General features: G+C 35.8%; 6 protein-coding genes across 13 annotated transcripts; 3 read left to right on the top strand and 3 right to left on the bottom strand.

The window, feature by feature from the left end:
* Window positions 1-41,445: 41,445 nt before the first annotated feature.
* On the bottom strand, window positions 41,446-44,099 carry LOC109064749 (caspase-3-like). The gene is made up of 6 exons (XM_019081787.2): window positions 43,939-44,099; window positions 43,774-43,859; window positions 42,943-43,077; window positions 42,685-42,863; window positions 42,471-42,594; window positions 41,446-42,367 (listed from the first exon to the last, which is right to left on the bottom strand). Exons 1-6 carry the CDS (start codon window positions 44,001-44,003, stop codon window positions 42,117-42,119), a joined length of 840 nt encoding a protein of 279 aa, XP_018937332.1. The 5' UTR covers window positions 44,004-44,099; the 3' UTR covers window positions 41,446-42,116.
* Window positions 44,100-50,439: 6,340 nt separating this feature from the next.
* Window positions 50,440-68,316, top strand: LOC109064751 (protein crumbs homolog 2-like). Its single transcript, XM_042778671.1, has 13 exons — window positions 50,440-50,795; window positions 59,288-59,947; window positions 60,322-60,517; window positions 60,689-60,828; window positions 60,912-61,082; window positions 61,326-61,439; window positions 61,513-62,490; window positions 62,756-63,336; window positions 63,431-63,596; window positions 63,695-64,565; window positions 64,862-64,978; window positions 65,091-65,217; window positions 65,314-68,316. Exons 1-13 carry the CDS (start codon window positions 50,726-50,728, stop codon window positions 65,533-65,535), a joined length of 4,413 nt encoding a protein of 1,470 aa, XP_042634605.1. The 5' UTR covers window positions 50,440-50,725; the 3' UTR covers window positions 65,536-68,316.
* Window positions 68,317-68,452: 136 nt separating this feature from the next.
* Window positions 68,453-87,947, bottom strand: LOC109064733 (DENN domain-containing protein 1A-like). Of its 4 annotated transcripts, XM_042778672.1 has the most exons (24): window positions 87,773-87,947; window positions 86,421-86,485; window positions 84,757-84,800; window positions 83,156-83,205; window positions 82,051-82,170; window positions 81,867-81,936; window positions 80,901-80,981; window positions 80,743-80,796; window positions 79,629-79,739; window positions 79,435-79,535; window positions 77,778-77,823; window positions 77,511-77,612; window positions 77,234-77,359; window positions 76,935-77,036; window positions 76,202-76,289; window positions 76,050-76,090; window positions 75,860-75,931; window positions 75,625-75,681; window positions 75,375-75,491; window positions 74,785-74,871; window positions 74,249-74,319; window positions 73,076-73,204; window positions 71,570-71,852; window positions 68,453-71,101 (listed from the first exon to the last, which is right to left on the bottom strand). In XM_042778672.1, the coding sequence occupies exons 1-24, from the start codon at window positions 87,799-87,801 to the stop codon at window positions 70,112-70,114; spliced, it is 3,036 nt and encodes a 1,011-aa protein (XP_042634606.1). In that variant the 5' UTR covers window positions 87,802-87,947; the 3' UTR covers window positions 68,453-70,111. The 4 variants fall into 4 exon arrangements, with proteins under 4 accessions (XP_042634606.1, XP_042634608.1, XP_042634607.1 ...); XM_042778674.1 differs by lacking the exon at window positions 73,076-73,204 and having other exon boundaries at window positions 87,773-87,946; XM_042778673.1 differs by lacking the exon at window positions 74,785-74,871 and having other exon boundaries at window positions 87,773-87,946.
* A 76-nt stretch (window positions 87,948-88,023) lies between these two features.
* On the top strand, window positions 88,024-94,560 carry LOC109084319 (LIM/homeobox protein Lhx2-like). Of its 3 annotated transcripts, XM_042778679.1 has the most exons (5): window positions 88,024-89,400; window positions 90,163-90,353; window positions 90,846-91,201; window positions 92,198-92,385; window positions 93,334-94,558. In XM_042778679.1, the coding sequence occupies exons 1-5, from the start codon at window positions 89,383-89,385 to the stop codon at window positions 93,487-93,489; spliced, it is 909 nt and encodes a 302-aa protein (XP_042634613.1). In that variant the 5' UTR covers window positions 88,024-89,382; the 3' UTR covers window positions 93,490-94,558. The 3 variants fall into 3 exon arrangements, with proteins under 3 accessions (XP_042634613.1, XP_042634611.1, XP_042634610.1); XM_042778677.1 differs by lacking the exon at window positions 88,024-89,400 and having other exon boundaries at window positions 89,468-90,353; window positions 90,849-91,201; window positions 93,334-94,560; XM_042778676.1 differs by lacking the exon at window positions 88,024-89,400 and having other exon boundaries at window positions 89,468-90,353; window positions 93,334-94,560.
* A 3,382-nt stretch (window positions 94,561-97,942) lies between these two features.
* Window positions 97,943-107,477, top strand: LOC109084372 (serine/threonine-protein kinase Nek6-like). 2 transcript variants are annotated; one of them, XM_042778681.1, is made up of 10 exons: window positions 97,943-98,107; window positions 102,735-102,812; window positions 103,017-103,157; window positions 103,382-103,444; window positions 103,529-103,639; window positions 104,575-104,683; window positions 104,785-104,892; window positions 105,041-105,135; window positions 105,724-105,837; window positions 106,751-107,477. In XM_042778681.1, exons 2-10 carry the CDS (start codon window positions 102,750-102,752, stop codon window positions 106,859-106,861), a joined length of 915 nt encoding a protein of 304 aa, XP_042634615.1. In that variant the 5' UTR covers window positions 97,943-98,107; window positions 102,735-102,749; the 3' UTR covers window positions 106,862-107,477. The 2 variants fall into 2 exon arrangements, with proteins under 2 accessions (XP_042634615.1, XP_042634614.1); XM_042778680.1 differs by lacking the exon at window positions 97,943-98,107 and adding an exon at window positions 98,174-98,346.
* Window positions 107,478-108,525: 1,048 nt separating this feature from the next.
* On the bottom strand, window positions 108,526-117,213 carry LOC109096320 (proteasome subunit beta type-7-like). 2 transcript variants are annotated; one of them, XM_042778669.1, is made up of 9 exons: window positions 117,059-117,213; window positions 116,086-116,179; window positions 115,904-116,001; window positions 115,652-115,792; window positions 115,119-115,234; window positions 110,534-110,592; window positions 109,503-109,654; window positions 109,090-109,116; window positions 108,526-108,755 (listed from the first exon to the last, which is right to left on the bottom strand). In XM_042778669.1, the coding sequence occupies exons 1-9, from the start codon at window positions 117,118-117,120 to the stop codon at window positions 108,644-108,646; spliced, it is 861 nt and encodes a 286-aa protein (XP_042634603.1). In that variant the 5' UTR covers window positions 117,121-117,213; the 3' UTR covers window positions 108,526-108,643. The 2 variants fall into 2 exon arrangements, with proteins under 2 accessions (XP_042634603.1, XP_042634604.1); XM_042778670.1 differs by lacking the exon at window positions 109,090-109,116.
* Window positions 117,214-119,117: the final 1,904 nt, after the last annotated feature.

The raw sequence follows: 119,117 nt of genomic DNA, 5'->3' as shown, positions 1-119,117 counted from the left end.
CTGGAAGTGTAAATCTAGTTTACACTATGTGCTGTGAGAGACTTTCCATCACGACTGTAGAGAAATGTAAGAAAAATCTTTGTTGTGACATTCGTGCAAATTAAGAGCAAATCTAAGTCTAGTCAAGTCAAGTCTGCTTTATTTTCAATTCTTCCACATGTACAGTACAAAGAATTGAAATTGCGTTACTCTCAGACCCTTGGTGCATACAAATAACACTAACAGTAGAACATTAAATACAGATGAAATATAAAGTGAAACTATACAAATATACAAATAGGTCATGTTAAAAGAAAGATAAGTACAGCAGCACAAGGCACATGGCAGATAGAGTGCAAACCAGTGAAGTAAACTGCAGATATAATGACTGTAGTGCAAAAGAGCTTATTCAGTCTGATTAAAAAGTCAAAAATCTCAGAGAGCAGTTCTTTATTTAAACTGACAGAAGAGGTAGTTGAATGAGGTCAGTTAACTGCTGAATGAGGTAGTGAGCAGACCAATGCTGTACAAAGTGTTTGGTGCAGGTCACAGTGTGTAGTAGGAGCCTGGGGGGTCCTGGGGGGGGGTGTACAGGGGGGCAAGGTCAGGAGGGAGTTCAGCTTCCTGACAGCCTGATGAATGAATCTGTCCTTCAGTCTGCTGGTCCTGGCCTGGAGACTACGCAGTCCCCTCCCTGATGGCAGCAGACTGACGAAGCTGTGTGATGGGTTGGTGAGATCACCTGCGATGCAGAGGGCTTTACGGGTGAGACGGGTTCCATAAATGTCCTGGAGGGAGGGGAGGGAGACACAGACGATCTTCTCAGCTGCTCTCACTATGCATTGAAGGGTCTTCCGCAGGACGCGTTGCAGGCGCCATACCACACAGTGATGCAGCTAGTCAGGATGCTCTCGGTTGTGCCTCTGTAGAAGGTGCACATGATGGGGGCCAGGGCTCTGGCTCTTTTCAGTTTGCGGAGGAAGTAGAGACGCTGCTGTGATTTCTTGGCCAGTGCTGCGGTGTTGTCGTATGTTTATTCACCATGGAGACAGTGTGGCTGGTTATTTGTTTTACAAATTGTGTCTAATCCATATAGAATTCCCTATTTTACTAAACATAATCCCTGATAAACCATTTCCTATCCCTGACTAGATTAACATCTTGTATTGTTGTTTTAATGCCTCTGTCTCACTTTGTGTAGGTAACACTCTTAAAATAAACACTTTTTAAATAGCAAATATGATGTCATTTAATGTATTTGCATTCAGGGCTCCAGATATGAATATGTTGCATCCCCTTGTGAAACAAATGGACTGGGAAGGTAAATTTGGGCGCCTACATCTATAACCCTCACAGATCAGTTTTTTTCTGAATTCCTCACTGCAGACTACAGGGAAAAAAAAGGTAATAAAGCTTATTTATATTGTTTGTTTGAAATGCATTGATACAGTATATTTTTTGATGTAGGTCAACATTTCGTTCCACTGTATGTCCACATATGTAGCGGAATGACAATAAAGCTCAACTTGAACTTGAAAAAGAATGGAAAGGTTCCACAGATGTCCAAGGTTCTTTGTGGAGCCATCAACGCCAATAAAGAACCTTTGCTTTTAGAGTGCATTTCACCATATACTGAAAACTGAACGTGTCTATTTAAAATTTGATTTTTTTTTTAGAGTAATTTTAACTTGTATCTCCAATCCATAGATCACAGTTCTGTTTTTTGACTGCACACAGTGAAGAGATGGACATCTCCAGTGAGATCTTTACTACTGATGGGTCAAACTCTTCTGATCACCTTTTTTTCAATGTTACATTGCCGGAAATTAATAAATTTGAACTGATGGTAACAGCGTACATCACCACTCTGTTGGGTGTTCCTACCAACTCCTATGTGATATGGCTTATAGCGACAGGAACAGGGAATGGTTTGGCGGCAGAATTATTCAGTCTCAACCTCGCGGTCTGTGAGATCCTCCTCTGTGTAAACTCTCTCTGCGAATTTTTCAGCAACTCAATTATAATACTGTCACTGTTTAATATTTCCGAACAAGGATTCGCCTGCACTGGCCGACCTTTGTTTCAGTGTCTGATCTGTGTTGAGCGTTACCTGGCAGTGGTTCATCCTGTAACCTTTCTGAAGTTCAAACCTCTCAGATATAGAGTCATCTGCGCTGTTGTTGTTTGGACTTCCATTGTTGCTTCCTGTGGGGTCCATATGTTGCTTGATAATTTAGACGTCACTGAGTTGGTATATGGTTTTATAGTGGCACAGTTCATCCTTTATCTCTCCATCCAGATGTACTGCTGCTTTGTTGTTCTCAGAGCTCTGAAGCATTCAGGACCAGGAGAGAGAGGGAGAGAAAGAGAGGAGGAAAACCACATGAAGACAAAAGCGTTTAATGTCATTCTAATAATTACTGGGACCATGTTTATCATATATGCTCCTACTATTATTTCCTATATTATACTTATTTCAGAGTACCTTTCCAAGAGTTCAGCTGATGATTCTTATATAGTCTCAATTATCGCCCGTATTAGCTTTTCATTGGGTGGTTTGGTGCAGCCTCTTCTCTTTCTCCATCGGGTGGGAAAACTGCCCTTCACCAAATGTAAATGATTCTAGTTTTATAATAGTTTGAGCTGCGTACAATTTTAAAGTTATGGGAACAGTCAGTTCAGTCATATTACTTTTTTTTTCTTTTTGAGTTATGAGTGATGTAACAGACTGCAAGAAGTATTTGCATACAGTCGTTAAGTTATAATGTAAGTTATAATGTATAGCTAAACTACACAGTCTTCACTTCAGAAAATCAGTTTGCTATTCTACAATTTATTAGCATTATGCAAGTAATATAAGGAGGCAAAATATTCATGTTCTGTGTTTGATACTGCTCTGTCTAATCCAGCAGCAGGTTAAATGTAAACTATGAATAAAATACATGTAAATGTAAAAATACAAACAATAAAAGTGTGATAAAACAGAAATGAACAGCTATTTTTATTTTTTTTATTTTTTTATTTTTATTTAATTTTGAGTTGTTTTGACCCAGATGCACATTTTCTGCATTTTTATTGACAGATTAGGAGACCTATTTAAATATACATACAAAATTGTTGAACATACATTAAAACAATTACGAAATAAATAAATAAATAAAATATATAAAAATGTATAATATATAGTGCATATATTTAACCTTATATTTATGTTATTTTATCAATATGCTCTACTCTGAAGTTCTTTTTTCTATAATTAGTAGGAAAGAGGAGGAGATCAGTTTGCGTCCACTCTGTGCTGCAGTTTGAAATGTGGCAGCTGTCATGATCTGTCCCTCACTCAATCAACCAACATTAAGCAGACTGATTTATCCAAAAATAAAGAAAGAAAAGAAAACACTGTTTAAAATAACAGAAAACACTGTACCCCCACTATTAGGAAAGCTCAAATAATTATTGGAAATGATTTATCCAAATGAATCGATTCACAAGTCAGACTTTCAGTAAAAAAAAAAAAAAAAAAACTATATAGGTCCATGTATATTAGCTATATGAGTTCTCATGCAAGACGTACTGCATTTTGAAAAACAGTTCCTGTCTTTATATACTGTAACAATTTTTTTTTTTTTTTAGTTACTAGTTACTTAAAAAAAAAAGTTTTTTAAAGGACTATGATTGTTTAAAGTACCTTAACATAGCGGACAGCACATCACAACCCATTTGTCAAGTCAATGTATGCTTCATAATAATGGAATAAGGTTTATCAGTACTGCGCACTATGGCCAAATGATAGACAAGCATCATGTTTCTTAGTAACCCAATAACTCTCAAGTCATTCATACAGAACTGATAGTACCCACATTAATGCAGGTTACATATTATCTTAAAAAAAAAAAAAAAACTTGTTTTCTTTGAATGCAGCTATGCTTCATAATGCTGTAATGTATTAAACAAATTTGCATGTATCTGTAATCGATAGGGATTATATCTTGATTTTATTTGCATGGTCGAGTCTCAGAGTCTCAGAGATTCACATGCCATTTAAATGAAATTCACAATTACTCCATGCAAAGCATCTCAGCAGATACGTCGAAGTTTTAAGCAACATTTTTAAATGATAAAAAAGTCTATTATATCTTAAAGAGAAACACAAATACAGGACACAGGATAAAGAGATAAAAAATGAAAATTCTGTCATCATTTAATCACCCTCAAGTTGTTCCAAACCTGTAGTAGTTTCTGTTGAACACACAAGAAGATGTTTTGAATAATGTTGATAACCAAACAGTTGCTGGTAGCCATTGACTTACTATAATAAAAATAGCACTATGGAAGTCAATGGCTAACAGCAGCTGTTTGGTTACCAACATTCTTCAAATCGTCTTTGGTTTAGAACAGAAGAAAGAAATTCATACTGGTTTGGAACAACATGAGATTGATTGAAGTCATGTTGATGGAAGAACAGTTCATTTCTGTTAATCATTTACTTTAAAATGTTAATTTCAAATAATTGGTTCAAATTCAAAATTTGTTTACATCATCAAAGACCTTTGACATAATCACCTTTATCAGTATATGCACTCACCTTCAAATATCACATGCAAAGCATATGTAGTCTTTATGTGTGTTATTTCGTACATTATACAGTTTACATTTGAACCAGGTGTATTTTCATTTATCTGTATTTGCATGTCATTCATTTATTGTTGACATTCATGTAGTTCATCCATTTCATTGTAAAGTATGAGACCTGTGGTGTCCATCTGTCCACTGGAATATCACATCTCAGGTTATGATTTCTCTATTCATTCTTATTTAAAATATATTCTTATTTAAAATGTACAGTCAAACGTACATCATTCTTTGCAGGTGTTCAGTCTGGTGGCATCAATACTGTATCGAGAGCATCAAGCCACATGTCTGACGATAGAGTTATTTAAGACTGGCTGGGAGAGCATCATTATTTTAAGGTCTTCCTTAAATTGTTTAATAATTACATATGCCGTTGTCTAAAATACAAACCCAGAATAGCATTGAGTCTGTCTTGGTTCTGCTTTAGCCTTGACTGAAGCTATTTGGACACATAAGATATGATTGAGATGTATATTTGACAAACAAAAGATGGTTTAGAATTAAAAATTAAAGGATATAGTGTCTAAAAATGTATTCAGACACTTTCTTCTTGACAGATGTTAGTGAAATGTAGTAACGAGAAAAACTACACTTGTGGTTACCACTTTATAATAAATATTGTTTCATGATGAACTGTGAAGTGCTGTGGCAGATCTATCCAGCTTTGAAGATTATTTATATCTTAAAATATGTATTCAATTGCAGATCTTGTAAGTTTATTCTGAAAAAGCCAATATACTTTCACTTAATATGTAGTATTATATATATAATTTTATTTTAATGGAGTCATATGATGCTGCTAAAAAGAACATTGTTTTGTGTATTTGGTGTATTGAAATGTGTTATGCAGTTTAAGGTTAAAAAAAAAATTATTTTCCACATACTGTACATTATTGTTTTTCCTCTATGCCCCGCCTTCTGAAATGCGTCATTTTTTACAAGGCTCATCGGTCTGAAACGTGAGGTGTGCTCTGATTGGCCAGCTATCCAGTGCATTGTGATTGGTCGAATACCTCAAGCGTATGATGGAAATGTTATGCCCCTTAACATATTCTGATGCCCTGTCCGGCCGGAACGGCGAGACATAAACATTAAAACCCATTATAAATGTGATTTAAACATGATTTCTAGTCGTGTCCTCTTTTGGAAGGCCAAACAAAGTAGTTTCACTTTCTCAACGAAACAGCATCACACACCGCCGCCTTGAGTGAGCGAAGACCAGAAGGCGTAGAGTGAGCTGTGGCCAAAAGTGAGCGGAGGCCGGCTTGAGAGAGCTTGAGAATGGTGAGGCCGGAATATTCTACGAAGGAGCATCCGGTGGGCTTGCGGCAACCATATGTGACGACCCCGGGGCTGGACTCCGCTTTGTCCACGGTGAAAGCCAATCCGGCAATCCACAGTTCAAAGTTGATGTATTTCCTCAGCGACCAGCACAGATCAGCTCCAGGTATAACGAAGCAGATATTGTCCTCTTTTGGAAGGCCAAACAAAGTAGTTTCGCTTTCCACAGTGAAACACACAGTGTCTATACTACATGGCGGCGGCGGCAACAATACTACAACAAGAATAAAAGGTACGCCTTCTTTCTTTGCGTGAACATCTAGGCAGCGTAATGCAAATCTTCCCACAGTGACGTAGACATGTGAGGGCATGATAGAATTAGCCGGTTTAGGGGGCTTTGGATTTGAGACTTTAGTCTTTGCAACTTCACAGATCTTCTTTATGCACCAAGAGCTTGTAACACTCCACAGAGAAAGGAAAAATTGAAATCGCATCATATGACCCCTTTAATGAGCTATGTATATTAACATTGCAGGTACACCATAAAAATGTTTTTTCAAAGTTATAAAAACAGATTACTTTTTTTTTTTTTTTTTTTTTTTTTTTTTTGGAGTAGTTTTTACAAGAAAATTTTGTTTCAGTTTTTCTACTTTGAAATTTTGCAATTAGTATAATGTGTTTCTTGCCATTTCTGTAATTATTTGTGAAATTTTCTGGCAATTTCTGAGTGCAAATTGCTACAAACTAAATCCTACACCAATTTTCATCTGTGATTTATCTAAAATGAAAACCGTACTAAAGGATTTACAGACATAATGTGTTATTGTTTGTTTATTTTGGAAGTCGAAAGAGAACGAAAACAAATGGATATTTCCACCATGTCAACAGCATTCTTCAAGCAACATCACTACAAACAACACAAGCAATACAGAGTCACCCTTTGATTTTAACACCATCGGATGGATCCTCAACCTTTTTGTTTTGCTTCCCGAAAACTGTTATGTGTAAACAATGTGCCATGAAAACTAGACAGGCAAACTGTTGAAGATGAAACAGGTGCAGCTTGAATAAGTTTGTAAACATTTTCAATTTTAGAACTAAAGAAATATAGAAAATCTTTACACAACTTATTTGAAACAGGTAGAGAAGTGCCAACATTAACTTTGAGAAGTCTGTTTATAGTATGAAAGAGATGTCTGGGATTACTTTGATTATTATCTACATCTGAGAAAAAAAAAAAGATCTGGTAGACTCAATTTCAGCTCTATATTCCCCCAAGTGGTCTTTCCAAGTTTTATAAAACATTCAGGCCTGAGTCCCGCCACTTGCGCTCCAATTTACGGCAACCTGCTTTCTTAGAGCGCAAGTCGTCATTATACCTAGGGGCAGAACGAGCAAAAGAGGCACAGCAAGACTTCAAGGGAGCAAAAAAAATCCAAATTAGAGGAAAGAACAGTATTCAACTGCAAGATCTTATCTTCAAGAGAAGCTGATGGAAGACCACTAAAAGAGGAAACAACAGAGTCTGCAAAATCTGACGAATTAATTGATTTCCATTTACGGAAATTAACAGTATGTGAAAATGAAGTACAGGGAGAGACAGATCCAGGTTAAAGAAAAATGCCAGGTGATCTTAGAGACCAATATCAACAGAAGACAGCTGTAAAACAAATGCATCATTTTCAATTACAAGGTCTAATGTGTGAAGTAACCAACGATTTTAAACTGTTTTCATTTCATCATATACATTTACATTAAATATTCCACTCTCATTAATGGAGATAAGCACTGAAATTACATAAAGTCATTACGCAGAAGTTAAACCAAAATTATATGAATTTAGACATAGCCTATTTGTAGTCGATGTGGATGATTACTTTTCCTGTGGTATGTTATGTTTTAATGACAGTGAGGAGTGCCATAGGTGCACAACAATATATCTTTAAACTAAACTGCACATCTCATGTTATGAGAAAATATTTTTAGTGAGAACAATGATCAATGATGTGCACGCACTTCAAAATTATGGCAGACACTGCTGGATTCAGTGGAATGGTCTATTGTCTGATTTGAATTGGACCAATGATAATAACTTATTGTACAACCACAGTTGCACAGAAGTGTTGATGTCATGTGAAAGCATCTCCACAACATTATGAAAAATACTACTGTATTTGAAGGATACAACTTGAAGAAAAAGGTAAGATTTGCACGTTTCCTTTTTAAATTCTTTGTCAAAATTATATTATATTATATTATATTATATTATTTTATTACTTATCTTATATTATATTATATTATATTATATTATATTATATTATATAAAAATTGTTACTTTTGACTCCGTCTACCACAGTACATGTAGCAAGGTCTTTTTAAAAAAAAAAAATATAAAAATAAATAGAAAGAATAAAAGGTAGATAAAATAGAAACAAAATAGACATAGTCGTTAGAGGGTTGAGTTATTTATATATATTATATATATATATATATATATATATATATATATATATATATATATATATATATATATATAATAAATAAAAAGAAAACAAGTAGACAGAATAGAGAGTGCTAGTGTTAGAGGGCCAATTATTTAAAAAAAAAAAAAATTATATAAATATAAATTAATCAGAATCAGAATCAGAATGAGCTTTATTGCCAGGTATGTTTTCACATACGAGGAATTTGTTTTCATGACAGAAGCTTCCGCAATGCAACAGAATGACAGCAACAGAAAAAAAACACTGATAAAAAAAAATAGAATAAGTAAATAAGGAATAACAATATATAAACTGACAATATGTGCCGGTATATTAAAATAGACAGTTTTGTATGTACAGGTATATTATGCGCAAATTTGAAGTGTAGACTGAGTATGTGTGTTAGATAAATTAGTGTATGAGTGTATAAATAGTGTAATGTGTTCCACAGTTATTGTCAAGTGTTCATGAGATGGATTGACTGAGGGAAGAAACTGTTCCTGTGTCTGGCCGCTCTGGTGCTCAGAGCTCTGTAGCGTCGACCAGATGACAACAGTTCAAAGAGGGAGTGTGCTGGATGTGAGGGGTCCAGAGTGATTTTGCTAGCCCTTTTGCTCACTCTGGATGAGTACAGTTCTTGGAGAGAAGGGAGGGTTGTACAAGTGATTCGCTCAGCAGTCCAGACTACCCTCTGTAGTCTTCTGAGGTCAGATTTGGTAGCTGAGCTGAACCAGACAGTTATAGAAGTGCAGAGGACGGATTCAATGATAGCGGAGTAGAACTGTTTCAACAGCTCCTGTGGCAGGTTGACCTTCCTCAGCTAGCGAAGGAAGTACAACCTCTGCTGGGCCTTTTTCACAATGGAGTCAATGTGAGTGTCCACTTTAGGTCCTGAGAGATGCCCAGGAACCTGAATGACTCCACTGCAATCACATTGCTGTCCATTATGGTGAGTGGGGGGAGTACAGGGGGGTTTCTCCTGAAGTCCACAATAATCTCCACAGTTTTGAGCATGTTGAGCTCCAGGTTGTTGAGACTGCACCAGACAGTCAGCTCTTTAACCTCCTGCCTGTAAGCAGACTGGTCACCATCTTGAATGAGGCCGATGAGTGTGGTGTCGTCTGCGAACAAAAGCTTGACAGAGGGGTCTTTAGATGTGCAGTCGTTGGTGTACAGGGAGAAGAGCAGTGGGGAGAGAATGCAGCCTTGAGGAGCTCCAGTGCTGATCATACGGGTGCTGGATGTGTATTTTCCCAGCCTCACTAGCTGCTGCCTGTCTGTCAGGAAGCTGTTGATCCACTGACAGACGGAGGTGGGCACGGACAGCTGAGTTAGTTTGGGCAGGAGGTGGTTTGGGATAATAGTGTGAAAGGCCGAGCTGAAGTCCACAAACAGGATCCTCACATAAGTCCCTGGTCTGTCTAGATGATGGGGACCAGCTGGTCAGCACAGGATTTCAGACAGGCTGGGGTAACATCGTCTGGGCCTGGTGCTTTTTTCCTTTTCTGCTTCCAGAAGACCTGGCGCACCTCGTCTTCACTGATTTGAGGTGCAGGTGTGGGGGAGAGGGGGATTGCAGGAGGTGTGAATGGTGTGAATGGTTGTGTGGTGTGGGGTGTTTTTTCAGACCTGCAGTAGAACTCATTCAGATCGTCTGCCAGTTGTTGATTCTCCACAGTGCTGGGGGATGGTGTCTTGTAGTTGGTGGTCTCTTTCAGACTTTTCCACACTAATGCTGAGTCACTGGATGTGAACTGAGTCCTTAGTTTTTCAGAATAATTCCTCTTTGCCACTCTAATCTCCTTTTCCAGTGTGTATTTGACTTGTTTATACAAGACATTTTCCCCGTTCCTGTAAGCATCTTCTTTGGCCTGACAGAGCTGTCTGAGTTTTGAAGTGAACCATGGTTTGTCATTGTTAGGTGAGTTCGGGTAGGAATGCACATATCTTCACAGAAACTGATATATGATGTTACTGTCTCTGCGAGCTCATCCAGATTGGTGGCAGCAGCTTCAAAAATATATATATTTTAAAAAGTAAACCATTTAAGGGTTAACAAACTAATCCAACATGATCTGACTGCTATATTTATTTTCATGGTCATAACCTTATTCTGTCAGGATGATTCATTAATTTTTGGCATGAATAAGAACAGTTAATTTAGATGTTCCCAAATGGTTTATTTTAGGTTATTCCAAACTTAATATTGTCAAAGTGCATTTAAGTCAAGAATTTCTACAGACAGCGAACTATACTGTAGTATTTTTTCCATGAATAAGTGAAACCATAAAAATGTGTAAGATTAATGTTTTATTTATAAAATAAACAGAAATGTACATTCCTTCACTGATTGTGTTTTATTTACTGAAGAAGCAAACTAAGCATGCGAGTATATATTTCTCTCATTGAGGAGGCAACATTACTAGTACTTTCAATTAAATATATAAACAACTAAAATGTGGACATTTATACCACTGGACTGCTGAATGCTTTATTCTGACTGGCTGACGAAACAGCTGTGAAGTAGTTCCAGATCTGTCAGCCACATTACAGTTCTAAACTGTATCACTCCACCAAATTCTTTCAGTTATTTCAAAAGGTCTACAACAGCAAAAAAGATAAAAACCCACAAAGACAATGACTGTGAAAATAAAAATGACAAACATTAGGATAAAAATAACAAACAATTTTCATGTTTTCCCGCTAAATTATACTGAATGCATGATTCCTTTCTCTCCCTCTCTCTGCATGTATGCATACTGAACAGACACACACTCAGAATTGGAGGGTTGCGATGAGATGCAAAATTAGTTCTACACACAGTAGCGTAGCCTATAAGGACAAAAAACTAGACAAATGTCTTGAAATAAAACATCTGAATAATGTATAACAAGGATAACAAGACATCTGAACAATATATTTTTAACAAGACTATAGCGCTTTACAAAAAGGTATTTTTCCAGTCCTGTGGAGATAAAGAAGAGGCTGAATCAAACCACCCATCACAAAACACACCTGACCAATAGACCAGAGCACTGACATAAACTGATATGTCAGAACATAAATGAGGGCTGCCACCAAATACGTAGCATATATGAGAACCATTGCCATTATAATCAGTACAATGATATTAAATGCTCATTTCTTCATGTGGTTTTCCTTCACTTTATCTTTGCTCCTTCTCTCTCCTGGTCCTGACTGCTTCAGAGCTCTGAGAACAGCCACACAGCAGAATAATTTCACAGACAAAGTGAGCAGAGCATGACACAAGCAATAACACATGAACAAATACATCTGAAATACACTTGCATTAACAGTGATAAGCACACTGCCAATAACAATCATTATCCAGGCCACAGTGCAGCAGATCACTTTTTATCTGAAAGGTTTGTACTTCAGAAAGGTTACAGGATGAACCACTGCCAGGTAACGCTCAACACAGATCAGACACTGAAACAGAGAATGACCATTGATGGAAATACCTAGTAGGAATCCCACAACCTGCAAGAGACTTGGAAAAGCTCTGCGCTATAGAGAGAAAAGAGACTGAAGACAGAGCAAAATCTCACAGACAAATTGAGGTTGCAGAATTCTGATGTAACTCCTTTTCCTGCTCCTGTGACGATCAGCTAGATCACATAAAGGTTTTCAGGAAGCACAACAATGAGGTTGAGTATCAATCCAGGAGAGTTAAAATCAATGAGTGACAAGTTGATGTTGCTTTCTGACATATTTAAAAACATTATTTTTCTCTCTCTCTGTCTTCTTGACTGATACAAAAAAATAAAAAACCCACAAAATAATTTGTTAGCGGTATAGTATGTTGTTATGTTTGACAAATAACTGATGAACTTTAAAATGTACATAGTTCATTAAAAATGCTATAAAGTTACACAAAAAATATTGAATCATGCTTTAGAAACAAAGCAACAATCTTTGTTTAAAAGCTGCTAGATCTTTTTGCATTTGTAGACCCATATAATCATGACATTTGTAATTATTAAATAATAATAAAAACCTGTTTACCTTGAAGTGATTCTCTGTTTTCCCAGTCGATCCTAAATAGCTCTATGTGGCTTGATGCTCGTGATACAGTGTTGATGTCACCAGATGGAACACCTGCAAAGTATGATGCAAGTTTGACTGCATATATTTTAAATAAGAATGAATAGACAAATCATAACCTGAGATGTGATATTCCAGTGGCCAGATGGACACCACAGGTTTCATACTTTACAATGAAATGGATGAACTAAAGAAATGTCAACAATAAATGAATGACATGCAAATACAGATGAAAATGCACCTGGTTCAATTGGAAGCAATTTTATGCCTTGAAATTTTATATATGAAGATTATACATGTGGATAATGTTTAAAATTTTTAAAGATTTTAGATTTTATTAAGTATTTAGTTTATAAGTTATTGAAGATTGATGAATAATATAAAAGTAATAAACAATCATATTAATAAATAGTATGTAGAATTCAGTATTCACAGCAAGATTTACTAAAACATACTTTTTAAATATTATTAACATGTTTGGGGTCAGTAAGATGTTTTATTTTTAAGAAATTAATACTTTCGCAGGTTGAATTTTACACATTATCACTTTTAATTTTAAAAATAAATCAATTTCTATCAACAAGACTTGTATTAAATTGTGATGGGCCAAGTCAAAACTATAAAAGAGTTTTATATGACACAAATATGTGTAGCCATGATATTTAAAACCTGGCTGTTCTATTATTCATAATATTTGCATAAAGTTGTGTTTGCAACAACTAATAAACCCAGCATTGTAGATTCTAGCATGAGCTGCGCTGGTCACCTCACAAGAGAGAGCTTCAAGTTTTAAATGATTCAAAATTCCTTACTCAAGTAAGAGTTTGTTTTTTAATGTAGTTAAAATGGTAAAATTGTTGATTTAGAAACTGCACTGTACTTCACATCTTATTGTGAAAAATGCTTGTATAGCATTATTTGAATGTGACTTTTTTTTCCTTTTTGTTTTTGGAATTTAGTTGAAACGAGAGCAAGAAAGTGAGAAAAATGGATCTTTTCTTCAAGTCAAACAACAACAGCGAAACAAGCAACACTGTTTTATTCTTGGACTTTCACACTGCCGGATGGATCTTCAGCCTCCTTGTTGTGCTTCCTGAAAACGCTTATGTGGTCTGGCTGATCGTCACAGGAGCTGGAAATGGAGTTGCATCAGAGTTCTTCAGCCTCAATCTGTCTGTTTGTGAGATTGCCTTCTGTCTGCAGTCTTTCTTCTCTCTACTGATCAGAGCTTTTCAAGAGATCACTTTTTTTGTTGGATTTCTGTCTGGCTTTTCCATCACTGGTCGTCCTCTGTTTCAGTGTCTGATCTGTGTTGAGTGTTACCTGGCAGTTGTTCATCCTGTAACCTTTCTGAAGTATAAACCTCTCAGATACAAAGTGATCTGTGCTGCTGTGGCTTGGATAATTATTCTTTTGTCTTGTGTGTCTGCCACTTTTACTGTAATTAAATTTCAAACGTATGTGTTCACATGTTATTGCTTGTGTCAGGCTCTGCTCACTATATCAATTAAATTATTCTGCTGTTTGGCTGTTCTCAGAGCTCTGAAGCAGTCAGCACCAGGAGAGAAAAAGAAAGAGGAGGAAAACCACATTAAGAAAAAAGCGTTTAATATCATTGTAATGATTACAATGGCAATGCTTGTCATATATGCTTCATATTTGTTCTCAGGACTCAGTTATGTTTTGGCACATAAGCCTATTTTAACACTCTGGTCTATTGGTCAGGTGTGCTTCTTGTTGGGTGGTTTGGTTCAGCCCCTCCTTTATCTCCACAGGACTGGAAAACTACCTTTTTGTAAAGCGCTATAGTTCCATTAGCACTTTAGCTTTCATTTCTATAGTGATTATTTTGTGGTAATGCAGGAACTGAACCTGCATCTCTGTTATATCACACCAAGATTCAAACCCACTGACGATAATTTTAAGTGTAACTGTTTTTTTTTATTATTATTATTTTTTTTTTTATTGTGATTAAAAAAATACATTTTAAAGTGTCAAAATCAATATACATATACACATTATATACTGTATATATTTTTATATATATATATATATATATATATATATATATATATATATATATATATATATATATATATATTACCTGTTTTTCAGAGTCAGTCCATTCCTGTTAATGTTACAAATTGAGTTTTATACACTTGATCTGTGCTGTTAAGAAAGGAATGACTTTTTCTTTTCACCTGGCAGATCTATGATTCATAATATTTGCATGTAGTTGTATGCAACAAATAATAAATCCAGCATTGTAGATTCTAGCATGTGAGCTGCACTGATCAACAGAGCTTATAGTTAAAGGGAGATATGACATTATTCAGGTCAAGGTGCATGTTTTATTTTTAGTTTTTTTTTAAAACCTAATATAAAGCTTTGGAATTATTAAATGGACACCACAGGTCTCAGACTTTACAAAAAGGTGAACAGAATGGCAAAGTAAATTAATTACATTCAAATGAAGAAAAATGAAACACACCTGCATCTAAAAGACACTATTTTATGCATAAAAATAACATGCATTAAGAAAGAATTCTGGGAACTTTTAAGACTTTTAATACAAACTCTGTATACCATTTCTGTAACAACTAAGATAAATCATATAAAATATTTATGATTTCAACATCTTTATCTTGGAAAATTTCCTTTTTTGTAAAGCCCCATAGTCCTTTTAATGCCTGTTAATTTATGTTTATTTTGTAAATTTATTTTATTATTTAGTTAAATCAAAAAGCACTTGTATTACTGATTATTTAATGAGCTAAATAATCTCTATACAATGCGTCTTAAATAAATCAATGTATGTGTCAACACGATGGATGTTATTCATTTATTGCAAAGAGCTTTTTGTGGTTTCACATTTTTAGAGATATATTTTGTCACATAACCTAAAAAATATTTCACGTGGTAACATCTATTAACTGGAATTATTCAATTCAAAAACATGATTGAACCTACATTAAGCTAGACTAAGGTGTTTGATTAATCACTTACTCACTCTGAGGCATTCCAAAATGTAGATGTTTCTTCATCAGGAACAGATTTAGAGAAATGTAGCATTACATCACTTGCTCATCAATGGATCCTCTGCTGTGAATGGGTGCCGCAAGATTAAGAGGCCAAACAGCTGATAAAAGCATCACAATAATTCATAAGTAATCTACATGACTTCAGTCAATTAATGCCTTATGAAGCAAAAAGTTGTGTTTGTAATAAATCCATCATCAAGAGTCCATCATTTTAACTTTAAACTTGCCATAATATTGCTTCCTACAGTGAAAAAAATAAAATAAAATCTTGTCTGATTCAGGAGAGAAATATGTACAGATCAAGTTCTGTTGATGTTGATGTATGACCACAACAGTGGATAAAATTTTTCACTGGAGAAAGCATTATCATGGATTATATGGACTATTTTGGCCAGAAGCCACAGTTTAAAGTTATATTAAAATATTTAATGATGGATTTGTTTCTTATAAACACTTTTTCACAGTTTTTCACTTCACAATACAGTAACTGACTGGAGTCATGTGGATTGCTTGCTTAACCTATACATAAGCTTTAAAATGATCAAATCCACTAAAAGTGGAGATTTGGTAAGACTGTAAAATCCAAAAAATTGTTTGTTTGTTTGTTTTTTTTTTCTTGTGCAGGATAAATCAAAGACAGTCTCATGATGAACATGTCGAAGGACACTGCAACAGTTTTCACAAATTGGGAGTGTAATATAACCAAAGAGCCTGCATATAAAATTCCAACCCATGATCTTGCAATGAATGCTATCAACTTCCTGGTTGGTCTTCCTATACACTCCTATATTCTCTGACTTATTGCCACAGGAGCAGGAAGAGAAATTTAATCTGAAATCATAATACTAAATGACTTTGTTTGCGACATAGTGTTCTGTCTGCCAGAATAGATTAAAGTCCAGGAGGGAGGTGGATCGGAGTTGGAACAGGGGGAGGAATGGAGGGCCAGGTCCAAGTGCGGGAGCAGGGCCTGGAGACTGAGGCAGAGCCAGCAGAGTAGGTGGAGCAGGAAGCCAAGGTGGACCCGGCAGAGCTGAGATCCACCAGGGCCGAGCAGAAGACCAACACAGCAGAGCAGAAGGGACAGAATATCCCCATGGCCAGGGTCCCCGCGGGTCCTTAAAAAGTCTTGAAACATCTTAAATAAAATTTTCGATTTTTAAGGTCTGAAAATGTCTTGAATTCTGGAATTTTCCATAAGGAGGTCTTAAATTTCATGTGGGATCTTAAATTTCATGTCCGACTCGTCATTTTTATTTATTTTTTCAACCGCAATTTGACCAGCGCAACATTTGGGGGCAGCACTTCGTGGGTGCAACCTGCATCATTCCATAGGTGACATACGAGTAAGTGATTGATAAATGCGTTGCGTTGATGGTTCACCACCACGGCATTTTGCGAAATCGCAAGCATGGGCAAATGTTTGTTTGATGACAATTGGTTGGAGGACGAAAAGTATCGGGCTGAAGAAAACAGCCAGTAATCATGAATCGAGGTGTGCTTTATGTAAAAAGACAATAAAGCTGGGGACAATGGGCCACATAGCGCTCGATTCACACATGAAAGCAGAGAAGCACAAGAAGTATGTGTCGTCGCAGGCAAGTAGTTTGCACATAAGTATGTTCTCACTGAGCACTTCGACCTCTCAGCCTTCCACTTCAAGCAATGCCTTCGGCAGCTTTGCGAATGTAGCTACACTTCCCCAGTGGACGTCGTACTTCACCGCTGAAAACCGTTGGAAAGCTTCGGAAGCGAGTAGAACAAAAATGGCGGAGAGATTAGAATGGTTGATCTTGTCAGTATCTGAATGTGCAATTCTCTATGATCTCTCTGATGAGGGTTATAGAGACATCAATCGGAAGGTTGCTGCGTGGAGGAAAGTTGCCCAGGACGTTGACATGTCAGGTCAGCTAAATGTGATATAATGGTATATAGGGCTGCAAAAACCCTGCTCTCGAGCGAGAGAGTATTAACTGCCCTAATAATGTTAGAAAATCAATTTTGAACGCATCCGGATGACCAACGGACACGATTTTTTTCGCACCGCACTCGTTCAGACCCGGTTCGGAGCCATTTGCATGCGGTCTGCGAATCTCCATAGGAAATGAGTTTCGTAGCCGTATTGGAGCTGATTTCAACTGCCAGTTTGAAGGTGGCGTAAGGCCGAAATACTGTGGGTATTTCAAACCGTAAGCCGCCACCACTCGTACACCTCAAATGAGGACATCCACCTAGTTTTTCAAGCAATGTTCGACTCAGAGTGTGCGAGTACGTTCACATGTGGAAGGGACAAAACCGCATATTTAGCATGATTTGGTGTTGCCCCATACCTAAAGAAGGAACTAATTTCACAGGCAATCAAGGACGCTTTCATCATAATGTTCGATGAGTCCATGAACACAACAACGAAAACTAAACAGTTGGACTTGCATGTCAGACATTGGTCAACTGACGAGACCGGCAACCCGATTGTCAGGTCTCGCTATCTCGCTATCCACTCAATGGCAGAAGACTTGCTGGAGCATTTTAAGGTAAGACTCTCAAAGTAACATTTAAAATGCTTTGAATATGTTAAAATGCTTTGTGTGTTTTTATGTTATTTCATAATGAATATTTGGGACAATATATCGATGCATTGCGATTCTTGGATTGATTTCAATTTTTTCCGAATGCGTTGCGAATTGATTCTGAGCTTAGTTTTTGCAGATGGCGCTCTAGGCTAGTTTTTAACCGCACACTCAAATGCTCACGAAGAAGAGCGCTCGTGCGTTCAGCTGAGTCTGAGAATGTACTTGATATAATGCTTTCATGACGTGAGATTAATGTAAACAGCCCACTACAAACACCCTTGTACTTCGCTTCAACCTTTTCGAACTTTATGAATTATTATTTTATAGTAGGTTCAAGTGGTGTAAGGCATCTAAAGCACGCAGTGCCATCTGCTGTTAAAAACTAAACTAAGAATCGATTTGAGATAGAATCGCCCCAGCCAATCAGTTAGAAAAATGTTGTGGGTGGGTGACATCTAGTCATAGGACTACTGCATTCTGGATGGAAGGCAGTGCTGTAAATAACTTTATTGTATAAAGCATTCAATATGCATTATGCTTCTTGCATATTTATTTGAAAAATAAAATTGAATTGAATTAAATAATGTAGGCCAGTTCATAATTAGACTCCAAATATCTTTTTTTCTGCTTCTCAATTTTAGGTTAACAATTTTGACACTGAATCATATCACATAGGTCCAATTTGCGAGCATTCACTATTATGGCTTAAGATGTGTTTCAAATCAAGGACCACTTAGCCAATTTAAAAAAACAAAACAAAACAAAAAAAAAATCGACATATTTGGCTCAATGATCATCCCTATGCATGTAAAAATGGAGGCCATTTTAGTCTTCTGAAACCATGGCTAACTTCACCTGCTAATAATGTGCATGATTAGAAAACAAGTCATGAGAAGTGAATTGGAAATGTTCAACAGTGTCACAGTCCATGTCAGTCATTTTTGTTGATGACTTTTGCTCACAGACGTCTTTGGTAATCTGGCATACCACCAGTGGTCCCCAGACCACAGTTTGAGAATCACTGCTTTAGACAAACCATCTAATCTGATTAAACATGAATGAAAATGTTATCATTCTTGAGGTGGACTTTGTTTTGATTTTATTTTTTTATAATTTCAGGAGGGCACTCAGGAACTTAATTTAAGAAACATGCTTCTGTGGTCATCCCTGGCTCGAAAATGTGCCTGCTGCAGAGAGGGCCATTGAAATTTGGCCCTCTGTTGAGAAGTTTGTAGACCAAGTGTCAACAAAGAAGGTGAAGAACCCAGGAAATGCATCATTCGACACCCTCTCTGAGGCAAGAAAGGATCCTCTTATCTGTGCCAAACTCCACTTCTTTGTGTTCATAGCAAGAGTCTTTCAACTATTTCTGGAAAAATATCAAAAATATGCTCCCATGATGCCCTTCCTGTGGAATGACTTGGAGGATTTGATAAGGGTAATTATTTGTCATAATGCACAACACCTTTAGTACACAGAAATTCACTGATCTAACTCAAATATATATCTTTTTTAATTTACTAGAGCCTTCTCAAATGATTAATCAAGCGCGATGCTTTAACCTCGAGTCCATATAAGCTGGTGAGGCTCGATGTCACAGACCAGAAGCTTTGGTGTGGCACAAAAGATGTTGACATTGGCATGGGTGCAGCAGCTGTTATCAAGGTGGGTGTATTCAGTTTCATCAAAGTAGTTCACAATGACATGTAGAAATCAACATTGACTCAGTGTGTGTGTGTGTGTGTGTGTGTGTGTGTGTGTGTGTGTGTGTGTGTGTGTGTGTGTGTGTGTGTGTGTGTGTGTGTGTGTGTGCGTGCGTGCGTGCGTGCGTGTGTGTGTGTGGAGAGAGGCATGTTCTGAAAAGGGGCGCCATTAATCTCAGTGTATTATGCTTAATTATTGCAGACAATGTAGAGGGACAGAAATGTTGTAGATTTGAAAAACCAATGTTTTTTTTCTGTCAGGGACTGTCAGGGGCCAAGAGCAGGGTAAGCGAGCTTGGTGTGCTGCAGTTTAAAAAAGAATGCCAGAATGCGCAAATATGCAAGAAGGCACTGGATAAGTGCCCTCTAAAATATGCCACTGTCCATAACATGATGTGCCTGGACCCAAGAAAAATGTATTCCAGCCCCAACGAATGCCTACAGAAACTGAAACGCCTCATTGAGAAGTTTGTGCTGGACAAACAGTTGACAGGCGGGATATCTTCTGGTAAATTATAGAATAAGAATAATAGCACTCACTGTTTACACACTTCCTCCCATTTGTATCAGTCAAGACCAATACCTATAACATTACCTGTAACATAAAATTCAACATGTATTCCCATTTATGTGTACATATTTGATACTATTCACTGACTTCAAATGATCAGGTAGAGGTAAAGTTATGTAGTCTACTATTTAAACAGGCCATTCCACAAAAAAAAGAAAAAAAAAATACACTTGTTTTTTTGTTTTGTTTTTGCGTGTGTTTTTTAAAAAAAAAGGTTGGCATGACTTGAGTGCAAACCAATGAGCTACAGAACCCAGGCATTTTTCTTTGTAAAAATATTACTCATGAAAGGAAAATTTATGGAATCAGTGTGGACTGGTCTCTTTAAAAGAACGCAACTTTGCCTTTTATGTTGTGATGCTAATTTTTTATTCACACTGGCTCTCTTTGTGCATTATTACAGGTGATGTGATTTCTCAACAGTTTAAGAAGTCCCTTTCCAATGAGGCCAAATCGCTGGAATTTGCAAACTTCCAGCCCTCAGTGTCCAGGGTTGATACATTTCTGTCTCAGAATCTCAGTTTCTACACTGGTCTGTGGAACTTCTGCAAGAAGTTACTACTCCTCTCACATGGACAAGCTGAAGTGGAGCGGGGCTTCTCCATCAACAAAGAAGTGGAGACGTGCAACATGTCTGAGGAGATTATTCAAAGGCTCATCTGTGATCAAGTGAAAATTTGTGGGGGGGTGACACAAGTGCCTCTTACAAAAGAGTTAATTAGTTACTGTGCATCAGCACGGAGCCGTTACCAGGCACACTTGGAAGAGGAAAAAAAGAAGAGAGAGACAGAAGAAAACTCCAAGAAAAGAAAGTATGTCGAAGAGGACCTGAAAGAGCTAAAGCAAAAGAAAAATCAATTCGAGAAATTTGCATATCTTTGGAGAATGATGAAGATAGAATGGCAGAGCAAGCCGAAAGTTCAGGTGGTAGTAAAATGGCCACATTGATCACAGAATCCAATTCTTTGAGGAGACGAGCTAAAGATAAACATAAATAACTAATTGAGTTGGATGCAGAAATTGAAAACAAGATTGTAGAATTGACAAAACTGTCATGAGGGCTTTGAGTTTGAAAACTTAAAAGTTGAAGGTTTACATGTACCTTTAGTGATTTATTTGAATTATTTGCTGAATGTTACTGTCTGGGCCTAGAAAATCAGTTCCTTTTTTGTTTGATCAGCACTGTGGCTTTATAGGGAAGTCCGAAGCTGTTTCTCTATTATTTGTCATCCCATGTAAGCATGACTGTTTTCATGCTATTCTGTTTGTATACTGTTATACATGTATATCTTTGGATTGCCAGATTGGCATTAATCCCATTGTTGACCATATTGGAAGTTTGATGTCTTCACAGCACTGAAAGTAGTAGCTGAACAAAGCATTTTAAAATAAATTTCTGATCCTGATCTTTCCTACAATTGTCTGACTGGATCTTCATTCATTGGGTCTATGCATAGATTATTGAATGTGCTTACATTTATCTGTGTCTGAAATGATATAGAAAACACTAATCAGGCCCTGAACAACATTTTCTTGGGGGAGAACCCCCAAACCCAGCTCAAGGCTATTTGGCAGCCACATTTACCCATAATTTAGATCAAGTATGACCAATACTTTAACTTTTGTGTATTTGTGGGCTTTTGTAATGTCCTGGGGCTGTCTTCCATGTCTTTTTCAAACTGCTATGAGGGGCCAGAATTTAGAAATTACCTGAAGTACCTTAAAGGCTGATAGTTTATACATAATTTGCTGTTAAAAAATGTGCAGATACCCTGATGGCAGTGCAGATGACCACCATAGCAGGGCAGATGGGACTGAAGACCCCCACGGTGGAGCAGATGACCACCAGGGTAGAGCAGACAGGACTGAAGATCCCCATGGCGGAGCAGATGACCACCACAGTAGAGCAGACGAGACAAAGGATTCCCACAGTGGAGCAGATGACCACCAGGGTGGAGCTGATGGAACAGGGAACCACCACGGCGGATCAGGCTGGACTGGAATAAAAAGCACAGAGAGGTCATCAACAGCCTCTGTGGCTGAAACAGGATAGGCAGAGAGTTCATAAATGGCCTCCTTGGCCATGGCTGAACAGGCAGAGAGTTCACAGTCAGATGCCGCCGCCTCTGGAGGTTTTGCAGCAGAAGCCGCAACCTCGGGAGGAGCTGGAGCGGATACCGCCACTTTGGGAGGTTCTGCAGTGCAATCTGCCACCTCAGAAAGAGTTGGACTCACTAGAGTCATAGGAACAGGAAACAGCACTTCTGGCCATGATGAGGGAACTGAAGTGGACTCAAGGACTAGACTTGGCTCAGGAACAGATTCCAGGGCTGGATTTGGCTCAGGAATGGATTCCTGGGCTGGACTTGGCTCAGGAATGGAGCTTTTTTGAGTATTATTTGTGGATAATATTGGCAATATTCACTGAAAAACAGAGGTGCATAAGCTTAGATCAGTGAGGCCTGTGAACAATAAGTTCCTGTTATGAATCCTGTCCATGGACTTCCGTCCGATCACCACCAGAGGTCACTCATCCATCATATGGACTCTTACACCACACTAACTGTTGCACTTCACCCCGGACTACAGTTCCCATCATTCATTGCACTGATTACGCACACACAGCTGAATGCACTGATTGCACACAGCTGTCACCAATCTCCTGCTCACTGGAAAGAGATTACACCCACTATATAACACACACTCAGATCCTGCTCTAGTCGCTGAGTATTGTTTGTGCATATCACTAGTCTGTGATAGCAACGTTACAGAGCCTTCCTGAGTTTGCCTAGTCTTGGTCTGTTTAACCTGTTTAGTCTAGTTGTGGTTGTTGATATCTTGCCTATCTTTGGATTGCCCCTCTCGTCTTGCCCTGTTGCGATACTGTTTACTGTTTATCGCCTGTGTTTCGAATTAACCCTTTGAATTACCTTGTTTGGACATTGTTCGCTGGAGATCAACCACGCCCATTCACTGGACTACTCTTGTGTCTTGCCCTCAATATACCTGTTTGCCATTGTTTGACCCTCGCCTGTTTTGACCCTTCCTTAACTAAAGCTTGCAAATGGTTCCTCATGTCTCATGTCTCATTTGCCCCATAACAGATCCAACAAATTAAAAATAAAAACTTTACTAATTGATAGAAAACAAGTTGATAACAAGATGGAATCAAATATTTGGTAATAATATAGCATAATGAGAAATTTACAAGCCATTACAAGCCATACACCACACATGTAACAAGGTGGGGAAAAAATCCCCAGAAGTACAAAAACTATTAAAACATGTTTTTGGAAGTTGTTATATCCAGTGTGAACCAATTCAGAAGGTTTTAGTACAATGCAATAGCATTAACTAGCATTTTTGGAAGAACAAAAAAAAAATAAAGAAAATCCTCTCTGGGTCAAAATGACTAGACACAATATGAGAGTGAAACTACAAACCAGGCCATAAACAAGAAGTCTTCAGAGTCATTCCTAAAGATTTTAACTTTCAGTACTTCATGGTTTAGGCTTGATTTATCATAGAGTTTGACACGTAAGATAAAAAGACACACCAAGAAACATGGCGCCCAACGTAGGGCATGTGTCTCTGGTTGAGTGTAAAACAAAAAGAAACACTGAAAATCACTCAAAGCATGAATATAACTCAAGGTCCTCAAAACACACATCTATTTATTTTACTTATTTTATAGTAGCCCTGATTCTGATGTTGTGCAGTTTATTTATCATATAAATTAAAGAATTTTCACAAAAACATCTGCGTCTTAAAAATGACAATCTGTTCTGTAGATTTCAAGTGTCCTGCAGTCACTAGCTGAATTACTGGACTGGGGTTAGGAGCCAATCACATTTGTTGTGGTTTGTGTTTGCTGTCAAAGATGATTTATTGATCTCTGACACAGGGTTACCTGTCTCAGTATCTGGTGATGCCATATGGAAATCACTTATTATTTGTTTATGTCACAGCATACACACATATTTAGACCTAAATGTAAGATTTATGTATTTGAAATGCATAGAAAATTTCCATTCATTTGTATTACACAGTTTTAACAAACATATATAATAACAAATATATAAAATTGGTTATTATGTATTTAAAACACATTCAGTTCATTAGACAAATATGCATAAGATTAAGTTTATTAGTTTATGTTAAAACTGTGTAATCCAAATGGATGGAACATTTAAGTACATAAATCCTAAATTTATGCTCAGTAATTTATTGAGTTTATGATCAGATTTTGAACCACCACCCTAGAAGTTTCCAAGCCAGCAAATAATACAGTGTGATCATTCAAAACAAAGTGCATGGAAGATCTGTACTACTGCACCAACAACACTAGGTTCTCCACAGTAAAATGCTAATGCTCACATCATCAACAAATTATGTAAAAATAAATAAATAAATAATAATTATTATTATTACCTACAAAAAGAAAACAAAAATATTACCTTACCCAAAGAAAACATGTGTCTACTGCTTACCACTCACATATTATAACACAGAAAAGTGGAGTAGAATGGTTATCTGATTCCTTGCTGCAACAAAAACAAAAGAAGTAGAACAATTAAAATGAAGATAATTGTCAGCAGGCAGCAGCTAAGAGCATGCTCAGAAAAATACTAAGCAAATGCCAGCAAATCATTCTCCAGCATTTACAAGTATATATTTATATGAAATCATGGTGGATTCGGGTGTTGCCACAAATGCATTTGAATGAAAAATAGGGATTAAAAATACCTTAGATAACATGTAAATTATTTTTATAGAATATGTAAAATAATATGAGGACAACATGCATTGTTTTATATATAAATGCTTTGATTGTTACTAAGAAATGGCTTTCTCATATTTGTATATTAAGATTTTGTGTGTATATTAAAACACAAAACCATTTGTCTTCTGGTGTGGAAACGGATGTATTTATATGAAAATATGGATTAGAAAATGCCTTAAATTACATAGAATTATTTGTATACAAGGATATAAAACAATATGTGGATGATTTGCATTGTTTTGTATACAAATCTTATGATTGTTACTAAGAGGGGCCATCTCATATTTAATCTCATATTTGCATTTTAGGCTTTTATGTGGTTTGTAGTATTTGAAGTCATACATATAAATCCCTGTGACAGCTTTGAAACAACATAGGGATTGACACAGATCCAGGGAGATCATTCACTCTTCAGGTGACACCATTTTCCACTGAACAATATTTTTTAATGTTACTGTGATTGCGCTTAAAGATGATAAAAATGAATGGGTATGTAAAATAAGCTACGACAAGGGCATAGCTCAATTTGTCTCGAACAGATGACAATCCAAATGAAATATGACAGAAAATGATTTGTTTTACTATGCAAATAAAGTTGTTTGCATTAATATAATCATATTTTGGGTAATTTACTAAGTATGTGATTTGTTTTGTTTGCATTAATATAATCATATTTTGGGTTATTTTGTATTTAAAGTTTTAATTTTTTTTGGTATTTTTTGCTGTGTTTTTTCTACTTAAAAATTTCAAGTTTAATTAAACTTTACTTACTTTGTCTTTAAAATACTAGCCATTTCTGAGTGAAAATTGTTTCTACACATTTTTTTCAGTGTACATTTATACTTTTCTCTTCCCATAGATCAGCTGCAGTTTTGATGATTTACGAGCTTATAAACTAAGAGGAACAACAAGAGGAAATGCATAACTTAACAGTTAACTTCACATCTGCAGAACCTATGAACTTCACAATTACAAAACAAATTAACATTATGGATATTGCTGTGTACAGCTTTAATTTCCTGGTTGGTCTTCCAATGCACACCTATGTGATCTGGCTCATCTTCACAGGAAAAGGAAGCGGATTTGCATCAGAGTTCTTCAACCTCAGTCTCTCTATTTGTGAGATTGGTACCTGTCTGAATTGTTTGTTCTTTATATTGTCAAATTGGTTTCCAGGTATTTCGTCATTAGCAATATTTTTAATAGGACTAGGCATCACTGGTCGTCCTCTGTTTCAGTGCCTAATCAGTGTTGAGCGTTACCTGGCAGTGGTTCATCCTGTAACCTTTCTGAGGTTCAAACCTCTCAGATACAAGGTGATCTGTTCCATTGCAGTGTCGATAACGACTCTTGGCTCCTGTTCAGTCTGCATGATCACAATGTCTACCTTGAATACATACACATGGTTTTTCCTGACGCAGCTTCTATTCTACATCTCCATTCAGTTGTATTTCTGTTTGACTGTTCTCAGAGCTCTGAAGAAGTCAGGACCAGGAGAGAAAGGGAGAGAGAAAGAGGAGGAAAATCATGTAAAAAGAAGAGCATTTTATCTCATTCTAATAATTACGGTGAACATGTTTGTCATATACCTACCATTCGTTATCGCTGCATTGTTTACCCTTGTGGCACAAATATTTATTCAAATACTATGGAATACTGGTTTCATTTTTTTTGCGCTGGCTGGTTTTTTACAGCCTGTTCTTTATCTTCACCGGTATGGGAAACTCTCTTGCCTCTGTTCTCAATAAAGCCTGCATTAGTGATATTTTACTTCAATTACTAGATATTATGAAAGTTAACTTAAAAAATCATTACATTTAAATTCTTTAAATTATAGCTTAAGATGTTAGTTAAGGTAAGCTATTAACAGATCTGTTTTATTAGGAGGTCATCAAATTGACTTGTGTACATAAAATATTTAATTCATTTATGTATTTTGTGTATTATGTGTGTTGTTTTTGTGTTTTTTTTTTTTAATTTTTTTAATGAATTTGTTTATTTGTTTATGATTTTAATTTTTTGTCAGGCATATGTATTAATAAAGTTGGATGATTTGTTAGACGCTCATTTTGAACAGTGCATTCTGAACATCACATTCTGATTTAAAATAGTGTAGCCATGATAAACGCCAACATATAAGAGTGTAATGCCCTGAACCCTTCAGACTTGGGCTTTTCACACTTGAAATAGTTAACCCTGGGTCATTCTAAACCCCAGGTAAAACCCTTACGAAAATGAACCTTGGTTTTTATTATAGTAAAGTAACGATGGTTTTTGGTGGACTGATTACCATTTATATAACCAGAGAATTGCAACAAATACCATGGTTAAACTATGGTTAGTGTGGCAAAACCATGGTTAATCGTTTCACATAGTACCTTTCTAAATCATGGGTTAATGTTCATGTTGTCGGTGTCATTGATTGGACGAATGCAGCACGCAAGCTGTTTACATAATGGCTCTAGCATTGCGCCTCATCGTATTATATATCACAGACTTTCAGAGTTGTGTATAACGCGTTACACAGAAACACTTTACTGTAATCAAATTCATTTTCCTGGTAACACAGTAAGGTAATGCATTACATTTTAAATAGATGTAATTTGATTACAGTTACTTATGTCAATAAAATTACATTACTTTTAAGTCACAAATGCAGTGTTAAAAATTAACTTAAAAATCATGTTTTGCGGGTCAGTATGCCCTTTAATAAATCACTGGACAATGTGAGCTAAAATGCAGATGAGTCCTTTAAAATTTACATGCAATGAAAGGTCGTATTCAGTGCTGGCCCCACCTAATAAGCGATATAAGTGGCTGCATAGGGCCCCCGTGGCCACCAGGGGGCCCCGTGTCAGGAGTTCAGACAGTAATCACGGGAGTAAGGCGAGATGATGGTGGAGATGGCATCAGCAGGGCTGATCTGGAGCGTTCTCTTAAGCTGTATTTCCATAGGAATTTATTAAAAACGTTTGTGGACATGCACTGTAAGTGTCTGACAAATCATGTAGAATGCAATGGGCACTCAGCAACTCCGGTCCCGATCGCTAAAGTGAAACTAAAAAGGATGTGCGCGCGCATTCGAACGCAATTTCAATTCCAGCAGTGTGAGAGCGGCTGCGGCTCTCTGATGCATGCAAATTAGGCTGCATACAATATCTAGGCTGTAATTAGTATGCACACTATAATAGGATGTGTAGTTATAACCATCTTTTAGCTCTGTATCATGCTTGAAGAAAATTTAGGTTTTTGTTTGCGCTTTGATTTGAGTATTGAGAGAGTAGCCTACTTTGATTATGGTTGCACTTAATAAGACTAAGAAATAACTGGTTTGTTTGTTTGTTTGTTTGTTTGTTTGTTTGTTTGTTTGTTTTTGTTTTTGTTTGTTTTTTTTGTTTTTTTTTTTTTTTTTTTTTTTTTTTTTTTTATTTATGAAAAAAGTTCAGATAGGGGGTCAAACATTAAAAACTCATAGCCTGCAAGTACAATTCTATAGGTCTAAAGAGACTCATGAAATCATACAAAAGAGGAGGCAGTCAGTTCAATATTTGTGGCAAAATATTTTACAGTGCTTGAGTATTGTCTGTTACTGCATATTATAATTCATACACATAAAGCAGAATTGAGATGGCATTTATTGGCATTTATATAAGATTTCAAATGCACCTGCAGACTATTTTTGCAGGCATGTTTTTCATCAGTGAAGATTTCTTAAAATAATGTAAAAAATCTTGTCTAGTCTCATTCTTGTGAACCCTATGTCGTGTCTGGTCTTAGATTTTTGCCTTCACTTTGATGTTGCTTAAATCTGTTTCAACGTGTTTACACTTATATTTGATTATTTATTTATTTTATGCTGTCATGTCAGCCCAGAAAATTAATTAATATTATTATTATTACAGGTGCATCTCTGTAATAAAAAATTAGAATGTCGTGGAAAAGTTCATTTCAGTAATTCAACTCAAATTGTGAAACTTATATTGTATAAATTGTATAAACTTGTATTAAATAAATTCAATGCACACAGACTGAAGTAGTTTAAGTCTTTGGTTCTTTTAATTGTGATGCTTTTGGCTCACATTTAACAATCTCAAATTTTAAAGATAATTCATAAGACTTTTATGTGAACTGAATTTTGCTTGTGTTTTTCTGTGAACTGTTGAAATAGTGAATTGGTGGGTTTTTGTTAAATGTGAGCCCAAATCATCACAATTAAAAGAACCAAAGACTTAAACTACTCCAGTCTGTGTGCATTGAATTTATTTAATACACGATTTTACAATTTGAGTTGAATTACTGAAATAAATGAACTTTTCCACGACAATCTAATTTACTGAGATGCACCTGTATTATTATTATTATTATTATTATTATTATTATTATTATTATTATTATTATTCTGTTCTCTAATGTAATTTTTAGAGTGTATATATAAATCCTGAAACAATAATAAATCTTTCCACATAAATGTCTTCCTTTTAAATGTTGAAAAGGTTTTTTGTTTTCTTTTTTTTCAAGAGTGTTATTTGTCTTTTTGAGCATTATGTTGATAAATCTAAATATTTGCATGCCACACATAAGGTGTTTATGTCATCATGCTCTAATATTTTTAGTCATTCTACAGAACACACTGCACAGAGGTGGATGTCTGGTGTCACGTCACTCTTCAGGTAACAAAAACAATTAAATTTGGATTAGTTTAGATCTATTAGCTTTTGTGTTTAATGTGTTTGAGCTTAATTTGTTTGATTTTTCAGATTTAACAGATTATTGAAATGACAAAATGTTTTATATGAACTCTTACACCTAATCTTGGAACTAGACACATTTCTTGAATAAAATACGCTGATATTAAACTCTCAACTGTTCACTTGTTTTATACAATGTAGATTGGTGTGATTGAATGAGTGTTGATTCATTCAATCACACCCTGTATCATCTTGCCCAACATTTATCTTTCTCTGTTTCTCCTTTATAGATTACAACTGGACAAATATATATTAATATATTTTAGAAGCACTGAGCATGAATGTCTCCACTGAGAACTTCACCTCAACTGAGGTTCATCCTTCCAGCAATGTTACAACATATGAAGACTTGTTACTGAATGGTGTCAGTCTTGGTTTGCTCTATTTTAATCTACTGTTCGGAGTTCCTGCACACTCCTATGTTTTATGGCTTTTTGCTCAAAGAAGAAGAATTCCATCAGAATTCTTCAATGCTAATCTCACCATTTGTGATTTAATTTACTCTATGATTGTTTTTTTATACCTGCCAAAAAATTTCAGACATCTAGAGTTACTAAAATGTTTTTTGCAAGGACTAGGTATCACTGGTCGTCCTCTGTTTCAGTGTCTGATCTGTGTTGAGCGTTACCTGGCAGTGGTTCATCCTGTCACCTTTCTGAAGTACAAACCTCTCAGATATAGAGTGATCTGCTGCACTGTGGCCTGGATAATCACTCTTGGATCTTGTTTGGGAATTGTGATCACACTAAAACTGTTGAATCTGAAAGCATATACACTGTTTTTCTCGCTGCAGTTCCTCCTCTTCCTCTCCATCCAGCTGTTTTGTCTTGTGGCTGTTCTCAGAGCTCTGAAGCAGTCAGGACCAGGAGAGAGAGGGAGAGAGAGAGAAGAGGAAAACCACATGAAGAGAAGAGCGTTTTATCTCATCCTAATAACTGCTGTAACCTTCGTTGTCATGTTTGCACCTTTCATTTTCACAGGATTCCTCACTATTCTGGAAGAAGAAAAACAGAATCAGGTTTTACTATTCTGGTTTCCTAGTCAATGTTGTTTTATTCTGGCTGGTTTTGTGCAACCTGTTCTTTATCTGCACCAGGCTGGTAAACTACTGCCTCAGTTCTTCATAGATTGTAAATTAAAGCTTATATAAAGCATTAAAACGATAAAAAACATTTTTGTTGTTGTTGTATAAAAATATGTGCAAGTGAACTGCATTGATTTCTATGCTTTTAACCCTATGCTCATAATTATTAAAGGGGACATGGGATGAAAAATTCACTTTTAGATTGTGTTTGCATATAATGTGTCTTAGCAGTGTGTGGACACAACCACCCTACAATAATAAAAATCCATTCACTATGTTTTTAATTCCCAAAAAAAACCTTAACAGTCTCAATAATCAAGCCGTTTTGATTTTCTGAGCATTATGACAGGCCCTGCCCATGACTGCTGAGGGGGAAAAAAGTCAGATCTGACTAAATTACTCGCTACTGCATCAGAATTGTGAGAAATAAGCTTGCAATTCTGAGGGGAAAAAAAGTCAAGATAAAATATATATATATATGACTAAATTACTCGCTACTGCATCAGAATTGTGAGTTATGAGGTTGAAAAAAGTCAAGATAAAATATATATATATATTTATGTTTTATTTTTAATTGAGTGGTGGAAATGGACTTCAGTAGAATTTTGATTATTAAGCTTTTTTTTTATGAATATTGTGCAAATTTTCTTCTTCCACAGAAGAGAAGGGCAGGGTGAGCAGAGATCATTAGCATTTAAAGAGACACACTTCTGCCGAGCCCGCACTGGGGCAAGCTCTGCAGCAGACTTCTACCCGTCGGTTAAAGCAGCATTACGTCACGAAAGTGCGGACTCAGAGGAAGACCACAAGGGTTTAGGGTGCCAGTTGGGACAGGGCCATTTATTATCAGTGCAGCGGGAGACGTTCAAACTAATATCACGTTATTTACATCTCTGTGATGTTTGGTTGATATACCAGAAGGGAGGCTAGCCTACCCTGCTAGGTTTCTTTTCTCAACACTCCTTAGTGCTAAAAGTGAATACTGAATGCTGATTGGCTTTTTTTTTTTTTCACCAACGGAGGCACAAGAGCTCAGCTATCCCCCGGCCTCCCCCTCCCCTTCTCGATCATTTAGCAGTTGTGTTTACATCAGCAGATTCGCATTAGGATAGTGGTGCTTTCCAACTTCAGTAACATGTTATGGTATTACAGCTGTGAAATTACAAACATAAAATACACATTCTGGGACATGAATTGAAATAAATTGTGAATTTTATTAACATTAAAAATAAATTGTGAATTTTATTAATCAAAATTTTGGGGAAACTGTGCCGCCTCTGCCTCCCCCGACGAGCTGCCACTGCATTCAGAAAATTATTTTGACCATCATTTTTATATATGTTCCATATATTATTGCAATACTGATTCATGTTAGCTTTGCCTACACAAAAAATGTAATTCAATTAAAAATAAATAAATAAATATATAAGATGCAGTATTTTTATTTTTACGCAATCTTGTAATCGAAATGAGTCATATTTATTTGCATGTTAAAAACAAAGTCTCTGAAATTAGAACACTTAGTATTTAAATTATAGCCTATCCACAACTGTTCCATGCAAATCGTGTCATCAGCATGTCATTTTGCATTTGACATGAGAGTTGTCAATAGCTTTGAAATATTAGGGAAGTGTCCTGCGGTATGATATACTATACTTTGTCAAATTCGTAATTGTAAAGAATAATTATTATTATACAGCTTTTTTGAGTTCATATTAATGGTAAGTCACGGATACATTATATGTAATATCCATAGATTTAAACCTTAATTTGTTGCATTCATTTGAAATTAAATATAGCAAAGGGTTTTAAAATGAAATGATAATAAGTCACAGAACTATAAAAATAGATAAATAGATAAATACTTTGTACTTTAAAAATTCAAGCCAGCTTTTTTTTTTTTTTTTTAATTGTTGATTATTTGATGTTTATGTTTTTTTGTTTTTTAATTTTTTTAATTAATTAATTCTTCTGTTTTCACGTGATAAGTTCTATAATATGATATGACATTGCAGGTATATTTGAACTGGACACTCACTCAGAATATTTGCATACATTTGCTGCTGAATTTATGGACTAACACATTCACTGTTGTGGAAACTGCAGTCAGAACTACGCTGTTCATCTTACAACACAGTCAGAAGATTTGATTATCAAAATTCAAGTACTACATTTTTTTAATGATGACTAATATTTTGAATAATGACTAATGTATGAAATGTTGTTTATTGTTATTTTTCACTTTGTGTTAGTGTGTTAGTATTTTTGTTTTTGTTTTTTTTTGATTTTCAGAAGTCATATTATAATGATGGTAACAGGTGGAAAAAGGAAAAGATGGAAATAAAATGAAAACATTTTAAGGAATAGTTTCACTTGCTCACCAGTTGATCCTCTGCAGTGAATGGGTGCCGTCAGATTGAGAGTCCAAATAGCTGTTAAAAAAAAATCACAACAGTTAGTGTCTTGGCATTATTAATGCAGCGAAAAGCAGCATGTTTGTAATTGATGAAAACAAATCCATCAAGACATTTCTAACTCCAAACAATTGCTTCCGGCTAAAGTATGTGTCCTCTATCCATAATATTGCTTTCTTCAGTGAAAAAGTGAAAAAGTCATAATTATTGTGCAACTCCAACATGTAACATCACCATTATGCTTGGAAATAAATTGCTGCCCTATAATGTTGTATTACATTTCATCCAATTCCTGTTTGGTCTTCCTACACACTCCTACATTGTGTGGATTATTGCGACAGGCAGAGGAACAGGAACTGCATCGGAATTCTTCACTCTGAACATCTCAGTTTGTGAGATTATTTTCTGCTAATGCAATGCTGAATTCATTTCCAAGGCTCTGGGACATTGTGATGTTTTTTTTTTGTGTTTTTTTTATCAGGGGGTTTTTGGGGTGTTGTGTGTTGTGGGGAAGTCGTTGCCTAATGGTTAGAGTGTGGGTCTCAATATAGGGGTTTTGTGTTTTAGTGTCTGGGGGGGGGGGGTTTTGTGTGTGGGGAGTGCATGTTTACAGTTCTCTCTCTCCACCTTCATACCATGACTTAGGTGCCCTTGAGCAAGGCATCGAACCCCCAACTGCTCCCCGGGCGCCGCAGCATAAAAATGGCTGCCCACTGCTCCGGGTGTGTGTTCACAGTGTGTGTGTGTGTTTCACTGCTCTGTGTGTGTGCACTTCGGATGGGTTAAATGCAGAGCACGAATTCTGAGTATGGGTCACCATACTTGGCTGAATGTCACGTCACTTTCACTTTTTTTTTTTTTTCACTTTTCTTTCAGTGTCTGATGTGTGTTGAGCGTTACCTAGCAGTGGTTCATCCTGTAACCTTTCTGAAGTACAAACCTCTCAAATACAGAGTTGCATGTTCCCTTTTGATCTGGATGATGATTGCTTATTACTGTGTGCTTAATCTATTTAAACGAGCCTGTTTTACTCACATTTTTACATACTTGTACATATTACAGTTCTTACTCTTTCTTTCCATTAACCTGTTCTGCTGTTTGACTGCTCTCAGAGCCCTGAAGCAGTCAGGAGGACCAGGAGAGAGAGAGGGAAAGAGAAAGAGGAGGAAAACCATGTGAAGAGAAGAGTGTTTCATCTCTAATGTAATAACTACTTTGACTTTAGTAATCACATATGTTATTACAAGTGTATCTGTGGCATTGCAACATATTCTTCCAATACAGAAAATCTCAGAATTGGATTCATTAAACTTCACATGTTTCATGCTGCTGGTTTTGTGCAACCTTTAATCTATACTCACAGGTGTGGCAAACTTCCCTTCTGTAGGTCTCAGTAGTTGCAAAACCCTTTTCATTTATTACCTTACTATTTTAAAAGCACTGCACAAAAATTGTCTGGTGGGTAACAGATGTCACAACATGTCATGTTCATCGTTTGTTCTTAAAACAAATTCCCCTGTGTTCTGATTTCCATGATGTCAATGTATGAAAATGTTTGTGAACAGGTGTGAATAGACATACTGTATATAGATAGGAACACATTATATTTAATTATATACCAATTTTATTTATTTATTCTCACTTATTTGTCTATTTATTAAGTATATAAAGACATATAGTGCCCTGCTGTTATTGTGTAAATAAGAAATGTTTTTTAAGCACTTCTGTTCTTATATATAGTTTTATATTGTTTTAATGTCAAGACAGACTATATTTACTAAAAACAAAATAATGTTTTGTTGTTGTTGTTGTTTAGAAGAAACATTTGAAACTAGCATGAAAATTAAATGTAAAAAAATGGAGATGAAACAAGGACTAGAACAAATGAATACAGAGACAAGAGGTACAATATGATAAAATTATTGTTTACCTAACTTATTTTTAAATACGAATATGTGAGCATCTATGAATCAATGGTTAACTAATGATTAGGTATTATCTAGGTTAACACTATAAATTCACCATATGTATATTCAAATTTGCATAGAATAATAAAATTGAAAACAACACATCCAGCGATGTAGATTCTGAGTGAGAACTGCACTGATCGCTGATGCACTGAAGACAGCTGTACATTTCTGTTGAGAAGGTGGAGAGATTTGACTATTACTATTCCGGTAACTGATTATTTTTCTTCATTACATATTGTTAAACGTTGTTTAGCATGAGAAAAAAGGACACGTTATTGGTGTGTGCATGCGCAGTAAACACTGGTAGGAAAATCTGACGGGTAGGATAAAATGTCAGGACACCAGCCCCAACCTTTCTGATGTTCAAACATCTCAGATACAAAGTTGCATGCTCCATTGTTACCTGTATAATGATCATTATATGTGATGTGTTTATTCTGGGACTTGTACACCCATGTAATATACAGCTTTTTAAATGCCTGTACCTGGTACACTTCATAATTTTCCTCACCATAAACTTGTTCTGCTGTTTAGCTGTTCTCAGAACACTGAAGAAACCCAGACCCGGAGAGAGAGGGAGAGAGAGAGAAGAAAATCACATGAAAAGAAGAGTGGTTCTAATCATTCTAATAACTACTGTGACTTTAGTAATCACTTACGTTACCAGTTCAATCACATCATTACGATACATTTTATCAATACCAGCTAGCCATGAACTACAATCACTGAGTCTTACATGTTTCTTTCTGCCTGGTTTAGTGCAACCTCTTCTCTTCATTCACAGAGTTGGCAGATTGCCCTTCTGTAGGTCTCCATAGCTGATCTAACTCTTTTCCATAACAATTTCTCTGTGCTCTCATTTTATAAAGCTGCCATGAAGATGTCAGTCTTCTCTGTATGGTATTCATATATACATCTTGTGAAAATGTTTCGCTAAATGTTTTCTAAGTGTGTAAATGTTTCACTCTTTGTATGTTGTTCTTTTAAATGTTATTGTAAGAGCCATCACATCATATTTATAAATAAAAGTTACATTTGCATTTATGCATTTAGCAGACGCTTTTATCCAAGGCGACTTACAGTGCATTCAGGATATACAATTTTTTTACCAGTATATCTGGTAAAAAGTTACTCTTTAAACTGAAACAACTGAAGTTATTCAATAGGATGTTGCCAAATTAAGCAGATTTTAATTTTATACATTTACTTCTGTTGAACATTATTTTGTCCACAAAAATGATGAATTGGCTGCTCTATGTAAAGCATTCCTTTAGCTTAAATAGTAAAGGATGGTGCTAGCCATGCCAAATTTGCATTGAATAATACAATTTACATACAGCATATCCATCACTGTAGATTCTGAGTGAGAACTGCACTGATCGCTAATGCACTGAAGACAGCCATACATTTCTGTTGAGAGAGTGGAGAGATTTGACTATTATTATTCTGGTAACCAATTATTTTTCTTCAAAATGTTATTTCTATAATCATAACATTTACAAATAGAATATGATTTGATACAATTGTCAGATCTATAGTTACATTACATATCTTGATACTTGATTATATGCTGAATCTGTTAAAAGTGTTTATGTGAATATAATATAATATACTATAATCAGTGCTGTCAAACGATTAATCAAGATTAATTGCATCCAAAATCAAAGTTTTTGTTTACATAATATAAGTTTGTGTACTGTGTATATTTATTATGTATACATAAATACACACACATGCATATATAAGAAAAATATCTTACGTTTATATGTATATTAAATATATGTATATTATATAATTTATATGTATATAGATATAGACATTTAAATACATGTAAATATTTTCTAAATGTATGCTGTGTGTGTGTGTGTGTGTGTGTGTGTGTGTGTGTTTGTGTGTGTGTGTGTGTATATATATATATATATATATATACTATATATATATATATATATATAATACTTATTATATATATTTATACCAGTACAGACCAAAAGTTTTGGAAACAATTACTATGTTTTTAATGTTTTTGAAAGAAGTCTCCTCTGGCTCATCAAGCCTGTCAATTTATTTGATCAAAGATACAGAAAAAACAGTAATATTGTGAGAATATTATTACAACTTAATAATCGATAGTTTTCTATTTGAATATACTTTAAACAAAACCTAATTTATTCCTGTGAGTGCCAAGCTGAATTTTCAGCATCATACTCCAAGCCTGCAGTGTCACATGTAACACTTCAGTCTATCACATGATCATTTAGAAATCATTCTAATATTCTGATTTATTATGAGTCTGGAAACAGTTCTGGACCTGTCTAATATGATTTTGATGAATAAAAGGTTAAGAAAGAACTGGCATTTATTTCAAATACAACATAAAAATCTATATATATATTCTAAGTAATATATTTTTTTCTTTACTATCACTTTTTATCAATTTAACACACCTTGCTGAATAAAAGTATTGATTTTATTTAAAAAAAAAGAAAGAAAAAAAAATTACTGACCCCCAATTAACTGACCAGTAGTAGTATATTTTTTTTACAAAATATTTATATTTTAAAAAACATCGCTTGTTTTTTTTTCTTTTTTATTCATCAAGTATCCTAAAAAAGTATCACATGTTCTGAAAAATTATTAGGCAGCAGAACTCGTTTCCAACTTTGATAATGAATCATCATATTAGAATGATGTTCTAAAGATGTCATGTGATATGATCCTAAAAATTCAGCTTTGCACTCACCGGAAATAATGATAATTTAAAGTATAATAAATTTAAAAACCAATTATTTTAAATTGTAATAATATATCACGATATTACATTTTTTTCTGTATTTTTGATCAAAATAAATGCAGATGCTTGATGAGGCAGAAGAAACTTCTTTCAAAATATTAGAAAAAAAAGAAAAATAGTAATGTTTCCAAACTTTTGGTCTGTACTGTATATATATAATACATATACACAGTACACACACATATATTATGTAAGCAAAAATTTTATTTTGGATGTGATTAATCACCATTAATCTTTTGAACCCAGGCAAACTAAATATAATATAATATAATATAATATAATATAATATATCCGTGTGAATATAATAATATTAATATAATATAATATAATATAATATAATATAATATATATAAGATATAATATAATATAAACTTTGTATGTGATTAATCACCATTATCTGTCTTTTGAAAGCACTGAATAATATAATATAATATAATATAATATAATATAATATAATATAATATAATATAATATAATATAATATACATTATGTATAACATTATTAGACTAATATTTAATCAATTTATTCTAATTAATGAAAATGTAATATCAGATGCTGAGTCAAGATAAGTGTTTACAACATTTTTTATCTTTTTTTTTCATTAAATTAAAAGTTCGATTAATGATTTGTTTTACATTGTAGATTGATATTTTGTTTTCTGCAGATTAACATTTGAATCTATTCCTTATTTTTGTTCAGGTGAACGCAAAGACAGTTGTATGATGAACATCTCAAATGAAACTGCTGCACGTCCAACAAATGAAGCATGTAACATAACCGATTTGTCCAGATATTATAACATTGCACCCTATGATGTTGTACTACATGTCATCACTATCCTGTTTGGTCTTCCTACACACTCCTATATTCTGTGGCTTATTGTCACAGGAACAGGAAGAGGAATTGCATCTGAATTCTTCACTCTGAACATCTCTGTCTGTGAAATTATGTTTTGCCTGCGTTCATTCAATTCTGTGCTTGGCAATGTATTTCCAATCCTCTGGAGTGTTATGATGTTTATGTCAGGATTTGGCATCACTGGTCGTCCTCTGTTTCAGTGTCTGATCTGTGTTGAGCGTTACCTGGCAGTGGTTCATCCTGTAACCTTTCTGAAGTTCAAACATCTCAAATACAAAGTCGCATGCTCCATTGTTACCTGGATAATGATTATTGTATGTTGTGTGTTTTCTCTGCAACTTGTAAACCCATGTTTAATGCGTCTTTTTAAATGCCTGTACCTGGTACACTTCATAATTTTCCTCGCAATAAACCTGTTCTGCTGTTTAGCTGTTCTCAGAGCTCTGAAGAAGCCAGGACCTGGAGAGAGAGGAAGACAGAGAGATGAAGAAAACCACATAAAGAGGAAAGCATTTTACCTCATTCTAATAACTACCGTGACTTTAGTAATCACTTACGTTCCCAGTTCAATCACGGCATTACAATATATTATATCAATACCAGCTAGCCATGAACTAGAATCACTGAGTCTTACTTGTTTCTTTCTGGCTGGTTTTGTGCAACCTCTACTCTTCATTCACAGGGCTGGCAAACTGCCTTTCTGTAGGTCTCCATAGCTGATGGAACTATTAATAACTCAATTAAAGAATTACATGGTGTGGATGATATTATATGATGATGTTATTTATCTTTATAGTTACCATTCTTGTGTAAATGGTCCTTTTACTTAATAAACTGAAATTATTCAGTAAAGTCTTACTTAAATTAACCATTACTCCTGTTGACTTTGTCCACTGATTTTGCTATTTGCAGAGATAGAATTTGTTTCACGCAGCTAACAGAGCCCAGCCTGTCTTTTTGAAGCAATGATGAAGCACAAAAATACCATAATGTGTTTGCAGACATTTAGAAAACATGCTAAGTTCACATGTTTTTTTATATAATATTATTAGAATTGGGTATACGTAGCAAAAAGAGAATGAAGTTAATTTGTCACTGCATTTTATTTTTTATTATCTTTTCTGCTTTATTACTTAGCAAACACACGGTGCCTTAATATTTAGTTGAAACCAAATATTGCAAAAATGATCTTTATAAAGTTAAACACCTGCAGGTTCAGACTGGAATAGTGCAAAAAAAATAAAAAATAAATGAATAAAAAAGTGACAGCAGCCACGATAGCACTGTATAACTGATACAGGTTTATGTTTTATTTATTATTTTTGTAATATTCTATTAACTACACATAAAAATCTTTTTACTTAAATACCAGATATGGGTGGCATACCATAAAATATTTTTAATATAACTGACTTTGTATTTAATGTGAATTTAATAATTATATTGTAAGTTACTAATTATAACACTTTCATTTTACAGAGAGCAAAGAACATTTACTTTAGCAAAGGGCTGGACGATATGGCCAAAATTTATATCACAATATATTTCTTAATTTCAGTCGATACAATATAATTCCGATATCGATATGAACACTATTAAAAAAAGCATTGTTAAAACAGCCAAGAATGCCCACAACAGATGTCTGTACCTACAAACTTATGAAAAATTCATTTGCCAAGTCTATGACACCTCATATAAAACCATATGATATTTTAGAAGGAAAAAAACACAGCACAAATAAATGAATGTTCACCTTTTATTTGTATTTAGCCTTCATACAAACAAGAAATGTGAAATCACTGTCAAATAATCGTCTCAGACTCACCTAATTAATATTAATATCTTTAACTTCAAACTATAGGCTAACACACTACCAGTCAAAAGTTTTTGAACAGTAAGATTTTTAATGTTTTTAAAGAATTCATTTATTTGATCCAAAAGACAGCAAAAACAGTAACATTTTGAAATATTTTTAATATTTAAAATAACTGTTTAAAATTTGAAAATATTTTAAAATGTCATTTATTTCTGTGATTTCAAAGCTTTATTTTTAGCATCATTACTCCAGTCACATGATCCTTCAGAAATTATTCTAATATTCCAATTTGCTGCCCAAAAAATCTATTATTATGTTGAAAACAGCTGAGTATATATATTTTTTTTTTTCAGATTTCTTTGATGAATAAAAAGTTCAGAAGAACAGCATTTATCTGAAATAGAAACGTTTTGTAACATTATAAATGTCTTTATCATCACTTTTGATTAATTTAAAGCACCCTTGCTAAATAAAAGTATTAATTTCTATAATTTCTTTCCAATAGAAAAAAAAGAAAAAGAAAAAAAGAAATCATACTAACTCCAAGCTTTTGAAAGGAATAGTGTATAATGTTACAAAAGCTTTTTATTTGAGATAAATGCTGATCTTTGGATCTTTCTATTCATCAAAGAATCCTGAAAAAATATTTATATACTCAACTGTTTTAAATATTGATAATCAGCAAATAGAATTATTTCTGGATCAAACAAATAAATCAATGTATGGGAAACATACTGAGGGTGCATGACGCCTCTGAACACTGGAAAGAACCAATAGGACTAATCACTCTTATTTATTTGCCGTGATACGCTTTTCAATTTGTCTAAAGCTGAACACATCTCAACTAAATACTACATCAACATCACAACACAAAACAGATTATTACAAATCTAATCTAAGGATTTTTTTCATCAGTAATAGTCTTAGTTGCAACTGGTTTAATGAGTCTTCTCGATAGGGCTTGTCTAAATCATGAAGACTTTGTAATCGAATCCCATGTCACTCTTCTTCACAAATTATATCTTTCATTGACAGATTCATAGTTAGATGAGATGCAAGACTTAGCTTTTGTGAATAATCTTATCTTTTGGTTTGGAAATTTTATTTAGAAAAAAGAGAAAGTAATGAAATAGGTGAAGTACCGTAATTATTTAATTAATTGCATGCGCTTAGACAGTTTTGCCATATTGATCTGCCATTTTGCACATCAATTAATTAACCAATGTAATCTTACAGAACACTGAATGAAAAGTATTTGCATATAAGAGCTAACATATTAATACAATGCTGCCTCACAAACAATATCACTGACTTGCTGCCAGTGATTTAAAAATAAAATTTATTTTTCTTCTCTGGCACATGAAGGTAAAACTCCTTGGTCAGTCTGGAGGCAAAGCACGGCATTTGTCTCTTTCTATGTGTATCCGGGTCTCTGGTGTAAGACTGGAACTGATTGGCCACACAATAATTTACTCTTGTCAGAATCTGAATAATCTCTAGGTGACAGTCCATCAACATCTTGCAAAGTTCACGGATAAATACAGAGCCTGTTTCTGGATTTCTCCAAGAGTAGTACCCTGTTGAGAAATAAATATTTTTTAAATGCACATGTGCACATGGAGAGAGTATGACAATTTGATAAATCCAACTGTGCTGCAACTATGTCAGTGCAATGCAAACCTTCCACTGTGGAATAACAGCAGAGAAAATCTGCTTCGGGAGCATCAGATATTCCAAAAAATTCCTCCAGTGCTTCTACACTGTCTGCCTCAACACCAGGGTCATATTCCACCCCCCTGCAGGACTGAATAGGGAATCAAACCAACCACACATAGTTAACAATATAGTTGTCAATGTTATGAAATGAGCCATGCTTTTAGCAGGTTACAGATACCTGTAGGAAGAAGAGTTTTGGCTTGTCCCGCAGACTAGGGCAGAGGTCAGAGGTCATGAGAGAGGTCAGAGTTTTGACAGGGATCCAGCGCTCATCCGATGCCAGAATTGTTCCTTCCTCTCCATGGCTCATCAGTACACATACAAAGCAGGAACTGTCTGTGTGGTTCTCCTTAGAAACTGTGGCACATACCATGTTTATAAATTCATACATGCACAATGACGCATCCAGAATACTGAAAATGATAGCAATCTGTACCTTTCCTCAGTGCACCGATCATTTCATTAGCTGACAAGTTCCTCTCCACCTGTACATGAAATCCCAGGGACTTGAACGTGTTCAACAGTAAGTGTTCATCTACTGAACAGCCTTTTCTACATAAATGTGGTGAGCCTGGAACAAAAAGACACAACTAGGGAATGGATATGTAAGGAATTTCATGTAGTTTAAAGTAGTTTTGGTTCCAATTCTACTAACAGTTCCATTATTATAGAATTATTGAGGAAGTTGGAAATAACTGAAAAGAAAATTTTAATGAATGAGTTAAATGTTAATTAACTGACAGCATCAGTGTGTGATTTATTAGCCTGATTCATTTAAACTATTTAAACTCATCATACCTTAATTTCATACATAACCATGTAAAAGTGGGTATAAATGTACAGTCAGACATTCACGATCATGAAATAAACCCTGAGAAAGGTCTCATCAAAATGCTAGAAGGTTATTTTTCCGGAACAGATACTTGGAGAAATGCCACAAAATAGGATTAATTATGCTAAAAATCACATGAATAAGAACTCAAGACTGTAAGCAGATGTGGTACAAGAACTCAAAACAGAAGAGCTGGAGTCAGCAAAAATCAAGGTTAGAGGCAAAGTGTGTTAAATAGGCTAGTAACATTTAAAAATCAGATTAGAGTTAAACTTCAGATTAGAGTTACAGTAGCATTGAATTCAATATCAGTGTTGTTATTTTTTTATTTAAAGAATATCAGTGTTGTTATTTTTTTATTTAAAGAACAGTTACAAATACTGTAAGCAGGTCGGAGATTAAACTTCATCTTAGTTCCTAGAGGTTGATACTCACGGAAGTGCTCATTACTGATGATTAGACATTTGCCTATGTTTTTATGCATCTTATAAGGCTCAAACACACAGGGCATCTTCACAACACTGTGAACACAACATGAAAATTAAAAAACATTATAAAAAGTTTAGAAATTAATTTAAACATGCTTGACTCGAGTCTTACCTGTGACCCTCGGAACCTTGCGAACTCATTCTGAGACTTGATTCACGCCACAGAGCCTTGTGCATGAAAGTCAAGCTTCTTACAATCTCACTTCTCTCATTCTAAATTTCATTCTCCTTTTGCTTTCACTTTACTGTGGAGGATTTCAAAGTCCGCTGCATCACAGAGGCGTTACGGTGGTGCAGGCGGAGGATCCGTGACTTTATATGGTTTTTACATTCACACTCAATCTGTTATTATAGGACATAGTGTATACACTGTATTGCATGTATATTTAGGCCTACATGTTTTTTTCACCAGCTGTGTATTATTTATGGTGGTAGAAAATTTTCAATTCATAGTTTTCATGTGACGTCACACCCATACAGGAACGCCCATCTGGAGGGCAAAATAAGGCTTACCTCCACTAAACGCCAGTTATTTTTATGAGGTTTTAAGTAGTAATGTAGTAAGACTGATATTTATTCACCTTATTCATGATGCATACTTTATACAGGCAAGCAGATGAACCCAGAATATAAACGTTATGTGCAAAGTTTAATATTAAATGTTTTCCCATAGAAAACCATTATAAAGAAGACGCTTAACCATTTAGCGCATTGCGTTCATATCCCAGGCTCATTTCCTTGCCTGTATAAAGCACGCATCATCATCAAGGTATGTACTGAATGTAATCTTTAATATCACTGTTTTAATCCAAAAGGCACATTACAAGACAGGCACAGACACGCAAGTGCATTTTTCCTCCTTCCCCCCCCCCCCCCCCCCCCCCCCCCGCCCCCCCCCCCCCCCCCCCCCCCCCCCCCCCCCCCCCCCCCCCTCCCCCCCCCCCCCCCCCCCCCCCCCCCCTTCCCTTTCCTCCCGTGTTTTAAAGGCACTTTAAAGGGTTAGTCAACCCAAAAGTGAAAATTCTGTCACTAATTACTCACCCTCATGTCGTTTCAAACCCGTAAGACCTTTGTTCATCTTCGTAACACAAATTAAGATATTTTTTGATGGAATCTGAGAGCTGTCTGACCCTGCATAGACAGCAATGCAACTGAAATGTTCCCAAGGTTATTTTTTTTTTTGATGTGATATGTGTGTTGTCTGACATTGTGTAGTCAGAAATACAGGAAACGGATCCAGCGTGACGCAGCTGACACAGAACAGCATACGTCCAAAAGATATTCTCGAAAATGGCACCAGGGTGATGCAGAGGAGACAAATTGTTGAATAAATTAGTTTTTTTTTTTTTTTTTGCTCACAAAAAGTATTCTTGTAGTTTCGTATAATTGCGGATGAACCACTGATGTCACATGGATTATTTTACAGTTCTCCTTGTTACGTTTCTGGACTTGGGAACATTTCAGATGCGTTGCTGTCTTTGCAGGGTCAGACAGCTCTCAGATTCCATCAAAAATATCTTAATTTATGTTATGTTCCGTAAGGTCTTACGGGTTTGAAACGACATGAGGGTGAGTAATTAATGACAGAATTTTCATTTTTGGGTGAACTATCCCTTTAAGTGTTTTCACATTAAACATGTCCCGCTGTTTATTGTGACTGAAATATTGCGGCGGGTGCATTATATGGATTGCTAATGGCCAAAACTTGCATTTTGTTCACATATCTTTGTTTTATTCTTTTGAGAGGTGATCTAGGCGTAAATATTTTTGGATTAGAACAGATAGAAAATTGGCAGGCTTGTGCTGCATTTCTATGGATGTTTGCCTTTGCCCACCAGGTCTTCGAGTCAGTCACGTGACTGAAAACTATGATATGTTATTACATTTTCTGCAGATTGAAATTTCTTTTGACAAACAGAGTTTTATCCTCCTCCTTTTTCTCCTTATATGGCGCTGTGAAGAAACCATGTGCGCGTGTCGCAACTACAGAGCAGAGAGCAGAGAATGTTTGTGAGTAATCAGTTAAATTCAGTCCTGTTTTGTCCTCACATAGTTGCTGTTTTATAGCCTCAAAAGACTTGAAATAGCGAGAATTTAATGTATGAACGGTGGTACTTTTTGGATTGACATCAGTGATGTAAATAACGTCAGTCGCATTGTGGCTTTTGGATGTGAATCACTCACATGACATATTTACTTCCCTGTTAATAGATTCAATTTTATTAAAATTCTAAAGTTACAGTTTTTCAGTCTAATCTCACCAGCTGCATCATATTTATAGCTTATACATGGCATATGTAGGCTATAGTTGACATCAGTGCCCCAATAATAGTCTACAGTATATTAAAAATATCACCTCACTCAAACATAGAAGACAGAAGGAGCTTTATTGCCAAGTATGTTTACACACACAATGAATTTGTCTTGGCGACAGGAGCTCCAAGTGCAGAAGAAAGTAGACAGTGCAAACATACATGATAGTGCAGATTTACATAGGAGCTACACAGTAGAGATTAAATATAACACTAATACCTGCTGGGGAAAAAAAAATAAAACCAGAAAACCTAAGCTGGTTGGCTGATCTTAGTTGGTTTAAGCTGGAAGTAGCTGGTTTTAGCTGCTCTCCCAGCTAGGCTGGTATAGTGGGTTTTAGCTGGTTGTTCCAGCTGGTCTCCCAGCCTGACCAGATAAAGTGGTCAAAACCCCTCTAAAATCAGCCTACTGACCAGCTATGACCAGGCTGGATGACCAGCTAACCAATTTAGGGTTAGGTTTTAGGGTTGGGTTTTTTTTTAAGCAGTGGAGTCTACAGTATGTCGTATATTGCATCAAACCAGAATGGTTGTGGATGGTAGTACTGCTGTATACTTCCCTCTGCTGGGAATTTGCAGTAACTACTCCAAAAGGCCACTACATTCTGATGAAAGAATGAAGAACAATTCTGCACATATATACTGATACACTGATAATCTATTCTATACTTATCTCAACATGCCACTAGAAACATATTACTTTAAAGCACATAAAATAGATTGCAATGTTGTATGTTTTAATTCATGAAATCATGCATTTTCCAAATTCAACTTTAAGGTTGCAGAAAAACAAAAATGCTCTGTAATTACTGCATACTGCATTAAAAAACATATACGTTCATACTACACCTGTATAAGTGTATATATGTAATCAAGTGTTCATGGTCTTTGCTATCAAAACGATTTGCAAGTGATAATCCAATCATGGTCATTGAGTGTGCATGTGTTGTTGTAATGCAGACAGCAGATTACTGTTTATTAGTGCACTTAGGGTGACATCTTGGGGGGTCTAACAGCAATGAGGGTGCAATCTTTTGTTCCAGCCATGGTCCCCATGGTTGTTTAGGGGGTGTTGATTAGTTGCTGGTGAATGTAGGTCTGACTTAATAGTGTCATTTCAGTGCATCTAATCTTATTAAAGTTCCATATCCCAAATTAAACAAATGAAATGCATCTTATCTATTTAGGTTACTGCATCGTTTTTATGTAGGGCCTCAACATAAAGACAACAGCAAAAAGCAGATCTTTATGTTTGTCTTGTAGTAGGCCTACATATAGCCTTAATTTGTCAAAAACCTCAATGCAAACTTTACACAGCAAGACTCAATGACAATGCAAGATGCAACAAGCTACAATCATATTTTATCCAATGCTGCCTGGCATAAAGTTCCAATTTGCTGAGCCAATTAAATCTAGTTCATGCCCACATCCAGCTAACCAATCAGATACTTAGATCCTTGACTGTTTTATCCACTTAAATCAGGATTACATCATCCACCAGTTTACACTTTCTATTTGGGGAACCAAAGAGGATGTTACATTTCTTTTTGTTGAAAAACTATTACATCCACATAGATAAACCTGCTCTACACTGTATTTTGAGCTTTTGCCACTTTTATCAACTGTATAGCTAAAAAAATGACAAGAAACAATGGGGAGATGGACGGTGATGGGATCAAGACTTGAACTCGGGTCATGTGTGGTCATACACAACCCACAAGATCCCGTCTCCATCAGTAATGGTTTTAAATTTAAAATGTATTGAAATGTATCTACAGTTCTAAGACATTCTGATTCATGTGTTCTGATGAAACACCATATCAATGGAAACAGAGTGGATATCAATGGGAACACAGAGTGGTTTGGATACAAGAAGAGCTGCATACACAATCCACTAAAGCACACCTTAGAGTATTTAGTTTAAAAAATAATGCCAAAAATTGACATTCTGTCATCATTTAATCACACTGATGTCATTCCAAACCTGTAAAACTTCCTTTTTTTCTGTGGAATAGGAGAAGTTTAGCAGACTGTCTGCACTGCTTTCTTCCTTTCTTATACATAATGGGGAATTCAGGCTGTCAAGCTCCAAAAAGGACCAAAACTAGCTTATTATATTATTATAAAATTGTGCATAAAATGCATGCTATTTTACTAGTTTTAATAAATCATAAGTAAATACCATTAAAAGTCAGAGTTGAGATGTTAAATCAGACTGAGGTTAAATGTGTTTGCATTGGCACTGGTGCTTTTATGGACAATCTTCTTGTAGCACAAGGATGATGTTGTAATCTTGCAAAGCTGAATTAAAGCTTTGTAAATGACAGTTTTAAGATGTGCTAGATGTAAATGAATGAGTGTAAGTGTGTCTATATCTCAAGGCCAGGAGTGACACACTGTCACAAGCTTGAAAACGTAAGTCAGCATCCGGTGAAATGTGCACAAACATTTACAGATAGGACACGTCATGCTATTCCTGGATCAGAGAACAAAACAGGGTGAAAATTTCCTCTGATAAACAAAATGTTTGATGAGTCAGAGATACATGGAATAGGAGTGTTTTTTTCTAATCATTTTCTAAAGTGGGATGAACCCTACAGGAAGTTGTGCAGACACACTCATACATTTGATCTTTTACGTCACATTACATGAAAATAAGCATTCTTAAAATGGCATATTTTTCATATTTATTTAGTAGACATTATATTAGGGTTAATTTTCTATTGCAATAATGATTAACTGTGCATTATGTTTACATATTTAATAGGGTGCTTTATTTTAAATGGCTGCATTGAATTTTTCCAAACTAATACGTAATATAAGAAGCTTCGTGAGTTTGTTTCAAAACATTCAAAAAATTCTCACAGCACACACCAATAACATCTCACATCACAGTGACTGGCAGTAACACAGCGGGAGTAACAACAGAAAATGAACCCACACAACAACATGCTAATCTTTGTGCTTTGTGTTTGTGTGTGTGTGTGTGTGTGTGTGTGTGTGTGTGTGTGTGTGTGTGTGTGTGTGTGTTTTGTTTTTCATTAATTGGGTTTAAGTCAAACTCTTTAGACAATCAGTAAGGAAAAGTTTGATCCAAATATATTCTCTGGAATATTTTTAGAATATATAGATGATTCAGAGGTTGGTGCTGGGTCAACAAGTTTCATCGTTCATAAAAACAAATTGTTGTTGGTTTAGTAAGTATTAAGAAATGCAGCCTTGAATGACTAATGCCAGTGGACTGTGTGATTGCTCAGCAGGATAGAAGATCTCACCAGCTCATTATGCACTGTTGGAAAAAAAAATAGGCAGGGAATCACTTAGAAAAGGTTTTTTTTTTTTTTTTTTTATTGTCTTGATTTGTGAAAGAAATTATCAAGCTGGGCTTAGTGTTTTCTAACAAAAAAGTCTGAGTTACCAACATAGCATTACGGTGGTTAGTGTAGTATGCTTTTCTAACACAAAACCTCACCTGACCCTTCATTGTCTGATGTCCACCTGCTTATTTTCCTCCACAAAGATGTTGCTAAAAGATCTAGAAAAGAGCAAAGGCAGTTATACATAAATTATTAATTATGATAATAAAAAGAAGAAAACAATGTGAAATTATAGATTTGAAATACATTTGTAATATAATTATATTTTATTAGTAGGTTTTAATATAATTTTAGGAATAAAAATCTCATACATGAATCAGCAAACTTATACATTCAGAAATTTATAGTAAATTTCACAATTAATTTCAAAGAAACAACAAATAACACTTTGAAATAAACGTGAAATTTTTAAGTTGAAAAACTGAAATTGGATTTACTTATAAAATGTTCTCCAGTAGTCTGTTTTATTTACTTCAAAGTTTCAAAAAGTTTTTACAGTGTACACCAAATTTTTAATATAATTTGAAAAATTGCAAAACGTGATAGCTTGACACACAAAAAAAAGATATTGAATTGATTATATTTTGTTGGTCTTGAGTTTCCTCAAACACAAAAATGACTTGCCCACAAATACAAACAAATTTGCTTTTATATCATTGACTATACTTTTTATATAAAGAACATTTTCTATATGCTAACTCTCACAAAAACTTTTTTATACATTTTTTTCATTTTATTAAGCGGTTTTCTTTCAATGGGATTTTTTTTCTGAATAGTTTTGTTCCTAAGTGTAGCTAAGTAACTAACTCCCCCATCCCACACACACACACACATAGGGGTCCTGGTGCTGAAGTCCACTTCTGGTTTTCCGGCCCCTCCCCTCTCAGGGTGATTAGTGTGGTAAGTCACAGCAGGATTGGGTGAGGGAGTTAGTCTCATTACTGCCTGTACATTGAGACAGTGCTCTCAGCCTGAACGCTCCTATGCAGGACAGAGGAACTTTACATGAACTACACGACCTGGCGCTTATAGGAATTAAGAGACCAAGGAGAATTTTAACAAAGCAGACTTCAACTTCAGGATCATGCAGGAATGCAGACGTTTGATGTTCCCCAAGAAAGTTTGAAGGTTGCTCCACTATGAAGGACTCAAAGAGACATTAAGCTTAAAGGACTTCTAGTTTGGTTTGTTTGGATTGTTTCACATCACCATGGAGATCAGGAAAGTGCATCTGAAATGCCCCGGGACAGTTTTACTGACCATGATGATGTTCAAATGGGGTGAGTTTTCTCTTTTTTGTCAATACCAGAAATCACAGGAAACAAGATGTAATATTTTATAAACATACATTTTCATAAATACATATGTTGAACAACACATGGTTTAGTAAAAGAATAAACTTCTTACGTGCTGAAAAAAAAAATGTCTCCCTGTATGGGACATTGATCATTAAAAGCGGTTGAGAATAGATAGAAATAGACAGAATGGAATGTCTTCCTAATATTTGGTTATTTATGTGTGTTTTATTCTGAGTAAGGCCAAGTTCTATCAAATGTGTCTCTGCTAGAGTCAAGAGCAACAGGTTGGATGTTTTGGGTGGCTCTATTGCATCTTTTTTGACAAATTTTACTGTTTATAATGGGGTAGATGAAAGCAAATGCATACTTTTATCCACACTATAAAAACAAAAATATTACAATGCCATATCTAGAGACCAGAATGTAATATAGAAGGAGTGATAGGCTCTTTTGACTTGTGCCAGTAAGCAGCTACCTAGCAACCACTCAGAACTCCCTAGCAACCACCCACAACATTCTGGCGTCATATTGGTGACTTATTAATAAAAAAATTTTTTATGAATTTAAAGAAAGAATGAAGACCCATGGAACCTTTCCATTCCACAAAAGGTTCTTTATAGTGTGAAAAAAAAAAAACAGATTCTTTAGATTAATAAAATGTTCTTCACACTTAGAATTTAAGAAAACATGGTTATTTTTTTGGAACTCTTCACTGAAAGGTTGTTTGAGCAACCAAAATAGATTTTCTATGTCATAAACATCTACGTTTTCGCAGAGATGCCATAAAAGAACAATATTTGGTTACTCAAATATCCTTTCAGTGAACAGTTCTTAAAAGAACCACATTTTCTAAATGTTAAGAATATCTAAAAACTCTTTTCCACTATAAAGAACCTTTAGTTGAATAGAATGTTTTCATAAATGTTCAAGTTTCTTCATGGAACCAAAGATGCTAATAAAGAACCTTAATTTTTAAGAGTGTATGATATTACTGCAAAAAAACCATTTTATGCTGACACAAATTCCAAGCACTCTTTTTAGCATTAATGTAGTGTTGTTGTCATTTTCTGTTATCTGGCACTCTCAAAGATGTGCACTGGAGTGTTAACTTTCATTTCTCGTCCTGTCTGGAGTGGAAATAACTGGTGCTTGATACAGATGGGAGTATGGGGGAGGTTATTCATCTATTTTCCCTCCTTCCATCCATCCAGTCCGATTCTGCCCCACTCTCAGGCCACTGTCTGAAACTTTTGGGGGTGAGTTCCATTGTGTCCCGTTGCCATGACACCAGGGCTGAGTCATTTGGACGTTGTGTGCGGGTGGAATCTGCGTTAAGCACTTCTAACGAGCTCTGTTTGCTTTTGCGTCCCGTAGGCTTAATGATCTTTCATCTGACTGCACAGCCAAGCTGTCTCTGAGTATTTAACTCTATGATGATCATATGCAGGGAATAGTTCAGTGGATAGTAACAGATAGTTTTCAGTCTTAAGTACTGATGGGAGGTTGTTTTAAGATGTAAATAAAAGTAAATAGTGCATGTAATTCTGTGTAAACATTACTGTTAGTGTTCTGATAATGTAAGTGCAGATTTAACCAGAGCAATATTGATCATTTTTACTGGAACAAAGATTCAGTAAAATGAACCGCATGTTGAAAAAGTGTTAAAATTTAACAGTAACTACAAAAACTGTACACTGAAACCATTTTCACTTAGAAACTACTAGTAAATTTCACAAATAATTATAAAGAAAAGGCAAGTAACACAGTCAATTAAGATGAAATTTTGTAGTAGTAAGACTAAAATAGTATTTTCTTAAAATGTACTCCAATAATTTTTTTAATCAGATTAATGTTTTATTCACAACTTTTACAGTGTAGTTACTTGGGTAATTTTTATTATTTTCTTTCTTTATTTTTTTTTATTTTTTTTTTTTTTTGTAAGAAAAAAATTATTGTTAAAAATTATTACAAAAAAAAAAACATTTAAAGTATTTCTTAAAGAATTGAATATGTAAGACTTTTTCAAAATGGAGCTTATTTTTAACAAACAGCATGCCAATATCGCTCTGCTCAACATTAGTTTTGGTTCTAAGAACTAAGTGTTGGAATGGAAATGGAAGGTTGGCACTTACATTATCACTGCTTAGTCAAATTTCACTCACAGATCCTGCTGTCCAGGTCTCAAGTGCAGTATGGCAGTTCCAAACACTGCATTTGTAGTGCATTTGCATTGACTAATGGGAGTCAATGGGGAAATTCAATGAGAGGAACAGTGGGTGAAACTGGTCTGATGTTCTGACTGAGCTGATAGATCATGTCAAACCACGCATGCAAATGTGACGTCAGGCACTTAGGGAAACGAGGAGGATCCTGGAATTCAAATGACTTTTTCAATGAAAATGTCTACAATGGACCCTGCCCCCAACCCTAATCTCACAGTGAGGATTCTGCTAATAAAAGTGAGCCTATAATAGGTGTTTGCATCGATGCTAACATTAACAAATAGCGTCTTTGTGGATTCACCCTTACAAAAAAATTAGCCATGGTTTTATTATAGTAAGAGTGTTGTAACCATGTTTTTTTTAGCATATTGATTATCATTTGTATAACCATAGTTTTACTACAAATTCCATGGTTAAACTATAGTTAGTGTATGCATGGTTAATTTGTGGTTACAGAGGTTTAACTATAATAACCATGTTTGTTTGTTTTGTTTTTGTTTTGTTTTTTTGTAGTAAAAAAGTTGGTTAATTTTCATAAGGGAATGCTCAAAAATAGCACCATATTTAGAGGGTTAAATTAATGTTTTGGGTAATAGAGTATAATATATATAATAATATATTATGTTACTAATACTTTATGGGCTTATACTACCCCAGATACTACCACATGTTTTTGTGTGAATTAATGCTCAAAAATCCTCATGTTGATGCTCATGTGGCATAACACTCAAAAGCATAACCTATAAAGTCTTAAAGGTTAAAACTTTGTCTTGTAGATTTAGGAGAAGAGGTGAATAAAGCTAATTAGCAACCGAGTCTTGAGCTAATGACAAAGATTTGCTAAGTCTGAGTTCATGCTGGTGCTAACAACAGCTATTAATACTCTTATATTCACCATGAGACAAAACATCACATATATTTTGTCTGAAAATTTCAATTCTTAATTTTAGAACTTTCTCAGAATTTTCAGGTTCACATGGAAGAATTAAGCATGCATACAGACAAAAACTCTCCTGCATCTGTGAAAATAAACAGATCACAGGTTATCACAGAGTCCTGTCACACATCACACACACTTCCCAGCTGCTGTCTCACTCTCGTTCTCTCTGTTACCCATCCATTCCCACCCATATCTCTGGACAGATGCATATTAAGTGAGTGTTATCTCATACAGATCTGACTGGGCCATTAAACCCGTGACAAATTTCACAGCCACTATAGAGACAGTAGGACTATTAACTCCCAAATCTATACAGTGTGTTACAGGGTTATTATTTTTGAATGAATGGAACTAAAACTAGAACCATAAAAAAAAAAAAAAAAAAAAAAAAAAAAAAAAAAAAAATCATGGAAGCTCATTTCTGTCACAGAATAAGGAAGAAAAAAGTTAATTGCAACTTTTTCTCTCACAATTATGTTTTTTTCCTCACAATTTAAAGTTAATATCTCACAATTTAAAAAAAAAAAAAAAATGAAAAGTCATATAAACTGTAAATTTTTCTTTTTCTCACTAAATTGCACTCTAGAGCAATTCTTTTCTGTGTGTGTGTTGTGTGTGTGTGTGTGTGTGTGTGTGTGTGTGTGTGTGTGTGTGTGTGTGTGTGTGTGTGTTTGTGTGTGTGTGTGTGTGTGTGTGTGTGTGTGTGTGTGTGTGTGTGTGTGTGTGTGTGTTTTCTGCCTCAAAATAAAAAATAAAAAAGATAACTGAATTTTTATCTCAAAATTCTGAGTTTTTTTCTTGCAATTGCAAGTTTATATCTCACAATTCTGCATTTAAATATCACAATTATAAATTATATAATTATTTTAGAGATATATAAATAGTCTAAAATGTGTGATAAAAACTAGCATCTACCTTTTTTATTTTTTTATAGTGGAAATGGGCATCCATATAAAATAAATACTGAAATAAATTAAAATCATACACAAACACTTAATTAAATAAAACAAATTATTAATAAAACTATAATAGTTTTTCAACTCATAATTTTAAATAACTCTGGTGTGTTGTTGCATTTATTAATTAGATGCATTTCCCTACCTGACCCCACTAAAACAATCTATAGTCCCTTTAAATTGTAAAACTAAACTGTCACACCCCCTCACAGCAGGAAATAAGACACAAACAGGGATGACTGACAGTGATGTAAAAACGGGGAGGGGGGGGGGGGGTTCACTTGATTGACAGCCAGTATCAGTGCTCTAGCTCTTAGAACAGAACCTGCATGGCTAACATTCTTCCAGTTGTCTCACAAAGATAACCTTGTAAGACATAGCGCTCGAGACAGATGTCAGGAGTATGTCTCTCTCAGCCGTGGGATGCCAGAGCCTCTCAGATCTCTGTGAAACCTCAATGTTAAGTCAGGCTAATCAGATCTACTACAACCTGTCTCCAACCTTGAGCCTAAACGCACCACATTTTAAAATAACTGACTTGTATTTTAATATATTTTGAAATGTAATTCATTAATTTGATTGAAAACCCAGATTTTCAGCATCATTACTCTAGTCTTCAATGCCACTTTTGATCAATTGTATCCATCCATGCTGAATAAAAGTAATGCTAAAAAAGATAATGGTTAATCTATTGTTTTTTAATTGTTATATTTTTAATACACAGTAACATATATAGTTTCAATTAAAATAACTAGTAGCCTTGCAGTTTTTTTATATCTAACTCATGAAAAATAGACACTCTCTGTAATCTCTTTAAAACAAAGTGGCAGAGAACTATATCCTAAGGTAGCAAAAGCTGGCTTAGTAGTGTAGACTAACCTAAAGCTGTCCTTTTTGTACACACACCACTCTGAGAGGATTACGGTCAGCTCAGTACATGAAGACACTGACCTACTCTCGCTCTTTGACGGTACGCACATCTAATGGACTTTAAATAGTCTTTTCACTAGCTGCACAAGACAGAAAGAGTAAAACATTCAGTCTGAAATGACTGTTGATGATATCCAAAGTGTGCAGAAATACCCTGAATTAAAGGTTGAGTTGGTGAGAGTGTTCAAGCACACGTGTTTGTGTGAGAGAACATAAGCTAAATGAGGTACAGACAGTGTAATCCACTTTAATTTTCTGTAAACAGGCCGCACAATATACAGGTTAATAGAGGACAGAGCAGAAAGCAGATAATCAGTGTCCTTCAGTTACAGGAAGGAGAGAGTTTGAAGGAGATAAAGTTAAAAAAAAAAAAGAAAGAAAGAAAACTAGAGAAGTTGATTCATGTATGTGTGCCGTCAGTGGACTGGACGCTTGTGACTGACATCATTGTGTGTCATCTGGCTCAGTGACAGTTCATGTCTATGACAGCGTGAGCTGGGAAATCCTCTTTACTTATCAGACTTCTGACAGGAAATGGTATGAGCATTGAAGAGATCCAAGAAAGTGCAAAAGACAGTGGTATAACCTAAAGTAAAGGTTTCAAGAAAATAAATGGAAAGGAGGAAAGAGAGGAGGTGGATCTGGGGTCACAGAGGTAAGTGACATTATTATTGTAAGGGCCAAATTAGCTTAGAAGTAACTATAGAAACTGAGCCCCACTCAGTGGACACTTGCTGGGTCAGTCTGCATGGAGCTCGTTTTCCTGAACTGGGAGTGGAGAATGAATGCTTGTGTGGGTGTCAGACGTATCTGCATCCTACACAGTTTACAGACACATACTAAAATCAACGTATTTTTAAAACTAATTTTGAGGTTTTGGTAAAGATTCTTTTTTAAACACTTCAAAGTCAGTTTTCCTGCATGAATATTATAAAAGAATGTGCTTATGGAATGGAAGAAGCAATTACTCATAACTTCATCTTCTCTGCATGTTTGTTTTGTTTGCTTTAAGATCACTGTGTAAGTCACATGTCCATTCTAAGATCAATGTGAGTGCTTTCACACTAAGATCAGTGTGTAAGCTCTCAGTTGTGTTGTGTAAGAACAGTCTGTGTTCTGAGACTGATAAGATGTTTCTGTTCTAAAAGTAACACTTCCATGCTGATTAAAGTGTCTGGGCAAACACATTGGATCCAAAAGTGTGAAACTAAAAATCCGGTATTCAAAATCTAATTTAAACCAGGAAAAAAAAAATTATTTAGGAACATTATGAAGAAAAAGAAATACGAAATAGTCAATTTACACTAATATTGGTGCATGATGATATACAAAAAAAGAGAGAGAAAGAGAGAAATATGGGTTTTTGTCAACTCTCATATTTAACAAAAACAAATATTAAACTGGAAAATTTAGGAAATACGACTACCAGGGAAATGCAATAAACAGTTAAGTTGGCAATTCTCTCAACCTTAAAATAAATGCTTTTTTTAAGTCTTGTTTCTAAGCAACCACCAAGAACACATCATAGCAACTACCTATTATACCTATGCAACTAGTTAGAAATGTAATAATATTTTATAATGGCTTTTGGTAAATTCTGAGACTGAGACCAAAAAAAGGCATTTGAAAATAAACAAAATAAATTATGTTGGCATGGTAAATGGTTTCCAGGTTTAATGTGACCTTCATATAACAGAAGAAAAAAATTAAGAATCAAGTTTTATCCTTATGGGAACATTTGGTTCTCACAAACATAACAAAAACTGACACACACACATACATTCCTGAACTACATTCATCCCTTCAACACTGTTCCATTCCTGCTACACTGCCTTAGCCTGCTACACACTCAACATGCACACACAGACAGATGCACACAGCACCTCATTCCTTTTGCCCATTCATTAATATCTTCCGCCTGAATGAATATTTGGGATGAAGGTCTGATCAAAGCGACATTGAGGGGGCCAGGGCAGCAAAGTAGGAGAAGGTGGGGGAGTGGAGTTTATGGGGACAAGGGGCCCCACAAGGGTTAAGGATGGGAGGGCCAAATTAATGGATCTAAGTTGGACATGTGGTGGGGGGTGAGGGTCGAGGTCATGCAGATAACAGGAATTTGGGATGACTCAAAGAGCTTTTGTACGACTGACTGATTTGTAGGAGAAAATCCCTGTGAATGCTCTGTACCACTCTCTGCTCTTAAAAACGCATACTCATATGCACAAACAAAATATGTGTTTTGAAATACTTAAAAACAGACAAGGTCACAATTTACAGGAGATCTCACAAATTCAGTCTTTTAGTTCAAGGTGTAAAGTAAATTTTTAAAGACCTATGACTGAGAAAGTTAAAAAAAAAAAATCTGAACCTCACAAATGATGATCAACCTCACAGATGGGCTTGTTATTCGTAATGCTGACTTTGAAGAGATTCTCTCTTTTTATTTCTCAGGCTCAGTCAGTCTTACCCAGGATTAAGGTTTGGGATCGACAGCCTGTTATTAACTCATGTCAGTGTTACCTTTGTCTCGGACATCTCTGTCTGTTTTCCATTTTGCTATCATAGTGATATATTGCAGCTGAATCTTTACATTATTATGAAGAAAACGGGTAGTGTGCAGAAATCACCACTCACGTTAGAGTGCTGCGATGTGGTTGCAGGGTTGTTTTTAGTAGTTTGCAAAGTGGTTGTAGATGTTTGGAATAAACAAGGGTTTTAATGAAAAATAATAAATTGTTTCATGTTACATTCAATCTTGTGTTCATATTTACGGTCATGTTCTACAAAGAAATGTATGCAAAAAAATTGCTTTGGTAAAAAGTTTGGTAGCATTAAACCATTAATGTTAAACCATTATTAACCCTAACCACCATAGACGTTGAGGGGGACAAGTATAAATAGAAATCTCAAAACTTTTTTGTCAAATATGGCCATTTTGAAAGAGAGAGGTGAAAGTTGTTTGTGTAAATTCCATGTGTCTCTCTCTCTCTACAATGAATGTGTTTACTTAAAAAAACAGTGATTTTATCCTTTCGTTGTTGGAAAATATAAGGTAACAATTCCGTATTGAAGCTATTTTATTAATTACAGTCATGGAGCAGCTGTGACAAGTTTCTTTCCTCCTAGATGTTTATGTATGCGCTGCATGATCTCCAGTGTGTATGTGTGTGTCTGTGTGTCAATGAAAGCAGCGCATTAATATAGAACTTTAATTAAACGGTTCTAATGCACACCGGTATTCAGACCGACCACGGTATGTGTGTACTGTAGGAGCTAGTGACGACATGATGAAATGTAACAGTGTAGTAGTTTTTTGATGCTGTTTCAAGGGAAAGGGGTAGATGTAGCTATAGGTGAAGGGCTATGAACTAGAACTGGAACTGGTCTTAGAGGTACAACATTTAAATGCTGTCTCTCTTTCTCCAGGTATATTCTGTTCGGGGTCATCTGACATGTGTGCATCTTCACCCTGCCAAAATGGGGCGACGTGTGTGGATACAATGGATGATTATGTGTGTTTGTGTTCACGGGAAGGAGTGCGGTACATGGGGAGGAACTGCGATGAGCTGTACAATGCTTGTGTGTTTGCTGAATGTGAAGGGTGTGTGACTGAACCTGGCACGGAGCACTACACCTGCCCAGAGGACATCAACGAGTGTGAAAGTGGGCCATGTGTGGGGGTCCTCTCTGAGTGCGTAGATGAGCTGAATGGCTATAAATGCCTGTGCCCACCTGGATTTGGAGGAGAGGACTGCAGTCGTCGCATCATAGACTGTGTTGATGAACCCTGCCTCAACAATGGCACCTGTAGACGGATAGTGGACGGATTTGAATGCACCTGTTTAGAAGGTTTTCGTGGTGAGACCTGTGAAGAGAACGTGGATGAGTGTGATTCACATCCTTGTCAGAACGGTGCAATCTGTGTGGATGGGACCAACCAATATCACTGCTTCTGTGTGCCTGGATACCAAGGACACAACTGTGAGATTGACATAAACGAGTGTGCATCACGACCTTGTTGGAACAATGGAACTTGTATTAATGGAAAAGACCAGTACCTGTGTGAATGTCTGCTGGGATATACAGGTAATCTGTGTGTGTGTGTGTGTGTGTGTGTGTGTGTGTGTGTGTGTGTGGACTTCTCATTAACATGTTTGAAACCTTTAGTTTCGCCATCTTGTAATGGCATTGTTAACAGTCTAAAGCAGGTATGCTCAATCACGCTCCTGACAGGCCAGGTTTCTGCAAAGTATAGCTCCAACATACCTACCTGGAAGTTTCTAGTAGTCCTAAACCCATCGATTGGCTGCTTCAAGTGTTTAATTAGGGTTGGAAGCAAATTCTACAGGTTTATGGCCCTTCAGAACCATGATTGGGCATTCCTGGTTTACATGGATGTTTACACTGACAACAATTGGCATATCACTGTTAGTCATGTATTGTGTTCTAATTCTCTGTAGGAGTAAATTGTGAGATGGAGATCGATGAATGCGAGTCAAATCCATGCCAAAATGAAGCCACATGTCATGACCTAGTAGGGCTATACACCTGTGACTGTGTGCAGGGGTTTGAAGGTTCAGACTGTGAAATTAACATCAATGAATGTGAGAGTGATCCATGTCAGAATGGAGGAATCTGCTATGACCTCATCGATAGGTAAGGGAAATCAGGAATTATGGGAATGCCTGAAGTTACATATTAGTCCTGTCTAAGTGATTGGTTATCGGCCAGAAAAAGCAACAATGCAGACCTGATTTTATGTTGATAAATAAATGTATAAGACTATGTGTGTACTAACTGTCTGATTTGGGGTGCGTTTGGATGCAGTTATGAGTGTGAATGTGAAGGCACTGGGTTTATGGGAGACCACTGTGAGGAGGATATTCTGGAGTGTGCATCACATCCTTGCCAACATGGAGCAACTTGTCTAGAGGGCATTAACCACTACAACTGTACCTGTTGGCCAGGTAGCTCTCCTTTATGCAAAAATTACACTCAAGTCTTAAATCTAACTTTGCAACAATCTTAAATGATGTTGATATGTGAATAGGTTTTGAAGGAGATAACTGTGAGGTGGATATAGATGAATGTGCTGATACTCCCTGTGAGAACGACGGCGAATGTTTTGAGAAGTCAAAACCAGAACACTGGGAAGCAGACTGGGAGTTCACCTATTCCACAGCTGCCGGTTACGTCTGTCAGTGCCAACCAGGATATACAGGTACTGGCAACATAGAATGTAGAATGTAAATGTAAAACAGTACAATAAATCAATACAGACAAGGCAACAATACAGCATTTTTCATTTTAAGTAATTGTTCCAGAGTTCCAGAGTCTAACTATTTTGTCACCCAATACGTGACTGAATGGGTGGTCAAGGTTGCTCAAGTATTGATGCAATGTTTTACATAGAAAAAGAGCTTTGTCATGCTGTTTATTTGTTTTGTTTATTTGTTCTCCCCAGGAGAGAACTGTTCGGTGAACATAAATGAGTGTGTATCAGAGCCGTGTCACAATGGAGGAAGCTGTAAAGATCTTGTAAACAGATATATGTGTATATGCCCAGAGGGATTTGCAGGTTAGTGTTTGCATATGGGAAAGTGTTTGCATATGTATGTTTGTATTTTTAACTTTGTTATGTCTTTTTTTAGGTGTGGAGTGTGAGGTTAATATAGATGAGTGTGAGAGCACCCCCTGCCTTAATGGAGGTGTATGCAAAGATGGAGTGGCTGAATATAAGTGCCACTGTGCAGAAGCTGAGGAAGGTCTCCTGGCATGGGGGGGACCCCAATGTACTGTGCAACTCCTTGGTTGCATTAAACATGCATGCCGAAATGGCGCCACCTGCTTGCCATGGTTGGATGGAGAGACACATAAACATACTTGTCTTTGTCCACCTGGATTCTATGATGAAGTATGTTCAACACCAACAACATTCTCCTTCTCCTCACCAAAGTTCTTTCTTATTGAAGTTCCACAACTCAAGCGCATTAGGAGAGACATAGAAGAACATGAACACCCCCTGGGGGTCCGCCTGCGCTTCCGCACCACACTGCCTGATATGCTGCTGTTCTTTCGTGACAATGCTGATTTCTCTCTCTCTCTGGAGATTGTTGGGGGTGAGCTGCATGCCAAGACAATATCAAAGGAGGGTGGGTCACTGGAGGCACAATTGCCAGGGCTTGTAAGTGATGGAGATTGGCATGAGGCAGTGGTGATCATTGATGGATGGGATCAGGATATCAGACTTGTGCTGCAAGTTAATGGTCCAGGCTGTGGCAATCAAGAATGCAGAGTTGAATACAACCTACCAGATGGTCAAGAAATTTTCTTGCACCATAATAGCCTCACAAAGTTATATGTGGGTGGAGTACCAGAGGAGTACATGGATCTAACCTTAAGTGGACATGGCTTTTTGGGTTGTATGGAGGACCTACAGGTGGATGGCCATCATGTACTGCCGCATGATCTGGGAGATGAGGAGGCAAGCATAGAGTTGGGCTGTATAAAGACGGAATGGTGCGGGGTGGACCCAAATCCCTGCTCTCAACAAGGGCACTGTGTTGACCTCTGGACAGACTACCGCTGCGACTGTTATAGACCTCACTATGGACGTGACTGCAGCCAAGGTATGCATACACATATGCTCATACACTCAAACATTGTTCTTGTGGTAATGTACAGAGCTAGGGCATTAAACTCTAGTACTGGAGGGCAACTTTTCTGCTAAGTTTAGCTCTAACCTTTTTCAAACACACCTGAATAAACTAATCAAGATTAGGACTAAAACTCTGGAGAACAGAGACCCTCCAGGACGGGACTTGTGGTGTAAGGGATCTTATATAAGAATTAATAAAACATTGTTTTTTTTCTCTATTTCTCTTTCTTCCACAGATTTCCCCTTTTGGACATTCAGTCATGAGGACTCTACAAGCTTTCTTGAATTTGAACTGTTGTCTGACTTTGGCAGAACCTTTAGTGTGTCATTCTTCCTACGATCTCTTAAATCAAGTGGATTATTATTTCAGCTACGCAGGCCAGGGCTTCAGGGGACAGAGAAGGATGATCCTTATTTTACCATATATCTGGAAATGGGACGAGTACATGTGACCTCTGTGGTGGGGTCACACATCTTATCATCACCAGTGTTTGTCTGTAATGGAGAGAAGCAAATGCTTCAGATGGATGTACAGGAGGGTCAGGTGTTCTTTAGCCATGGTGGACTGCGCTACGGGCTTGGCTCTCTGTCTGACTTGGAAGTTCTAAAGGGAGACCAGGTGTATGTTGGTGGGGTTCCAGGTGAAGAGGGTGCAGCTGACTGGGGGGGTCATTTTAAGGGCTGCCTGCAGGACCTGAGACTAGACGACAAGCATATGAATGTGGAAGTCTGGAACAGTACCCTCAGTGAGACTGTATATATCTCCAATCATGCAGAGAATGTGCTTCCTGGATGCATAAGTGATGACACATGCAAGGTATGTAGAAACATATGCAGCTTTTATTCCACTTGATCTATTTAAATGGATAATTACAGTTGTAAAGAGTTGATATTGTGTGGTTGATTTGCAGGTGGAGCCTTGCTTAAATGGTGGAGAGTGCAAAGTAACATGGAATGACTTTACTTGTTCTTGTTCTCGGGATTTTACTGGAAAGACATGTGAAACTCGGGTTTGGTGTGTCAGCGACCCGTGTGTAAATGGTGGACGCTGCTTGGAACTCTTGGATGGTTTTGAGTGTATGCTTATCTTAAACATTCAGTTTATATTTGACATTTTCCTGAAGAAAAAAATAGTAGATGTAATTTGTTATCAAACATTTTTTTTGTCTTATCAGGCATTGCTAATGCGACCTTTGACAACACACCTTTACACTACAGTGCTAAGGGATCTCTAGTTCACCCGGTGATCAATGTGACCATGGAGCTCCGTACAAGGCAGGAAAATGCTGTGCTACTTCGTGCATGGAAAGGGGTGGAGCTTCTACTGATTGGTCTAGTGGATTCAGCCATTCATGTGGAGCTTCAAACAGAGAACAGTGTGGAACCAGTGATATTCTCTGGACAGAGACACATTGCAGATGGAAACTGGCATCACCTGATGGTTGCCATGGCCAATCCAGAACGTGATGCATCGCAGTGGTTAATTTTGGTGGATGGCATCTTTGATGGGAGCAGTGCCCCAGAACTTGCTGGTAGTTTAAGTTTTCTTAAAGACTTGTCAAGTGAAGTCGCACTAGCAGAGACGTACACAGGATGTCTAGGTGCTGTCAGAGTGGGTGAGGTGTACCTTCCATTTGTAGACCATCCTAAATCACCCCAAACATCACGATTTTGGCGACAAGAAGATGAGGGTGTGCGCATAGGCTGCATTGGAGCTCCAGTGTGCCTCTCTCATCCCTGCAGACGTGGTGGTACGTGTGTGGATCTTTTCAATATGTTTGGCTGCCAGTGCCCACCTGGCTGGGAAGGGATCACCTGCGAGAAAGAAACAGATGAGTGTGTCTCAGGACCCTGTCTTCATGGCAAGTGCAAAGACAAGTTTAATGGGTTTGACTGCTTGTGTCACCCAGGATATGCTGGACCTACATGTTCAGAAAACATAGACGACTGCAAAGGCTCGAAGTGTAAGAATGGGGGAACCTGTGTAGATGGAGTTAATGACTTCACCTGTATCTGTCCACCCAAGTACAGCGGAACACGTTGTCAGTGAGTTCCTACAGATCACACACACTGATGCCTAGACTTGACTCAGTGTAACTTACAGTACACATATGCCTTCCAACAGAGAACAGGGGTTATAATGTGGCCTTCAGAGAGACAACTGCAAACCTGGTTGCAGTTGTAAATGCTAATGAACACCAATGTAAAAGTATCAAATAATTCACTATTCATTTTTTCAAATCTCCCGCTTTGTTTCACATTACAGTTATTTCTTGTAACTTGAGTTTGAATGAACCAGTGAGACTGAAGTTTATACATTTATTGTTTGTGTTCTTGTTCAGGTATAACTACCCTCCTCTTAAGTGTGAACTAGATGTTGAATGTGAAAATGATGGCATTTGTCATGACACTCAATGGGGGGCAAACTGCACCTGCCCTCCAGGATTCACAGGAGACAGGTAGAATTAAGAATATTACTGTCCATTAGAAATAAATTGAATATACAAATATATTGATATAGACGACTAAGTCTAAGTGGATATGTGTTTGAGTACATGTTTAATTCCACAGATGTGAGAGAGAAGTTGATGAGTGTGCATCTAGCCCATGTCTAAATGGTGGATCGTGTCTGGATCGGCTGAACCGTTTTCAGTGTTTGTGCCCAGCAGGATTCAGTGGCCAGTTCTGTGAAACAAATGTAAGAAAACACTATAAGCATGCAAATTAGTTCCATAGTGTTGAGTGTTATATTTTTATACCTGCCAACAGTAACGATTTGAATCTCTGTCTGCAGAAACAGGCTCAGCAAGAACATCTACCATGGTTGGCCATTGCGGTTCCACTTGCATGTGGCTGTATCCTCTTGGTGACCATTGGACTCATTTTCATGTTGATGACAGCACGCAGGAAGCGGCAGTCAGAAGGAACTTATTCCCCAAGCCATCAGGAGATTGCTGGTGCACGCCTGGAGATGGATAGCATGCTGAAAGTACCACCTGAAGAGCGTCTCATTTGATCACAGAAACAGATGTAGATAAAGGGGCTCTAATATTATCTGTGTGACTCTATGGAACTACACTGAACCTTTCCAAGGCCTTGTGGTATTACAGAGCCACAGTGAGAAGCAAGTGCTACACCAAACAAGCAACTTGTAGATGTACTGTACAACGAGTGAGAGAGGAAAAATGAAAACGGGAAACATGAAGGCATTAAAAATGGTTTATCTTTTGTTGACACCTAAAACTTTAACCAGCAACTCTCTCAAGTCTAGTTGAACTTGAACTTGGTGATTCTTTACCTCATGGCATTGTATACCTGAACGTCTTTGACTGCAAAGAGACGGAAATAAGAGTTTACATTCTCCCCAGAGCATTTCAAATCTTTAACCAATCCCTCTCAAAGATAAGCACTAAAAAATAGTGCTAATGTAGGAGTAAGCAACATTTTTTTTTTTTTCGCAGCATTTGAATGTACAAGGTACTGTATAATGTTTTTAGCAAGACTGATAACTAGCTAATATTCCTGCTGTAGGCTACACTGGATATGATCATCAACACTGAGGAATGTGGCTTTATATTCATGCCAATGTGAACAATTGGCCATATATTAGCATTTACAATACAAGGGTGGGAACCAACCAAAACTAGTTACCCTTTTAAAGTAATGCATTGCTGTTTTGCATGAATTATTGTTGTGTTCACATTGTGTTAGAATTACCCTAATTAAGCATTTCTGAATACTTAAAGCTATTCACGTCAATGCACAATTACAAGTTATGATAAATGACAAAAAAAAAAAGACTACAAGTAATGCTAGTTAGGTAGTGATCTCAGCACATCTTTGTCTATAATGCCATTTTTTATTTTAGCCAATAACATGCACTTCTAGTATTCCATATATGAGACAGCAAGGAGAAGTGTTTTAATACATTTATTACTTTTTTTCTATCATAGACAGCAAAGCTGCACAGCTATTTAACTGTTATGAATGAAGTCAAAAGACAAACAGCTTTTAGTGGAATCTGAGCAAAATTGTCATCAAGGAATTACAGTAATTCCAATATTTTTGGAATTATTTGGCAATAACTTTTATTCTGTTTGAGACAGTTATTGGAAAAAACCTATGACCATGTTACTGTTTGACAATCACCGCACTTAACATTTTTTAGGAATGTACGTTTATTCTACTAAAGATATAGATCACCACCACCATTTGTACACACTTACCTCTGCATACACATGCAAATATGATCGCACTGAGCGGTGAAATACAATTCTGCCTGTGTATGAAGATGAAACAAGAGGGTTTAGAGATAAACACATAAGAACAAAATCCATTCTGATATCTAAATACTGTAAAAACTGAGTGATTGCAAGTTGCATTAATTTTACAGGTTGTGTATATTTTGTAATTTGTGGCTATAATTTCTTTTTTTGTTTGTTTGTTGCATATCAGTCCGAATTTCTTCATAATGCATAGGATTCACTTAAACTAAACACTACAGTGTGAACTGCAACATCATTTTAGGGATATATTTTTGAATGTGTAAATGTGCAAAAATTGTTTAATAAAATGTTTGTTTAAATGTTTAAATGGAGTATCAGCTAAAATAATTAGTAAAATTCAAAATTGATGTGAATGTCAGGTTCGTAATTAGTGTTGTTTTTTAACATGTTAAAATGACAGTGCTAAAATAATAATAATAATACAATATGTGGAAGAATACTGGGAAAGAGAATGGTTAAAAATAAATGAATAAATGGAAGCAAAACAAATCTCAAACTCAACACTTTCACATGAATATACTGAGTTTTTAATTATGGCAAACCGAAATAATAACATCCAAATAATAATAATTAAAAAGATTTTTAAAAAAGTGCAAGATGATAAAAACAGGATATGAGTTCACATTAAGATACATTCCAATAGAAAATTGTATTTTACAAATCAGAAACACGTCTTGATACTTCCACCTCGCCGAGAGCCGCACTCTCCTACCATTCAAGTGGTGATATCTAAACCTTAAAGGATCCTGTCGAAAATAGGACCTACAATGTTTGTTAAATCAATTCCAGCCTTACTTTCAAACCCTGTTTTACCCAGACATGTTAGATTATAGTTTGACACTTTAGCTCTCAAAATAGTCACATTCAGTAATGGGCCTCATTCACTGCTGTGCAGTGATGTCATCTATACTTCATCAAGAACAACTTTTAACACTAAACAAATGTGTCAGTCTTGCCAGTTAAATCACTGTATGGGGAAAAAAATATCTCAGCTTCAGCTCATTTGATGATTGCAGGGGAAAAAATAAAAATCTGTTGCAGTTAAATTTGTAAAGGTATATTTTTAACAGAACACAAACATTTTTTTGTCTGTTTAAAAAAAAATGCCTAGTTTTGCTTCATTTTGCATTTATGTTTTCTGTTATACAGAAGCACTTCAATATGCTCACACGCGTTACAGTGTCATTATTAACTTTTGGTTTTGTCACCCTAGAAGTTCACTGTAATCCAGTGCAGGGCCGCTCAGTGTATTCTGTAATGGTGTATTAGCTTCCATTTCCACTGAAATTTGTTTTAAACTTTCAGTATGAAATACTGACCAAGGACAGTGTGTGCTTAAATCACATTTTAACTTTACATGCCATGTAAAAATCATCTTTTTAACATTAAGACAAAATCTGAACCCAAAACACTGTATCAACCCATGCAGTAAGACTAGGAATACACAACAAACCGCTCACCAAAACAGCTCTCAATTTACACAAATAACGCGCGCGCGCACACACACACACACACAAAGAACCCAAAACACTGTATCGCGCGCGCGCACACACACACACACTCTCATTTAAGGCCAAATTCAAAAGGTGATCTAAATGGATAAACTAACAGAAAATGTGAACTTCTAACAGCTCTACAGGGTGGATAGAGATGTTCAAAAAATTTTAATAACACAAATAACATTATTTCATATTTTAAATACAACAATAAAACCAGAGAAGAAGAGACACCAGTTCACTCCCTGATGTTCACTGACATGGACAAAAACATGTTTCTTTTGGATTTGAGTGTTTGGTTGTACACAATTCTTTTCCATGTCAAGATTTGCACAAACAGTGTTCTCCTACTTGTCTCAGACAAAAATATAGCAAAAAAAAAAAAAAAAAAAATGGCATGAAAGAAAGATCCTCCAACACAGATTGTATATAGTGCTGACCTAAACTCAGAAAACAGGCAGAGTCTATAATGAGAAAACCAGCTGTTAGAGTTAGGATTAATTTTAACACACTTTATAGCAGTATGTATGTTTAAAAAGCGGAAAACAGCTCTTAGAATAAATACCCATAATGCAGAGAGAACGTCAGTAGCAGATTAAATGGAAAGGGTAGTGCTAAAAAGAAGGGTGGTGACTGTTTGCTTTATGAAAGCTACAAGTCCATCATGTGATGCTCAGAATAAAATGTGAGAACTTCAACATCAAATCAAAGCAAATGGACAATTAGCATCTAAACTAAACTATTTTGAAACTGAACAGACCCATTTCTTTTGGACTGACACGCAGGCAAGCGAAACAAGAGGTAAAGCCGGTACCAGTGAGGCCATTCACCACATATTTCATTTAAAAATACACTTTTGATTTGTTTACCTAATGTAAATTACATTTTTTTTTGGTCAAAATAATGCATCAAATGCATACTGCATTTTTGTCCTCTAAAATATCTGATTTCAGAGCTCTAGGGGGCAGTGTTGTGTTTTACAGGGCTTTTTACGCTGACCCATTCTGAGCGCTAACATTCTGATGCACTTTATCACACACTATGCTCTATGCAGCAAGTAGCATATTGCTTCTACTAGGACACAATATGTAGTGCGGTATGCATTATAGTATGCCGTTTGTAATGTAGTGCAAATTTGAAATACACGGCAGGTACTGCAGTCACAACGTTATATGCAATGTGCATTTTAAAGTCCAGAATGTAGTATGCCGTTGTGTCATGTAGCAAGAAGTGTGGGATGTGTATCTATTAGAGATAAGCAATATTTGTATTCAAGTGCATTATAAATGGCAATTTAACAATCGTTTGTACAATGAAAGTGGACACTAGGGTATGTCAGTTTGAATTAATGTGTAGGATAAAAAAAAAAAAGATTCTTATTAAAACGGCACTGACTGTTTATGCAGTTACCGCCATAAAAGCAACAATGCCAGTCTAATTGCTAATGTAGGACTTGGGTCACTTATTGTGTGGTATCTATAGTACTGTAGTCCGATCCATATGGAAACTAGACTGCTAGCTACAGAAAATACAGTGTTATCCTGCTAATGTGTTTTTTCAGTGTTAAACTTTCTGTTATTGGAACAAAATTGTTTATCGGGATGCTATGGTAAACACATCATTAGCATCTGTGTGCATAAGGCTAAGTGTGTGTGAGCTAGGCGCGAAAAAAAGCATGACACACTCTGGGGGGAAAATGTCCAACAGTGCTTTCAGGCCACTAGGGGACGCAGTCTTAAATACCCACTGGCTCTACATTTTCGGTCCCTCACTGGTTGATAGCAGCAGTAGAGGAAAGATGTGGGCAGAGCTAGTCAAAAGTTTCCCACCGTCTTCGCAAATCCTCTACCTTCTTTTTGGGGGGCGTGGCCATTACTGTTGGTGTGGTTGCCATATTAAGAAGGTCACTGAATGGGTCAAGGTGTTCGTCTGTAGAAACTTGCGCAGGCTGGGCCAGAGTAGCCGGAGCAGGTGAGTCTAAGAGGGTTGAAAGAGAGCCGCTACTGTTGGAAGATGGAGGAACACGTCCAATTGGCCAAGCCCCTCTGGTTGGGGTTACACCCACAGCAGATGTCTGACCGAATACTGAGAATGGGTGGCCAGAGGTGGAGAAGTAGTTGGCACCTCGGGGAGGCATGTATACTGGGGCAAAAGGGTTACCTGGGATAACAGGACTATAATGCCTTTGTGTCTGGTACTGGGGTGGTTGGGTAAAGGGGTTTAGTGATACTGGAGGGGGGAAGGCAGGCAAGTTTGGGAGGTTGGGTCGAGGAGGTATAGGAGGTTTAGAGAGGGATGGGGTGGCCTCATTCTTTGAAACTCCGCACAGAGGGTCCAACAAGCTGAGCAAGTCCTGTCCCTCGTTTGGCTCACTGGGCTTCAACAAGTCCTCCTGAGTTTGTGATTGGGAGTGAGGAGACATGTTCAGTGCTTGCCGAAACTCCTGCCCTCCAGCAGACACTCCTCCCTCCTTTTCACTGGCCTGCTTAACCCCACGCAGCAGGGTCACAGCTGGTGATAGAACTGCACCCGGTTCAGGTGTTTTTCGACCTTGGGGACGAGGGATTGTGATACAAGTCCCTTCGGTCTTCTCTGCACTGGGATTTGAACTCTCTCTGCTGGGTGGCCGTGCCTCAGAGGGTTCCAAGGGTGGGACGGAGAGAGGTCTCTCCCAGGAAGGTGTCTCTTGGCCAAGCAACGTGGACGGGACATCTCTTTGGCTCCAGAGCTTGTTGTATGGATTGGTGGTTTTAAGACCAGGGAGTGTGCGTGTGCGCTCACCAGAAGTAAGATCCATCCGCTGGAGAACAGACAATTAAAACAAGCTTTAGACTGATACAACTGATACAAGAGGCCATGTACAAAAATAAATCCGGTTGCTTTGGAGTGCTTAAACCCATTCTGTTCACCTAGAGTTTGGGTGATTGCGGGAGTGACAACCACAATCAATTCCTAAAAGTGAGATAACAAAACATTACTATGGATCTCATCATAGACCATTGTGAGTTTGGCGGTGTCTATTTTATTTCCTTGAAGTGGAACAATAATTTAGGGCAGAATTTCTCAAACTTGGCCCATTAATTTCAGATCTTGAAGTCTGCTAAGGAGCAGATGAGTTGAACCATGTGTTTAAATGCAAAGAGTTCAAAAATGTGTACTTTTGGTGTGCATCCAGGAACAAAGTTGGGAAACTGGGAAGTGATTTAAGGGATTCTCTTGTGCATTCAATTGTGGCTTTCACTACCAAAACTTTGCAGCACAATCTAACCTGGTAGTTGAAGTTGGCATGTTGTGGGTCTGCTCGAAGCTCCTCCAAACTTCTGGCGGAACTGAGTGTAGAGTGTGTGCTGTGGGAAGATTTTGTGGTATTTGTGGTTTTGGTACATTCTGGCTCCCCCTGCTGACTACGGAAAGCATCCTGCAACAGGCTCAGGTCAGAGAACTTGTCTAGGACAGGGCTGGATGGAGCAGTGTTACCTTGGAAGCACTCCCCAACCTCCACACCTTCTTCCACAAGCTCCGCCTCTTTCAGAGACCTGTATGGCTGGGGCCTAAGTCACAAATGCAAAAAAAGAAACACATATACACACAACATCCACGCCACAAAAACACACAAACAAGCACACACATGCAAGCTGTTAAAATGGGCAGATTTGATTAACAAAACAATCAATATCACTTTACATAAATAAGCTGTTACATACCTCAGGCTAAGACATGACATTGATTAAATCAAGCCATGCAATAAAACTGATTTAAGACAGCATTAAAGACAAATCTAACAAGCCACAGCATAACTAAATATTATGGTGATCAGTAGCCCCAAAAAGTATTCAGACACTTGAAAATGAGGTTTTCATTGCGTTAGATAACAAATTGCTCTTTGGGCCTGATTCAGGAACAAATACTTTGCTGTATTCTGGATTATTTGCAGAACTTCAATAGTACGTACATGAAAACTCTAGAGATGACAAGAGTTTGGACAAGGACCTATATGACACGCTCAGATATGAAAGAATTTTTAGTTTCAAGTACTTTGTAATTGGAGGCCAAACATGCTGGCCGGCCTATTCTGGATTACATGCACATCTTGTGGCCTACTGGTTAGAGAACTGGACTTGTAACCAGAAGGTTGCAGGTTCGAGCCTCGTTGCTGGCAGGAGTTGTAGGTGGGTGGGGAGTGAATGAACAGTGCTCACTTCCACCCTCAATACCCATGGCTGAAGTGACCTTGAGCAAGACACTGAACCCCCAGTTGCTCCCCGGGTGCTGGATATAGCTGCCCACTGCTTCGGATGTGTGTTCACTTCTCACTGCTGTGTGTGTGTGCACTTGGATGGGTTAAATGCAGAGCACCGATTCTGAGTATGGGTTACCATACTTTGCAAAATGTCATGACTTTGCCCACTGCTACTGGTGTGTGTTCACTTAACAGCCTATGCAGCAGGGTCAGCTAGGGAACACTGGCAGAAGATTAGGGGTCCAAGCACCAAGCCCTGGGGTCTCTCTGTGTACAGTTAATGCAATTTATACTGAAAAATTGGTTCTAATGTACTACAGATAAGTTCCACAACTAGAATGTGTTTTGAACAGTATCAGTATATTTAATGCTTCCACTTGGTTTGATATTTTGTAATCTAATGCAATGACATCTATACATTTTTAGTGTCCAAAAACTTCTTGCGGGCACAGTATGTGAAAAGGTCATCAAATATTCACTTTAAGACTAATGGACATTACAGAAATCAAGGATGAAAAACACTTGAGCAGAGACCATTCAAATGGAGCAGAAAGCAGGAAGTGTTCAGGAAAAGCAGCAATGGAGTCATCATCCTGAGACAGCTCGTCACCCGAAGAGTCCTCACACAGAAACACTGTATAGTGACGGGTTGGACGCACGTAACTACAGTGTCAGCACACACGCATACAGAGATGCACAGCAACAAAAAAAGAAAACGTAAACAAATTGGCAGAGACAGAAAGAGCCAAGTATAAGGTGTAACCACACACAAAAACAAAAATGACCATCCCAGTGTGAAAGAGAAAAAACAAGAGTGAAGGAGAAAAAGAAAGATTAGGTGAGACATGCAATCACTCATTCAAGACCACAACATTTTTTACTGTGCTGATTTGTATGTCCTAGATATTTGAGGGATAATGTACAGCCTAAAACGTTTTTTAATTGAAATAAAATATACATATTAGTAGGGCTGCACGATTAATCGCATGCGTTTGTCATGTGTGTCTCATCAGTAAAGCTGGTTCCGTGATTAGCGGTAAATATCCGTCACCTGTTTTCAAATGCACCGGGAGTTCATACACAGAGCCGTAGTTCACTGACAAGCTAAGCAATATCGTGTTCATAATCGAATGCGATTAATCTCAATTATGAACAGAATATTGCGTAGCTTGTCAGTGAACTACGGCTCTGTGTATTAACTGCCGCTCCCGTTTGAAAACAGGTGACAGACATTTACCGCTAATCACGGAACTGGCTTTACTGATGAGACACGCATGACAAATGCATGCGATTAATCGTGCAGCCCTACATATTAGATTAGAAACTTAACTGAAATGTTTTAAATGTTGTTTTGGCAGCAAACTATAAGTTTGATACAACGATAAAATATTACATTTATATATTATTACCAATCTCCAGACCAAGTTATTTTTCCTAAATAATTTAGTTAACATGCATAGCTACAATATAGCATGTTGTATTCTATTTTAGGTTCTCTCTCATCCAGTTGTTTGTGTTTCTTACCAGTTCACTATTCTTCTAAATGGACAAATATACAGTTTAGCGGTCATTGAACAAAAAAAAAAAATTCTGACAAATGCCATGAGTGCAGAGTCAAATATTCCATAGAAAGAAACACAAAAATCATTGTCTATTTGTTTGTGTTTTGCAATTGCATGTGAGAAAGGTTAAGTGTTTAAGTCTTACTGTTCAGGGCTTCCCTCTATCCCAATGTTACTGCGTGGTCTCTTTGCCACCAGAGGCCGAGGAGGCCGAGCCTGCAAACACAATGCAAACACATGTTCTAAACAGCATACTAATGTCTCTGGATTTGTTAAATCTTTGTAGATGTCACCGCAGTCACTGTTAAGTCAGAAGTCAATTGCTCCTTTTAGACAGCAAGGGACAGAGGTCAAGATCCTGTCAAATGTAAACAGAAATGCGCTATCCAAGACCTGAAGATTGGCTGACAGAATAAAGCACCCTTTAAACCAGAGGAAAAAATGTTTGTGCGGTAGAAAAGTAAGTGCAAACACACATGACAAACTCATTCCTGTGTGAGTGAGCATTAATCTGTAGAAAAACAACTGCAGTTAGATCACACAGGTATGTAAATACACACACGCACACAAACAGTATCCTGTCAGAACACACACATATAACACACTCCAGTGCAGCAGTCAGGGCAGAGGGGAATATTTGAGCTCAGAGGTCAGAGGTCAGGATGAGAGTGCTGTACTCACTGGTCGTGTGCTGCGCTGTAGTTTGGAGGGATGGGGGGGAGGGGGACGTTGTGGCCGAGGGGGCCGTGGGGAACGTGACTGCTCAGTCTGCTCCAAACATACATACACACACACACAGACACACTTTTATCTGTGAAAATATGACTTCTCTCGCACACTTCCTAAAAATTAACAGTTCGAAACATAGGCTGAATCCTAATTATTATGTCCATGTCGAAACACTATCCATTTAACATACACATGAAATAGGCATGTGACGATATCAAAGCTTCATATCGCGGTAATTGCCGAAGCTTTTATCACATATTGAAATACATTAAAATGTATGTGTGTAAAAACATTGAAACAAAAATAAATGGAAATATATAAATACAACAAGTGGAAGTCAGTTACAATGTTGCACAACGTAGTGTTCTAAATTTTAATTGCTTTGTAGACAAGAAGATAATTTCAAAAGTAGCCATGATAACAATACTGCACATGTCCATTACAGCAATATACTGCATCATTTGATTGATAATTTACATTATATAAATTCTCTTTGCAGAAACTTTGGAATTTCCAAAACTGTTATAATTTCCCACACCCACCTGTCCAAAGTGAACTGTGATTGGCTGTCTCTGGTCCCAGGTGAGGGAGTCTTTGCTGTGTGTGGAGGGTAAGTGGGTGGAGCCAGGCTCTTCTGAGTAACCATTCTCTGTAAGCTCCTGCAAGTCAATACACAGTTACTTGCACATTGCTTTCACAAAAATGCATGCATATACAGTATGTTTATGCAAAAATTCTGAATAATTATGCTTTGTGTGTGTGTGTGGGGGGGGGGGGTGATTGTATGAGAACCTTTTGTTTGAGTCGACTCTTGACTTCTTTAATGCCCATCTTGGCATGGTCTTTGGCCTGTAGAGGAAACATGAAGAGATTCCTTACACAGACAGCACAGAGAAATCTCTCATAGAAAAGAAAGAGAAACTGGACAAAGAAAAAAAAAAACACAGTAGAAACTCTTACACAGACAAAACAAGAATTCATTCACATAGAGAATTGAGAAAGAAAGTGTGTACACATGGATACATACAAATTTGTAAACTGTCCTCATCGCAGGATTTGCCTTTGTCTTCACTGTGTTTAAGATGGCCCCACTGCCTTTCTATAAGCCAAAGGTGAAAAAATACATCATCAAACTGAGGAGAAAGAGCTCATCAGCAAACACACAAAGAATCATTCCAAATCAACCTCTGCAGCACACAAAAATCAAGAAACTTCACCTTCACTGTGAAAAGCCACTGATGATATGTCTTATCACTGCCTGTAACACAAATATGAAACAATCACAGAGAAGAGTGAATTTAAAAACATATACAATAACACAGAATAACATGAATTTATTAGCTATACAGACAAATTAAAAGTCTCTTACCAGCATATTCTCCCATGTTGATCTCCTCCTCAAACTGATCGCTGAACCCTTCACCAGAGTTCAACAGCTCCAGACGCCCGTCTATAAACTGTAAACACATATTAAAGCAACGATCTTTATGTAGGTGTCACGCACCGTGAAAGGGACCAGTGTGACACTAAAGTTGACAAAAGCTCTGTGTCTGATTATAAAATGTATACAATACACGTAAAGCAGTATTATTCATATAATATTTTAGCATAATATAAAACATTTTTTTCTGTTTTCATTTAAATTTTTGTTTAAATTTTAGTAATTTGGTTATCTGCTTTTGCCATTTTTATTTATTTTTAAATAATTTCAATATTTCTATATTTTAGTCATCTTAGTACTTCAACTTAAACTTATTTCAGTTTAAGTAATTCAGTTTAAGATTTTAATGTTATATTTATTTCACTTACCAAAAATAATTTTTAATAGCCTTAGTTAACAATGACAACACTGAAGTCTGATGTTGTTAAAAAAAGCTTCTGATATAACACTAACAAAATAAGTGCCTTAATATGCATAAATAATACTAGAAACACTGGTAAAAACAAAACAGCTGTAGTTTTATGAAACAAATGATAAGATTATCAGTGTATAGACTAAAGAAGGAAAATGCATTTGAAGCTGTATTCATAATTAGCGTTATATAAAAACAAAGGTCTATTGTATGCTCTCATTTAGATAGTTAGGTAAATATGTGTAATACCTGTTTAAATAACTGTAGTTGGATAGCATTCTGTAGAAACTGTCTCATTGTGCTGGATCGGTGCGTGATGAACGTTTCCTCACTGAACGTGATTGGCTCCTCCTGAACATTTAGACACATAGGAAGTCAAAAACATGCAGCTTCATTCTTGAGCATTTTACACAGACTGTCCACTAGAGGACACTGTCCCGCAGTTATCCTGCATGTTCCATCAAATGCTCAGAGCCAACATTTATGACCAACATTTGAGTCTAAACTTCATTCAGAACCTTATGCACATCAACACTTCAAACTCTCACCGGTTCAATTTGTAGTGCATTCCTGTAACTGCCAAACAGAGCTGCCTGTGCCTTCAGAAACGCCCTGGCCACTCCATCTCCTGTCGTCGAGGAAACTTTTCTTAGGCGGTTCTTTAAAGATGAAACCTACAACACACACACGTATATCACTTACTTGACCATTATAAATATATTTCCATATCAGATCATCACCGACATATCAATATCAACACCATGCCCAAAATAGATCTGACTTTTTGGATATCAGAGCAGGTCGTGTATATGCTTATTTACTCACCACATCATTAGGAAGGCTTTGTAGGTCATCAAACGGCGTTTCAAGAGTGTTTGTGTCTACATTGAGAAGTACCACATCATCTAAAGCCATACCTCGCACCTTCTGTTGTGACAACAAACACAAACACAAAAAATTCTAAATACAGCCTAGAAGTTTGCTACACAACACGTAACTCAATACAACAGCAATATGATTCAAATATGAATCTGCAGCACAGAAAAATATGAATATGCAGTTAAGGTAAAATAAAAGAAACCAATCAGTCACCTCCATAAGACTGGAATGCACTCCGATGAGGTATGGCATTGGAGCGCTTACAAAAAAATAACAATAGTTCATTACAATTTATGGCTTTAAAATGTATTAAATATATGATTATATTAGGGCTGTGCGATATGGGGAAAATATCTAATTGCGATATTTTTTTTGACAGATATTGCGGTTGTGATTTGATTTGCGATTTTAAATTTGCAAAGTCAAGCTTCAGCTCAATATTGTCAATATTGTGCAGCACAGTATGAGTATCATTACCCTGCTGAAAAAAAAAAAAAAAATTAACAGAAATTCCATTAAACCATTACAAAATTCCTTTTTGTTTTTGGCATTATTCCAATAGGAATTCAGGTTGTTCTATTTGTTGCTACCAATAGAATAACCCTGAAATCCATTCAATTTTCTATTGTGTTTTGGGAGGGGTTCTATTTTTTATTTTATTTTTCCCAGTAGGCAAGATTATAATGGTATATATCTACTTACAGAATTAACTTAATTACTGAATTTCCCTGGAAAGATTTGTTTATTTTTTATAAATAAAGAACTTTATTTCTTTAGTCAGTTATTAAAGTGATGCATACTGTATGTTCCATTGTATTTGGGATTTTAAGACCAAGTGGAAAATGTGCTGAATGTTTCATTTCATCCAAGTGAAATTACCAAGCAGTTAGACTGAATTTACATTTGTTTTAAACACAGAGCCAGTCGACTCAGGTTGCGTGTGTCCGTCAAGCCTCATCCATGCTGCCAGATGTGCTTGTGGAGATTTGTGGTGCGGATCCGCGTTCGAGTATAATAGACTGTGTGTGTGTGGCTCGTCATTCTGTCAGAACTGTCTGTCATTTCGACTATCGATCTGACCCTGTAGACGCCATAATCCCACTCTGTCTCTCTCCCGCTTTCTGTTTGTTTGTTTTTTTTAATGGTGGGTGTTTAAGCAGTTGGCTAGAGCAGTGCTGATTGGGGAGAATGGAGGTGCGCTCACTATATTGGTTATTTGTATTTCTTCTAATGTGTTTGTTTATGGATATGCTCTGGAACAGAGTAATATCGCGGCCACATCGCAGCCTTTTGTGATTAGCAAGTCGCAACGTCTCAAATCGCAATTGCGATTCGATTTCGATTAATCGCACAGCCCTAGATTATATTATATACATGGTACTTAAAATTCTAAAATTGTTCCAGGAGAAACCTTTTTAAAACTGTCCATTAATAAACTGAATGAAAAAATTGTCTAATACAATTTAAAATTGACATTCTGTTAGAAAATGCTTTAAACTCAAGTTCTTACATAAATCACAAACTGTTTTTCTATATATATATATTATATATATATATATATATATATATATATATATATAATATATATATATTCTTTATGAATGTTTTTTTTTTTTTTTTTTTTTTTTGAATGAGTATATTCTTTTTTGATAAATTTTTTATATCCTTTGTAAATATATTACAAAAAATTGTTCATAACTGGACCAAATAATGCCTTTTTTTGTAATATAAAAAAATTTAAGTAGTTAGCAACTTAATTTTAAAACAAAAGAAATATGAGGCCCTCCCAAGTAATAATATATATATATATATATATATATATATATATATATATATATATATATATATATGAATGTGTGTGTGTACTCACCAGCAGTAGTCTATTAAGTGCTGTGGCAGTACTGGAATGTAAACATGCTGCCAGTACATGGGATACAACATGGCTGCCGCACCATGAACACATGCAGTTAACTGAGAGGGAGAAGAAGGTTTATTAATACCTCTAAAACAAGAAAAGAAACAACCAACAATATAGAGAGAGATAATGGTAAAGACGTTGCTCACAGTGCTCAGCTTGCTGCAGCTAATGAGGATTCGTCTTTCATACAGCATGCTAGCGTACAGATGCAGCATGTTATTCACATCCACTGCTACGAAATACTCGGTCAGATTTCTCTGCAAATACATAAAAAGATTCAAGTCATGTTATTTGTTATATGGATTGATGACAACTAGTTGAATTACCTTGAATTTAACTAGGTAAACTTGATTTTCACAGATTTCATCATTCTATTTTGGTAGTTTTCTTCATTTTTTTATTATTTTATAATGTTCTCTTTGTTTTATTTTTTTTTTTACTGTAAGTTTACATAAAAAAAAAACAATTAAGAAGTAATAGGCTTTTTTTTTTTTTATCCTGTTTTTGAGCCTCTCTGCAGAACGGTCTGTTTTTTTTTTTTGTTTTTTTTGTTTTTTTATAGGCAGGGCTCATTCAAGATGAGCAAGTAAACAGCCACTGCTATGATTGGCTAACAGTTTCGCTTATTAAAATAACAGTTGGACGCTGCTTTGACATACTCTGAAAACAACATGGGTCATTTGGGTTAGACCGTATAAATACTCCGTATATATCAAACAGTCTGGAACAGACAATGCAATCAACAGTATTGTTGGATCCAATTTAGTCAGACTCAGCACTGCATCATAATTTACTTTCGGTCTCTCTGAAAATCCTGCATCATACCGTCTTCAAAGCATAGCAAAATTGTGTATATTGCTTTGTTGTTTAAGTAATGAATCATACTTTGTTTTTTAGAATCGATCTGCAGCTCTTGGCTAATTTTACCCTGTTTTTACACTGGACGTGAGCGGCGCAACGCGACTATAGACAACAGAACTCATTATAATGGGCGATTCTGTCTACACTGGATGTGGCACAGATTGACACAACAAATTCCAGACAGTAAATTGATTTGTGAAATGACACAACAGCGCTTTCATCCGATGTAAAAAAGAAAAAAGTTTTGAAACTGATATTTTTATAGTACATTGACCTGTTATATGGGAATTCTGTATTCTCAGATATCCTTAGTTTAAATTATAACTAGTCACATCCGAAAGGTTATGCATAAATAGGTCATTTCTACATTGTTACTAACAGGGTCGTGGTAAGACTTACATTTTCAGGTATACTGGGTAATTCCTTAGGATCAGGCACTGGGAAAAACAAATGCTAGAGAGAGAGAGAAATGTAATTAGCTTTTATACAATAAATTGACTGTAATATGAACTTCTTTTCTGATGTAAGCTTCATGTGTGTATGTTACTTTATATTACCACACTCAAATGCACAGGCACTCCAGGATCAGGGATGTTTAACGTGTGTAAAGACTCTAACAACTCTCTCCATTGACTGTCCTGTAGCACAAATACACACAAATTAAAACAGTAGATTTTACACTAAATAGATGATAAGATGTTAAATCACTACAAATAATCAATGTCACTAATATACAATCACTATTATATGCATGCGTGCATGACCTTGCTACACTTGTGAGGTCAAAACATCTGAAAAATCTCCTCAGAGGAAATTTTGAGTTACACTACTTTTCAAAGTTTGGAGTTGGTAAGACTGTGTTATGTTTTTGAGATAAGTCTCTTCTGCTCAGCAAGGCTGCATTTATTTGATCAAAAATACGGTAAAAACATTATATATAATAATAAATATTGTGAAAGATTATTACAATTTAAAGAACTGTTTTCAATTTAAATATATTTTAAAATGCAATTTATTCAATTTCTTATTATTATCAACATTGAAAACAGTTTTTGCTGCAATTAGTATTTTTGTTGTAATTTCAGTACATTTTTCAAGGAATCTCTGATTAATAGAAATTTAATAAGAACCAATAAAAAAATAATATTTTATAAGAATATAAATATCTTTACTCTCACTTTTGATCAATTTAATGTGTCCTTGCTAATCAAAAGTCTTAATAAAATGTCTTTAAAAAAAAAAAAAATCATACTGACCCCAAACTTCTAACAAAACTGTAAATCTGGAGGGGAAAAAACACTTTTGTCCAAGGGAAAATTTTTATAAAAATCAAAAAATACAAAAAGCTGTATTTTAGAGTCAGGTTAAAGTTTGTTTAGTGTAAAGTGTAATTTTAGAATTAATGTAAAGTATGAAATCAGCGAGAAATCCTATTCACATTGCTAATTAAATGTGCATGTGTACATCTGCATGTATAAGACACAGTGACATATGAGTGTGGTTGTCATTCTTGCACCACCGACCTGTCCTTTGGTTGAATAGTCTGCCAGGATATTCAGCAGCTTGTAAAACACCTCAAACCAGGGCAAGTAGCTAAACAGAGACAGACTACAATTAGATTAATTTGATCTGAAGTAGGTGAATGACGAAAACAGGTCCATTTAAATAAACATTTCAACCTGTACTTTTAAAACCAACGATCTGTACCTGAGGATGCAGTGGCAGCTCTGAGCTCCCGATGAGAGCCGGCAGAAACCGAAGCGCTGTTTACTCTCGATATCCGTCAGTACAAACGTGAAGTTCTGCCCCACCTGGCCCACTGCCATACTGAAAGACAGGGTCAAAGACAAAATTCTGATCTGAACTTATAAAGTCAAGGTTCAAGAGGTGCTGGAATCAAATGAAAGTCATTTGATGACACTCACACAATTAGATGAAAACAAAAAAGAGAGAGACTGAGCTGAATGGTGACTATTGTTTTCTGTAGAGCTGCTTTACAGCTGAATTGTTTCATAATTGACCAATTTTGCTACATCGACTGAACTGACATGAGCTGAAAGATGCTAGACAGTAGCTGAGTCAAGTTCAGTAGAGGTGCTTATATAGCTGAACTATAACGGTTTCCAAACAGCTGATGAAAACATCACAATCATCCACACCAATCCAGTCCATCAATTAATGTCTTGTGAAGTGAAAAGTTTGTGTGTGTGAGATAAACTATATCATTAAAACATTTTTAACTTCAAACGGTTGCTTCCAGCTAAAATATGAGTCCTCTATCCATAATATTGTTTCTCTAGTGCATACTCGGGTACAAATTGATGTCTCATCTGAATCAGGAGGGAAATCAAGCACCGTTTACAAGTGAAAAGAGTCTAAAACATTTCTAAATAAATATGTTGGTGGATTTTAATGTTAGAGGACAACAGGAGATGGACTTTTTCACTGCAGGAAATGTTATTATGGATTATGGACTCGAATTTTAGACAAAAGCGATGGTATAAAGTTTAAACAAACACACAGCTTTTCGCTTCACAAGACCTTAATCGATGTCTGGAGTGGTGTGGATTACTTGTGGATTATCAGCTGTTTGGACTCTCATTCTGACGGCACCCATTCACTGCAGAGGATCCATTTGTGTTAATTTTGTGTTATGCTATATTTCTCCAAACCTGTTTAGATGAAGAAACAAACTCATCTACATCTTGGATGGCCTGAGGACAAGTATATTTCCAGCAACTTTTCATTTTTGGGTGAACTACTCGCTGTATAAATAAAGGTGACTTGACTTGATTAAAGATTATAATATTACCTGTCCATATTGAAGGGGAAACAAAACTTTGGGATAGTCTGTAGCGTTTTCTGAAAACAGATTGTGAGAAAGAATGAATTCACACACTGAAACATAACCATTAGCTTCATTCACACAAAAGACCACCATGTACAGATGAAACTGCGTGTGCATGAGGGACTATGCTAAACTTGAGCCCCCAGGGGTGTGTGTATGTGAGTGTCTGTGTTTTCCTGCCCTCATCTGTGTCAGGAGTTAGGGATTATCCCTAACAATAGCATGACAGAGGAGAGGGAGGGGACACAGCCCAGATTACAGAGCTTCACTGCTGGGTACGACACCCAGAATGTCTTCTGGGACCACTGGACCCAACAATCAGGGTGAGTAAAGCTGCGTCTGTATGTGTTAGGTGAGTTTGCGAAATTGCATAGAGTGCACACACACAGAATTACACCTGCTTTAGTAGGTGATATCGTCATGGCAACATATCATCAATATTCAAAAACAATCACCGCATTCGCTCCTCATTTCCTATATAATGCATTATAGCTTCCTTAATTCCTGCAGTTTTTATTTCACAATTTTTAGGCATCAATTTATTTTAAAAAATGTAATAAAATATAGTAAGAAAATTATATTCCACCACTCAAATGTTCAGGGTCAGCAAGATGTTTTTTAAAAGGCATAAAATACTTTTATTTAGCAAGGATGCATTAAAAATAAATGCATTCAAATACATGTTCTTTCTATTCATCAAAGAATCGCTGTTTCCACAAAAAAATATTAAGCTGAACTAAACTGAACTATTTGATGATAGTCAACATTGATGATAATCATAAGAATGATTGGAATCAAAGGAATAACTTACATTTTAAAATATATAAAATAGAAAACAGTTCTCTTAAACTGCTATATTTCACAATATAACTGATTTAACTGTATTTCTGATCAAATAAATACAGCCTTGTTGAGAATAAGAGAAAGTTAGTAGACCCAAAACTTCTGATTTTTTAGAGTATAATTAATAATGAATTCCATTATTTTTAATTACAAAATTAAAATTATACATCATTCATTTTTGTTATTAATTTATTGGTAACACTATTATTTAATCCAAATACAGGTTGTCACCCGTAGGTAACATATTTACTACTTACTGATGTCTTTATTACTGATTTATAGATAGATAGTCTTATCTGGGTGCAGAAACACTGCTCAGCATAGATGATAAGAGTTTTAAAGAAATATTAAAAATGAAATGGTTGTAGGTCATCAACACACAGTACCAGCACACAGAATAAATATTTGCTTGCTACTTTCCCATATAGTGTTTCATTCACTGTTTATAAAGTAAGCAGATTTTGAGGATAGCAAAAGCATTATTTTTTTTGGTTTCCTCTTTGTAAGCCAGAGTCAGAATCTTAAGCGAGTTTGGTTAAAACTCCATGAAGAGGGTGTTTGATACCATAGACCCTCTCAGAAAATGACACACACTCTCTAGTGGTTTAAACTCCATCTGTCAGAACAGGTGCTCACTGCATTATCAATGAGGTGAACAACGATTAAGAGATCCCCGCCCCAACATCCCTACAGAGAGACAGAACAGATAATGAAGTACAAACCTGGTCAGTGTATGTGTCGGGGAAACTCCTTCGTACCTCTGGTCCTGAAAATAACCCAGAAATCATGTTACTAGCAATATAAAATCAAACACACAGATAGAAAAAGCTTTTCTATATAAGCTTGGTCTCCCCACATGTTGCCAGCCCACTTTATCTCCATTATCAGACAGTTTTAGATACAAAACACAAAGACAATTTTTTCTTTGATTTTACGTGCAACAATGAAGCATACATAATAAGACCAGGAACATGTACAGTATATAGAAAGTAAAAGGCATTCGTTATGACTTCATCTAGGATTTATGATACTTTTTGGCCATATGCATCTCTGAGCACAATACATGTAATTAACAGACTCAAACTTTCAAAACAAACCATAATGGCAGGTAAAATAAACAGCTTTATTTTCTCTCACAGATTTACTGTCAAATATGTTCAATGGGGGTTCAGATATTGATGCAACAGTCCCTCTGAAAGGGTTTCCTCTTTCTTTCAGAGGGATACGTGGCTCTGTGGATGTGTGAACATTGTGGGAGGGTTTGTCTCAGGAGAAAAGACCCAAGATGCTTTGCTCCTGCTGCCATCATCAAACCATACTGTCACTAAGCAACAGTCACCTAGGGGTCTGCATGGGGGGGGATTCAAACAGCTCATCTGTATACAGTGGTGGCCAAAATTATTAGAACACTAATATTTTCACCAGCTAAAAAATGATTAACTAAATTAATTAATACTTTTATTCAGCAAGAATGCATAACATAAAAAATGTTAAATTATAAAGCATTTCTATTTCAAATAAATGCTGTTATTTTGAACTTTCTGTTCATCAAAAAAGAGAAAAAAAATCACTATCACTGTTTCAACAAAAATATTAATCACTAACTGTTTTCAACAATGATAATAATGAGATTTTAAAACATAGTTATTTTAACTAATGATATTTTAAAAAAAATTATTTTATTTATTATTTTACTTTTATTATTTTAATATATTTTTGATCAAATAAATGCAGGCTTAGTAAGCATAAAAGACTTCTTTCAAAAAAATTACTTACTTTCTTCCAGCATTTGAACATATTATATTATAAATAAAATTATTATTTTATTTATTATATTGCTTCTGAATATCTCAAACAAACCTCCTGAATCTATTACAAAGGTTTTAATGACTTAAAACATTTAGTGACCGGTTCTTCATCAGAAGGGTTCACCACGGCAGTCTGGTACCTAGTAAACAGGTTTTCTAGTGGACTGATAAAACACTCACAGTAGGTTTTGTTCGTTTAAGTGCTTTAACCCACATATACCCACAATGTACTAAATCACCCAACAGGCCTTTGACCTCATAGATCACAAACCAGGAAATGACGCAGGTTATACACTAAATATTTGTTTGATTTGATTGTTGATTCTCCCACTGAAACATTACAAACTTGAATCACTCCAGGCTAATGTCCCCTCATAGATCTATCATATGCGGAACTACATTTTCTAATCTGGCTCTTCCCTACTAGAGAAGACTGAGAAAAGGAAACAGAATTCTAATTAAAAAGAACTACAATGGATCACTGCATTCTGAGGAAGTATGTGTGGGCAACTTGCATATTTTTAGAAGTATATTATATTTCTGAAACTTTAACTTATTGTTAGTGTGATAGGACTCACCAGAGCCAGCCGTCCCAGAATGCACCACTTCCATGTACACCTCAAAGGGTGACCCAGGGCTCTCCCTGAAACACAAATAACACAGGGTCAAGGGTCAGAAGTCAAATATGTATATGAATTGGTGGAAAAGTAGTAAATGTGAGCATGCAAAACATATGCCTTCAGCAAAAAATAGCATCCAGTCATAATGTCAGGCTAACAAACGAAAAATGTAATTAAATTGCTCTTGTCATATAAGTAAGGGACCATGATCTGATGTGAGGTCAAAGGTGAGATGAATTGAATCTGGTCACATTCCCCACATTACATTAAGCAGACTTGTCTGCTGTAGCAAAAAGAATATCCTGTTAGATTACCAAACCAGAAACCACAAGATGATCTCTTCAGTTATTTGGAAATGAAAGTAGCTGAGCTACTTTAAAAATAAAACACTGACTAATAAACTTTTTCAAGTATTTTACAAGTGTTGCAGAAAACTGTGTGAGCAATGATTTGAAATAAACTTTTGTCAGAGTATGGAGCAAATACAACAGACATCAATTCATAAAGATACTATTAAAGATACTATAAAGATAATATTCGAACAACTCAAACATATAACCTAAACCTGTTCTAGAAGTAATTGCTTAAAAATATCACAGTTCGTGACATCTAATACCTTTAGTATCAACTATAAACAGTAAGATCTACAAACTTCACACACTGAATGTCTTTTCCATCATGTGGCTGCAAAAGTCAAGCATGTACTAAGCTTTTTACTAGTGAGGGAAAATGTGTTTAAACCCCGACTCTGTTCTGTCCTTCAGGCTGTTTCCAAAACAGTCTTATCATGGGCTGATTTCAAACCCTGAAAAACACTGTGACCACAGCAAGGCACTGGCCCCTATCATGTCTTATTCATAAAGTGCATTGAATTACCAAAACAAGTGTCACTGAGCTGGAAAAACTGTCATTAGACTCCAAAATCTACATTTATGTATATGTTTCTACTTTCTTTTACGAATATATGCATTTGTTTGATCGTGTTGTTAAGATTGCTTCTTATTAACATAACAAAGTTAACAAATCCATAGCTGTAGGACATGTAAACAATGATCAGTGACATGGACTTCGTGTGCCTCCACCTATAAGACAGTAACTTACTGTACAAATACAGAACCCTCCAGGTAATATAATACATCAAAACATAATTAAGTACTACTTTAATTATGCAAAAAAACAAAATAAACACCCAAAGCACAATCTCTCTCTCTGTCGCAACAAGTCTAAACAGGCCTTTTAGGGAGGTCAAAACTCGCATTTAGAACAACGCTGTATGTTATACAGGAGGGTAGAGAGACATTGACGCTTACTTGATACGGGAGCCCATTTTATCCTCCATTTAAATCCAATCCTTTCCTCCGAATAATGTGACAATAATCCGCTGTCGGAGTTATATTTCCCGTTATCCCCGTCGCATTCTGCACAGGAACGCCATGGTCTCCACGCGCGATCACGGTACTACGGCCTTGGGGAATTATGGGAGTAGTAGTTTTCTGGGCGTGTCTCCGGCTGTCTATCGACACAACGCCGAACTACAATTCCCACACAGCGAAAAATTCGTGGCATACGAGTCGCCTGACACAGAAGGGAGTGTAGTATGAAGCCTGGGCATTGATTGCAACAACGAATTGCAATAACAACTGTCTCAGCTGTATGGCAGATGGTCAGTATGGATGTGTGTGTTGTTAGGAGTGCTGTGACTGAGTCAGAGTCTACTGTAATATTTTGTTGATTGAGTTGCCTACGGAGCCTCGTGATGGGAAATAAACTTAGAATTAGGTTGCTGGTAGTGTTATTGTATTGTTCTTTCTTTCTTTTAGACACATGTCCATACACAAATAATAATAATAAAAATAATAGCTATGTGTGTGTGTGTGTGTGTGTGTGTGTGTGTGTGTGTGTGTGTGTGTGTGTGTGTGTGTGTGTGTGTGCATTTATACATTTTTACATGAACATTATATAATAAAAGTCATTTTATTTTAGGCGCCTGGTATATTATCCATCTCTGACTGGGTGGCAATTGTTTCTGTGATAATTTTATTGTGTAATACAGTTCGAGTCAGTATCAGTAGCCTATATTGCATTTTACTTGGGGTTGCACTGCTAATAACTCCCTGTATATTTAGAGTTTGCTGTTTCAGAATAGAATAGAATAGAATAGAATAGAATAGAATAGAATAGAATAGAACGCACGTGCTTGTTGCAACATACATTGTATAAAGTGAATATGGATAAGCTATTTCTTGCTACTCCTAAAAATGACTTTAATTAGTTGCCTATAAACACCGTAGTCAAGTTAATTTAATCATATTAACATGATTCAGGAAGGATCCATGATTGAGGTGCATGAGGGCTAAAAGCGGTTACCTTTATCCCTATAAGTATATAAATACATGAGTCCGATGTATTTATTCAAAAGCCTTACTGAGTTGACAGACCTAAAAAAAAAAAAAAAAAAAAAACGGAAGACGGATTTAGAGACAACTACTTCCATGACTGAGGTGATACTGATGAAGACAGGCACGCGCACAGGCTGAAACCTTTGCCAACCCCAGCGCGCGCAGCAGCATCCTCACTCGATTCGGGAATCGTTGCTGCAAACAAAGTTCCAGACTGCATTTTATTTAGACTCTTTTTTGAGGAGATTTAGTTATTTTTGGAAACGCTCTTTAAACAGCTAAGTCCATAGTTTTACTTCATTTACGTTTATACCTTTAAATGCATTAGATAGATAGATAGATAGATAGATAGATAGATAGATAGATAGATAGATAGATAGATAGATAGATAGATAGATAGATAGATAGATAGATAGATAGATAGAGAGCACACAACCTCCTCTTTAGAGACATCTCATCATTCCCCTGACCCAAAGGAGATAAAATATAAACACCGCGGAGAGAAGGACCTCACTATCAACATGGAAGACAACGAATCGGTAAGAATTATTTTATTCTTTTGTATAAATGTTTAATAGATAAATCATGTTTTGTTTTTGTTTTTTTATTTTAACTTACAGCAATGTAAAAAAAAAAAAAAAAGTGAAAATGTACGGTTTTTAAACAGTTTGTATCAGTGGGTGTATTAAACAAATAAATATCATAAATAATCATTTTCTGTTTATAAAACCTGTTAATTTAGATGTTACAATATTACATACATTTTTTATTTTACCTGTGAAGATATGTTTTCTACAAGACATGGAATATTACATTCAGTATATAATATTGACAGCATTAATTAATATGAAAAGTGACAATTGTGTTTTTAAATATAGATTAAAATGAAATATTAACAATATTATAATATTAGACACCGTTAAATTAACAATTGTGTCACATATTTGTTGTGAATAAATTTTAATGTTGTAAATACACAAGTTCTGCATGGCACAACAGTAGCATACAGTAAACTTCACAAGTTATGGACTATGAATGGTGGCAAAATATTCATGGATTATTTTTAGGCTGATTAACGAGGAAGTAGTCTGCTTCAAAACATTATTTATTCATATAAATAAATATTCATGCATTCACATAATATAAGAGTCTTTGAAAATGAACGAGAAGTCGTAAACAGCCATAAGCTATATTTGTATATGCATGAACCGATTTTGGTTAAAAGAAAAAAAAAAAAAAAAAAAAAAACTGTGACAAATTCAGGATGTGATAGCGGTAAATGTTTATCTGTGGTGTTCCAGTGCTGTGAGTGTGAGTCACCGGTGTGTGCGGGCTGTGGCGCGCTGATCTCAGATCGCTTCTACCTGCTCGCGGCAGACAGAAGGTGGCACGAGCGCTGTTTGAAATGCACCGCGTGTCACGCTGACCTGGAATCAGAGGTCTCGTGCTTCAGTAAACAAGGAGACGTTTACTGTAAGGAGGACTACTACAGGTAAAATAAATGTATATATAGAAAAACCTAGACACAATATCTCTATTCAACTTCGACCTGCGACTGTTAATAACCGCGTTACTATTACTTCACACAGGGGCTAGTTGTCAAAATTTTTACCCCATTGAATATTTCCCAGAGTAGGTTTATTTTTAGTTTTTTTTTTTTTTTTTTTTTTTTTTTTTGCTTTAATGCATTTAATCCCCATCATTATTTACCAGGAAAAAAAATCCTGTTCATTTAACGAATGATAACCTTTCACCCCATTAATGTGCAGGCTGTCAAACTATAGGGTAATTTGTCAAAATGGGAATCTGTTGTTTATTGACACTGATTTAAAAAGAACAGAGCTATCATTTAATAAAATGTTTTTATTAAAAAAAACAATTGTTTTGTGACAAGTTGCCCCAAGATCCCTGTCCAGAGTTTTTACATTTCACGCATGAAGTTAAAATATATCTGATTAATCAAGCTAAGATGCATTCTCTTAAGTAGGAGGTTTTCCTCTCAAAGATGTGCGCGGTGCCACCTGGGAATCTCTGCCTCAGAGGTAGTGATGCGCGCCGGGGATCTGGTGTACCACTTGAGCTGCTTCTCCTGTGCCACCTGCGACAAAGTGCTGTTCACTGGAGATCACTACGGGATGAGAGAGATGTCAGTGTATTGCCGGGTACATTTCGAGAAGATCCTGCAGAGGGAATGTCTTACAGAACTGTATTATTCAGAAATGTCTCCAGGAGAGCCAAACCCTGAGAGCGGCACATGCAGTGAAGGGACACCTGTGCACAGAGGACGGGCCTGGAAGAGGAAAAACTGTGATGCAACAGACCATGTTTCTTATAATTCAGGTAATGCGTTTTAGATATTAGAATAATTTTATATATTTGAATAATCTGTATTTTTACACTACCTGTCAAAAGTTTAGAATAATTGAGTCTTTAAAATGTTTTTAAAATCTTACTCACCAAGTCTGCATTTATTATATTTAAAATAGAATAAAAACAGTAATATTGTAAAAATATTGGGGGGTGCATAATAGTTTCCAGAAGCAGCAAAAACAGCTTCAACATTATTAACAAGAATCATTATTAATATTTGAGCAAGGTTATATTTTAAAAATATTGGGGGGTGCATAATAGTTTCTTGTGGAGGATCACTTATGAAGGATCACATGACTTTGAATACTCAAAATATACTCACCATATACTCAAACTGTTGTTTTAAATTTGAATAATATTTCAGAATATTGTTGCTTTTACTGAGTATTATTAATATTATTGTTTTTATCAAATAAATGCAGCCTTGGTTAACATAAGAGACATTTAATGTTTCAACATTTTTTTCTTTTACTGAGTATTATTAATATTATTGTTTTTATCAAATTAAGAAAAAAAAAAAAAAAAGAATATTCTTATCAAAAATCATATGTAATATTATGAAGTCAGAGAATCAGATATATAAAAAACATGAATTTAAACTCAAAAATAATACAATGATTAATATATAATACAATTTTACTGTTATTATGTCAGTTTTCTTATAATATATATATATATATATATATATATATGTGTGATATATATTATATATATATATGATTATATATATATATATTCATTTATTAATTATCACTATATATATTATAGATTGACTGTAGTAAACCATGTTCTAAATAAAACAGTTTTTAAGAGTGAATTATCATAGTCCTGGAACTTTGGTTCTCAAGGAAATGCATGCAGAATATGAAAATGAGAAGACAATGTTTGTTATTGTAACGGTAATGCCCTAGCCTTTAGTCATTCAGTGAGTCATATGTGATGATTAACTGTTTGTGTGTGCTCTAGATGTGAGCGATATGGGTCTGGACTTGTCAGAGAGAGTGAGCTGTCAGAAGTCCAAACGCATGAGAACGTCTTTCAAGCATCACCAGCTGCGGAGCATGCAGAACTTCTTCACCCACAACCACAATCCAGATGCCAAAGACCTCAAAGAGCTCGCCCAGAAAACCGGCCTCACCAAACGTGTGCTCCAGGTCAGAAAAACATCTCTGGATCTTTGTTTGACTTAGATATACAGTGGGAACCAAAAGTCTGAGACCACATTGAAAATGTGGCTTTAAAAAAACCCAGAAAGGTTTAGAATGGAAGCTTGTTTTTTTTCTCAGAATTGAGAGTTTATATCTAACAGTTCTGAGTTTATATCTTGTAATTGCAAGTTTACATCTTACAATTTCGAGTGGTGTTGAATCCTAATGATGAATTCTGAGTTTACATCTCGCAATTCAGACTTCTGAATTCTGAATTTACAAAAAAAGACAAAATTGTGAGATATAAACTCGCTGCGAGAAAAAAGGTCAGAATTGTATGATGTCACAGTTACCTTTTTTTTTATTCCATAATTGCAGAATTACAAGAAAATAGTCAGAATTGCAAGATGTAAACTCGTAATTACAAATCATGACTCGCAATTTTTGAGATATATTTTCCTGGAAAAAAAAGTCTGAATTGTGAGATTTAAACAAGCAATTGTGATGAAAAATTCAGAAGTGTGAGATATACAATTTTGATAAAATGAGAGAAATGTAAACTCAATATGAGTTTATACCTTGAAATGGCAAGATATACAATTTAAATTCAGAGAAAACAGGTCAGAGCTGTGAGATAAAAAAAAAAAAAAAGTTGCAATTACCCTTTATATTTTTTGGTGGAACAAGCTTTAATAATTTCAAGAAAAAAATTAGAAGTGTGAGATGTAAACTTACAATTGTGAGAAATAAGTCAGAATTATGAGATAAAAAAGTTGCAATTACCTCTTTTATTATTATTTTTTTTCCATTGTGGAAGTGGGCTTCCATAGTGTAGGATTTAGAAACTGTTTAACTAAACTAATCAACTAATTTAAACTAATCAAAGAACATTTACCACACTGATCATGTGATTCCTTTGTAGATAAATCCTAATGAGATCTTTATTTTCTGTAGGTTTGGTTCCAGAATGCCCGTGCAAAATTCAGGAGAACCCATCTGTATCAGGAGAGCATGGGAGTAGACAATGTTTCTGACAATTCCACCATCATGTCCCCATCAGTGCCTTCACCTGAACTGTCCCACAGATCTCTGAGCCCTGAGTTCCTCTAGCACTCTTAAAAATAGTTGTTGATTATTATTATTATATTATTTATAATAATAATTTTAGATCTTTCAGGACTGAACTGAGCAGTGAACAGTGTATTTGCACATGCATACAATCACACACCCATGCGCACACAGAGAAAAATCAGATGTGGTTACTTTTATTTGAACTCTCTGAATAAGATTAACTAGGCTTAAATAAAGTATTCACATTCTGAAAATAAGTTGTTTGTTTATTCAGCACTGGAGTGTGTGGCGTTGATTATTTTACTCTGGTGAGCGGTGTGTGTGTACTCGTGTGCTGTTTTCCTGTTTTCTTTGAGTGTGTGAGAGTTTGCGTGTGTAAAGTTTGTCCAGTTTAATTATCCTGATCCCTGCTGAGGTGATTGTGGTTTGCATTGTGCAGTTACGAGCTGAGACTGAAGTCAGCTGCAGTGTTGGAGAGATTGGCAGAGATACGCGGTCACAGCATCAAAAAAGAAAGAGATCCGCTGCTATCTTTCTTCCATGACCACATTTTTTAGCTGTTAATGAAGTCTTAGTTTTGCATTGCAGAACATTTTTTCAGGAATTTCTCTTTGTTAGAGGTTCTTTAAAATTCTTCACAGTCGTTGAGTAAAGAATTTCACCCGGAAGATGGGAAGAGGAAGAGGAACGTTGAAATAATTAAGGAGTGTTGTTTGAATTGGACTATTTCTATATGCTGTACAATTCATGCTGGTGGTTGTGGTTCGACCAAATGTTTACCAAGAGGAAGCACGTGTGTGTATGTATGGTTTACGCATGTGTGCCTTTATGGATAGGAGATTACAGGACATGCTACTCTCATTCCCACAGACCTAGGCTCTACAGACACTGACATGGAAAACAAATACGCACGTGATTTAAGTGTATCTTTGTTTTGTTTTTTTTGTTTTTTCATTTTCTTATTATTTTATTTATCTTTTATTTTATCTTTTATTTTTGCCCTTGCATATTTACTTTGGAAACTTCAAGACATTAAACACTAAATGTGTACTAAAGGGGATATTTTTCTGATATATCTACACTAATATTCAACAGTATGAGTTTTTTTTTAATGATTTTGAAGGAAGTCTGTTATACCCATGACTGCACATACACACACACACATATATATATATATATATATATAGGTGCTGGTCATATAATTAGAATATCATCAAAAAGTTGATTTATTTCACTAATTTCAATCAAAGACTGATATATTTCAAATGTTTTTTTCTTTTAATTTTGATGATTATAACTGACAACTAAGGAAAATCCTAAATTCAGGATCTCAGAAAATTAGAATATTACTTAAGCCCAATACAAAGTAAGGATTTTTAGAAATCTTGGCCAACTGAAAAGTATGAACATGAAAAGTATGAGCATGTACAGCACTCAATACTTAGTCGGGGCTACTTTTGCCTGAATTACTGCAGCAATGCGGCGTGGCATGGAGTCGATCAGTCTGTGGCACTGCTCAGGTGTTATGAGAGCCCAGGTTGCCCTGATAGTGGCCTTCAGTTCTTCTGCATTCTTGGGTCTGGCATATCGCATTTTCCTCTTCACAATACCCCATAGATATTCTATGCGGTTAAGGTCAGGCGAGTTTGCTGGCCAATTAAGAACAGGGATACCATGGTCCTTAAACCAGGTACTGGTAGCTTTGGCACTGTGTGCAAGTGCCAAGTCCTGTTGGAAAATGAAATCTGCATCTCCATAATGTTGGTCAGCAGCAGGAAGCATGAAGTGCTCTAAAACTTCCTGGTATACGGCTGCGTTGACCTTGGACCTCAGAAAACACAGTGGACCAACACCAGTAGATGACATGGCACCCCAAACCATCACTGACTGTGGAAACTTTACACTGGTCCTCAAGGAACGTGGATTGTGTGCCTCTCCTCTCTTCCTCCAGACTCTGGGACTCTGATTTCCAAAGGAAATGCAAAATTTACTTTCATCAGAGAACATAACTTTGGACCACTCAGCAGCTTTGTCTTTAGCCCAGGCGTGACGCTGTCTGTTGTTCAAGAGTGGCTTGACACAAGGAATGCGACAGCTGAAACCCATGTCTTGCATACGTCTGTGCGTAGTGGTTCTTGAAGCACTGACTCCAGCTGCAGTCCACTCTTTGTGAATCTCCCCAACATTTTTGAATAGTTTTGTTTCACAATCCTCTCCAGGTTGTGGTTATCCCTGTTGCTTGTACACTTTTTTCTATAACATATATATAACTTTTCCTTCCCTTCGCCTCTCTATTAATGTGCTTGGACACAGAGCTCTGTGAACAGCCAGCCTCTTTTGCAATTACCTTTTGTGCCTTTCCCTCCTTGTGCAAGGTGTCAGTGGTCGTCTTTTGGACAACTGTCAATTCAGCAGTCTTCCCCATGATTGTGTAGCCTACAGAACTAGACTGAGAGACCATTTAAATGCTTTTGCAGGAGTTTTGAGTTAATTAGCTGATTAGGGTGTGGCTCCAGGTGTCTTCAATATTGAACCTTTTTACAATATTCTAATTATCTGAGATACTGAATTTGGGATTTTCCTTAGTTGTCAGTTATAATCATCAAAATTAAAAGAAATAAACATTTGAAATATATCAGTCTGTGTCTAATGAATGAATATAATATACAAGTTTCATTTTTTCAATGGAATTAGTGAAATCAACTTTTTGATGATATTCTAATTATATGACCAGCACCAGTATATATATATATATATATATATATATATATATATATATATTTTTTTTTGTGTGTGTGTGTGTGTGTTTGTGTGTGTGGGTTATATTGTGAAAAAATATTACAATTCAAAATAAATTCATTTAAATATATTAAAAGTGGTGTTATATATAGTAAAAGTGCTTAATATTCTATCTTTTTATCTTTGTAAAGAGTGTAAATTATATTCAACAGTAACATTTAAATGTATTTAAGTTAACATTTTATATTATAATATATATTATATATTATAATGTATGGGTTATATACAGTAGTCAACATTTGAAGTGGATCAGAAGAGTTCATCAAAGTTGTCAAGAATGGGTATTGTTTTGGTTTTAGGACAACTTTGATGAAAGGTTTTGATCCACTTCAAATGTTGACTACTGTATACATATCACTCATTTCCATAAACTTCCCTAATGCCCCACAAATTCACTGGCTAGTTGTGATCTTAATGAATACTGTATTCATGGTATTTGTCCAAAAATATGATGCCATTTACAGTCTCTCTTTTGAACTGTCTGAGACCTCTAGGGGGCGCTAGTGTATTTCAAATTACTGAAACGCCTTATGACTGCTCAAGAAAGAATCATAAAAATCCACAACCACACATTCATTCATAGTTCCTCTATGCACACACACACATACGCACACACACACACACTTAAAATTAAAAAGCAGAAGTCCTCCACATACTCTACCGTTTTATGTCATTCTTTTTTTTAATGCCACTAAACAAAGATCTTTGCCACTTCCTCTAGTACAACACGTGTCAAACACGACTGTGTCTGCAACAGCAAACTTTGACATGGTGTCTGTGGGTGTTTGTGTGTTAAGACAGACATGTGTCTGAAAGGTATTTGTTCATTATTTCCTCACTAGAATGACAACTATTCAGATTGAAAATGAGTGTGTGTGCGTGCGAGAGACCGAAAGAGGCAGCAAACTCTAGAAAGGTGTGGGTCTGCTTTCCATAAACCATAGCAGGCCACATGAAAAGTCTGGGGGTTTTGCTGCCGTACTGTCATTGCCCTTGGGGTTACACTTAAACAATGTCATCATGACACTGTCATAGAATATCAACCTGCCTAAATTACTCCTCCTAAAGATCAAGTTTGGTATGTATTAGGCTGTAGAGCTTAATTTATTAATTTCTTACAGACAACATCTTTCTGTCAACACACCACCACTACAACTACTACTACTATGTTATTAAAAATTATATAGATAAAAGTCAACATGTATTATTATTATTATTATTATTATTAAGTGGATGTCATATGTCAATTAAATGGAATAAAATAAATAATTTAATATAAAAATAATTATTAGATCACATATTATTGTTACATTTTTACTTATTATTATTATATAAATATATTAATAAAAACAAATTAAGTAAAAAATTATAGAACACATAATTATCAGACTACTTATTATTATGTGGTTGTGGTATTGTGTCAATAAAATATATTATATAAAACATAATTATGACTCATTGTTAAATACTACTAGTATGACTACTACTACTAATATTACTACTAATTATTATTATTATTATTATAGTAGTAGTAATTATTAAGTGGTGGTATTATTGTCACATTTAAATAAAATATAAAATAAATAATAATTATTAAATTAATTATTATCATTTAATAATAATAATAAGAAGAATTTTTAGCTGCAAACCATAAAGCGAATTTTTTTTCTTTTTCTTCTTCCCCTTACTGGGTCTCACAGAGAAAGTGTCTTACTGTAGTCACAGATCACAGCCATGTGATGCGCGGGGTGTGACTCAGACTTGCGTGGTCCGTGATATTAGTGAGTCTGGAAACTGACCAAAGGGGCTTTGCAGCATTTTTCAGCCCTGTAAATGTCTGAGGCACCGCGCTGGAGAGGTAAGTACAACTGCTGCGTGACTTTTAACCCAATTTGCTGTGAAAACACGATGCTCGTGCGCCTCGCTATACGGCGTTACAGTTGCACAACGTGTTCATGTTGAAGAGAAGGGTCGTGCCAAATTATTCTTGGGGTGCATAATGTCGCTGTGCTGCAATAAGAAAAAAGAGAGATAGAATCTAAATGAACACATGGCTGTTTAGTTGCTCTGGATTGAGTTTACATGGAACGACGCAAGGTAGGCAGTGCGAGTATCGCGTATGCTTTAGTTCACATCTAATGCTCTTGCGCGGAAAGTAGATCTGTTTTGAAAGTTCGTGCATCTGTTTTCTGCATATTAGGGCCTAGTTCCACTCATTGATATGTTTCCATAAACTTTAATATCAATAAATAAACCCAAAACAACTGTATCGCGCTGTAAATACTGTATAGGGGAAATAAGCCAGTATAAAATGCACATTAAGTATGAAATAAATGCTCCTCTAGTTCAACGGGAACACCCACCTTCACACTGTAACTTTGATTATATGCGCAAATATAACGTACTGCTCTGAATCAACACTTGCATGTGATTATGGTTCATTTATGATGATAATAAGTCTGTTTTGGTGTTCAGTTATTTTTATGATAGTATTGCAGAGCGCTTGTTTTTTATAAGGAAAAGCTGCCGTTCTGACTCCGCCCACACACTGTTTGTTTGTATCCATTCACGTGTTTTGGGACACAAAAAAGTCTTTTTTTTTCTCCTTTTTATTGAGATGACTCATACTACAGGAAACATGTTAAAAACACTCTATGATAGCAATAAACAAAAAAAAATGAATATTAATATTAAAAATGTAATTAAAAATACTACTGAAAATTAATCACGTGGCATTCAGTAACTCGAACGAACGAACCTTCAGAATATTTTCTTCACAATATTACTAAAACAGCATAAACTTGGGTAACTAAGTAGTTGACATGATGTGTCACCTATCAAGTTCGCGGCTTCTATTCCTGTCAAAATATTTAGGCTATTAAGATAATTAGTTATGGGTGAATATGATTAATGACTTTAACTGTCCGTTATGTTGTTTTCATCCAGACTCAGTAGATCAATGCCAAACAACTCAAAACTGTTCATTTTTGTGGCAGATTGCGATGCAGTAGGCTACTGATGTGGGCTTCTTTCATCGAGCTCAAATGATTTTAATATCACGCAGGTCTGTTTGATCAGACACGTGTGTAGGGGTTTCTGTACACGCTCGGGCCTTTTTGGAAGTGAGATTGTGGGTATGTGACGGGGTTTTTGCAACTGAGTTGTTAGATCTGTAGCATTTTACCGAGCGGAAACAGATGCGCGTGACTCACCAGAGTTAGAGGAAGTCAGACTGCTCGAACCGCGCGCACTTTACTTCTTCAAGAACACCGCTAATCTGAAATCCTTCGACCTTAATCTGAAATGGATAGTTCATCCAAAAATTTTAATTCAAACTGCTTTCTTCTGCTGAACACATCTATCTATCTATCTATCTATCTATCTATCTATCTATCTATCGATCTCTTTTTCTTATTTGTCTATCTATCTATCTATCTATCTATCTATCTATCTATCTATCTATCTATCTATCTATCTTCTTTTTACAAAAATATACTGATAACCACCATAATAAGTAAAGCGAAGTATTTTACAGTAAAATTACATATCATGCAAACCAAATCTGGTACCAGTTATCATCTTACAGTAGCATTTTTACAGAGTAAAAGTCATTTATTACAAAGTACAGTCATTTCTCTCTTTTTTTGTAATTTTTTTAATATATATATATATCCATCTACTGCACCCTTTCCCTTCCAGAAAAGTCACATGTTAGAAACAGTATACACTTTCATAAGAGTAGTGTTATATGTTATACTAAATATAGCCGTTGTGATACAAATCTTGCATTGATAAGCATTAGCAAGATGACGCTTGTCAGCTTTCTAAGTATTCAAGGGTTTCTAAGAAAAATGCGATTCACCGCTAACCCATCTGAAAATACACACCGAAAGCACACATAAGCAGTGTGGTTTTGGAAACAAGCACAGAGTGTTGCACGTGCATATGTGTGTCTTGTTATAATGTTCCCTTTTGTGTGTGTGTGTGTGTGTGTGTGTGTGTGTGTTTGTTTTTTGTAGTGGTGTGTGTGTGTGTGTGTGTGTGTGTGTGTGTGTGTGTGAAAAGTGGCACTGTTGCAGGCGGTAGAATAGAATTCTTCCTCTGCATGTTTCTTTACATGAATGGAAGGAAATTGGTACTGGACCACCCTCTCCTTCCCTTCCTCAAAATCTCGCTTTTTTTTTTTTTTTTTTTTTTCTCCATCACTGTAAGCAGGAACTGACTTGTTTTTGTTTGTTTGTTTTAATGAGAAAAATATGTGCTCTGTGTACTGTGATCTGTTTTAATGTACGATTACGATTATATTAGTCAGCAGTATTACTGTACTCATGTTGGCTAGATAGTTTACACAGTCCTTCAGTCTGTTTTCTCTTAGCATACTGTGTCTCTATCTATCTATCTATCTATCTATCTATCTATCTATCTATCTATCTATCTAAATATCTAAATATGCATCTGAAATCTATCTATCTATCTATCTATCTACATTTCTATAGATAGATAGATCGTTTTTTGGATGTGTATTTGGATATTTGCATATATATCCCCAAATATATATTCAAAAATAACTCTATATAACTTTGGATAGATGATGCTGACAACATTAAAGCATGTGTGTGCGCACATACACACACACACACAAACACACTTAAAAACGTGTTGAACACACGCTCATTCTGCTAATTCTTTATTATGCCTCAAAGGCACAGAATGTTACGGGCACAGTAATTTGTGTGTATTTGTGTATGTGGGTCAGTAGGGTTGTCTGGAGTTTGGTTTAAAATAAAACAGGAGCTGTTTGTACATGTCAAGCCATAAAGTGCAGAAGAAAACACGTGCCCTGAAGACTACATACACACCCTCACTCACACTAAGCACTGTTCCCATGCGTCTGCACACATACAGCAGACTTGCGATGAATTCTATGGAACACTTTTCTCAGGTTACACTAATCCTGAATAGGTACTGAAACCAAAACTGACCTTTTTTAATGGGTTAGGTTTAAGTGAGACGCGAGCGATCCCGTCAGTTAGGCATGGTCATTGTCAAGCTCAAAAAAAGCATCATTTTGCAGGTATCAGAATCACTTTCAGGATAAAGTAGAGTGGTGTACCCCTGCACTTCTCCAGAAGGTTTTATCTTTTGATCTGTAATGTGTTTCATGTCCTACATGTAGTACCTAAGAACTTTTAAAGAATTTCCCTCAGTATTTTGAAAGTGGGTGTTTTGAAAAAGAAAATTACTAAAAAGGATGCTAAGGCACAGGGAGAAGTTGTCTAAATGCATGTGTTTTCATCAAAATAATATCCTGCTGCTTATCATTGATACTTAATTGGGGGAAAATGTAAATTGTTTAGAATCAGGATTAGTGTCAGTAAGATTTTTTTAATTATTATTCATTGTAATAAAACTAAACATTTTCTTCATGTTTTAGTGGCATAAATGGCAGTGGTATTAGACTTTATGCTGACACCTATTGGTGTGGATGCAGCATAGGTCTGGGCGATATATTGGGCAATAAATGTTCCTTTGATGAAATGTTCAAAAGGTGGGGTCAGTTTTTTTTTTTTTTTTTTTTTTTTTTTCGAAAATAATTTTATACAACAAAGATGCAATTTATCAAAAGTGACAGTAAAGACATTTATAATGCTACAAAAATTATATTTAAAATAAATGCTGTTCCGTTCTATTCTTCAACAAATCCCGAAAAAATTTATCATGTTTTTAACAAAAATATTATGCAGCACATCTGTTTTCATACTGATAAGCATTTTTTTCATGCACAGCAAATCAGCATATTAGCATGGTTTCTGAAGGATCATTTCACACCGAGGACTGGAGTAATCATGCTGAAAATTCAGCTTTGCATCACAGGAATAAATTACATTTTAATATATATTATACATTATATATTATATATATATATATATATATATATATATTTACATATATATATATACTGTATATATATTCAAATAGAATTTTTTTTTTATTGTGTTTTAATTAAATAATGCAGCCTTGGTAAGCATAGCTTCAAAAAAAACAAAAAATACAATATTGATATATCTTACTGATCCCAAACTTTTGAACAATAGTGTATTTCAGAGCAAATAAATAAATAAAAATATTGAATTTCTGTTGTATGTAATCAAAATGCCAATACACGCACAAAAAAATGCAGGAAGGTTTCTAACAAAAAAATATAATCTTAATTCTGTGTTTCTTCCAGTCACTGCTCCTAAATATGAGAAAATGTAATAATGATTCTCGTCTGTAATAATCCATTGCTGGTTTAAAGCACTGACAGCTGCTTATTTGGTCCCAGGCTTTGTTTGAACGATTGAGGATTGCGGATTGTTTTTATTGTTACTGAAAAACTACAGTTAAACAAAGCAGCCATCTGGAAATGAAACGACCCGTTTGATAAAGCAGACGCTGCAAATGTCTGCCTTTTGATTGACTCTCTCCTTTGTGTTTGCCTGTAGGTCTGGAATATCATTATGGAGCAGAACAGCCTTCAAGATCAGAATCAAAATTACACAGTGCCGGTACAGAACGACCAGGTCTGACCACACACGCACACACACACACACACACACACGTGCAGCTGCTGGCACAGGCCTGGGCTCACGTGGGCACATGCTGTTATTACAGTCATCAACAGCAGACAGAAGCTTTTATGAATCATCGTAGCAATAATGCTGACATTACCACACTGCTCTAACTCTAACTCTCACTCTCTTTCTGTTCCTCTGTCTGTCTCTCAGAGGAACATGTTAGGATATGGATTCTATTCTCTGACGTCCAACTTCATCATCGAGAAAAAGATCGGCCGTGGTCAGTTCAGTGAGGTATATAAAGCCACGTGTCTACTGAACAACCAGCAAGTGGCACTAAAGAAAGTACAGGTGAACATTTACATGTCTTTAAACTGCATTGTAACGAACTACTAATACTGTTGTATACTAAATGCAAATGTAATGCAAATCCGTGTGGAATAATCAATCCGTCATTGCTAGTGTGACGAATGAATCAAGAACCCATTTTATCATTCATTACTCAACATTAAATGACCAAATTTGGCACAACCGTGCATCTGGGTGGATGTTGTAATATTGTGTTATTTTCTCAGATCTTTGAAATGATGGATGCTAAAGCCCGGCAGGACTGCATTAAAGAGATCGACTTGTTAAAGGTTAGCAGCATACGTTTTTAAACTCATACTCATGTCTCTGTTTGTGAAAGTTGGTGATGTTTCATACTCATTCTGTGATTGCAGCAACTGAACCATCCAAACGTCATTAAGTATCTGGACTCGTTTATTGAAGACAACGAGCTGAATATCGTTCTAGAGTTAGCAGGCGCTGGTGACCTTTCCCAGATGATAAAGGTCAGTCTCTTGGGACATGTTAAACGGAGAGATATTTTTTGGGATCCTTTTTTTTTTTTTGGTCAAAAAAAATTCAATTAAATGTGCATGTGTCAGTTTAATTTATAATAATAGTTTTTGTTAATATTTTGAATAGGATATGATTTTTACATTCTCTGGTCTGATTTTAATTTTAGTAACTTTGCTGTGTGTTTTTGTCATTTTTAGTTTGATTTTGATTTTTAGTTGATATTATTTATTATTTTTTAAATATGTATATATACAATATATAGTTTTTATTAAGTTGTAGTTTTTGGTATTAGTTTATTTGTTTTATTAGTTTAACTATATTAGTTCATTAGCTTAACTAATGTTTTTGTTAATATTTTTAAATTTAATTTAATTTTTATATTTACTGTTTTCATTTTCATTTTAGTCAATATTTTAGCAATGTAGTTGTTTTTGTCATTTATTTATATATATATATATATATATATATATATATATATGTTTATAGAGTTTTTATTTAGTTGTAAGTTTTTGTATTATTTAGTATCATTTTAGTTATATTAGTACTTCAACTTAAACTAAATGCCTTGGCAACCAGCTGAAAATTATTGATATAGTTATTTATATATAGTTTTTTTTCTTAATTGGATTTTATTTTTGCATTTTCTGTTTTAATTTTAGATTTTAGTAATTTTGTTTTGTGTTTTTCTCCTTTTATTAGTTTTTTATATATGTATTTATAGATTTTATCATGTTGTAGTTTTTAGCATTAGTTTATTTAGTTATTTTAGTATTACAACTTAAACTAATCATCTTCGAAACTAGCTGAAATAAAATAAGTTTGTTTTTTCATTTTATTTCAGTTAATATTTTATTTCAAGAAAAGACCATGTTTACGGTTTTAGTAGTAGTTTTAGTTAACGATTGTAACGCTGGCATGTGTGTAGTATTTTAAGAAGAAGCGGAGGTTGATTCCTGAACGAACGATATGGAAGTATTTCGTGCAGCTGTGCAGCGCACTGGAACACATGCACTCCCGCAGAGTCATGCATCGAGGTAAACTCACTAACTTTCTTTCTAACACAGACACACATGATTTTTACATTAATGTGCACCAATTTATTTTGTTCTTCTGTGAATGTTTGTGTGTGTGTCAGATATAAAACCAGCCAACGTCTTCATCACAGCTACTGGAGAAGTCAAACTCGGTGACCTTGGACTAGGTCGATTCTTTAGCTCCAAAACTACTGCTGCGCACTCTCTTGGTACCACTGACCATCCACACAAACACTCAAATAAACATACACTTTGTGCATATTTATAGGCTGAAATAACAAAACTAGTCTGTCAATTCAAATTCATGCATGCACAGGAACTACATACCTGCTTAACATGTGTCTGTGTCTTTTGCAGTTGGAACTCCATATTACATGTCTCCCGAAAGAATTCATGAAAACGGCTACAACTTCAAATCAGACATCTGGTCCTTGGGATGCTTGCTGTATGAGGTAAACAAACACATACACGTTCATAACTTCATACTAGCATTCATTCATTTCATTTTTGAAAGAAGTCTCTTATGCTCACCAGGGTAGTAAAAAGTGTGAGTATTATTATGGTTTAAAAGAACTGTTTTCTATTTGAATATGTTTTAAAATGTAATTTCAAAGCTGAATTTTCAGCATCATTACTCCAGTCTTCAGTGTCACATGATCCTTCAGAGATCATTCTAATATGGTGTTTGCGGCTCAAGAAACATTTCTAATCAGTTTGAATGTTAAAAAAGCGGCTGTGTTGCTTAATATTTTGGTGGAAACTGTGATTATTTCAAGATTCACTGATGAATAGAAGGTTCAAAAGAACAGCATTTGTTTGAAATAGAAATCTTTTGTAACATTATAATTTTTACTGCCACTTTTAAAACAGTTTGATGCATCCTAGCTGAATAAAAGTATTAATTTCTTTAAAATAAATAAATAAATATCATGCACATGTGATGCATTTAAATCCAGGGTTTCAACCTCTGAATCCAGGAATATTGTCTTTGAACTGAAATATTTTTGAAATATTTTGAAAATGATTTTTGTGTCTCTCAGATGGCAGCTATGCACAGCCCCTTCTACAGTGACAAGATGAACCTGCTCTGGTTGTGCCAAAAGATCGAACAGTGCGATTACCCTCCTCTGCCACCAGAGCACTACTCACAGAAGGTACAAAACACACACATTTACACCAGTGACTCGAGTAAAGCTGACATCTCAATAATCCAATGAGCACAAAAACACATGAGGCACAAATATCTGGCAATTCTTGCAATTTCTGCAAAGAAAAAAAGGAAAAAGCTCTTTGAATTGCAAGAATAACAGTCATAATTGTGATATAAAAGTAGCAATTGCCTTTTTTAATTCTTTGGCAGAAATAGTGCTTTATAGCAGAAATAAATAAAATAAACAAACAATAAATAAATAAGCAATCCTGGAATTTTTTTTAAATATACACTTCCTTTTGAAAAGTTTGAGGTCGGTAAATTTTTTTATGTTTTTGCAAACTCTAATACTCACCTAGGTTGATCAAAAATACAGTAAAATGAGTAATATTGTGAAATATTATTACAATTTAAAATGACTGGTTTCTTTTTTCATATATTTTAAAATCTAATTTATTCCTGTGATGCCAAGCTGAATTTTCAGCATCATAACTCCAGTCTAGCGTCACATGATCCTTCAGAAATCATTCTAATATGCCCGTCTGCTGCTCTTATTATTATCAATGTTGAGAACAGTTGTGCTGCGTAATATTTTGTGGAAACTTTATTTCAGGATTTATTGATGAATAGAATGTTCAAAATGACAGCATTTATTTGAAATAAACAAAAACTTGTAACATTATGAACGGCTTTGCTGTCACTTTTAATCAATTTAACACATGCTTCCTGAATAAAAGTATTAATTTCATTCAAAAAATACTAATCTTACTGACCTCAAACCTTTGAACACTAGCAGCACATATGAAGTAGATGCTGTCTAGGTAGTCAGCTCACTAGATTTTGTAACAGCCCATCTCAATAATCAAATCATGAAAATACAGCAGTTTTGTAAACTGCACGGCTTGTATGTGTTGCAGCTCAGAGATCTGGTCAGTATGTGTATCAACCCAGATCCCGACCAGCGGCCCGACATCAGCTTCGTCCTGCAGTTCGCCAAACAGATGCACATGTGGACGTCCAGCACCTGATACAAACACACACACCCACACACACCTGCAGCAACGAGGAGAACTATTGCGCAAACCTGCGATCTCTGCTCTTTCAATCCAACTGATCAAGCTATAGAAAGATCTAGAAATGAGTAAAGATAGAATGCGAACAGTGTCTATACTGTTTTAAGCTGAGCGTTTCTCTAGATCTGTATTGAAAGGAATGCCGATATATTCTGTTGTGCCTTCGAATGATGTGTCGCAGTGCTGTATGCTGATTGGTTTAAAGAAAGTTGGTCAGGTCAGGTGACCAGTGCCTCATGTTGATGATGTCAAAGCAAGGTAGTTCCATTTATACATACTTTTTCTGTTGGCTTATATTCATAACAGCATATAAAGAGCCGTACTGTTGCGTTACCTATCTCTCTTTATGTTTCTGATACACACACATACACACACACACATACAATTGTCAAGTGTTTTGCAAGGAAAAACACGTGTGTTGGATGGTGAGTTGAGCGGTTTTGTTCTCTGGTCAAATATCTACCATATGAAAGTATTCATTACAAACATTGTTCCAAAGAGATGTTATTTTTTAAGGAAGCATTTTTTTGTTTAAATGTGTAATTAAAAATAAAATGTAACTGGAAATATTGACTTTGTGACAGCTTTGTTTGGAAGGACATCTGAAGCATTTTAAACCGTTTTCATTAGTGTTGTTCAAATCAGGGTTTTTTTTCCCCCAGATTTTCTGATGACCCAAAATATTATCAGTGGAGAATGTGTATTATCTAAGGTTTTCATTTATCAAACAAAACATTACAAATCAAACTTTTACTCGTTTGCATTTCAGCTACTGTAACTTGAGCGCATCTTCAATAAAAAAAATGATATATTAAATTTTTTGGAGAATGATGTATGCATACGTACTACCATTCAAAAGTTTGTGCACAGTAAGATTTTGTTGTTTTTGAAATAAATTAATTATTTTATCCAGGAAAAAATTGCATTAAATTGATCAAAAGTGACAGTAGAGACATTTATAATACTACAAAAGATTTATATTTCAAATATATGCTGTTCTTTTTAACTTTGAATTTAAGAAAGAACCCTGAAGGGAAAAGGAGGTAAAAATAAATGGTGTTGTTTTTTATTTTGATTTTAAGGATTTATATTTTTGTGAAAGGTATGGTGATGCTGAATTCTGGAGGTTTGATTCTGAGGATTAAGTTTTATTTTAAGGGATAAATTGGATTTTAGTTGTTGACAAAAGAGAACTGGAGCGCTGCTGGAATCCCTTGTATCCTCTGGTGCTCTTGGAAGGGTTAAATGTCAGATTTTTAAAATCCAAGTCCAGGCACTCAATAGGATGCAAAAGTTAAAAAGCCTTTAATAGTTGGGCTAAAGCATTAAAACACCAACGCGTATCGGCCCCTATATAGTTAATATAGTTATGTTGAAATGTCATAACGTTTCACAATATTACTGTTGTGTTCTTGATCAAATAAATGCAGCCTTGGTGAGCAGAAGAGACTTATTTCAAACATTTTTTTTTTTTAATCTTGACATTTATTGACCCAGTATTTAATTCAGATTAAAACACGATAAGGGGTCATCCAAAATAGATGATCCCATGCTTTTTTTTTTTTTTTTTTAAATAATGGCACAGAGGTCTGATAACATGCACAAGAAAAGACACAAACTTCAACTCACAACTTCTTTTATTGGAAATAATGAAAAATTACTAAACCATCACATATGACTTGGGGAGAATGGTTATGGGGGAAACAAACAGATCAAAGTGTGGTGGGTTGTGTCATCTCAGGAGGTGTCCATAGTCTGCACGTTTTCCTCCACCACCTCCAGATTCAGAGGAGTCACAGTCTTCGCCAGAACACCAGTAGTTCCATGCTTGTACCTGTAGTTTCCGGTTCTGTGAGGAAAATACACACACACACACACACACAAAAAAAAAACAATGAAATTAAAGAAGATGCAACTCCTGCAAAGAAGCTAAAGTCTAATCACACACGAATCTAATCAGGACTGCAACACTGATGTTTTTCACAAGATAAAACGGAAATACACTTTGGTGCTCTACAAAACATGTATAATAATGTTAGCAGAAGACTGTAAGAGAAAAATCACCAAACAGCTTGTCAGTTTGAACAACTCAACTACTTCAACCTCACACCTGGTTAGTCAAACACATGCAGGTTACAGTTTTGTCTAGACGTGGTGCATGTTTTAACACACGGGTTACTCACACAGGGCGTCCATAAATCTTATCCTCCCTTAAAAGGGAACAGTGAAGCATGAGCCTTTCATTTGGTTAAAATATTGGATTAATATCATGCACATATGTGGTCGCATGCATTAACAGACTGTTAATTATACTGACCAAATGTATCTAAGACTACCTGCACAATGATTGCAATATGCTGATTATGTAAAAATCATAACATGACTTTTCTTACTCATTTATAGAGGTGTATATGCTGGCTGGGCATTTATGTCAGTTAAAGGTTCTTTTTAAAATGCACACAATCAGATGTTCACATGAATTTGAATGATTATACAGATTTCATCACTGCCTCCATGCCACCGTGCAACAAGTGTAGCTGCAAAGTTAAGACAGGTGTGTATGAGCTGATGTTCCTCTGGCAGTGGAGATGCTCACCTGACACCCTTCTTGTTGGCCACATCATGAGGTCTCAGGTAGTCCACCTTCCCCTTGGTGATCACACACAGGTCGATGTTGCTGCCTGAGCCCAGGTCATTAAAGATACCGGCCGCTATCGCATCCCGCACCAGACGCTTGGCCTCTTCCTCCTGATCGACACAACCAGCATCATCATTATCTTTACTGCAGTGGAATAGACTGTTCATATGCGTTTTAACCAATTTACATGCATAATGCATTAACAAAAAGCTCATATTTCAAATGTCAAACCCAAAATGACTATGTATTTCTTTTATTTATTACTCATGAATTTTCTAAGTTTAAACATCAGTTTGTTTTGGAAACTCTCAGATATTGTCAAAATGTCCATGTCTGTTTTTAATCCTATATATTATATATATATATATATATATATATATATATATATATATATATATATATATATATATATATATATATATATATATATATATACACTAACACTCAAGGTTTTTTTTTTTAATGTTTTTAAAAGAAATCCCTTATGCTCACCAATGCTGCATTTTTTTTAACAAAAACCCAGTAAAAACAATAATATTGTGAAAAATTATTCCAATTATTACTGATTTCTAATTTGATTAAAAATAAGATTTATTCCTGTGATGCAAAGCTGAATTGTCAGCATCAATACTCCAGTCTTCAGTGTCATATGATTCATTTTCACATCAGAAATCATTCTAATGTGCTGACTTGGTGCTTATTTTTATAAATGTTGAAAACAGTTGTGCTGCTTAACATTTTTGTGAAAAATGTGATTAATTTTTTTAGGTTTTTTTTTTTTCAGGTCTCTTTAATGAATAGAAAGTTCAAAAGAATACCATTTAATGTCTTTACTCTCAATTTTCATTAATGTAATGCATCTTTGCAAAATCAAAGCAACAATTTCTTAAAAAAAAAAAAAAAAAAAAAAAAAAACTTGCTAACCCCAAAACTCTGACCGTTAAAAAAAGAGCCAGAAAGACATGTAAATGCACATGACAGAGGGTTACCTCCATGTTGGGCCTGTAGCGATCCTCAAAGACGGCCATTGCTGCCAGAGATCCAGAACCTGATGAAACAAACACATGCTGATGTTACCAGTGAGAAAGAGCCAATCTAATAGAGTGTCTTCTGCAATAACAGATATTCATTAAATGATACGTGTCATGTTGTCATATGGGGCACAACTAGCAAAGTCAGTCAGTCAGTCAGTCAGACAGACATCTATCTTGGCACCAGTCAAAGGCTCTTCAGAAACACAATGTCTCCCCCTTTTGGTGGAATGGGAAGATGATTCATATATTTTGTTTATTTGTTTATTTATTTGGATCCCCATTAGCTTCCACAGTGTGGTTGCTAGTCTTCCTGGGGCCCATCAAAGTGCTAAAACATATGTACAGTTAAAATACACAAATATAACAATACATAAATATAACTTACATATAACATAACTACATGTATACATTTATCCACATATACACATTCACACACATACAACATTTGAAAATGTCAGTACCTATAACAGTCACAAATTAACTGGTGTAATTAATAATAATCTGTTTTAGAGTCTTCTTAAAATTACATATGTTGGATATATGCATTGTCCTTAAGTCCAATTTATTCCAAGCAGATGACGATCTAACTAAAACTGTTCTTGTCATACAGTTGGACCTTGCAGATGGAACCACTAACACACCTGAGCTCACCTGACGCGTAAACACATGTCCGTGCGGACAATACCCACTAAAAAACCAAATTTATCTACAAAAGATTTTGGATTGTTTTTAAATAGAGCATTGTGCATATAACAGAGAAGACTTATATTAAGTTTGTCCTCCACCTTTAGCCAGCCCAAACAGGTATGCATTTTATCCACGCTGGAGCGAAAAAGAGCAACCAAGGGCTACTCTTGCGGCTCTGTTCTGAACGATTTTGTAAGTTTTTTTCAGATGTCCCTGTGCAGCACTGGACCAAATTACTGGGCAATACCCCAGATGTGACAGAACTAAAGATTGGACAACTGTTTTCATAACTAATGGTGGACAATATACTGAACATCTCCGGGGAAAAAGCAATGCCTTTGGCCATTTTTAGACACAATGTGGTCAATCTGATCAGCCCAAGAGAGCTGACTATCCAGCTTCACACCCAAGAGTTTAGTCTGACTCACCTGCTCTACCACAGATGTATCAATAATTAGATTTAAGTTGCAAGGCTTGCCAAGCATACATTTAGTACCAAAGGACTATACATTTAGTTTTAGATATATTAAGAGCTAATTTATTAAGTTTCACCCCAATTTGTAATGGCATTAAGTTCATTCTGCAAGGTACAACTTATGTCAGTTTACTGTAGGTGATGCATAAAACATTGTAGCATCATCTGCATACAGTACAACATCTGCTCTTAAAACAGCATGTGACAAATCATTGACAAACACAGAAAACAACAATGGACCCAAACAGCTGCCCTGAGGAATACCACATGACAACTGCTTACAATCAGAAAAACTCCCGTTGAAAAATACCCGCTGACTTCTACCAGAGAGATAACTACATATCAAGGACACAGACTGATGTGAAAACCCATAGCACTTTAGCTTAGACAGTAAAATGTCATGGTCAATAACATCAAAAGCTGCTGTGAAATCCAGCAGCACAGCACCCACAAGTTTTTTGTCATCCATAAAAGTTAGCCACTGGTCTACCATTTGTATCAATGCAGTGTTAGTGGAGTGTCCTGGCTTATAAGCATGCTGTGAATTGGAGAGCAAATTATTTGATACAAAGTACTGCATCATTTGATTAAAAAGTAACTTTTCAAATATTTTGCTCAATATGGGTAGAATGTTAATTGGTCTACAATTTGATTCAGTGAGACCTAATCTATCATCTTTCACTAAAGGTATAATTTTAGACTGCTTCCAAATTTCCGGAAACACCCCACTTATCACAGATCTATTAAAAATGTGACTAATAGGCTTGCATAAGATATTAGCAACCGTTTTAAAAATTTTGCCATCCAAGTGATCTATACCTGCAATTTTTTTCCTCCGGGAGAGAGAGCAACATCTTTTCAAACAATTTCTTTTTTGATTGTATGTTTTTTCAATGTGCATTGTTTATTTTTTTTAATATTTTTATGAGTTGTGTTCACATGTCAATTGGGGTATGATAACATACTAGATCTTAAATTTGCAGTTTTCTTTATAAAAAAGTCATTCAAATGATTTGCTATATCCAAAGGTTTAGTAATTATTTCTGCTGATGTTTCCAAATACATATTAGAACATTTTGGTTTTTTACACATTATTTCATTTATAACTTTCCACAATTGCTTGCTATTATTTGATGAGTTACTAATCTTTTGGCTAAAATATATTTTCTTTTTTAATCTATTTAACTTTGTCACTTTATTTCTCAACTTACAATAATACCTTTCATCCATATCACTTTTAGATTTTAAAGTTTCAGCTTTAGCATTATCCCTTTCCCTCATTATAGATTTTAGCTCGGCATCTAACCAAGGAGCATTATGGCTTTTTATCGACCTTTTTCTAATTGGTGCATGTTTATCAACTATTTTCACAAACCGATCCATAAAATACGTAAAAAGAAGCATTAACATCCTCCTCGTCACAGACCGCCGACCAAGTGGACCTTTCGACATACTCCCACAAACGCATTAGGATCGAACGTTTTATAAGACCTACGATAGACAATCCTTGCACCAAATTTAGGCAATTTAGTTTTCTTTGTTGTGATGATTAAATTATGATCACTGCATCATACTCCAACTGAGAGACATGTGAACACAACTCATACACATTTGTAAAAATGTGGTCAATGCATGTTGATTTAAATTTACCATTCAAAGAAATTCTTGTGGGTTGTGTAACAATCTGCTTAAGGTTAGAAGAATTAGTTATAGTTATCATCTTTCTACGTAAATAACACTTCTTTGAAAACCAATCAATGTTGAAATCCCCCAAAAGAAAGATATCTTTGGTTTGAGCAGATGCCTTCTCAATGTTATCACATATCTTTTCCAAGTAATCTACATTTGAACTGGGAGGTCGGTAACAGCAGCCCACTAAAATGGGTTTGTTAAACTGAATATTTAATTGTAACCATATCATTTCAATATCGCTGCCCATCAAATCTTCCCTTGGAGTGACTGCAATATTTTCGCTAATATAGAATGCAACACCCCCACCATTTTGATTTCTATCTTTTCTAAATAGTCTGTACCCCTCAACAGCTAACTGTGAATTATCAAAACTGCAGTCTAAGTGTGTTTCTGATAAGGCCAATACATGAATCCCATTAGAACAGATGTTTATAATTTCATGAACCTTATTTCTAAGACTACAAATGTTCAAATGAGCTAAAACTAAACCTTTCTTAGGCAAGTTTGAAAGTAAATTTATCATATTACTAAGATTAAAACATCAAAACAAAAACATCAGGATAAGAATCTAAATAAAGATCATGAGCAATTATTCAGATGCTTGCTTTTGTCCATTTGCCGGCCAAATTATAAGCTTATCATACCTTAAGCTGGCCCTTTCACCTTTCTCTCTTGCCTCCTTCAGTTTTGGCAGCAGTTCACGTCTCCTCTGCTGCACCAAATCAGAAAAGTCTTCATTGATATAAATGTTTGTACCCTTTAATTTCTTGGTGGAGGAAAGGATGCGCTGTCGGTCTTTCAATCTAAGAAGCTTCACAACAATTTTTCTTGGCTTTCTTCCCTCATGGAATTGGCCAATCCGGTGGACCCTTTCCATCTCAATTGTAGAACTATCCAGACCCAATTATTAGACAGCATTTGTTTGAATCTTCAATTTCTAATCCACTGATTGTTTCGCCTTTTTCCTCCGCGATCCCTCAATTAGTAGATTAGATCTCCTTAAGCTGATTTTCAATGTGATCCAGCTTCTCAAACAGATCCTCCAATTCCTGCTTTGATTTTAAAATACTGCTCTCAAATGATCTAATTTTTATGTCAATATCATTCTTCTTAACTTTCATCTCATCCATGATGCCTTGTGTGAACTGCAGACTAGTTTTTAATTCTTGTACATCTCTAATCACACCATCCAACCTTTTCGCATTTCCATCCATAATGATTTGAATGAAACTCTTGAAGTTGTCCTGTTGTTGTTTTAACATTTCCTTATAAAATTCTCTCTGCTGATCCATCATGTGGGTCAACACACCCATAGTTACAACTGTATCATCCTCTGATGGTTGTTTACTACCTTTGGGAGGCATGATTCCACAATCTTACCAAGATGTACTGAAATAGGAGTGGCAGGCCCACCAAGCCCAGAAGCCTCTCAAACAGTTGAAACGATGAAAACAGTCCAATTCACTCACCGCGTAAGTCAATACTTACTCACCAATATTCAAAATGTGAAGACTAAATACATATATTGACCAAGTGTTAACCTTAAAGTAATGGTCCAATATGTGATTACAATGATTTGTATTAGATTGTAGAGAGCTGGAGACCTCAGAGACAGAGCATGGCAGCCATCTTGAAAGTTCAGGCAAATGTGTGGGTACGGGTGTGGGATATAGGTATGTAACTCACCCATAGTGACGTAGGGCAGTTTGTCTGTTGATCCGTGAGGATAGATGCTGTATAAGTGTGGGCCGGTGCAGTCAACCCCTCCAAGAACTAACGCAGCACCAATATAACCCTGATACCTACACATGAAACACACAGTAGACTCGTACAATACACCACCAATCAAAAGTTTGAATAATTACTTTTTTTTTTAATTCAAGTTTTTTTTTTTTAAATAAGTCTCTCATGCTCACCAGGGCTGCATGTATTTGATCAAAAATACAAGAAATTAAATAATAATACAATAATTTAAAATAACAGTTTTCTATTTAAATATATTTTAAAATGCAATTTATTCCTATGATTAAAAGCTGAATTTTAAGCAGCCATTACTCCAGTCTTCAGTGTCACAATTTTACTGTATATACTGCATTTTTGATCAAATAAATGCAATATAAGCATCAGAGACTTGCTTTCAAAAAAAAAAAAAATCTTATTCCAACCACTTGACCTGGTAGTGCACATTCACATCATAGAGCGCTGTGATGCTTCATTACCTGAAGAGCATCTGTTTGAGCATGCGGTTGGCGGTGGCAACTCGTGGGAGACGGCCGGTGGACAGAGAATGGAGCTCCAGGTTAGAGGAGATGATCTGTGTGGTCATCTCAGTGTCTGCTGCCGTTCCGGCTCCACAACAACTACAGAATGAGAGAAAGAGAGAGAGACCCCTTTCAGAAAAACGTCACTGAATTTCCAGGATTGTAAATCACAAAGATATGAGTTTTATGCTATGATGTGTTTGCACTCACTATACATTTGGAGAGATGTAGTGAATTTTAGAACAGTTCTTATCGGCGACGACCATTCCTTCAGTTGCACGAGTGTCTGCTCCTAAAACAACACCATCCTGAGAGCGAGAGAGATGATTTTTATGAGCCAATCTTCCTTCTAGGTCATCTTTATTTTATTTAATCAAACCCTTATTTCTTACCTTGTAAACGACTCCACAAATGGTGGTGCCGGTTTTACGAGCAGCAGGAGAGCTGAAACCAAGCTTACTGATGTCTGCTTCCAGAAGAGCATTTCTATAACAACACAAACATTTCACATTTTTCCAAATATCATTTTTCAGCTCTTAATATTTAAACTCTGCTTTTTTAGAACTTAAATAAGATGCTACATCAGCAACAAAAAAGTGGAAAGCCATTGGTTTGACCAGTCAGCATATGTATTGTATGTATAATGTTTTTGATTCATACTGACAGCAGTATGAGACAAGAGATTCATACTCAAAGTTCTCCTGACAGCTAGTGGACACTTCTAATGCACCTTCATATCAGCACTCTTTTGTGGTTAGCGCAAAATATTTACATTTATACAGAAACAGCCAAATTAAGCCAATCTAATGGGGTTTAAATAACAGAAAGCATTAGTTACATAAAAATAAAAAAAATTAATAAAGACAACAAATCAACACTTCGTCTTTGCTGTTACAAAAAGACTTTCCTGTTAGTTACTATTGAAATACAAATAGCAGAATGATTTGATTGATTAAAAAAAAAATCTGTTGTAAAAATTGATAAAATCATGTTATTTGAGAGTTTAATTGTTTATTTAGTCTGAACTTGCCACATATAGACTATAAGCGCGGGGTCGAAGCCCAGCAATAACAACGAAATATCAAAAATAAAAAACACAAAAACACGTTGACCTTATGAAACAGATTAAAACAATTTATACATAACGTAAAATGTCATTTAATGTATTTTTCATTAAAGCAAACCGCTATTAATATGAGTTTGGTTGAATTCTCCTGAGTCATTCCGAAAGGCCGTGACTCAACCGATCGCTCAAAGGCCTTTAAAACCCACTCAAGCTCTTTTTTTATTTCACCGAAACTACCGAATGAAAACTACCCCACTTCACCGGCTAAATTCCCGTTTACACAAAATGATAATCCTCACCTCTTGCAGTTTTCGAAACTGAAACCACCGCGGTGATACTGGCACACTGAGACGGTCGCCATGATTCTGCAGTCCCGTTTCCGGGAAGCGCGAGACTAGCTTCCCTCTGTGTTACACGCTTCAGCTTCCGCGACTCACGTGAATTCTATAGAATAAGCGCGGTAGGAACCTATAGAGCAGGAACGTATAGCATGTAACACATGCTTCTGCCTCATACGCTCTGGCCATATCAAATTAAGACAGACCGCTGACATTGAAAATCAGTGATTACATTCTTAAATCACTATTAAACGTTATATTTGTTGTATATATGTTAGAAATAGGAGAGTTTGGAGCTAGCTGTCACGCTTTTCACAAATATTTTATAGGGTAGGTTTATTCTTAAGCCCATTTCCGTTCAGTCGCTTTAAAGTCTGGGCTATTAAAGGGATAGTTCACCCAGAAATGAAAATAATGTCATTAATTACTCACCCTCATGTCGTTTCAAACCTGTAACACCTTCGTTCATCTTCGGAACACAAATTAATATATTTTTGATGGAATCTGAGAGCTGTCTGACCCTGCATAGACAGCAACGCAACTGAAATGTTCCCAAGTCCAGAAACGTAGCAAGGAATAAAATCGTTTTTTTTTTTTGTTGTTGTTGTTGTTTTTTGCAGACAAAAAATATTATCGTAGCTTTGTATAACCGCGGATGAACCACTGATGTCACATGGATTATTTTACAGATCTCCTTGCTAAGTTTCTGGACTATGTTCGCGCCGAATCATTTGTGATCCAGCTTCACCTCCAGAAAAAGTGAGTATAAGGTTTTTTAATGAATCTTTGCAAATCGCCTTTCCTAATAATGTGCTAATTAGCAGGTTTCAGGATGAATGCAGCTAAAGTAAACAGTCCCTCAGAGAGCGGCTTGGAAGAGAGGGGCGTGGTCAGAAGAGTTCATTTGCATTTAAAGGAAAATGCTACAAAACGGCTTCCACTGAAAAAGCTGTTTTTGACAGGATAAAGAGGGTGTTGCTTTACACTGAGAAATTTGAACCAAACTATATTACAGACTTTTCATTAAGACCCTAAAGAATCATATCAGCTTGTGGAAAATGGGCTTCCGATGACCCCTTTAAAACTAAAGATGGAATAAATGCAGAACATTTCCTGGCCACCGCTAAACCGTTTCCTATAATTTTACTCTATAATCTATTCGTTCAAACCAGGACAGCATATTGTCAATTTTCACAGCCAGCAACTTAACATTTGTTACTTGTTCCACTGGCATCCCATCAATAAATAAATCCAAGTCACCAGCCTTAGTAATATTATTTTTGTAACTAAAAATTATACATTTAGTTTTTTTTCTTTCTATATTTAGAAACAAATTATTAATTCAAGCCAATTTAGTAATGGTTAGTAGCTCATCACTAAGTTTTTTCTGAAGCTCAGCTAATTTATGTGCCACAGAAAACACTGTAGAATCATCTGCATACATAACTATATTAGCCTTATCAACAACATATGGTAAATTCTTTATGAATATAGAAAACAATAATATGAAACAATGAGAAAATTGTAAAATTATAGTTACAAAATAATTCTAAGTTTATGTTTGAATATTTCCAGTTCTGGGCAAGATGACTAGTCATATTTCAGGATGGCTCTTTCACCTCTTAATTTGGGCAGGAGTTTCCTTCTTCTCAACTGAAGAGCCTCTGAAGTCTTCATTAATACAAAATATTTGTACCCTTTAACTTTTTGGCTTAAGACATGATAGTCTGTTTATATTTCAAATGTAAAAGTTTAACACCTTTTTTTCTGGGCTTTGATTTGATGATGTCTTTTTCAAATCTTTACCTTAACATTCAATCATCAATCCAGCCGCTTTATTTTGTGTGAATTCCAAACTTGCTTTTACATCTTGAATATCTCTGATCACGCCATTCAATCTTTTGTTTGTTCCATCTGCTATCAGTGGGACAAAACTTTTGAAGTTGTCCTGTTGTTGATGAAGCATCTCTCTATAAAACGCTCATAGGCTACTCATTGTGACCAGTGAATCATCGTCAGA

The sequence above is a fragment of the Cyprinus carpio genome, chromosome A21, assembly GCF_018340385.1.
Source record: "Cyprinus carpio isolate SPL01 chromosome A21, ASM1834038v1, whole genome shotgun sequence".
Taxonomy (NCBI): domain Eukaryota; kingdom Metazoa; phylum Chordata; class Actinopteri; order Cypriniformes; family Cyprinidae; genus Cyprinus; species Cyprinus carpio.
Note: the sequence above shows the minus strand (reverse complement) of the source record. Positions and strands in the feature narration are given on the sequence as shown.

Excerpts from the sequence above, each read along its gene's own strand:
- LOC109064749 (XM_019081787.2), bottom strand. The coding sequence starts at position 44,003 with ATGCACAAGGCTCTGTGGCGTGAATCAAGTCTCAGAATGAGTTCGCAA. Across the intron at positions 42,595-42,684 it reads CAAAACTCTTCTTCCTACAG|TCCTGCAGGGGGGTGGAATA; the intron begins GTATCTGTAACC and ends TTCCCTATTCAG. Across the intron at positions 42,368-42,470 it reads CTGTTATTCCACAGTGGAAG|GGTACTACTCTTGGAGAAAT; the intron begins GTTTGCATTGCA and ends ATTTCTCAACAG.
- LOC109064751 (XM_042778671.1), top strand. The coding sequence starts at position 50,726 with ATGGAGATCAGGAAAGTGCATCTGAAATGCCCCGGGACAGTTTTACTG. Across the intron at positions 62,491-62,755 it reads TGGACGTGACTGCAGCCAAG|ATTTCCCCTTTTGGACATTC; the intron begins GTATGCATACAC and ends TTTCTTCCACAG. Across the intron at positions 64,979-65,090 it reads CCAGGATTCACAGGAGACAG|ATGTGAGAGAGAAGTTGATG; the intron begins GTAGAATTAAGA and ends TTAATTCCACAG.
- LOC109064733 (XM_042778672.1), bottom strand. The coding sequence starts at position 87,801 with ATGGAGGATAAAATGGGCTCCCGTATCAA. Across the intron at positions 75,682-75,859 it reads TGAGGACAGTTTACAAATTT|GCCAAAGACCATGCCAAGAT; the intron begins GTATGTATCCAT and ends TTTCCTCTACAG. Across the intron at positions 75,492-75,624 it reads AGAGTCGACTCAAACAAAAG|GAGCTTACAGAGAATGGTTA; the intron begins GTTCTCATACAA and ends ATTGACTTGCAG.
- LOC109084319 (XM_042778676.1), top strand. The coding sequence starts at position 89,989 with ATGCATTCACATAATATAAGAGTCTTTGAAAATGAACGAGAAGTCGTA. Across the intron at positions 90,354-90,845 it reads TGTAAGGAGGACTACTACAG|TAGGAGGTTTTCCTCTCAAA; the intron begins GTAAAATAAATG and ends CATTCTCTTAAG. Across the intron at positions 92,386-93,333 it reads TCACCAAACGTGTGCTCCAG|GTTTGGTTCCAGAATGCCCG; the intron begins GTCAGAAAAACA and ends TATTTTCTGTAG.
- LOC109084372 (XM_042778680.1), top strand. Across the intron at positions 103,158-103,381 it reads TGGCACTAAAGAAAGTACAG|ATCTTTGAAATGATGGATGC; the intron begins GTGAACATTTAC and ends TTATTTTCTCAG. Across the intron at positions 104,684-104,784 it reads CCGCAGAGTCATGCATCGAG|ATATAAAACCAGCCAACGTC; the intron begins GTAAACTCACTA and ends TGTGTGTGTCAG.
- LOC109096320 (XM_042778669.1), bottom strand. The coding sequence starts at position 117,120 with ATGGCGACCGTCTCAGTGTGCCAGTATCACCGCGGTGGTTTCAGTTTC. Across the intron at positions 115,793-115,903 it reads TACATCTCTCCAAATGTATA|TTGTTGTGGAGCCGGAACGG; the intron begins GTGAGTGCAAAC and ends CTCATTCTGTAG. Across the intron at positions 109,117-109,502 it reads GCCAACAAGAAGGGTGTCAG|GGAGGATAAGATTTATGGAC; the intron begins GTGAGCATCTCC and ends TTCCCTTTTAAG.